Source organism: Lepeophtheirus salmonis, chromosome 7, assembly GCF_016086655.4.
Source record: "Lepeophtheirus salmonis chromosome 7, UVic_Lsal_1.4, whole genome shotgun sequence".
NCBI classification, from domain to species: Eukaryota; Metazoa; Arthropoda; class Copepoda; order Siphonostomatoida; family Caligidae; genus Lepeophtheirus; species Lepeophtheirus salmonis.
In genome coordinates this window covers 38549584-38693762 of record NC_052137.2, presented here as the reverse complement: position 1 = coordinate 38693762, position 144179 = coordinate 38549584, and the positions used below count along the sequence as shown (strand labels likewise).

Below are 144179 nucleotides of genomic sequence, written 5' to 3'. Positions count from 1 at the left end.
AGCTGCGTTTTTTTCCTGTAATTGCACCCTAAAATATTTATTTATTTACCAGACCTGGCATCATTATTCTTTATTCTTAAAAAGAGAACAATAAAAATAAAGTAATTACTAGTGCGTAAAAGAGAAAGAGTAACTCTTTGGATTTGTTTTGGAGTTACAAGAGTAACTCCTTGTTGGACTCGGAGTAGAATTGAGTATCGACATTGATATAATTCCTGCCTGTATCATTGTTAGATACGGACCCAGGTTTATGTATATATTCTTCATCACATAGCTGCTTTTGCCTAATTTTATGAAACCTCATAACGGCTAATCTGCTCTCCTTCGAAACATTCATCAAAATTGTCAGGTGACCCCGTTAAATTTGAAAAAACAAAAAAAAACACACCCGCGTTTCATATTATTTGAATCACTCCGAGAGAAAGCAATTGTTGGCAATCGGAGTGGGATTTTTTTATTTCCCAAAGCTGTTATTATTTTTACTCTATTCTTGAAGACAGAACATCGACGTATTAAGTAATAACTTGTACGTGAGTTCATGAAAGGCAGAGAGTAATAATAAGGGGTTTCTAGGGAGTTGTAAATGTAAGTCCTTGTTAGACTCGGAATAGAATTGAGGATCGATATCGGAGTAATTCCAGGTTACATGATCTTGCTATAGTCAAAGTGTGATTTGCATTTATTTCCTTCTACTCATGGCTGCTTGCAGCTGATATATTAAAACGTTATGACAATTAACCTCCTCTCACTTCAAACATTCTGTAAACCGTCATTTTACAAAGTTCATTTTCTTTTTATTTTTACATAGCGGCTGGACATATTGTATGCATCACTGGGACCTAATCAATTAAGAACCTTGTTAACATCAGCTGACTATTATATGATTTGAGGGGGGTAGAAAATTAATCATTGACATAAAGAGGAGAACCTTCTACATTTAAATTAGGATGAGTGACGCGAAAATATTGGAAGGGTCGTTTGAAAAGTCCGTGCAAAGTCCAAGAGATGGCACAATTTTAAATCCTCACTCATGCGACTTCATTTTTTTTTCTTCATTATCCCCCCTTGAAGTAATACAGTAACAAATGATTGGATTCTTTTTTCCCTTCTTTCAACCAAAAATTTCTTTTATATTACCCTCATGTGGGAATAAAACTGTTGCCCTGTTACTATGCTTATGGTCCTTACTTGTTGTGTATGACTATAAGTAGTAAAAAAATTGAATAAATTCAACACTTTTAGACAACAAGACATTATGAGCCAATGATGTTAACACGACATATTATTTTCAAGAATAAGTGAAGTGATGTACCTTCGTAAGTATTTTACAACAAACATAAGTATATACTATGAATAAATAATAAATCACAGACAAATCAATATTAAAGGAGTCCGAGTCATGATTTTTAATGGTCCAACTCATTTGTCAAACCTCCTTGTAATATTTAAATGTGTAAATACAAATCTTTGTAAGTGCCTTTTATTATTATGACCATTGTGTTTGTATGAAATGGCCCTTAAATATGTTGGTATATGTTCATACATATGTATGTACATTGTACTCATATCGTTGTTTGATAACGACAAGGCCAATACTTTTCTCATCAAGGGACCCACAAGCTCATGAATATACATCTATACCCAGGTAAATATACATCTAGGTACATAGAAATATTTTTTTAAATCCCTGGATCACATCTTTACTAAAGAGAATAAATGTCGAAGTTCTATCAATTTAATAAAATGAGCCTGATCACGTGATTCTTTGTTATAATCAGCCATCTTGGGATCCTAAACAACTACTTTTTATAAGAATAAAACTCCTTCTATGAAGCTTAAGGAAAATAGTGCATTACTACCATGTATTTGGATGTCAAAATTGTACCAACCAATTAAAAGGACTAGTCTTATGCTTTGGTTCAAAACTGAATTTATTTCTCAGTTCCGTCTTAAGTTATTTTTTCTATGTGGACGGTGATCTCAGGCTGTAGACCGAAATTTAATCTTTTCGAATCGTGGACCGATTTATTTGGTCTCAATCTATGGACCAATTGGCTCCCCTACCCTGATTTAAGATTTGTACAAATATGATTTATGTAAGACATTACAATTCATATGGCGTTATATATAGATTAAAACCTAGATGCCATCATAAACAATTGATAAAGAAAATCTGTCTACGTACGCTGAATTTTAAAAGAGACCAATCGGGTTTTTTCTGTAAAGGACCGAATGAGTTCGTTACACTAAAATTCATAGCGGTCTCAGACTAGCCAGGATTTTCAGACCAACCCAAAACTAAAAAGAACTTAAATGGAGTGACGTGGCTTAGTGCATAAAGTGCTTGGAAGATATTATTCTCTTGAACTCAATGTTCTGTTCGATTCACGGGACTCCTCGAGAAGGGTCTGTAGATTAATACATTATGTAAATGAAGTTCAAAGACAATTTTCAGGTCAAATGGACTAATTGTAATACAATAATGTTGGCTTATATTTAATCGGTCCAACATCATCTGCCCAATTAAATGAGACAGTAAAAAAGAAAAAGAAATTCAACCTTTACTAAATTTAACAAATATGCACAAGTATTACATGTGGTTACAGCCATCTCTTCTATAGCTGAAAAAGGGTTAATGGAAGAAGAAACATATTTGTAGCTGTTGTTTGATCATAGCTACATTAATGCCCTCAAAAGGCCTAAAAACAATCAGGAGGAGGACTGGTTCTTTTGTCTAATATTGTGTAAAAGTTTTTAAAAACATTACTGCTGAATCACATTTAGAATGGAGGATTGATATTACTGTGTCTCCTATTTATAAATTTGTATTATTCTATCAATCTATCAAATGATGTAGTTATGAATTTCTCTAGTGAATGGGCAGCTACTCATAAAATAATATGGAATAAAATACCTTAGTTTGATAGTACTGTAGATATTATTTACCAAACTCTATCACGAAAACTTTTTGTAAGAACTTGGGTGATCGAGTAGAGTTGGAAAATATTGCAATTCGGGATAATTTTTTAAGACTCCATGGTCTAAATAGTAACTCTGTCTTCAATACTACGTAAACTATCGAACTTACACCTTCCCTGGTGCCGTGGGGCCTAAAATTTGAATTACTGAATCGCTGGATGCTAAACAAAGCTTCAGTAGGTACAGTAAAGCTTTGGATAATCTTCTTTCGTGGAATAAAATAACTATGGGTTCTTTGAGAGGTACTAATAATGGGAAAAAGTTTACATCCCAGTTTCAGATATCTACTGGCATAATAAAATTATTACTATCGTGCAAAAACTATGGTCGAATATATAATAATGTTATACACGCCTTTTTTGACTGCCCTGCGTTGACTATAGTTCGGGATTTTGTTTTACTTAAAGCTCTTTTTCTGTTTGGTATTCTTACTCACCAGTCGCGTCTGTCGGAAGAAAAAAAAAGCATCAGTGTTGCTTTTAGAAACTGTAAATCTATCATAGCTCAACGTATTAAGAATGAAAAATTGATTGAGGGAATGGATCTGAGAGGCATTTTAATTTATGCTACTACTATATATACAACTTTTTCTTTGAAGATTCCCCAGCTGCATGTTACTTCCTGGGATTTGCTTTGGATCTTATAAAATATTATCCATCTTCTTCAATAAGACATGAACAGACTTTAAAAACCATCATCAATATGTACAACAGACACTGTAAGAGCATTGCAGGCTGACAAGTTGGGATTTCTGTTTTGCTATTTTGTTTCACCATGAGGCTTTTTAACTATCATTTTGTAATTGTTTATGTTAGATACCATGTTTTCTGATTTCTGTTGAGTTTTATTTTTTTGTATAATTATTTGTAAAATTTTAGAGTTCTAAAGAGAAAATTATTTTTAAACTATAATGTTTATATATGTTTTATTCTAAACACAAATTTGCTTTTATTCATTTTACAAATGTGTACATATTTTTATTTTTTTAGTGTGTGTGTGTATCTGTAAATAAATAAAGACTTAGTTGAGGAAAAAAACTTGTATTTTGTATCTCCGATTATTTCGTTCAAATTGGAATATTTTTTTTTTGAAAAAGTACTCCCATTGTGAGTGTAAGCAAATTGTATCGCGTCAATTAGATCTCCATAAAACCATTATTACTTGAAATCGATGTTGGGTAGATCAGCTTTCATACACTGATTTATTGAATACGATACGTCAAAAAACACCGACAATGGAGACAAAAAGGCAAGGGATTACATATCTTCGCCGTGATAATCACTATGTAATGGAGTTCATGGACATTGCAAATGACTCTGTTGAGCTTGACCAGAAGGTCAAAGATCTAACTAACAGGAGCCTGAGCCTCTCAAGGAGAATGGTAGTCGGTAACATAAAAACATGGTGAGTGAAGACATCTCCCGACGTGGCCTTTAAAATTGACGCCAAGGAATACCAGGGGTGATGAAAGAGGCTCTGAAGCCCTCGTTGGATGCATACTACCCCGAAGTAAAATTTAATTTTTTGGAAAATAAAATTAAATCATTTAATTTCAAATGTTAATTATTCTATATAAAAAATTCAAAAATTTATAGTTATTTATATATAAAAAAAAAAAATTTCGGAAAAAATTGCAAATATGAATTTTTTGGAAAAATTACTTTATTAAAAAACAAAAAATTCTTAATTTGGGGACTACAGCCTCTTCAGACCTCTTCCTGTGGACGTCTCTGCTATTGGTAATAGCAGACACCTGGACATAACAACTTAAGCTTGGTGTAAGGAAAACATCACCAATTTCTGGTCTCCAAACTTTGGCCCCTCTTGTAATTGGACTACTCGCCACTGTATTATGGAATATGGGACATTGTGAAGAGTAAACAAAAGTATCTTTCCTCAATTTTGGTTGCAGTAAGAAGGAATGGGCTGATATGTCCAAGGACTACATCATCAAGGTGCCCGCGGAAGGAGTATATCTTGAGAAATAATTGTCGATATTACAAGGTAAAATTCTAGTAAATAAACTCTTCAACTTTGTACAAGTTGTTCTTGATGAAGTTCATTTAAGCCTTACTATCAAAAACCGTACGATTTCCTTACGCACACTGTATTATACCTATTACAATGTACTTTCATACACTAGGTATACAATACATATATGAATGTACCTGTATATAACATCCTTGCCTTTTCCAAGAAATCGAATAATTGCATATATTCATTCGAGCTTAAATGATTCCTTCCATGGTCCCATGCTAAACAATAACAAAAACTCAACAATTAATGAAAATGTAATAGGTCCACAGATTTGTTTTGCTTAAAAATATAAGAGTGGATCTATTATCAAATACATTTAATAGCTCTTTTATCAACTTGCTTAAAATTTGGCAATTGAATGGGATTCATCTCCACCGATTAGAGTTTTTGACATAATAAATAAATCTTGTTGCTTGAAACCAGGACTTGGATACGGGGTTACATCATATCTAACCTACAAGGTACATCCTATTCACACCCTACATACATCACACACAGTCTAAATAAGTTATATGAATAGTTCCAAATAATAATACCCTTGTATGTAATTGCTACATACAACTATACCAGTATAAAAATAAATATATGAACGACGGGGGGGGGGGGGACGAGAGGTGTAAACGTGGGGGGGACTGGAAGTGATGTAGATCTCTTGAAATTTAGGAATTTTTGTTTTTTTCTAGAATTTTTTTGGGTGAGGATGAAAAAATTTACAAAAAATAATTAGAAGTAAAAATAATTTATCACAGGAATACATTATCAAAACCCTGTACAGAAAGGGGGTTGGAGACTATATAATTCGAATGGTCAGCGTAACCTTAGCTAGAAATGGAATAGCCATAAGGTATGCACACCAGTGCAGTTATTTTGAGAATAAAAGGGGCGTCTGCCAAGGGAATCCACTCTTGCAACAATTTTCATCCTATGCTTAGACAAACTTATTCGTGATGTTCACTCAGAAGACACGATAAAAGAATTTCAACTATCTGACATAACTTTAAAATGTCTGTGCTATGCAGACGACCTAACTATGCTGTGTTCAGGAAGTCCTATCAATACACTAAAATCAATTAAAACATTTATACGCATATTTATAAGTTTTTCCGACAAATCTGGTATTTTTGTGAATGAAGAGAAAACCGAACTTTTATGTCCGTATGGCCTCCTAATATCCAAAGAGTGGCCACAATTTAGTTTTGAAAAAAATCTCAAATTATTAGTATCATGATAAGGCCCCATAGTATGTTGCTAAATTATAAATAAATCTTCTCAAGCATAAAAATAGCTTTAAGCAACTACGCTTACCTAAATTGATGCACATGGGATAGAATAAGTGCATGGACTATGTACGTTGTGCCCAAAATCACCCACTTGTTGCGAGTATCTCCATTCTGTCCAAATATAGCTTCAGAGATTAATGTAATTGAAGATTCTTTCCTTAAAATCTTAAAGAATAAAAATATATTAACTCAAAGAATACACAATCCTATGAAATATGGTGGGTTAAGCGTCATATCATTTGCTAATTTTTGGAAAGGCCTCAGCTCTTATTGGATCAGGAAATTGTGGGACACAAAACCCTTTTGGAGCGTCTAATTGAATCACTTTCTAATTACAAAAGGATTAAAGTTCATCGTCCGCTCATACTCGGTCCTATCCAAAGTCTTTGAAAACCTGGGCGGATTCTCGGTTAGGCTCAAAGGATTTTATGATCGGTCTTGGGAAGTAATCAAAAACTTGAAGTCTCCGTGGGATGTGAAATGTCTCTGAAAAATTACATAAAAACAAGTTTACTGGTGATTTTATATTGGAAGTAGCCACAGATTTTTTTTGACATTTATTTTCTTAAAAAAAAGGTCATTCGGACAAATTATGTAGTAGAGCAACAAAATTAATTTTTTTGTAAATAGGTATGAATTTTTGAGATTTTTTTTCCGAATAAATTTAATTTTTAATTAATGCAGAATGCGATAACTCTTTTTAAAATTGGTGCAAAACTATTTTTAAAAGTATTATTATCTCAATAAAGGACAGAAAATAATATGAATACCTAACAACTTCGAAAACTCAACTCTATGTATTATGGGTCTAATATTTATAAACACATAATAAAAATAAGTAAAATTGGCTTCATGTACGATTTATCGAAGTTTATTTAGAAATAATGGAATTTATGAAAGCTTTACAATATCATATATGACTCTTGTATCAAACATGAAAAATGGACAGGATGGGTTGAAAAATCATATTAAAATAATTAACCAATCAATTTCGTTTATTATGAACACAAAATTGTACCTAAACTGTTTATACGTGTATTGTATTAAAGTTAAATACGCATTTCATCTGAATTACCTCAAAATACACATGACAGCTTACTATATTGAATATTTTATTTCAAGTTCAGCCCAACTGCTTTTATTAAAGTGCATTTGCATAGTAAGTAATTTTTAAGCCTTTTTGAAAAAATACTATAATTAGAACTATAATATAGCGTGAGTAAACCATTTCATGGTGAAAGATCTCCAAATATGGTCACTAAAGTTTTTTCTATTATTCTCTTTATATATTTATAGAAAGATTGCAAAGCTTGATTAAGATAACATTTTTTTTATGAAATGTATACTTAGTTCAACATGCTTGCTTATTTTATAAAAATACACTTCATTAGTTTTATAAAATCACTGTCTGTGTTATTTTAAATAAACGACAAACCCTAAACATATCAATAGGAATTGTTCATCTGACGTCAGAACTGTTGATGTCGGCCATTTTTATACCTAAATATCCAAGTTTTATAGCAATAAAAAACCTTTTTTCATTAATAAGGTTAAGAAAAGTAGTTACATTTTAGATGTCAAAATGGGGACCGATAAATAAAAGAACTTAAGCCTTACTGTCTATTAAAAATCAATCCCTTTAATGCCTGGTTGTATTTTACAGGGTAGAACAGCATAATGTGTACTCAAGTGATGGATTTAGAATTACATCAATAATTTTATATTTTCAATAATAGGCAAAAAAAAATTAATTTTAACAAAACATATATACAAGGTTCTTGCGAAACTTTTTTCACTCAATATAGCCACCTTCATTATCAATCCCACTCTTTATATGTAGCCTGAATGCCATGTAGGAGTTGATGAAAAACTCTTCTGACAAGTTGTCCCATGCAGTCACTATGGAGGACTTCAGTGAGTCCACATTTGGGTGAAAGGCCCTGTTAGTTTCTCTCTCCAAAGTGCCCCATATAGAAAAGTCCAGTAGGAAAATCTTCTTCTATGAGAAAATTTTCACAATTGACCCCTTTACCTTGATCCGTGTGAGGATTTTATTGAACCTCTGGAGCCTTCAGGTGGCGTGAGGTCCTTGTGAAAGAATCTAATCCCAAGTTGTGCTTTATAGCACTCCTGATGGTCCTAAACCACAGAGAAGTCGTTGGCGAAGCGATTCAACGACTTAGTGGGATCCCCCTTTTATATGCTTCTCCAAACTTAAAAAGAACTTTGTATCCCTCTTTAAATTATTACCACCACTTTGTAGATATGCTGGAGAGGTCTTCTCCATTTTTTTAATCATAGCCAAATTAAAAACCAAGCTCCTGGAACACTTAACAAACCCCGTAATGTTCATCACAATAACTCCAGCATCTAGGAGATCTGAGATGCGCTGCCTTTTTGATTGTTACTCGCTCATTATGATGACATGACTAAATGATTAGTATAGTTTGTGTATGTAAAAAGAATGCTGGAAACAAATATCAAAAATACTCACTAAACCTTACTTATATATTATTGACATTATATTAAGTAGTAAGATATGTATCTAATTATTCTACTTTTACCGTCCCTATTTGATCATTATTAAAAATTAATTGAATAAATCTAGCCATTTTATAGGAATTTTGAGTATATATTACTTTGATATAATAAAAGCCCCATTAGCATAAATTAGTATTCAATCCAGGTGTTAAGTAAATTTTATTACAAAAGTAATGGATGAAGTTTCATCAAGATTTATAGGAAATGTATCTATAAAAAATAAAGTGAAAATTTCAACTACAAACCTTCAAGATGACGTCTTCAACTATTGATGCAGTTTATGGCGTTAGTCAAAACACACTAATCATTACCTAATTGTGATATTTTAAAACCACCAATACTTTAAAGACACAACTATGTACATACTTTATAAAAATTCATTAAGTGAACACGTAATTTACATAGGTATATATAGAGCAAATGAAAAATTCTTACGTCATTACGTAGTCCGTGACCAAAAAGTAACTCTCTCAAAGCGCTCTTGTTTATTATCCTATATCCTTAATAATTTATATTTAAGAAGGTGTAAACTTAATATAATTAATGTAATGGAAATTTTTAACAATTGTATAAGAAAATATTAAATTCAAAATCATGAAAAAAATACTGAGTGTACTGGGCGAGGACTCAAAAATTAGAAAATTAAAAACCCGTTTTGACTTCTACATATTTTGTGCCATTTTATTGAAAACTTTTTGAGCAAAAGTTTGGTTAGTCAACAATTTTCTACACTTTTTATTCAATATGTACCCCTCTATTCTGAATGATGGCTTCAATACGGGGAGAACAGAAGCACAGTTGGCCTTAATGAAGTCTGAGGAAAAGTTGTTCCACTCCTCCGTGATCACGGTCCTCAGGGTATCGAGGTTAAGTTGAGAAGTCTTATTCGTGTTGCCCTCCAACGAAGTCCAGAAGTCTGCCGATCAGACATGTTCTCCTTGCAGAAATGCTGCACCTTCTTGGAAATGTGCCGGTGCCCGTCTTGGATAAGCACAAAGATGTCCCTGGGGAACGTGCTCTTCAACCATGGCAAGAAATGGTACTTGAAGACCTTGTAGTAGACGTCCATGTTAACTTTCTTGTTGGCTTTGAAGAAGTAGGGAGGCATCTTGCCGAGAACCATGCCCTGAGCTGGATATTGGGTCCTCAAGGTTCCCTTGACCTGAGCTCTTCATTCTGCTAAGAAACAAGCATTTCTTTTGTTCAGAACAATGTCCACTATGAAGATCTTCTTGTTGGAAATCGACATGTGCACGGATGAGATCGCACATCCTCTGCCGTTTTGCTGGTTACTCAGACAATATTGATAAAAAAAAAAAAAAAAAAACATCAAATTGTAGCTTTTAATCTGTTTTTCTGAAGGATTACAAGTACAAAGCGGTCAGACTTTTAGAACTGAGGCTAGACAGCCTCGAAGAAGATTCCAATTTTTGAGTCCTCGCCCTGTACAATATACATATAACGTGCTTTTAAGTAATATATTATATTGTATTCTTAGGAATGGGATTTTGTAGAGAAAAAACACACTTTAATGGCATAAAAAGGGTAAACAGAGGTTCCTTATGCTCTTTTTGTTTTCTTTTTTCATTCTTTCATAGATCGTTGAGGTGTTAACATCACCTCAGAAAAATAAATTATTGCATATTTTTTTGGTAAATTGTTTTAAAAACATATAATAAAATAAGTTTGTATGTATATAAATATGTATAATTATGATATTTGGCCTGTACTAAAGGTGTTTTGAATGATGAAAGCTCTCCTCTTTCTAGCCGTAGTTAATTTTATCCCCAAAAATATTATAACAGACAGCTGATATTAATTCAGTAATACTATAGGTCTCCCTTCCGTCTTCTCCTCGCGCTGTCTAAAAATATAATTCCTATGAACACTGGACTGTCCCATTTTTGTTTGAATACTTTTTTCTTGACCTAGATACATATTTTCTGTTGGAAACAGAAAAAAAAAAAAGATGTTAGAAAAGTTGAAGTCCTCTGAGGCATACTTTTGCCGTGATACATACATTTTTGGGTTGAAATTGAACATTTTTTACGCACTTGTACTGTATTGGGAGTCAAAAATTGTACTTTCCTTGTACAATTGAACCCTTGTTGAAATGAAAGGAAGAACATTATCTTTGATAAAAAAGGGAAGCTGCAAATCATTGAGCACATATTAAACCCCTAAAATTATTAAGTTTATGCTGTACATTGTTTTTAACTCATAAGTAGAACACATACTAAAAAAAGTATAATGGAAAACAATTTTTGACTCATATCTTTATATTTAGACCGGTATAAGAAGCCTCAAAACGGTCAATTTTGAAACAATATATTGTTTCAAAATGAAATTTTATTATGTGATTGTTTATAAATACATTTATAAACAGAATGAAATATTCTGAAAGATATATGTTCTATGTTCAATTCATGACCTCAAATGGCGTTTCCTGTATAACGCCTTACTACTTTTTTACTTGACAATTGTACACTCACACATCAAGAAACTATGTCATGTACATTGTACATACATAACTTAGAAGGACATAATAAAGAAGTGAATGACACAGCTTAGAACCTGCATAAAGCCTAACAAATGATTGAAAAAATATTTTCTCTAATAACCCAACTCTATGACAGGTTAACCTCCATTTATTGCATTAATCTACCAATATAAAGCAATGTACAATAGTAACTGCATTCTTCATGGAAATGCATTTTGTCGGAAACAAAAAATATTTCATGAGAATCAGTTAAACTTATCTTTTAACCATCCATAGAGTGCTATGATTTGAATGAAGGTACCTTTATAAAATAACTACTACTAATAATAATGATCGGTATGTTGTAAAATTTATGGGGGATTTGAATTTAAATGACTTTGCAAAGGAACAAGTTAGATTATAACCATTAAAGATGAGTCAATAATACATTCATATTTAGAAATAATAAAAATCAATCTTGTCTTCAGAGAAAAACCACATGGGTTATGAATATGAGTATCCTTATTTTATTCTACCTAATAGCTAGGGGTGTATCGGTTCTTCAAATTTTGCAGTGCCATCTAGAACACTTCATTTTCACTAGTGTATTTGTAAAGTACGTTAATTTATCCTGTCAAACTTTAATTATATTTCATGCAATATTCTAGTTTTACTTTATATTTAATTGAAGCCTCATTACAGTATTTATTATTCCTATACAGATTGGATGTGTATTCTTCCAATATGGTCGATATAGATTAATGAATACGTCACTGACTGATACGTATAATGATGTCACTTGTCAGATTGTTCCATGGGACGACATCAAACTTTGAGACCTTTTTCTGTCTCCGCAAATACTGAACGAAATTTCTCCGGCTCAACTTTAGAGAGATTTAAAAAAGTTCAAGTAGTAAGACAGTGAACAAACCTTGGCCTTGATATTAGGCCTGAAAGCCTTGATGTCTTCTTCGGGTGTTCCCCTTACTCCTCCTTCTCCGCAGCAGCATCCATATGAGAGGTGGCACAAGTCATTCCGTAGTCAATAGTGTTGCAGCGATGTGAAAACGGAGGGCACATTGATCAGGGCCAGAAATTTGCCAATTTGTCTTCACATCACTTTTGAGCTTTTTTGGCCGTCCTCTCAAGGATTTTGTGGCCGTTCTTTAGCTTTTTGATCTTGGTGATGCAACCCTTGGAGCGGAAGATTATGTGGAAGATATCGTTATAACTCATTCCCGCGTAAAGAATCGCTGATCCTCGGTTTATTTTGCCCTCCATCTCAGTTGCCCTTGATCTTTTAAAGTATTTTGTTTTTATACGATTTTTTGTTTTTATTGCTCTACCGGTTTATGTTACGGAACATAATGGGCAAAATATTTATAAAGTCGATCAAACCTTTCCAAAGTTTTATTTACGATTCACTGGGGACGCTGTATACACACTTGCACTAATTCATAAGTGCAGATGGAGGAGGACACCTTCTAAGATTTAAAAAAATTATGTAATGAAACCATTAATTAGGCCCCTCTGCCAAATTTTAAAATCCTAACTACGCTCCTCCCATTAGGTAGTTTGCTTTGTATTTTAAATAAAAAGTTCTTTGTATGTTCTAAAATTAACTAACGATATAGGTATGATATTATACTGAAATATAAATTATTTCGTAGAATGGAAGGTGCTTACTTCTACAATTTAGTAGCTATATTTCATAGTATACTCTTTACGAATTTTTGTGGAAGGTAAGAATTTATGATCAACTCCCCTACTATGAAACTTATTCTGCATGTGTTTGAATTAAGATACTTGGAACTACATATGGATATGTATCATCATCAGCAATGCAAAATCTATTTTATTCCAAGTATACAATAAAGGTATAGAATTGCTTAATCATTTTATTTTTGCACACTTTTTTTTTGCACCATTGAGTACTGTCCAAAATTGAATAAAGAGTTAAATCAAAATATCACAATAATTATTATTTCACTCTATAAACCCTTAGTATATTTCTAAGAAAATGGAACACACACCTTGTTGGACTCTTCATGAAGATATAAACATAAATCTTTTGGCAGCGTATTTCCTTTAAAATAAGAAAATAGCATTGATTAAGAATGAATTTCTTTTAGTTAAGTGATCCACGCTAATAGTTATATGTTCATAAAAGGTTAGTGTATGAATCTTGAGAAATGATCTTTTACAAGTGAGCGCAATTAATTTATACAGGGACATTAATTCCTTGTTGCATGATCAATTCTACTCAAGCTTGATATTAATTTCATTAATTAAAGCATTTTTATTCAATGCACATTAAATCAAAATGCAAATTAGAGATGATTTATCAAGTTTAATTCATAGATAAATAAATATACAGAGGCGAAAAGTTGTTTTGATGGCAGTTTGGCATTGTGAGGCAAACACCTTTTTGAATAGAAAGTTTGGGTAGAATAATTTAGCTGCTATGAAAAAAGATTGTGTAGGGATGTTTTTGGTTTGTAAGAAAAATTTGATTTATTCAACTTTAACCTTACTCACTGGATTTTTAGTTTACATCCGCCGGGATAACTAAATTGATTAAATGATTCGACAAAATCATAGAATTCTATAGACTTGAAATACTCACATATAATTTGTTTTCCCACATGAGGGGAATAAAAATGGAGTGATTAGTTGGAAAAAAAGAGTCAATGTCATTTTTCGTCCAATTTTTCAAGAGAAAACTAAGCTGTGTAGAATTCTATACTCAAAATAATATCCCAAAAGAAAGAAAAAAAAATCACTTTCTATTGAGATGATTAACTCGTTAATACCATGCCCGTTTTCTTTAGTCTAAATCTTTTTTCTTTCTCCGTATCTTTTCGATCTACTACATCTATATTTGTTAATAGCTGAAATTGACGGTGGCTAGCAGTTACGCCCTCAAACATATAATTTAAGGCCTTCCTTTACTTGAAGTCCTTTATAATTAATTATGAAATTAAGGCATTTTCATTCAATTTGGATGAATTAATTCATACGTTGGTTTACTGGGACTGGTGAGAAGACTTAATACTCCCTTTAGGAATTAATAGTTATAGCAAGGCTAGCAGTTACGTTACAGTTAGGAATGAGGTTAGTTCAGAGCATCGTTTTCATATTATTAAGGTCCTTATACGTTTTTGAGACTTAGGCTAATTGAGTAGTTTAAGAAAAACCTTAAATTGTAAATTTAAAAATATAATTTATCTTAATTATTTTGATATTGTTTTAATCTGACTTGGGGTTAAGACCTCCAAACACAAGGTTAATACTAAATATTATTATAGAAATGGAAATAATTAATAAGAGGTAAGTGAGCCAATGAAATACCGTTAATACAATTATAGCAACATTCATGTTAGATATTTTCAATTATAAAATATATTAAAATTGAATTAAACGCGCTCATTTTGCACTAATGAATGCATAATATATGAATTCAAGTGGGATAAGACTCATTTTAAACTTTAAATTATAAATGGAAGGTACATTTATGTTAGAATATATGTACGAGGAGGAAACTTCCGTAGGGCCAAACTTCCCAGGGCTAAACTGCCTGGGGCGTAAATCCTAGAACCGAGATTTAGATGAATATATTTCTTTGCTTTGCCTCGTTATATTTCCTTCTCTATGGATTACTACTTACTTCAGAACTCTTAACCCCAAGCATTTGCACCTCAACCTCGGTCTAAACAAATCAATTCTTCAATAAATTACATCAATTATACATCTTTGCAGCTTTTAACCCTCCAATAACCTTTGCAAATATTTTAGAATGGTCTGTCATTTAGATTTTTTTATTTGAACGATCAGAAAAGAAAACCATATAAAAATAAGAACAATTCAATATTACGTGACATCAAACAATCAATTTAAATAACTGATACTAACTTGCCTTGCTATTTTAGTCTTTCTTAAATTCGTACTGGTTTTTAAATAATATACCTATGTATACTAGTGTTGTGGCTTGGTCTGAAAAATACTAGTCCGATCACTGCTTGGACCGGTCTTAAGAAAATATTAGTTAAGATTGGTCCTAAAGAAAAATCTGCTCCCTCAAACATTTCAATCTAAATGAATTATTGATGATGTTATTTGATTTTTTAAATGTGAACCTCGACACAATAACGTCTTTTGAAGGTAAACATGTTGATTAAATTATAATTGTACAGCTCAAAAATCAGGGTAGTGGAGAAATTGGTCTAAGATCATGGTCTGGACCAAAATATCGGTCCAAATCAGTCTAGAAAAAATCACATAAGACCGAACTGAAAAAAAATCTATCTTGGATCAACTTACAACACTATATAGTGTATTATACTAACGTATTTATGAAACCTCTTTTTTGCAGATCTGTGTTTTGTTATTGAAATATTTTTATGTAGAGGTAAGTGTGTACAGGTTTCAATTTGCAATGTGAATCAAATTAGAATACGTCACTTTACATTTATATATAAATGATGAATGGAGAATAGTCAGGTTAACGATTTAGCTGATGATTACATCATCAGTATTTTTTCGAATGATTACACCTTTTTAACGGAAGGATTTGAGCCATAACTATACGGCAGTGATTTCCAACCTTTTCAACATTGCAAAGCCCTTAAGATGGGCTCACTGATGTATAAGGAAATTTCATTCTTCAGATTTCCAATTCAACAAAAAGACCAGCTAAAAATTTCCCTGGATTTACATGACTGCAGATAATAGTAACAAGGATCGTTATTAATGATGTAAATTCTGTGGCACATTTTTTTGGAAACTTTTCCTTTATCATTATGATTTAATTCCTGAGGGGTAAACATCCTATCCAAAATACTGGGTCAACGAAAAGTTCCGTTGAATCTTTACAAAAGTACTAATGATATAACTAATCATATAATTTGCATATAATTCTAGACATATTTAGACACCAGTTCTAAAAATATGTGACATAACTTTCCATCGAAATGGTCACCCTTAGTCTTGAAATCAGCCTTTCTGAAAAGGACTTGCAGGCTGCATGCACCATGTCCACCGGGATGGAGTCCTACGCAGCCACCAGTTTGGCCGACCTGGATGCCAAACTGGTGAATAAGTTTAGGTCATTCTGGAGGGGGGCAAGTCTGTATTGTATTTGAAGCCACTCAAATTGGCCTAGCACCACCGTGGCATCTCTTTGGATGTGTGGGAGGAGACAACATCCTGTAGGAAGGTGTATTGCTCATTCTGGAAGTGTTGTTGGACCCAAAGCCAGGGCCTTCCTCCAGGATGGTGCTCATATACTCTTTGGTGCTGATTTCCACCCCAGTAGGCACACACACCAAGGGGGACTTCAATCTTTCAGTCAAGGTCGCCCAAACAATCACAGACTGTGGCTCTACACTCTCTTGACTCCATGGTCTCCCAGCTCACCTTTTTTGGCCAGAATCCGATCGTTTTGGGGGAAAACACCTGTTCCACAGTAAAAATCTTATCATCACTGAACACGACGTAGAGAGTCGTCCCAGTCCGGGCCTTCTAAAGAATGACATTGCTTCTCTTAATTCTTTTTGCCTTAACCTTACTTGACAGGTGCTGTTGTCTATTCAATGTGTAGGGATACATCCCAAGGTCATCTTGGATAAGATATATCATTGTTGTTGCACCCTTGTTGAAATCCTTGGCCATCTTGGCGAGGTTCCTACTGGGATTTCCCGAAATCTTTGCCTCGACGACTCTGGGCCTACTTTTTGACCTTGGTCGGCCTGATCTTAGTCTGTCCTTGATATATCGAGTATCTTTGTACCTCTCAATGGTTCTCACGATGAACATGGAGTTGACTACATGAGGTTCCTCAGCTCAGGATGGCTGGTCGAGATTTTGCTTTTAAGTACTCCTTGAATATAGTCTCTCTCTTGGCTTCCATTGTGGTTAAAAATACTGTTATTTTATTCAAAACTGTTTGTTTTGATCTAGTTTTGACGCAACTAGTTTTTAAATACAATATCTCGCAAGCTTACATATGATTATATTATATAAAGTTAATCTAACAGGTCGCTGGAGATTTAATTATATTTAATTGGACATTCGTGTGTGCTCATAAAAGACGGAGTGTAACCGTGAGGATTTGGTGCTAAGTTATGATTTTAAGCTTTTTTGGAATTATAGTAGAATTGGGATCGACATCGGAGTAATTCTAAGAAATAAACTTCTTTATATCCTTTTCTCCTTCCTCCCTTATCACAGCTGATTGTAGCTGATCTAATGAAACTTTATGAGCATTATTCTTTTTTATCTCTAAAACATTCTTCAAATCGTCAGGGTTACCATGTAAATCATATGTATTAATTCAATAATACTATAAGTCTCGCTCCCGCCTTTTAATAGCGCTCATTTTTCCTTCAGAAAAAAGACATCCTTACTGCTACGCTTCCGCTTGCATTCCCAGACGCATAAATTCTTCCTTTTTATTATTATTATCCTGATGAACTAAATTTTAAAATTTTCTAGAACGTTCTATGAAATGAAGTGTAATAATAATAACAAAAAGGAGAACATATGGGTGCATAAGGAATTAAGTGAACCCACCTTTAGATCTATTTTCTTTATTTTTTTTGCCTGAAGGGCAGCTAATATGGCAGTATACTATGGCTTAACATTTTTTATGACCCTATATTACTTTGAAATTTTGGATGAGGTTTTTTATTTGGAAAATAATTCATCTTGACGGTTTTTTTTTAAAAGTAATAACATCTCATGATGACCTTGTAAGCTCGTGGAGCTCTAAACAATCCACTGCAGATCCCCTGTTCTCCTTGGACCCCTAGTTGGAAGCTACTGATATAGGGTTACATATTTAAGGAATATGTAAATGTTTAATCATTGTACTTATCATTAATTTTGTTTGGAGGTACGGCCTGTCATAGAGGGTTCAGAGGCATACCGCTCTTACAATTAATATTTTAAGTGCAGCACATTAATAAATTATGCACTCAACAGCAAAAATTCTGTTTTTATGAGGTAAAAGAATCATATTTTTCTCAATTAATAAATAAAAATGCTAAAAATTAGGGAACGATACAAAATACATAGTAAGCTTTTGCACTCGAGAAGAAAATAAATATATTTTCAATTTGACGAATTTACTAATTTAAGGGTTACATTGTTATTTATGTACTTGATTTATCAGAATGTTCCTTCGATAGTATACCTACAAGTCACTTATATATGTATGTGATATTTAGGTATGTACTTTAAAAGATTTTATTTCAACTCCTACACTGATTGTGACCATAGCCTTTTTTTTAGATTAAATCTTAGAATGAAGGGCTGGGCAATTTGATATAACCTTATCACCAAATAATAAAATTGCAGTAATAAATTTCACCCAATGAGGGAGGTCCAGTAAAATTTACCTACAGATTTTGTAGATATATCAGTGGCCACTTGAAAAAAAATCATTTATTCATCAATTTGTATATAATTTGCAACTCAAAAATGAATTGAATAACATTGATTGAATCTCACAACCTTTTCTCTGAAAAGAAACAGAAAAAAGCCTCAAAATTGACTATTTTGATCATAATGATGTATGCTAAAATTAAATATTCAATGGATGGTTTATATAGCAATCATTTTATTGGTGACTTTTTTAATTAAAATTCGTAAAATATGAGTATGGTGCATTTTATAGTATCAGCTGTGAAGAGTTGGTAATTGAAAAAACGGATATTCTAATTAAATATGACGTTTCAAGACTAACAAATTTGAAATTATAAGTTTCAACTTGTACATAATATATGTATACATATTATATCATATGTATAAAGTTAGTCATTGGGTAAATTTAATCTTATTTGATTGTACTTTAACTCTATCAAACAATAAAATATAATCATTCTGAACCTTTTAGTTGGACCAGAGTTATATTATCTTATCATGAACGTATTTATCATTTGTTGGAGAAAAGTTGACATTTGACATACTTCAACATTGATTCTTTTTATCTTTGGGAGTCTGATTTTTGTTTATGTTATTTATACAATAAAGGACTGTAAATGGTATGTAAATACAAATGTATCTCTCTCAGGATCCTATTTCTCAAGGGGTTTACCGGTTTTACACATATTCAAGAAACTTGCAATAAATCCTACATTTGATTCTTTCATAATATTAGTTTCATAGCATACGTAATTTATTAAGTCACTATTAATCAATTCAAAAATACTTAAACACTATTTATGTGTCATGTAAATGATTTGTGAACTGTTCCGTATTTGAACTATAGTTTTTTTGTTTTTTTTGTTTTATATAAAATATGTGATTTTAATGTAGTATAAGGTTTGGGGATTTCAGATATCTCAGATATATATATATAGTTACATGGATTCTAGTAACTGCACACCTTGAATTTTACTCTGAGGGTTGGGGAAAATCTAGATAATCCACAAAATGTTTATTAGTTTATCACATACTATTTAAAAATTGTTTCTGTTGCATGTCGTATAGGATAAGGGAATTCCAAACCGTGGGACTAACGAGCCCTTAAAAACATTTATTATTTAATAAAGGGATCCTGTTATTTCATGAACCCCAGCTAAAAAACAATTTCTCGTGAACTAATGATAAATTTAGGGTCTTGATTTGAGATCTTTTAGTTTCTACTCTTTAAAAAAAAAAATTTTAATTCGGCACAGTTTTTCGGTTTTCGGTGCTAGAATTGAAGATGAAAGATTTTCCTGTTACCAGTGTCAATAAATTTTAATCTGTATTCTTGATTATATTCTTTTAAATAGATTCGTGTCAAAGATCAACAAATTGACTAGGAATGTAATTGAGGCTGTTTTTTATGACTCGTGACTCACTTTGGAATCTTCACTTAGTTCTTATCATTTTTCGAGTCTGGATCCGAATATATCGGGTATTTAAGGTCAAACCCGGCGTTTCAAACATTTTACGGTTATCCTCCATTATAATAAAATTATAAAAATGAATCTATTATTTTTCCAATAGATGGCTTTAGCGATGTGTGTCCCGCGTTGTATTAGTGCGATCGGCTTACGCTAGAAGGTGTTAGAAAGATAAGATTTCATCCTACAAAATTATTTTAGATTTTTTTTTTTTTAATTAAAGAGAAAATCAGACATATTTTACAGTTTTTCTTCCAACAGAAATAAAATACAAGCCAAGTGGCTAAAAAGGTGAATACTATTTAAGGTCATGATACTGTAACATCCAATCACGTGCAATTTAAGTTTGGTCGATTCTGTTCCTTTAATTTTGATGTCAAAGATGCACCACACTCTGTAAGATCAATCCACGAAAAGGTGGACAAAGCAATTCCTTATGTAAGCACTGTTTTGATTGCCCAGGAGAGAAACATTAATGGAGGAAAACATTAGAAATATCCTTACTAAATAATTGATTTCTTTTCAGTATACCTTATATATATATATAATCGAGTTTTAGTTCTACTATATAGCCAAGATAGCTAGTATGCATAATTTATATTGTATACTTTGTTACCTAGACGGATACCTCTGTACAGCGTACATATGAGAATCCAGTGCTGTGCAAAATGTATATCCTGAGGTAAGTTCTAACTATGTATGTACAAGATATGAAATCTCAAAAGATGAAGATCCTTGAATAATATAAAATGACCAAGTGAGTTCATAAATTATGGTTTCTAAAAATAAAATTAAAAAATGGCTGAAAAAAAGATGAAGGGAAAAGTACCTATGTATTCCTTAGTCTGTCAGTAGGTGGTCAATTATCATACAATTCAAGTTCCACCCAATTTTTTTTCTTTCTCATTCTTCTCTCACTCACTCCCTAGTTTTTACTTTGTAAAGAAACCACTTCACATATTATGTAGGTACATAGTTGAGTAGCGTATGAATTCCTGCCAACAATATCACGTACTTAGTACATAAAAGTATACATCATTTACGAGAATATATGCTTAATTTTTCCATTCTTCATCATGAGCGTTTCCATGCAACGTAATACACAAAAAGAAACCGAATCACATTATGAACCATGACGACAACATTTTTTTTTTTTTTCACTTGAAAATAATGATTCTAATCAAGGGATGAAGACGAATAACAAGCTGAGTAAAGAGGGAGAAAATAAATCATGTTGTTAGTGATAGTTACTTATAGCCCATAACTAGCATTGTGACTTGGTAGTAAGGGATTTTTTAATAAACCAATCTCGACTGATATCACGGTCCAGACTGCAATATCAGACCGTAAACTGAAATTTAGTCGTTTGCAAATTATGTCAGTCTCAATTTATGGACCCATTTTTTCCCTTATTCAAATTTCAGAGTAGTACAAATACCCAGTGGCCTATTAACATCTGACCACTTTGAGTTTTAAACCCTGAACAAGATATATAGTTTATTAATGAATAATAGAATGTCAACAAAATTAATACTATAAATAGATATGTGTCTGAGCTCTCTTAATCATTTGTGTAAGCACTCTTAGTGACAATTATGGCTTCGACGTGGCGGTAGAAGGCCTTGCACCCGCTGCAAATATAGTCATCAATCATGATCTTCCAGTACTAGCTGATAGTAGCTTTGAGGGCCTCGGTGTTTGGATTACAGACACTGCAGGACTTCTTTCGACATGCACCCAATAAGGTATAGTCGAGGGGGTAAGCATCAAGGCTGAAGGTGGGCCAAAAGTACCAAAAAAGTGTTTAAAAGACTCATTCAAAAGAGTCTTACAATGGAAAATATGGGTTTCTTTCATTGTTAGTGTCAAAAGTGGTCTTTCTCCCCCTCATAGGGTTCTAATCACCCACTTTCTTGATAGTTTCCGGGACAGTGTAGTGTGAAACCAGACAAAAATGTTTTTTATACGTGTCTGTCTATTTTTATTGCAATAATAAAGTGAATATTAAAACTACTGTTTTACATAATACGTGTCCTATCATATCATTTTATCAACTGAATAGCCCACTAATGTCCTTGTGAGTGAGTTAATGAATCACTATTCAAATATTCGAATTACGTACATATTAAGATTTTTTATATCCCGAGCAATTGTCGTTGAATGGCATCACGAAAAATAACAGGATCCTGTTAGTCAATAATAAATCCAGTGTAATTAAATAATTAATTCTTATATTTCCCAACGAAATAAAACATTTCAAGGTAGTCTTTCCCATATATTTTCAATTCTCCTTCTTGACCTTTTATCATTATCATTAATAGAAGATGCCTGTTTTTAGAGCCCGGTGGAGTAACCCTTTTGGAACTGCTTAACCAGATCCAACTTGCAAAACAAAAACTCAAAAGTAATTGATAAACAATCAAAACTGTTGGAGGAGCTAGGGGTTTTATATTTGAGCAATACACAACCCTACCGGTAGACTAAAAGTCTTCTTGAGCACGCCCAGAGTATATTTAATGATTTATTTATCAATAAATTTATTATGAAAAAGCGGGATTTCTCCGAAAAAAATGTATTATTTCTAGTTATAAAAGACCGATAAATCCCAGAAAATGGGATTTTAGGAGAGAAACCCGAGTAAATATTGTGCAAACGAGTAATATCTTCTTTTTTATTCTGTTTTTAAGGAAAGGATACAATATCAATTTTCCATATATTTTAATTTAAAATTGTCAATAAATATAGCGATATTATTATTATTATTTTTTTTTTTGAAGAGTATCTATTTATAAAAAATTATATAACAAAACTGTTTTAGAAACAATGTTATTATTTGCCCTTTTGAGCTCTCGGTTACGACACCACATTCAAGTTTACAATAATGAATATATTTTCATTTTTTCATTATTCAAAATCAACAAAAAAATAAGTATTTATGTACTAGAATTGTTGGGTAGACCGGTTTTATAGGTGTACCGGAGTCATGGTGCATTTAAAGGGATACTATTCTAAATTTGTGTTATATTAATGCCATTATGGCACAAAACAATTGTCCGCCATTGAAGATACCCCCAAATTTCTGAGCTAGATTTGTCTACCTACAAAAAAAATTGTTTTTCACAAAAAACGAGCCATCCAATTTATGTGCAAGTCCCCCCCATTTCCTTCACAGATAAAATCCTTCGGAATTTCCTATAATTTAGACGTCCCTTGACGACCTTTTTGTTTTTTCTTGCAAGAGTATTCAATTATTGTTACCAATTTTTTACACCAAATACCGGTACAAAATATTATTATCGTTATAAGTCTCGTATATATAAATATTTTATATTAGCAGGTGTACCCGGGATCGCTTGCAGTTGTTTATTAAACTACCGAATAAAGACTTGACATTTATCACAGTTGACAACTTTTAAATAATAGTTCATACTTTTAATAATATTCAATAACAAATTACTCTAAAAAACGCCTGATATATACTTATTCAATTCTGCTATCATCAACTGTGATTATAGCAGTAATCACCTTTTGGAAACAGATTGAAATCTTGCTAGTACAGATTATTCTAATCTATGCCTGATTTAAAACTGCATTATGGCCACCACAGTCCTGTGTAGCTTCTTACATACCCACATTTAATATGTCTCCAGAATGAAAAGTAAAGAGGGCTCGCATCTGGGCTGTAGAGTTGCCACTTTTTTCCCCCCAGAAACTGATTTTTTTTGTAAATAATTTTGGCCGTATTTGTAGGAGCTCTATCCTGCTGGAATACTATATCAGGGGTTCCCAAATTGGGGATCGCGAGTTGCATACCAAAAAACAAATACAATTATTAATTTATTTTATATGTATAAAACATTCTTGTATAATATATATATATGAGTTGATATTATAATCAAACCATGCAATTTTAGCTGAGCATTTAGTTGTTGTATTGAATAAAGCCTTAGCATAAAGACATAGGAGACATGGCTCAGCAGTTTAGTACAGTACATCCTTCTGGTAAACCCCCTCTTCAAAATAAGAGTCACTAAATAAAATAGCTTACACATTTTCCATTATTTTTTTTAGTTGTTTCAACCATTTTTTCCTCTGCAAAAAATAACAAAAACAAAGCAATATTTACTCTTTTTATTTTACGACACAGGTTAGTGACAGTTCAATTTACAGCCGCACCAGTCACACAGTAGCAAACTCTTTTGAAAACATCTGAAAATTATTAACAGACACTATGAAACATTAGTTAATACGTACCAAATCGAGGAGGCCACAGGAAAAGAACATGCTAACAGAGAAGGAGATGCTGTCTCAGTTTGACAAGCTAACGGAGAAGGAGATGCCAGCGGAGGTTGAGAAAAGCTTTCACAGAAAGAAAAAAATACACGTGCAAGTATAAGCCTACTTTAAAATAAATTAAACATAGAACTTTGCGCCTTTTTGTGTCTTCCCCATATATGTGTGGATACATGTATGAAATGTATAAAATAAGAAGTACTCTATTTTGAAATAAATAATATTAAATAGCTGCAGCCTAATAGCTTAAAAAGTTATATTTTAGTTGAAAAAATATTAAAACTAAACATAAGAGCAGGTCGGACTCGAGGCAGACACAGAAACTTGGTACAAACCAACAGTAGTTACTGCTCTGTTCAAGAAGCTGTGGCGCTGATCCCACTACTTCACGTGAACCTGTTCTGATCTTACTGTGTGTGTCGGTGGAGTCTCTGTGTTTACGCGCGCTGTCTAGGAGAACAGCCACGCGCGAACACAGTTTGCATTTGCGTGGCTGTGTGCAACATTATACACTACCTCTTGTGTCGTTGGGTTCGCCGGTATCTGGCAACGTTTTTTTGGGGGTGGCAGGTTGAAAAGTTTGGGAACCCTTGAACTATATTATATTAATGAAAATTTTGTCACCTAAAGGAATGGTTTGTTTTGAAGGACTTCAATGTAGTCATTGGTATTCAGCTTGTAGTTCCGAGAGAACACATTTAGCGGTACCACAATCGCCTTTGACCTTCCTAAAACTTCATTAAAAAACGTTCATTACGAGTGGTTATAAACTTATTCCAAAAATCCTCTCTCTTCCACTTGATGCAGATTAATAGGCATTTAAAAATCTTTTGTCGCGTTGGAAATGAATCTGCTTCATGTTGTTCGTAATGATAGTTTCTTCAATTTCTCCAAGATCTTAGCATGATCCGCAAATAACTTGGTTGGAGTTCCCTTAATGAGGTTTTTTATGACTTTTTCCTTAAAAATAAATTTCTTACCAAGAACTATCCTTCTTTTCAAAGTTCTCATCACTTTCCACTTATTTTTCACATTGTATATAGTCTTTCTGGAGACTCCGATAGGCCTCAAAGTTTCAGTTAGAGTTTGACTCACACGAATTAATGTTGAGGGCTTAAGTCTTCTTTCTCACTCTAGTCTCATTTTTTTCATTTATGATAAAAAAAAACTTTTATTTACCATTACTGCCATCTTCACGTTGAGATGGGAAACTTTTCAGACCAGCCTTGTAAATATGTATCTGTGTATGTAAATTAGTTAATAGGTTCAAAAACAACTGCCATAATAACTTGTGCTAGTATAAAGAAACCACCTTTCTTGAATGCATTGTTTTTTTCTGAGAAACACAATGATGTGCTGTTGTAATAAAAACAATGAAAAAATGGTTTCTACAAAAATAAATCCTATATTTTACATAGATTATGTACTCGTATTTGCCAAAATAAATAATAAGTAATAAATAATTATTAATTATGCAATTATAAAATAATATAATTATAACAATAAAACCAATAAATTATAATTGTTCATAAAAAACATTCCTATGTTTTGTAATAAATAGAACACATTATTACATCCAACATAGGGTATCAAATTTTGGTGATATGCCAATAAGAACTCAATTTGTATGAATTTGCTGTAAAAAATACTTAAAAACTCATCTCTGGGGGCATAAAAGCCCTGTTTTACATGGAAATAGCCCATTATTGATTTGCGTAATATTTGAAACTAATAATTAATATTTTTAACATTAATTGAATTTGTAAGAACTTATTTGAATTCAACACAACAGATACATACACAAGTAGGGATTAAAATCATAGGAAATTTGATAAGTGGGCTCCTTTTTGTAATTACTTCATAACATATTTTTTTATTTATCTATGCTTTCTCTATTATTCTTTCAATCTTAATCGAGAATAATAGGTATAAAATAATCAAAAGGGCGTGAAAGACTAAGAGTCACTTTGAGGAGTGGAGGTGAAGTTAATAGCGTAAGTTCTTATTGAAATCGTAGCATCATTGTCTACATCATTGCTGGATACGGATTAAGGTTTTTATTTATTTCTTTCTTTCCACAGCTGTTTGCAGCTAATTTAATGTAACGTCATGACAGCTAAGCTAAACTCCTCCCAAGTATTCTTCAAAACGTTTAGGTGACAAAGTGAATTTTCGGTTTATTTCTTTTAAAATACCGGGTTCTCATAGAATTTGAATCTCTCTACATAAGTTTGCCTGAAAATGAAACTTAATCAAATATTTTTTTTCCTCACCTTTTTTTCCTCTTTTTCAAGAGACTTTTGAGACCTTCCAACGGCCTTGATTTTATTCCTTAGTGATAATCTACCAACTTTGCAGTACTTTTAAAATTGAAGCGTTGTCATCACAAGTATGAAAGAAAAAACAGTCTTCTACTAATAACAGATATTTTGTTGGGTACACTAACTCTGTCCTTAATTTTGGTAAATTAAATGACAATTACAATAAAAATACATTCCTCTGTTTTATCAAATTTTAACATCACGCTGAAAATTAGACAATACAAATATTACAGCGATATGTATTTCGTGTATTAAACTGGAGATTTAACAGGCTCAACTGCATAAACAAAATCCATAAAAATGGCTAAAACCCTCTAAAAATTGTATTTGAAATAAAATATCATCTTGAAGCCCTTTACTAAATGATTTAATATATTTTTAATTCTGGGGAAAAAAATGTTTAAACTAAGTTTATACATAGTTATTTTCTAGTGACGAATGTTAGGGAATGGTTAAATACTTGAATAATAATGTCTAATACTTCATTTCAAGTAATTCAAGACAAATTTATTATAATATATATTCAAAGTTAATTTGACTTTTGCAAATGAAAAACGAATATAGGGCTCCAAATAAAAGAAGATAGTAATAAGTTTTGAATTTCTCACGAGATATGAGTAACACTAAGGGAATAATACTCAAGAATATTCTAAGAAACCCAAAAATAACTGGAGTCAAAATAGATTGCTCTTACCACATCCCTACTGAAATTACATACTTCATTGTATAGCTCGAAGTAGATAGTTGTGAAGAAAATAATAAAATGGTTTGACAGGAATAAGAAGGGCACTAATTATAGGAGAAATAAGTACACAACCATACATGGAAGAAAATGATACTCATTCTGATATAATATTATGTACATTGTACATATCATACAGTAATTAGTCTCAAAACAACAAACTAACAATTTTTTGCGATCCAAGTGAAGGTCCTTTCCTAGTCAGGCAGATTCGCCAAGAGCTGATTTTTTTTTTTTTTTGGGAGGGGGTAAGTGTTTGAAATTTGTTTGGAAAAAAATCCAAAAGTGTAAATTGTAAATTTTTTACAAAAATTTCAAAAATCCAGACCTATTCACAAAAAATAAGTTTTTTTGAAAAAAATTAGAAAAATTAAATTTCAAATATTAAATTTTTTGGAAAAAAATTTGAAAGATCCAATGCTGTTCACAGAAATTTAATTTTTATTAAAAAATGAAAAAAATCCAAATCTTAAATATTGAATTTTTTTTTGGGAAACAATTTCAAAGATCCATAGCTATTCACAAAAAATTAGAAAAATAAAATTTCAAATAGTAAGCTTTTAGAAAAAAATTAAATTTTTTTGGAAATTTTTTTCAAAAATTTATAGCTATTCGTAAAAAATTAGAAAAATTAATTAAAAAAAAAGAAAACAAATAAAAAATTAAATTTTTTGTAAAAACATTTCAAAAGTCCTTAGTTATTAACAAAAAATTATTTTTTTGGTAAGAAAATTTCAAATATTAAATAGTTTTGAAAATATAAATCGAAAACCCATTCCTATTGACGAAAAATTAAATTATTTATTCTGTTGCAAAATTTACCCGAATAACGAAAAAAATTTCTATTAAATAGGAAAAGTTTCTTATTGTTTTTTTTTGGGGGGGGGGCATACAGCCTCAACATCCCACGTCCTGCAGACGCCCCTGGAGAAAGTCCTTATAAATTACCCCGAGCAAAATTCATTTTGCATAAGGAACTCTAATGGACGCTAATTTCCCTCTCCACGATATATAATATACATATGTATATATATCGAAGAGCCTTCCATCATATAGATATACATATTTATATATAATAATTAGCCAATTACTATGTAATTTAATTCAATTACATATATGTATTATAATAGATACAATATTCATAACTAAATAAGGGATTCAAAACAACGTGTATACAAAGCTTCATAGATGAATCTTTAATCCGATATCCATCAAGTTACACTTTCTAATTAAAATGTCGGCACTCTAATCTATCATTAAAATATTGTTTCGTATAATAGAGTTCAGCGTAATAGCGTCTAAGATAAAGGATGTACAATTGTATTTGATTTCAAAATGAAATAAAATTGCATCCCATCATTATAAAATCATTTAAATAAGGGAACTTTCTACATACTTGGAGTATGTACCTTGTGTACTTAGGCTTGACTCTATTTCATCATCACCTTTAGCGTAGGTAACACCTATGATATTCTATTTGCAAAATAAAAAAGTATAATGTGTTTGTATTTTTCATTTGAAAATATAGCATCATCATCGATCATACTTCTCAGAAACTAATTTATTATTCAATTCTATTCCATAATATGTACTTTAGAGTGATTTCTACTTATTCGTTGTTGTTTACAACTGATTCATAATCATCATCTTAAGCGTCTATGAGTCAAAACCTTACATGCTTTAGTCAAAATATAATATACATATAATGAATAAATTATTTTTTAAATATTTGGCTACGATATTTAAAACTATAAATTATCTCAGTTATTACTCAAAATATTAAATTTATTTCAGCAATAAGGGATTCCCAATTCCCATTTTAACCAATGGGTATACTGAATTAGTAATAATTTAGTTATTATGCATTTAGGATTTATATATTTGTATACTAATATAAATATGTAAGAATACTAGAAGTAAAAATTAAATTTATTTAATTAAAAAACGGAACATTATAAAAAATATATTTAAACCACGCAACCTTTATTTATCTTGCAATAATTTTTGAATTCAAATATTGACGACGTTTTAAGTGTTTTATACTAGATATAACTATAAATTTAGCAATGTGCATATTTAAAGGAAACAAATTAAAAGAAATCCGGAAACTATATTATTCAATCTTATAAAATTTCCTAAATTTGTATCTTTCCACCTCTTCAAACATTAGCATGTTATATATTTTTTGCCATAGAGATAAAATACATAAAGCGATGATGTGAAGAAGTGGTTGAAGTTGTCAAAAAAGAAGAAACTGTTGAGCAAAACATTTCAAATGTACGTTATGTTCAAACATAGAGGGCGCTTCAAAGGACTTTATTTTCTTAAATATTTAAATTACAATAATTATAATTTATCAGGCTTGGACCCGTTGACCCTGTTTCCGTTCTTTCGTTTATTTTACGAAAAGTTTCCGTTGCTCGTTCATTTTTGAAAAAAAAACAAAAAAACATGTAAGAATCAAGTTTAATAGAAATTCAAGGTCTACAGTTGATAATATTGTAGAGAAAAACGCGTGCGAGTAGAAAGGGGGGGGGGAGAAAGACATATGGTATCATTGTTTAAAATACTGATGTGATTCTCACTGATCAGTATATATGCCTGATTTATTATGATTTTTGAGGGTATAACGAAAGTATTTATTTGCAAAATGTTTAATAAAGATATACTACGTATAATTGACTTAGACAGGTATTATCCGTTACAGTAGATTTGAAAGCATCACACTCTATGAAATTTTAATTCATTATGGACCATATTCTGAGAAAAATAACTAATAAAACGACAAATTTCGAAATATATATGAAGTTCCAAGTTTAAAATAAAAGGCTTAAATTAAATATAATCTACATACTAAAAAATAAATCATCATACATTTAAGTTAAATGTACAAAATTAAACAATTGGAATCATATAACTAATAATAACAATAAATTATAAATACAGAATATTGAAATAATAGATTGATCCAATTAAAATTTTCTTGTTCTAACATCGGAATTCAGTTCAATATGTAATAACTTTAGGTTGCAAAACACAAGCCAGACGTAATGCTTAATCAAAAAGATCATCACCCTTTTTGCTTCATGTACATGTTGCATATACAATTGTGCACAGGATAGATATATCTCTACCGATGAGATCTTAATAATTATTAATAATAAAGTAAATGTCAAAATCATAATATAATAAAATTATTTTAGATTTAAATCCATATCTTCTTCCAATCTTAGTACGAACAGCTTTTAGAATCCCACTTTCATTTATTTCATGTTTATCTAAAAAAAGAAAAGTTAATCCATGCAGTCAAATTTTAAACCTTAATTACTTATCGTAGATATAAAAATAAGACTCCTTTATAACTGATAAGACAATTCAGGCAGCCATTCTTGACTTAATGTAGTTTTCTAACATGACATCATAAAGATTTAGAGCAAAAGCTAATTATGTGGTAATGTTCGGCGATATTATTCCTTATTAAGAGTATCAAAAAAAGAATCCTATTTTATGATTAGATTTAAAAAAATGAATATTTACTATTAGATGGTACAAAATTCAGAGTTCCATTTCGAAATCAGTAAATATTTTATACTTTTTACTGATAACTTTGATCGTAATTTGGTGTGGATGACTCTAAATATGCTGAAAATTCTCTTAACTTCACAATTTACAATGGGGGTATTTCTATAAATTGAATCTTCAACACAGGCTAGGTCTCGCAATTCATTGTAAGCTGGATTTTCTGATAGGAAATTGGTCAATTTAGATCGGAATGACTCTAGCTTAATATCATTTCGTAGCAGTTCAACGATGGTAATGCTGCCAAGTAAGGGTAATCGTCCTTCTAAAGCTCTGATGACCCCAGAAATTTGATTGAGATTATTATGAATAATGGTAAACTCTTCAAATATATATTCGTCAGTGATAATCTCCTTTGCTTTAATTATAGAAGGCATTTTTTCATGGAGGCTACTTAAATATTCCCTGATTACTATGAAGTGCTTGAAATGGTAAGTTGCTGCTTTTATCAAGTTCCCTAACGTGTAATGACTGGAACTGGGGGTAAGGGAATATGGTAAGAAGCAGCGAATCTACGTTTTCTTATTTCAGTGTTAAAAAATATTTTTTTGATTTCGGATATTCATTCATTTGTTCTAGGGAACTCATTAAACGAGCAAGTTCGTTTAATGCAACGTTATGGATATGGGCGACCCAAGAAATGAGCCATCAATAAAGCAGTGATGGAATATGTTCATCAATCCTTCTCTTCGACTTTTTCTTTGATTTTGGAGATGTTACCAACATCCTCCATTAATTTAATGATGGGGTCGGATGATTAGCTATGGATAAGGGTATATTACATGCAATAAACATCTTTGTGAGATCAAAGTTAAATCTTGATGTATTCATTTTAGTACATTTATATCTACAAATCTGACAAGCCATCGGTAAGTATTTTTCCAGACAAAAGGCGACAGTTCTCTATCGACTATCAGCAATAGTGACGTAACAGGCTACGATATATTAAATTAAACATTAAAGCAATAGTGACGTAACAGGCTATGCATGGTGCAGTGGTTTCGTGTTTCGTTAAAATCTGCCTGTCTTGCCCAGCAGTCATCAATACATCAGATAGAAAATTTTAGCAAGCCCAATTAGATGATGGTCTAACCTTGTATCTCTATTAACCTTGGGAAGAATAAAGTTTTTTCGGTGCGATAAAAACTAATGTTCCCACGACATGTACAAAATCCAGTCACAGCCTGTCAGTATAAATGTACTAAAGTGAGTACTCTGCACTGGTCGGAGCTATTCTGCGTCGATGAACTTTACTTTCAAAATGTAGTACTCCCTTATTTTTCTATTTGAATATGTTGTGCTGGACTTAGCTACACACGCTAGTTGCCGAACCTTTACTTCATATTAAGTCTCATTTGTTATTTTTTTAATATTTTCTTTACGTGGCACGTCAAGATGAAAGCAAACAGGAAATATGTTTCTCAAAATTAAAAGTGACTTACTTTAGGTCGATTTTGATTGATTAATCGTCAATTAAATTTTTAATATTTATTAAAAAATTTAAACATAATAAGCTGGGTAGGTTACTTTAATATAGATTACAATAATATTCCAACGAAAAAATTTAATTACTTATGAGTCTATATAATGACGTAATTTATATGTAAGTGAATTAAACAAGTTAATACGTCCTTTATATTCAAATTACTTGATTAGTATTTACTTACTGTGAATAATTATATATTAGTGAAGTCCCTTACATATAAATACAATTATATAGACTCTTATGTAATTATTTTTTTTGTCAGAGTATTATTATAATCTATGTTCACACAACCTACCCAGCCTATTATATTTAATTTTTTTGATAAATATTATAAACTTAATGGACCATAAATCAATCAAAATCGACCTTCTTTAAATTAGAATCTAAGGTATATTCTATAAGTTCAGCAACGATATAAAGCATATGTAGAAAAAATATAAAAGATATTATCATTTAAGTAAGGTCCTTTATTTTACTCTATTTTTGGGTGATTATATACATTTTTATTAAATATAATCAAGATAACGTAATACATAATTAACTTTGAAATACTGAAGTGTTTTTATCATTTTCTTTGATTCTCATATCTTTCGTTTTTTCATGTCAGGGCACTGAATCTTAGTTATACCTTATGAACTTGATTAAAAAAACGTTGACAAGGACATTTTGTAGCTTGAGGAAAATATAATTAGAATTTTTCTTTACAAAAATCACATTGCCACTCTCCTCATAGTCTTTTTATTCTTAACCACAACACTACACAACACTGGGTAATTTAAAAAAAGTATTTATAATTTGATTTTTTTAATAGATTAATCTTTCGAACACCTGGTACAAAATTCATTAAATTATTTAAAAAAACCGACGGTTTCACTTATATGAGTATCTTGTACGTAAAACATATCTACTTTTTTTAGTATTTTTGCATGTTTTTTTTTTCTTGTATAATGGTTGGTTTCACATTAAGTGTACCTTCGTATGTATTTGTTGTATATTTATTTACTCATAATACTTATTCAATAATGCAGGCATATGTTATCATTATTAGTGAAGGCACGACTCCAAAAAAAAAAAATCCAATCCCGATTCTTTAATATTATAAATAACAGTTAAAATGTACTATTGTGTCATCAGGAGCGTCCACAAGATTATGTTTTTTGTTATTCAAAAATAAACTTTTCAATCTTCCTCCTCCTCCCGGGTTTTTTTTCTGCCCAGCAACAGTTTTTATTCTTCATTCTACTATTGAAAATTAGAAGGTAAGGGGAGATTACATTAGCTAGTTAATTCGTCTTCAATGAACACTTATAAGAATTCAATCTGTTCAATAACTTTTCAAGTAGTTACATGAAGGAGAGACTGCATTAACCAATTAATTTGTCTTGGATTGCTGCAATTCAAATAAATACTTATTGATAGAATTCAAATGAACACTTATTGATAGAATTCAAATGAACACTTATGAGAACTTAATCTATTCAATAAAGCCAAATAGTTACAATGTAAAATTAATTTTACATATTACTTTGTTAATATTTTGAAGTACCTATGGCCCATAAGCATTCCATTGAAGGATTGGATATTACGTAGGATATTAAATTATTTGGAAGTAAAGTCATTTTAGAGTTGATTTGTAGTTGGTGTATGTTTTAAGCGTTCTTAACTTTCGGCAAGTTATGAGTAGGTTAGTTTATTTCCATTGGGTTGAACAGGGTTTAATTTGCAAAGGTTATTATAATAAACTTTTAATTTTTTTTATTCAACAAAGTCAAAAATTTATTAATCATAAATTTTGTTTAACTACATACTTAGATGATTATTACGAAGAAATCTATTGTTTCTAATTATTTGATTTACGAAACTTTAGCAATTGGTTGGGTTGTCTTCAAAGCTGGCGTAACTGTGAGAGCATCACCGTACACAATATGTTTTCCGAAGTAATTCAGACGAAATTAAACTTTTTTTTTATCAAACCCAGGAGGCAAGCAAACAAAAAATAAAATTAATTTTTCTTTTTTAAATCATTATTCTGGAATCAATTATGTACATTCACATTTGATTTAAAAAGACAAAAAAAAAGTTATAAATAAGATTATTTATATGAATTTTTCATTTATTTGACAGACAAAAACATGGACTATTAACCACCAGCATTCTGTGTCCAAATGTGCTCCCCACCATGTGTCCGTGGAACGGACAGGCTCATACTAGTATATAATACATATACAGAATATATTCTTGTCAGTGTTGGATCGCTCCTAGTTTTTTAATCAGCCCGATCTTTTTTACCCTTCAACAGTTCCAAGGACTGATTAGTTGGTCCTTCAGTCTAACGGTCCTAATTCCTAGCTATCTTTTTATTTGTTTCACTCCTAGCTACAAATGAAGAATATAAATTCGAAAAAAATAATCAATGATAGTCAATAGCGTCGCTTACCTCTTTTTGGGGAGCTCAAGCCCTCTCCTAAAGTTTCTGAAGCCTCACGAATGTTTTTATCATCTAGACAATAAAGCAAAGTTTGTCGGTATGAATGTATGAAAAATAGTCGAAGGGTGCACTGTATATAGTGATATTTATCTTTTAAATATTAAAATATTTTCCATCTTGTTATTAACTTTGACTTTCATCTTTATAGTTAATTCAAGTCGAAAAATGGTTTTGATTTGTAATATTACTCAAAAAATTCACTTTTAAAAAACAACAACAAAAAAACAAAAAACAAAAAGCAGTAAAGGATATGTCTGTTAAAGATTTTAATGGTCTTTTTCGTATTTTACTACTTAAATAACCATTACATATTTGAGTTTGAGCCTGCATCATTCCAAGACCTAAATATTGTAGTTTGTTCAATAAAATTACTCTAAATTCCTTACTAAGATTATTACAATCAAATTTCGAATTGATACAACGTCACTTTACTTTTTGACCTACAGGTTGGAAAAAAATCATATATTTATTCTAAGTTTAGTTAAAGTCCAAAGTATTTAATATCTAGTCTAGAGCAAGGTTAATAAAACCACTCATAGTCTATGACGTCACGTTTGCTAGAATTTTCAATTTAATGTTTATGTCAGTACAAGTGCTGGACAAGGAAAACAGATTTTGACAAAATACGAAACCACTCATTTACTATGATATTAAAAGCGTGGTGGATGTCAAATATCTGTAGTACACGCGTTACGGTATAACCTTGTATTTCTATTAACCTTGGTCTAGAGTAGATTATTTAGTATTGAGACTTGAGTTGTGTCTCAAGTCTTTGCTCAAAGTCCAATTTCTTAAAATATGTTTGATCTAATCTTCAAATTTCTTTCGAACTTATTTTAAGTCCATAATGAAATTCTTCTTGATTTGAATCTTGAGTTCTCCATAAATGGGCTACTAATTATAACAGATTAATAGTAATGGCTTTTATATTTTGTTACACATTCTGACTCGAATTGAGTTTTTTTTTTCACTAAAGCAAGGTATATGGACAGTGAACAAATTGAAATGATTGTGAGAAAAAAGGTTTGCCATTTTTCCAAGTCCTTAGTCTGAGATTTTGAGATATATTGAGTCTTGAGTCTTTGATTTATAATTTAAATCAAGTCTCAAAAATACGTCCAAGCCCTCACCTTAACATATAATAAATAAAAGTATTTTTCTTAACTAACGGAATATAATTGATTTGGTTCAATCTTGCTTAAAAAATTATCTATAATTTAAGTCCTTAAAAAAAATACTCAAGTAATATTAAATCAATTTATCATCTAAAAGGGAATTAATTTTGGTTTTATAAGTAGTGATTTCAAGCAAAGAAAGTTAAATCTAAGATTAAAAAACCGAAAAAAAAACAACTTACGAATGATGTTAGAATGGGATCTAGGAAAGCTCACCAACGAAAATTTGTATTGGGAAAGTTTGTCCTGGGATTACTCACCCTGGGAAAATTCGTCTCGGATAAAGTCAACCGGGTGGAAGATTCGCCTTCCTTTATTTAAAGTAAATAATAAACTCGCATATGTAATGACTAATGAGTTTGAAGGAGAGACAAAATAATATTTATTAATAAATACTAGCTCAAACATCCTATCTTAAAGAAAGGCAATGAAAAATTAAAAAGATTTTATTTATACTTAGTTTTTTTAATATTAAAATTCGAAACTTGAACGATCTACCCTAAATAAATAATGGTTAAATGTATATCGTAAAAACCTCCTAGTATACAACATTTTTTGTTGTTTTCTGTCCATTTGATGTAAATATAATCAAACTTGCAACCCCTTTTGACACTCTTGAAAATGCAACATATAATTACCATGTGGAATACTGATTTCAGTAAATATAAAGCATTTTTTTTAAATGTTTGACCTTGTGGGAAAGAAGAAATATATTATTCTTTTAATTTTCCTTTTTTGAATAACCCACCAAGTTTTCAATTACACATTTTAAATCGTAGTAATCATAAGTATAACCTTTATGACTTATTAAAATCGTTACTATAATAATAAATGTATAATTTAAGGTACCATATGATCGATTATAGTCAGAGGTGGGAAATTGTACTCGAGTTAGACATTGAATAAAAATCCTCTTGAACAACCAATATATTTTCAGATGCAAGAGATTTACAATTAAATATTACTTGCCATTAATTAAATAATCAATACACTTACTAATAATAAAATATATAATTATGTGCACAAAGCATAGAGTCTCTTTTAATCAGAAATCAAAACCCTTCAGGATTTATTCTCAATCAAATAACGTGCAAGGCTCACAGTTAAAGTTATATAATTTTTTATCCCCCTCTCTGATATTTTAAAACAATAAAATCCTATTTCTTTTTTTGGTTAATATTACATGCTTTCACCATGGCTTAGGTATATTCAAGTATCAGCTTATAAAACTTTTTTCTTCTTCTATTTCTCGACGACTTTCTAGGTATTTCCTGTGGCATCGTCGTTGTCACATTGTTTGTTCGATCACTTTATGATTCAAAATTGATTCTCTTATACTAATTCCCAGATCCCATTTATGGGTCGGCAAGTTCCTTCAGAAAACGCCTGTACCTTTTAGTCAAGTATCAGGAATCATCTACTATTATTGTATATAAATAGAAATATCAAAGGTTGCGAGACAATGAGTGATAAACGTTGCGTGAGACAACGTGTTGTATACTTAAATAATGTGTAGAGACATACTAAAAGAGATTTACAATTAAATATTACTTGCCATTAATTAAATAATCAATACACTTACTAATAATAAAGTATATAATTATGTGAAGAAAGCCTCCATTTGGAGTCTTTTTTAAGACAGAACTCAACTCCGTTCAGGAATATTTCCTTATTATCAAGACGATCTTACATTGAAAGACACGAGACTTGACTTGGACTCTATAGCTAAGTCTTACAACTCGATTTGGACTCTCAAAATAGTATATTGTGCTCTCAAGAAAGGCCTTAACATTATGGACTCCGTATTATAATTATAGACTTAAAATGAGCTTTAATAACATTTGAGGACTCGATGAAAATATTCAAGGACTTGGACATTACTTGAAATTCAAATGGACGTGCATTATAAGGACTTTTTCCCTATTATGATTAATGGTGTGGCGTAAGCTGCAGGAGTGGAACCGACACTCCTAAATCTTTGGAGGCTATGGTTTAAAGATATCTGTACAAAGAATAAAACACCTACTTGGATTCAAGTGTCAAGGTCGAAAATCCCGGTTCGCACATGTAGGTAGTAGTGAAGAGCATCAAAAATAGAATACTAATCTTACTTAACATTGGATATTCTTTTAAAGCACTGCTCCAAAACGATGACAAATGTAATGACTTGTGGCGTGTTTTCAGTGCACAATCACAGGTGAGTTAAAGCAACCGTTTTTTTGCTCAGGCATCAAGTTTAGCTTCATTATTGATTAATGATTTCGAAAGCAAAAGGAAGTTCCACCCAAAACTTTTACTTCAGATTTTCAAACCCCTCAGCAGGGAAGTAGCGACTAAAACCGTCAGACAGTGCAGCAAGAGTTAACTGTATTACACTTTTGATGTCATTCATTTTTTCTTCACTGATGCTGTTCTCCTCAGTCTGTTTGAACAGTGTTGGGAACATGCAGTAGCTAGGACAAATACTTTTTAGTCGTGCCTGCCACAGTACTAACGACTTTTGGAATGCTTGTATATTTTCGCAGTGTGGGAATAAATAATTGCCTCGTCCTCCTAACTTCAAATTTAGTTCGTTTAAAATTGAGAAAATGTCAGCGAGATATGACAACTTTATTAACCAATTGGCATCATTAAACAAATTGGCCAAGTTAGACTGTTTCTCTCCCACAAAAATGTTATCTCGTTCCTGAGTTCGTACACAGGAACGAGATAACGCCCCTCGACAGCCACCATACTTCAGTGTGAAATAGTAAATGAATGTGCTCAGCTCCCCCTTCTGAGCATAACGCTTCAAAAATCCTGCTGCTCAGTGAGCTTCCTTTAATGAAATTAACAATTTCACTACTTCCTTCACTACTCCCATAAGATCAAGAGAAATATCCTTGGATGCCAAAGCTTCACGGTGAATGAAACAATGATTCCAAACAACATCATTACCAGCTGCCTCAGATTTTCTTTTCACAACTCAGCTATTTCTACCTGTCATATTTGATGCACCATCACTTGTAATTCCTTTGCAATTACCCCGATTCAATCTGTATTTTCCAACAATGTTGTCCTCCAACGCTCCGTATATATCCGGTATAATATACATACATACATCTAAATATTATAGAACATAGGATGTACCACTTTTAAATAATTTATATGAAGAAAAGCTTGCTTATCCACGTGACAAACAAATGGACGGAGACGTACTATAATATCTTAATATAGGAGATTATTTTACAACTAACGAAAAACATTTTTATATTTAAAATTATAGACCTTTTCCTCTCTTTCTTTTTGGGGAAAAGGTTGCGTAATGCAATAAAGGTAACGTTGTGTATGACTTTTTATATATCATTCTCCCCCTTGATCACAGCTGTTTGTAGTTGTAGTTAAACTAATGTCATAGCTAAGCTGCTCTCTTGCCAAATATTCTTCCAATTGTGAGGATTATCATGTTGATTTTCAGTCTCTTTGTTTTAACAGGCTAACAATTTCCATCCCAACTCCCAGTCTATAAGTGGACCCTAATCTTTTTGCAGTATAGTTATATGTTTCTCTTTCAACTCTTGCCTAGTTATTAGAAAAAGTATTATTATTACATTCAAATTTGCTTTACTTCTTGTAACGACTTTGAAGACTCAGAGATGGATATCGAATATGTTCATGAGGCGGTAAAAAAATACCAATATAGCGACTGCTCTAGTTCTTTTACACTATCTAGAATCTTGAAGATGAATATTGAAACTGTACATGTGAAGATTAAAAAAATCAATTGTGGTTCATGTTTTAATTCTTTTACACGATTAAAAAGCTGGAAGATGCATCATAAGACTCATCATGATTTGACATACACACGTGAAGCTTTTCTAAGATAGCGAAATATATTTATAGATACAATTGAGTAAGAAAATTTACAATTTATATTTAGTTATGATATAGAACGCATTTAAATTTATTTTCTTGCTACTATGATAATGTGGGTTGTTCAAAGTTTAAAGTAAATGTTTTCATTGTATTTACAATTCCCAATATATCCATATATTTGGAATTACGTTTAAAATAAATAAATTCAAACCAAACATTAAATATTTATATACATAACTGAATTAGAACTAAATCTATTGTTTCACAATTGTTGTATATTATTCAACTTAGGGTCTTCGAGAGTTAAGAAGACTTATTTTTGATTAAAGTCATCTACGTTTTTACTCTTAAAAATCACACTAGATTCAACAACTATCTTTACAAAATACTAGGATCATAAATTAGTGATATTTTTATATATAATGTATATACATAGTGGAAAAATATTCTAATCAATTATATTAATGGATGATAATCAGAATAATGATTACAAATACCAATTGATAAATCCCAAATGGTTGGAAATTTACAATTTTTTTTTAAAAGAACGATATTTCCTTCTATTGTATAAGAGATCCAAGATTTCGAATAGACATAGTTTATTGGACTTGAGGGAGTTAGCCTAGGCTATTTTCTTTAATTCTTCTGGGTCAAGTTTGAAGGTTTTTTGACAGAAACCTTCTTTCTTTCCAACGTTTTTTAACATGTCGACATTATATACGGTGGTCTTGGAGACGCCCAGCTGCTTGGAGTGCGCGAATGGAAATTCAGCGATGACGTTCAACTGTCCTTTTCTCGACTTATACGTAAGCTAGAGAGCTCAAGTATGTTTGTTTTTTTTGCAACTAACTTTTTATGCTTTAATATATCGAAATATGAATTAATTTCAATTAATCAACCTTCAATAATGATTGAATTAGCAAGTGTTAAGATTTCAATGCATCTCCCAGTATGTATATTTACCCCGAATCTAAATTCAAACATATAGTGACATTCCCAATCGAACAATGGAATATATGGTCCAGAACAATTAAAACAAAGAATAAGAACTATCAACACTGTAGAAGGACCCCACAATGACCCTTTCAGTTATATTAGAAATAAACATCCAAATCTTTAGAAATTAATATACTATTTAAAAGTAGAAGAAAATTTGGCCTGAAAAAAAAGAAAGGATTTAGAATGTGGCAATATTATAGCAATAAAACAGGCTAATAAAAATGGTAAAAATTAAAGTTTCTGTAACCCATATATTGTAACTTACATTCTTTTTAATTATTTAATATTACCTTATATACCGGTAGTTGCATAAATACGCGGACTAATTTTTAAACGCTTAGATCTCGAGGTTCCGTGAACGGAAATAAAAAATTTCAATACAAATAACTTGGTAAATCTTTTGTCTTAGTTTTTGTTATTCTTACTCGGATCAAACAAAGCCGTTTACCATGAATGACGAGGCCAAATGTCATATAGTTGCCACTCTCCTCCGCGCCGGTAGGTCTGTCAAGGAGATAATCAAGGACACTGGACTATCCAGGACTACTGTGTTCAAGGTCCAGAAGCTTGTCAAGGAGGGGAAAGATCTGCCCATACCTCTGGAATGACTCAGGATTGGTTCGCTGCCAAAATGTCAACTGGGAAAAAAAAAAAAATCCCCATCAATCACCTGATTTGAATCCCCTTGACTAAAGTGTGTGGTGGCAAATTGAGAAGAAGGCCTGTGCTACCCACCATCCGAATTTGGACTCATTGAAGGCCAGCGTCAATAAGCAATGGACAGCCACGCAAGACCATTACATCATCAATGTGTGCAAATCCTTCCGCGGGCGCTTGGAGGGGGTCATAGCAGCTGATGGCGGTTATATTCAGTAATTATATTAAATTTTATACCAGAATAAATTCTCTATTATATAATTCTCTAAAAAAATACGTCATACGAATTTTATTACACATTCAATTATTTACCACAAATAGTCCGCGTATTTATGCAACTACCGATACATATATATATATGTACGTAAATAATTAATTATAAAAAAAAACAAAATGCTAGTACAAATAATTTGGATCAAATTTAATTTCAATGTATCTTCAAGTACTTTTATTAATGGAATATTTACAAAGGCATGTCGCAATATCATGTGACATTGTACACAGATATTTAGAAAATAATTTTTTCGAAAATTATCAAGATTTATGGGAATTATTTTCTAAAAAGTATCGTAGACATATAATTAGAACAATTTAATATATAATACCATTATGAGAAATATAAGGTGCCAGATATGTTGGAGGGGCTGGAATCGTTCCCCAACCACACGTACCACAATTAACCAAATTAAAGAATTAAATGAAGTGACGAATAAATTTTTTTAGAGCCGTTTCTATACTCATTAAAATTTATTATAATAAATAAATAAATCAATTAATGGAATCTAACATCCGGAAAGGAATGAACATTAATACTAGTTACACTAATTAATGAAGTGGGTCTCCAGATTCTAATTCTAAATTGGAATGAATGAATGCATAAAGCTGTATAATTAAATTTTTTTGATAAACATCACTGAAGATTATTATTAAAATGTATTGGAATGTAACTCGACAGCCTGCATCTCATCAATTCAGATTATGCCTTCTGGTTGGAAATTGAAAAGAAAATTTGTACACATCTAAATATTGATTAACACAATCTATGATGAATGATTTCAAGGGAGTCTATAAGAGCTTTTGTAAGAAATTGGAGGCCGTCCGTGCAGCCAATAGAGAAAACTGTATTTAGTGAAAGTATCCCCATTTGTCCCGTTATAAAATGCATTTTTATAAAAATTATCAATTTGAACTTATCCATTTTCTAAGGTTTGTTGTTCTTGATAAAGTCAGCATGTTAAAAAAATCCTTTTAAATCCGGTAGACAAAGGAATCTGCTTAGAAAAATATACTTATTTATTTGCTTGGTAGTTTTTTCAATGTCAAGATTAAAAATGTAGTATTCGACATAAAAGTTATAGGTATAACTTAACAATTTTGTTATTATCTATTTGTTAAGTTCAGTGGAGGGGCTTTATATTTAAGGGGGGAATTGTGATTTTTTAAAGATAATATTTTGGTAAAAATTAGAGGAATTGAATTTTTCTGAAAAAATTTCATAAAAATGAAATTATTATGAACTTTTTAATAATCAAAAAAATTACTTTTTTTGGACAAAAATTTAAAAAATCTGACTTCAAATGTCAATTTTTGGAAAAAAAAAAAAAAAAAATTTTGTTCAAAAAAAATATCTCCAGGTGTTGACAAAGTTTTTGATATTTCACAGCCATTCACAGAAAATTTTAAATAATCAATTTTTGGAAGTAAATTTCAAAAATTAAATTTCTAATATTAAATTTTTTTGCTGAAAAATTTCAAAAATCCATAGTTATTCAGAGAAAATTAAATTTTTGAAGAATTAAATTAAATTTCAAATATTATATTGTCTAGTACAAAACAAAAAATCCTTTATTTTTTTTTACTACAGCCCTGCAGCCCATCCAGCCCAACTGCAGAGATACCTGAAGATTTCTTTATTTTCTCAGATTGTACACATCGATACAAAAGTTGAGAGCCACGTTTCTAAAATCTTCATCAATTGTCATAGCTATTCTGGGTACATGACAGGAAAATTCGATGGGATGAAATGAGTAAAAAAAGCTTTACAAAAATAGTATTAAAACAGACTTGATCAAAAATCAAAGCTATACGAAGTTAGATGGCTCGTTAAAGTATTAATCATTATGTATCCCTTAAAAGAATTTGATTTTTTTTAATGAAAACCCTTAAAAAGCGTATAAACATAAGTTGACCTTAAAACTAAAAAGAATAAGTGACAAACAATGGAAAATTGTAACCTTCCTCACTAACAAGGAATAAAGTTTCTACAGTCACTCCCACTAGAGCTTTGTGTATGCTTGATTAAATAATTCCCTTGCTACAAATACAGGGTGTCCACGATAAATTGGAACTATCTTAAAATTCAACCTGCTTGATAAAAATGGAATTTGGAGTGTATTTGTTAATATGAAAAAGTTAGACATGATATTAAACAATAAATTTATTCAACATGTCCTCCCTCAGTAGCCACCATCTTCTCCATCCTGCCCCTAAAGGATTTGCATGCCCTGATGACTTCCGCGGAATCGACAGCATTCCACTTCCTCGTAATGGAGCCCTTCAGGGCCGCGATGCTCTTCTGGCTGACCTTGCACACCTCCCTCTCCAACTTCCCCTTCAAGTAGTAATCACACGGATTGAGGTCGGGTGAGTTGGAGGGCCACCCACCCAGGGTCATCACGGAGGCCGGGAACTTTGTGGTGAAGACCGCAGGGACCTCTTTTCTCTCCTTGGCAAGTCACCTGTCATTCTGGACGTTTTAGCTTCTGTCGACAGTCCAGTTCTTCTCGTCGGAGAAGAAGATGATTCTTCCTGCATGGCTCTTCAGGTCATTGAGGAGACGCTTACCGTTGGTTAGCCTGGTGGCCTTCATGGATGCCGTGAGGATGTGTTGTTTGGCCATTCGGTATGATCTGTACCCGAGGTCCTCATTCACAGCCTTGGAGACGAGCTGCTTGCTCACTCCACGGTTCTTGGCCAACCTGGACAAGGAAGTCCCCGGCGAAGCCTTGATGGACTTCCAGAGGCCTTCAAGGAAGCGGGGAGTGCGGATTCGGTCACTTCTCATATTGTGGGCCTTGCAGCAGACCTTCCCCTCAACCTCCCAGGTATTGAAGACCCGGTACGGTGGGGTAGTTAAGAAGCTTGTAGATAGCAGAGGGTTTGTGTCCTGCGCGAGCCAATTCGAGGATGGCGTCTCTCCTTGCTTGTTCCATGATGACTTTTGTTTGTTGTCAAAACAATTGTGGGGGAAGTTATAGTGTATTGTTCACGCAACCTATTATATTAGTATGATTTAACCCCGAATATTCACATTATGGATCTGGATGAAGTTTAAAGTAGTACCAATTTATCGTGGACACCCTGTATTGCATATCAACCCCTCCCCTCAAAACATAATTACACGTAGATGCACGTATTTTAGGACAACTATTTGAAATATTTACATATCTGACAAAAATATTCGTGTACTTTTAGGTATCTAATCAGATATTGTAACACTTCTCATAAAATATTGAAAGAAAGCGAATTTTCTTTTATATGTAGTAAATAACATCATCAAAACAAACAAAAAATCATAATTCTAATGACTATATTTTAAATGTTCGGTAGTATTTGTATGTTTACTACAAGGTAACTCTGACTTTCTCTAAGCTCTCTATTATTTTTTCTTCAAGGAAAACATACAAGATAATAATGAAGGTCATATGGAGTAGTATTTTAAATTTAGCAATCTGTAGGATTGGATAGTTTCCAAGAGTCTCAATTAAGGATATTTTCTTTTTAATAGGGTGAATGACCTTAAAAATTCCAATTTACATATTATTCATGATTATTTTTCCTGTTTCTTCTTACTTTCAAGTTTTTATAAATGTTGTCTATTAGATTTTTTTAAAAGAAAAGTAGTGACTATTGTATTTTAACTGTACTCATGCCAACATTTGAGTGCAATTGGTGAATTACTTCATTCTTAGTCATTGAATAACTATATAAATAGCAATGATCACATATATTTCGCAATTGAATTTCAATACTCGACGTGGAAAAAAAATAATTCTATCAAAGAAACATTTCCTATAGATTTTGATTGCTATACATACTTTTATAGCTAAGATTATTTTTTCCTCGGGACACAATATAAAAGTTCTACAGAGGGGAAAGTTTGTATATAACAATATTAAAGTTATAACTAATTAACTTTTTTAAGAATATTTATTCATTTAAAATATTTTATAGTTATACATACTTTTAATTAAATCAGATTGCCTCAATTCATGTGATGTAATTACATTAATTGTAGAAACAAAATAATCATAAATATTTATTAACCCGACTTACCTCATCATAAAATGTCTTACTTATTTAAGCTGTCACCTCTCCCAAGATATTTCTATGTCCAGTTCATTAATTTTTTATACATTCAGGAAAAAGGCAATCTTTATGGACAAACAATTTAATTATTAAAAAAAGAAAAAAAATCGCTTTCTTTCAATGTTCTATGAGAAGTTTACAATATCTGATTTAAGCCAAGTATGCTCTGATTAGTTCGATAACTTATTTTCAATGAAAATCTAACTTCATAATGTCTTCATGTAGAATCCGTTCTTCTTATTTTCACATGCATATATTGAGACCAAATTTGTATCCCCAAGCGAATTGACCAGAGACAAGAACAGTTGGTAGTCACTTGGTTGCAGGTACAGACTGTAGGGTGAATGCATAAGAACTTTCCATCCAGCTTCTGGATGGATATCAAACATAAAAAATGTATGCGGGTTGCTGTTGTCTTGATGCAACAGATTCCTCTCCTATGTAAGTTTTTTTTTGTATCCAATCTTCTGCAAATGTTTTAAAAGGGGTTTATAATCAATTTTCCGCTTCTGGGTGATGCTACAACTGCTGGCATGACGGTCTATCTTGATATTTCCATGATTTCAGAGATATTTTTGACGACTGGCCTGCCACCTCCCTACTGCTATACAACGAAATTGCTTGAACCACTTTTGTGCCACACTAACCGAAAGAGTATCGGCCCCGTATACATCGCAAATTTTCTCTTTCAGGTAGTAAAAATGTTAAATATGGCAATTTTTCCCCCTTTAAGACCTCCATACTTGAAGGGGGAAAAATTGCCATATTTAACATTTTTACTACCTGAAAGAGAAAATTTGCGATGTATACGGGGTATCCTGTATAAGTCGGCTCACACGTCATACTTTCTCTTACTAGCCCCAAATTGGAGACAGAAACTTAGGATAGTTGAAATTCAAGTCTCGTAACCTTTTGATAATAAAGAAATAAATTTGGTGTGTAAAGCGTAGGGATGCGAAGTGAAGGGAACAATATAATTGGTTGAGGAAGAGAAGACGCGAAGTAAAGCGAAGAATATATTGATCTCAATTTTTCCGAGTTATTTGGTTAATTAGCACTTCGGAGGGTCACAAAAGTAGATGGGAGTTATTATTGTGTGGAAGAAGTTGTGAATTTTGCTCACATGGAGTATTCGGAGGAGAAGGGGCGTGAGTTATTTCGGAGTCTAGCCATTGACTGAGAGAGGAAGCCGGAGGAGATCATATCTAATAATGTTTCGCATTAAGACTTTTTCTTATATCTACCATGATCATGACAGTACAATTAATTTCAGGAATACTTTGTACGGGAGTCGTAATGTGCAAATTCGTACTATATTTTTCACTTCGTGCCCCTACGCTTGACGTACCAAATTTTCTTCCTTACTATTAAAAGGTTACAAGAGTTGAATTTTAACTATCCACTGTCGCTGTCTCTAATTTGGGGATAGAAAGAGAACGTATGACGTGTGGGCCAACTTATACAGGATACCCCTTAAAAATATGTTACGATTAAGTTGATTAAATACAAAATGTGAACATCTTTCCGAAAACTAAAACTGATTAAAATATGCTCACTCTAGTTATATGATATAAGTAAATCTTTTTATTTTGTTTTTCGGTAAAATGTCCATAAAATCAGGGATTCTCATATTGCTGATGCTCTGTAGCTATTAAAAAGTGTGAGCGTTGTTCATAAAGCCCTTGCAATAGTAGATTATAATAGGTACTTGCTTAATTACCCCCATGTATGAAGAATACTATCAATTTCTTATAAAAAAATATGATGTACCGGGCCGTGCAAAATTATTTACCGATGATGTAAATATACTTTTTAAGAGATTTTGTGGCAGCCAATCTGATTGTTTCGTATTTTAACTGTTAAAATAAACAAAAATCATTCCTGTGAGAGCGTAACAACTTCCACACGTGAGACCATGTCCAATCAGGAAACAAAGAGGATCGAAATTGCAGCCCTCCTCCGAGCGGGAATGCCTCATAACAACATTAAGGAACAGGTTGGGGCCTCGTTAAAGACAATTTACAACATTTCCAAGCGCTTGGAGGCTGGGGGTGATCTCAAGCATTCCCCTGGAGCTGGCAGGAAGTCCACTGTCTCAACAAGGCAAGTAAAGGCAGTGTTCAAGAGGACTCCCAACTGGTCCATTGCCGAAATGGCCAGAAAGATGGGAACGTCGAGATTAACTGTTTCAAGGGCATTGAAAAGGGATGGAGGAAAGTCCCTGAGGTCGTACTGAACGGCCTCTGCTAACTGAACGTCAGCGAGAAGTCAGACTTGAGCGTGCCAAGAAAATATTGAATGATATCAAGAGCTCATCTGGACGCATCATCATTTTTCAGATGAGAAAACTTTTACGGTCGATCCTGTTTTCAACAGGCAAAATGACCGTGTTGTGAGCTTTGGGGATGTGCAAGATAAGCACCTCTATATAGCAACAACAAAGCACCCTGCTTCGGTGATGATGTTAGGTCTCATGGCCTCCGACGGGAAGGCCGTGAAGCCGATATGGTTCCCCACTGGCTACAGATTAACAGCGGAGGATTATGTGAAGATTCTGGCGTCCAAGGTCCTTCCGTGGATCAAATCCATAGTCGGCAACGCTCCTTGGGTTTTTCTACAAGATGGAGCACCCGCCCACGCTTCCAAGAAAGCTTAGGAGTGGCTGAAGGACAACATGAAATTTTGGCCCAAGGACTACTGGCCCGCTCGGAGCCCAGATCTGAACCCACTAGACTTATCTATCTAGACGCACGTGGATACCAAGGCCTGCAAAAAACGACACAAGAACATAAATGCCTTAAAGGCTGTTGTCAACAAGGCCTGGGCCTCCATGGACGCCGATTACATCCAGCAAGTCTGTGGCAGCTTCAGACGTCGCCTGACCAGTGTCATTGAGTCAAATGGTGGCTACATTGATTAAATTTGATCACAAACTATTTAATTATTCTAAAAATCTATGAATAAATTGTTTCTCAAGTCATTCGAAATGTCATTATTGTCCGCGATATGTTCTGAACAAAAATCGGAAAAAAATTCTGCACGGCCTGGTATAGTAAACTTTGTTATTTTGTCTTATGATGTATTAAACATAGCTCTTTACACATATATCGATGAAGCAATTCACTTTTTTTAAAGTTATCATAACATTATTTAAATGATTTTGACAAAATATTGAATGTATTATCTAAAATACATTTATCAGAAGATAATAATATTCAAATTTATTTTGATCTAACTGGGTTAATAGGTTTTGCTCGTCTAATGTTAAGTGACTAAATTAAATATTAAAAAATATATATAAATAAATATATATTTATATGTAAAATTGAAGGCATGGGAATATTAGACAAATTGCGGTGAGTATTAATTGTATTAAAAGAATTTCTAGGCAACATCATAAATTGAATGCTCTTATTAATTATTTCTCCGTACCTTAAAAATTCTAACGTATCAGTTAGCAAGGACTCTGTAGTTTATATAGTAATATTTGTTAACATATATGTCGTCTCTCAAGCTTACCATATTTCTTATGGAATTCTTTAAGGCATGGTTTGTAGGTTTACTGTAATGTAAACAATATGTAGATCCATAAGACAATCTATAATGTATTTTGAAAAATACTTATTTTCTCAACTGTAGCACTCAGAATAGAATAAAAAGTAGTCAAGATTTAGGTCACGTGTCAAAAATCAGCTCAATAAATCCATTAGTTTTGAATTCTATCATGTAGCATACAAATAATTCCATAAATATATATAAGAATAACGGATAGAAAACTCTCAGAGACCATGGGACTTTTGGGTTCTGTAAATTTAGTTTGTGTAACATTTTCCCAGTTTCTATAAAAATTTGTTTTGAACAAAAATCAAGTAGCTCTTGTAGTGGAAAAATAAGTTACCTATGTTGTATGAGACCATACACTGGATACTTAATTTTTTGATGGATTCCGTACTCATTCAAATCTAACAAACCCATTTTTCAAGTTAAGCACCTCAAAAGTGTTAAGTATAGCATAAATTGTGACAAAATCTTAATTTACAGATGCCTGGATACTTGTGACAGTCTTTGTTCATTAAATTATTTTAGTTACATGCCAAAAATCAGTTCAGTTCATTTTGTAGTATATATGTTTAAGACAGAAGGTATTCCACGAATACGAATGTAATAAATGGTATATGTTGAGTTGTAAATTGTAAGCATTTTCGTGCTGTAAAATAAAGTAAGTGATAATTAATATGGTAACCTTAACAATTAGAAGAATATTTGGGAGGAGAGTAGCTTAGCTCAGCTAATGATGTTTCATTAAGTTAGCTTTAATATCCCACTCTTTATCCAGAAAAAACATAGGAAGGAATCACTCTGATATCGATCCTGAATTCTACTCTGAGTCCAACAAGTATTTACACTAAAAAACCTTCACTGTGGCTCTTCATCATTTATGAGCAGAAATTACATTTTATACCTTGCCAACAGTTCTTATTTACGCATTTTAAGTGTTCTATCAATAAAGGCCGCAGAGACTTTCCTCCTGCCTTTTTTAGAGCTCTGGACACCGCTGATGGGGACTTTGTTCATGTTCCTGGCCATGTCAACAATTGAGGAATTTGATTTTTTATTGAAGACTGACTCTAAGGTTGAAGAGTCACAAAGGGGTTCTTGCCTGCTCCTGAAGAATGTTTGATGTCCTCCCCGACCATAAACCGCATTGAGAAATTGTAAATCTTTTTCCTCGATGACCCAGTCTGCTCCCAGATGGACTTCTGGGACAATCCCGCGCGGAGGATTGTTGGGATCTCAATCCTTTTCTAGTAGTGTGTGCTTATGGTGGAGACTAGGACAATGATTTTTTAGCAATCGACACTTAATGATTTGTTCCACAATATTACTCATCAGGAGTATGTAGAAAAAATACTCTAAACCTATTACAATTTGCATAATAGCGATATGTAAGTAATAATCGTTGACTCGATAAATGTTCTCTTCTCAAAAATAAAGATAACAACTTTAGAAAATAAAAATAAGACACTGTTTAAGGGGGCAACAACAACTAAAATCGTGCACTTAAAAATGCTAAGGACAAAAACCACAGGTAGGCAAAAATCTGAGTTTACACTGAAAGGTAAAAGTAAGGATCTTCCTTAGGCTCATTATTCAGTTATGTGTAGGTACTCTCATAAAAATTTAACAAATTCAAAATATTTTGCTTAAAGAGAAGGGTTATGTTAGTAAATTTATGACAAAGAAAACTATGTTGTTTAAATTTTTTCAATTTAAAAACTGTTATTATTATTTTTTTTGTCAAACTTTGTAATATATGATACAATAAATCCTCAAAATGTGAAATTATTTATAAAATAGTTTGACAAAAAAAAAATGAAAGTTTTCCATAAAAAATTACCCACCAATTTGAAAAAAAAATAAAAATATATGTTCCTAAGAAAATTTTACCTTCCATAAAATAAAAAAAAACTGTCAACCTTTTGGACTAACAAGTTTGAACCAACAAACTATTATTAAGGTTTTTGTCTTTAAAATACCTTTTTAATATGAAATTGAAATATTACTAGAAGAACATTTATAAATTAAACAACTTTAAATGCACCTTTTTGAATAAATTTTTTTACAAAAGAACAAGTTAGTTTAAGAAATACAATTGGAGAAACGATAATTTAGTTATAAAATAGCATAAAATCATGAAATAGTTACTGTTTAATTATATGGCTGGTCTAATAGAAAAAAAATTTCTAAAATCCATAGAAATTCACAAAAATTTTATAAATCCATTAATTTTCATAAAAAATTGATTTTTTTGAAATTGATTCTAAAATCAACAGTTTCTCTAAATAACTTTTTTTTGAATAATTAAAGTTTTTGGAAAAAAATTTAAAGATGAAATCTCAATTACTAAATTTTTTGGATTTAAAGAAAAAAAATCAAGTTATTCACAAATAGTTAAATTTTTTGGAAAAAAAATTTAAAATCCACAGTTGTACACAAAAAAAATAAGTTTTTTGAGGGATGAAAAAATTTTACTCGAAAATAGGATAATATTAAAAAAAAATGTAATTTTGGCAAATTATGTAGCAGAGCAAAAATTCTATATTTTAAATTTTTGTGAATGGCTGTGAACTTTTGAATTTTTTTTCGAAAAGATTTAATAACTAAAATTTTACTTTTAAAATTTTTTTGTGAATAGGTATAAGTTTTTGAAATTTTTTGTGAATAGCTATTAATTTTTGAATTTTTTTACAAAAAAAATAATATTTGAAATATGTTCCCAAAAAGTTTAGTATTTAAAAGTTTAAAATAAAAAAAAATCTAATATTAAAATAAATTTTTGATTTTTTTTCCAAAAACCAGCCCTGTCCCCACCCCCCAACCCCCTTAAATATAATCCTGCGTACGCCCTTGACAAAAGGTGTGAAAATTGTATAAATCCTTGTAAAACATAAGGAAATATATATTTTGACAACTTTGATAGACAACTTATCTACAAATCCCTGTAAAAACTATAATGCTCCTTCCTCACTATTACGTTTGAATTTTCATAATAGGTAGAAATAATTAATTTATGCAAGCATTAATATCTTGATAGTTACCATCTTATATTTATTTTATAAATTTATGCTCTCAATGATTTCGACAATTTTTACATTCTCAGTGACTGATGACCAAATAACGGAAAACTGACTTAATCCTCTTGTGAGTAAATATTGACTACTTTGATGGACGACATATCTACTTTAAAAGATCACTAACTAAGGTTTAATCCTCCTTACTCACTAATATGTTTAAATTTTCAAAATAGGAAGAAATAATAAAAATTGATCTAATAACTTGCAGATTACCAACAATTACTTTTTTATAAATGATGCTCACGAATATTTTGACAATTTTCAGATCCATTCTTATGGCATTGATTGATATTCAATGAGTATTACTCATTGATACGATGTTCTGAGCAAATATTTGTTTTTCAATCAGGTAGTCATAATATTTTCGGATATGTTTTTCTTCCTTAATGACAACTCGAGTATTGATTGACGGGTTTGACCCACGATACATACCTCAATGACAAATAAATTATTTTTATTTAAATGACGCAACAACATTCATTTGTTTTATTGCTAAACCTCATCACAAAAATAAATATTTGGTGTTTATATTTATATTGTTCCAATAGAGTATGTGCATTGCTTACTTATATTAGTTAGTAAATACGGCGACAGTGAGTAGTGGTACATTGCGGAAAAATAATACAACTCTCTGAATAATTATTATGATTATCTGGGCAAAGAATTCTAGCTACTAGCTGAAGATGGACTTTAGACAAAGTTCAGTCACCTGCTAACAAAAGTCCTTTAATTCTATTACTCATTATGTTTTGAGGCGTTATGAAAGTATTTTATCAAGTTTTATTAAGTCATATTTAAATTAAAAGTATTTCTTGACTTAAGGTGGTTCTTCCAAGGATGATAAACCTTTCCTGAAATACATTTCAATTTATTTATTTAGTATTTACCGTATATTAAGTATATTTTATTCAGTTAGGAGTATTCATTTAATAATTTATTTTATAATTTATTGTTTGTGGCTAATATCAAATAAGTTGATTTAAGTTTAATTAAACTCTCGATTGAATATTATTATATTATTGAAAATTTATAAAAATACTGATTACTATACTACGCATACAATTTAATAATTTATAATCTCTCTCATTAATAACTGTTGCCTCCGAAAGTTGATTAATCCCTCTCATATGAGTTGGAATTTTTACTTTAACATTTTGATTGGCAAATAAATCCTGCATAATAATCCCTTTAATTGCCAGGATTGTATCTCCTGAAGCCAATAGGTCAGATATTTCGATTAAATTGTTTATAAATTGATTATATTAATGTGCATACATTTGAATAACTTTGATATCAACGAGTGTCAGCTTTTAAATATTCATTTTGAGCAAATATTTATTTGGGTGATCTTCTTTTCTACGTAGTTCATTTCAATGACATTTTCATACAGTAAGCCAGGAATAGTTATAGACTGTAGGGACTATATATAGTTTATTTCGTTGTTTAAGAATGTTGAATATTTCTTCGTTCAATGAAGCTAACAGAGTGATAAAGGAGTACCCAAAAATATCCGTCCTAACTCTTTTGAAGCCTTTTCCTCAAAAGAAGAAAATACATATAGTTTCGAACAAAGTCAAAAAGGGGTCATGAATCAAAGGTTTACTATCATAACATTTAACAACAAAAATTAGCGCAAAATGCACATCCTTTTTTTAAAACTTACTCCAAAAGTACCAATCGATCAAAGTGTTTGAATGTCATCCCACTTAATAAGTTCTGTAAGCTCATCCCTCCACAGAACCTTGCAGAGTTTGGGCAGAATCTGATAAGAGCCTCAGTCGTTCCAGCTAGACCCTTTCATTTGATTTTAAAGACAGCTCCTGTAGGTGGTGACGTTTAATAATGTCGTCATTCATCTTGTATTATTAATTATATGAAAATGTCACTGAAATGAATAACGCTGAAAAGATGTTTTCCAAAATAAATAGTTACTCAAATGAGTGTACCTAAGAGGACACCCGTTGAAATTAACGTTGCTAAAACAAACAGACACACCTCACAATTCTATTAATTTTTCTTATCTTATCTTTTTATTTCTTAAGAACAAATATACGCTCAAACAGGGAGATCAAATATGGAGCATTGATATGTTTCATGTACTTTTTACTGAATGATATTCCGATTTGAATTATAACTTCTTCAATAATAAGTAAATACATACTATACAAGTAAAATCAATTTAAATACATCTAATATAACAAAATATTATTAATATTATATAATAACAACCTAGTTTAGAATAATAAATTCAAAGTATTAATATACTCACATTTAGTTTAATTCAGTTTTAAGATATATTATTTGGCCATCACTAAAATATATTTCAAATATTTTGCTTTCATGGCTCTCAGAATCAAAAAGGTTCCAATCTAAGCCCTTTGGTAGGGGTTAGTTAAAACTTTTTAGCGTCACCCCAAAAGAACTTGTAGTAAAATTAATGTAGCACAAACTAGTGACATGATCTTTATATCATTTAATACTACGAAGTAAAAGCCCCTTGGCATGGAAATCTTTGTAAATTACACATTTTTATATTTTTCTGGTATTAGACAAGGAGTATTAGAGAGATGGAAAATTTATTCATTTCTACATGTTTTTTGTTTCTACACTAGTAAACAAAATATATGTATTTACCGATTCAAGGTTCCACAATCCCCCTATATAAAATTATTTTCAAGTCTTATTCCTATTTTATATTTATCATCATTAATTAATCAATTTTTCATTATTATATCAACAAATCAAGATTTTAAAAATATTTTCTTCTAGTAATGTTTTCCTTCCATCCGTATTAGTAGTTTTATATATACCTAAAGATCGTTCATCAGCAATCTTCATCATCTCATCATCACCACCACTGACTGTATGTCCAAACTTCTGTGAATCAAAGAAGTTATTTTTATTTGAAGTAATTCTCCTTTTTTTCCAGAAATAGTTTTAATTTGAAATAGTTTCTGGTAAAAATGACAAATTAGCTTTATTGAAAGACAAATGGCGTCGAAAGACTGGATCTTCAAGAACCTTTGAGCAATTTTCAATGGCGAGAACATTTTTTGATTCAATTCACATACAACTTTTTTTTTTTTTTCAATATAGGCTGTGTAGTACATGGGAGCCTTGATCCCTAATCCCTAACCGATTTAAGTAAAATTGTACAACATCCCATCAAAATTTGGAAAAATTGAACGCAAAAAGTAATTATCTTTTGTTACAAGATTCAAGGGGATTGTTCAAAAGTAATTTGAGCACATCTTCCTAAATAAATGAGTAAAAAAACTTACATGTTGATACAACAAATATTAAACTGGGCTGATGATATGTTTTGTGTCACTGTCAATGGCTTTACAGACCAAAATACATACTCTGCTTACTATATTTCTAGTAAATCATGAGATCAAGTCGTGATGGATTGGATGGGAAGCTGTCATGCAGAGTAGTATTCAAAGTTTTTTTCAGGTTGTTCATTGCCTTTGATTTTGTGACAGTCACAATGAAAAATCATGACTCACATAAATAGCTGGTGGTCAAATTCAACATATATTTGATTGTCTATTTCATCAGAGAGGAATATTGACTTGGTTGTGCCTCATCCTACCACAATAGGCTTTGATTTTGCTGCATCTGGCACACATTCTTTAGATTTTTCATTTTGCTAAATAGTAATAAGAAAATAATCTAGTAGCACTTCCTCTTAGTCACAATAGATGGCTTTCTGAGGTACACAGGTGTACCGTGGCTTGAGAACCCCTGCCTTAGTATGCTGTAAAGGTTTGTTTTTACACTTTGAATGTCTAAAGTCTAAATAAATAGAGTTGTATAATTCAAGGGCTCTTCAGTCACACAAAATAGGCTAAAAGTCAAGCCAGTCCACCCTTTCTCAAGCTTCCATGAAGTAAATTGAATTTTTGCACATAAATATATTTACATAGAAAAAGCAACCTTGAATTTCATGGGAGAATCTTTTCTTTAAAACTATCATTGAATATAAGGGTTGAGGTTGGCATGTTTTGTAATTGTTTACGAATTGTTTTATTTATTACTAGCGGTAATACCCAGCATTGTCTGGCGTAATTAGGCGTTGGCGAAAAGACCAATTTTTCTTTAATACAATAGAAGATAACTCCCCAAGAAATCCTCAGTATTTCTCTTTCTCCTTCATGAGCAACATATGATATACATCAGAGATCACTATTAACAGTGCAGCATGTATAATTGTTCCATCCTACATATACGCACATTAATACAACTACGTTGTTATTTCTTAAATCAAATACATCAGAAGGCATTATAGGCAGTATACCCCGTGACTGTTTTTCATACTGAACGACTGATAAGCTTTGCTTTACACATATAGATGGGCAGATATAATCTTTTATCAAAAAAGTTACGTCACAATAAAAAAATTACTCAGAATAGATATTAAGTTCAAAGGTTTAATGGAAATTTCGTGAACATTATTCTAATTCTCTATTAAATCAATTCAAAGGAAATATATATGTTAAATAGTTAAGTAGGCAATAAATATTTAAATAGCTATAATGTGTTTTTTTGTCAAATTTTCTATAAATAAGTTCACAAATAATTAATTACCTATTAAGCCGGTGCATAAACGTTCTAGTTTAATATGTATTTAGATTTCCTGGAATTTAATAAATGTGCGTACTGATTCTACATGTATATACTAATTAATGTTATATTATAATTAATCGATATACTCATACGAAGGATCATTCATATTAGATTCGTAAATAAACATGAACTTGTTACCTGATACTGTTTACATACGCCCCTATCCCTGCATCGACCTCATTTTATCACCTTATATTACATGGTGGAATGTATTTGAGATACTTATGTACAACAAATCATATAATTTTCTACTTACTCACATTATTATTTGTGGTCCACCCCTATTATGTAAATAATCACCTCAAAGTTATTTGCAGATTAGAAAATAAAACTTGGTATGATTCCTCTCCGTGGTTATTGACTAGAGTTCTTTTTATTAATGCATTTGACTAAGTTATTTCTGCAATTTCTACCAAATACATGCAGATTAAATAACTTTACATATGTGGTGCATCGACATAAAAACATACTGAATATAAACCAAGAAAGTAGGAAGAGTAGTTTTTTACTTTATATACATACATCAGGGGCGTCCGCAGGATTAAATTTTAAGGGGGGCTTGGTTTTTATATACAAAAAAATTGTATTTTTAAAAAAATACAAATTTAACAAATATCAATTTTAATAACAATAATTGCAGCTTGCTTTTTCGTTGACAGGGCATACATACGTTATTAAGATGAATAGACAAATGAGAAAATCTGTTTGTACTTTGGTTGGAAAGGATACATTTCTAATCCATAAAGAATGGAATTAAACAATATGAAAGAAAATCAGAGAAGAAACAAAACGCTTAAGGTAGGTGTATAATGGTTTGATGCATTACATGAAAGAATAAACTTTGTTCCATTTGATGGAAGATTAAATTACTGTAATTTATATCCATATATGTAGCTAAAATTTAGTGAAGAAAGAGACTCAAAATAAAGAATTTTGCTCTGTCAAATGTATATTTTTCGTTTCTGCATGAAAGAGTTATTGCATTATTAGAAAAAGATCTGCACATGATGGTGTTGTGAGGAGTAATACCTAAAATGATAGGTTTATGTGTTTAATTTTACTAAGTGAGTAGAGAAGTGTACCCGCTCTGTGAACTCGAGTGCCAAGTCAGACTTGAAATTCAAGATCAAGTCCTGAGTCTAATAGAAATTTTATGTCTGATTCCTAAATTTGGCAATTCTTACACCTACATAGATATATATATTTTGTAGAACTCTACAGCAAAAGATGTAAAACTCTTTCAATACTCTGCAAATTGGTGTGTATACAAAAGTACAACATGCGGCTGTTGTTTAACAACGAAGTTTGAACTTTACCCATGCAACTAACCATTAGTTTATCAAAAATGCAGCTGCGTAAATATAAATGTACTATTCAGCACCCAGGGGAGTCCACACGATTATATTTATACATCTTTTTTTTTTTGCAAATAAATCAAAAAATTAATATTTTCTGAAAAAACATTCGAAAATCCATAGATATTGACAAAAAATTAAATTTTTTCGAAAAATAATTCAAAAATTAAATTTCAAACATTAAATTTTTGGAAAGAAATTTCATTAATACACAGTTTTTAACAAAAAATTATTTTTTTTTCGAAAATTTTCAAAAATCCACTGCTATTCACAAAAAAATTTTATAATATTAAATTTTTTGCTCTGCTGTATAATTTATACAAATGACAAAAAAGATTTCCAATAAAAAGCAAAAAATCCTTAATTTAAGGGCTACAGACTGACGCCTATAAATTTTAATTAGTAATAATATAAAATAGAAAAAAGGACTCGGGACTCGAACTAAAATCGAGATGAGTCCTAAGAAAACATAGGGAACCTACTAGTGCACGTCTACAGCCTGGGCCAGGAACAACATAAGTGATAGAAAGTTTTTAAGTCAGACTGAAAATTCAAGATCCGTAAATTTTTAGAAAGGTTTATGAATAATGTTATTTGTGTATTAGAATATTTGAGATAAAATCCGGAGTAATTAGGATCATCACTTTTCACCAATAAAGACAAACAATAAATTTACATTCAATTATATATACAGTAATTAACAAAGTATACCTGTACTCACAGTCTGCACTCTCCTTCGCTTCTTTTAAGAAGTGAATCTTTATCTTTTTAAATGCCAAGTTATACAAATGTCAGGAATTGTGATAGCTGTTATAAATAGCATGTATGCACTTTATCCATCATTTAGTTGTTACCGAATTTAAAAAAAAAAGAAGATAAGATTTGCAATTGTTATTCCTGACCTAATGAAAAGTAGATATTTTGTACTTGAAAACCCCTATTGGGGCCAATATGAGTCTTTTAAATCAAATAAAGGTCCAAAAATCTTAACTACAGCTAATATTCTTGAGTATCTACTAGGGTTGGTACCGTACGGGGCTGTGCCGCAGTTCGGTTCGGTACATTTATACCTTTAGTCGGGTACGATGACGGTAAGTATATATATAATCACATATTAAATATTTTGATGTCATAAAATTTTGCTTATTTTTTGCTCTTAATAAATAGATTTAGATAGTGAAAGAAGATTTTAATCCATAAACATCCTGTTATTTAAGAAAAGGATAATTTAAATACATTTTATAATGTTTCCCAGAAAGCTTGTTGATCCCTCACAACTATAGGTATATCAGTATCCAGGGAAACATTTTTTTCGACAGCTGCGAATAATACTCCGTCTTGTTTATTAATGGAAAATGTAGAGAAGCTTATCTTTTTACAATAATATGTATAAATTCATTCATAATACTATTATATAATCTATGTAATTTATATATCAAGCTTTGTAGTTTTAGGGAAGTTAAATTTAATTTTGCAGAAATTAAATTATTAAAGAATAAAAATAAAATAGAAATCGAAAAACTACATCAATTCTATTAAAAACATTTTTTTTTACAAAATACCGTACCGAACCATGTACCGTGAAGGATGTACCGCGGTCTGTACTAAACCGTGCGTAAGGGCGTCCGCAGGATTATATATATTTTTTAGGAGGGGCTTGATTTTTTGGAAAAAAAATTGAAAAATTAAATTTTTTTTAAGAAAATTTGAAAAGTAATTTCAAATATTAATTTTTTTGTATAAGAAATTGGAAATATGAATAATCAAAAAAAAAAACAATCAAAAAAAATAAATTTGTTTTGTAATAAAATTTCAAAAATCCACATCTATTTACAAAAATTAAACTGTTTCAAAACTAAAAAAAAATTAAATTTTTTTTCCAAAATCCGCATCTGTTCATATAAAAATTAAAATTTTAAGGACAAAAATTCATGATAAATTTCAAATACTAAATTTTTTATTCAAATAATAAATTTTCTTATTCAAAACAAAAATTCATGATAAATTTCAAATACTAAATTTTTTATTCAAATAATAAATTTTCTTATTCAAAACAAAAATTCCTGAATTTGGGAGGGCTACAGCCCTCCAGCCCACCCACTGTGGATGCCTTTTCTGGCTTTACCGTACTGGTCCAGCTTAGTATATACAGTTATCCCACAAATTTGAATTCTAAGCCACTAATTGACTTTTTATATGTCTATGAAATATTGGCTTGTACGTTGTATATATGAATGAAAAAAGTATAAATGTGGATTTTCTCCTTTTCACAATATATTTTTCAAGATTGTTTTCATGATGATGCACCACATATGTTAAGTCATTTTATTTCCATGTATAATTTTATTTCATTATAAATATATATCGTACTGTTGTTGTGTTTACGAGAACTATAGTGATACCCGCGTAATTAGGAACTTAATAAGGTAGTGAACTAAATCAACATCCTTCTCCCCCGATGACGTAATCTATCAAATTTTTGAGCAAGAAAATTGTCCTTAGGATAAAAATAGTAAAAAGGAAAATTGTTTGTACAACGTCATTAATTATTTTCATACCAAACCAAAAAATTTATATTTTCAGTCGAAGAAGTATCAAAATACAGATACCATTTTTGATACTGAAATTGGTTCAATAATACGTAGCAATGGGGTTCGTAGGGGATAGTCTGGAGGAGCTTGAACCCTCAAAACACGGAATTATTTCGTTATCATCTAAAAATGATCCTTTTTGTGAAAAAAAATATTCAAATTTTACTTTAAAGCCCATTATTTTGACAAGGAAGATGTCAAATTTATTCTTCATTTTTTAAAGTTAAAATATATTTGTAGTATTGATATTTGAGCGACAATGAATTAGGAATATTGCCTCCACTACTAAAACTACTCAAACAGCGAATAACAGTAACTCGTATACAAACTTCTATGAAGACATTATTGAGTATACATTTTTTTTATAACTGTATAGTGTACATATAATTTAGAACATAATCAAGTGTAATTTTATGACAGAAAGGAAAGATAGAGCTCATTAGTTATTAGTCCCTGGGGATATCCCATTATTATTCTTTTTAGGTTTACCTATTAAAATTAATGGGTTTGGTCTTGTTTATACTTGCAATTTATCCATGTAAATCATTTGTACATTGTACGTTCTCTTATATGTTTCACGCTTATGGACATTCGGCCAGGGAATGGAACTTATGTTCGAGTATATACTAATATCTACAAATAACTGAGAATCCATTCTTTTAAAATAAATTAAATTTAGCGTAAGCTTTTAAACAATGATGATGCTGCGTATTTAACCAAAAAAGATGTATTTTTGAGTGAAAAAGGTATTGTCGTTCATAAAAAAAAAGTGTCTTATTATAGTTGTAATCGTGCAGTTGAACAGAAACCCTTTGTTATGTAACATTAATTTAAACTAATAGCTATGTGAATAAATTTAATACTCAGGGATTCTCATGTTTAATTATTATATTCTCCATAAGAGATGTGGTATTTTTTCATGACTAATAAAACAGTAAACACTATAATAATTAAAAAAAACAAAAAACTAAATGTAATATCCATCACGACTTTGAGTTACGTCTGTAATGTAGTTACAAAAAGTTAATTATTTCTTTAAAATAAATAGAATAATAGTTTTAATTATTTGCACAAATACATATTACTAATTAGAACTATTTGAGAAGGAATCCTTAGTTTTAGATTCATACCTTGTTGAAGCGATGCAAAAATTACAAGGAGGCCCCTTTAGAAAAAAAAAAAATGTATTGTTAGTGAAGTACTATTATATAATTATTCCAAAAGGAATGACTTGATAATATTTATTTTGGCAAATCAATGGAGACACTTGAAAAATTAGTTGCAATAAGTACTGTTGTGTTAGTCCGTATTTTTTGCTCTAGTCCAGTCTTAAGCCTTAAGGACCGTCAGTCCTTCGTACTTTCAGTACTAGAACTAATTAAAAGAAATAAAATTGAATGACGTCATCAAAGATCAAACTTTAACTTTTTAGGAATAATATGTAGGACTGAGCTGTACTGGAACAAGACTGAACTGGACGGGACTGCGGTCTGTAGTGTTAAATAAGGACCAACACACAATTAGTTATAACTATCACTTAGGATTTTTAAACTAGAAGGGAGGCTATTCATAAGTTTCCTACTATAAATATTGTGAATTTTGGAAGGGGTTTGTCCCTCCTTAACTATGGATAATGTCCATCGCGGGGTGGTATTTTTGTTGAGAAAAAAAACACAACTTAGTCATTAGAAATTGACAAACGGTTGGTATGCTCTTTTTTTCTATTTCTTTTCATTTTTTAATAGAACATTTTCTTCTGAAAGAAGAATTTTCGCCTTTTTTTGTGGTAAATTGTTATTAAAATGCATTAATAAAATAAATAGATGTTATTTTAAATAGAAGGTTTCTACTCTTTAAAGCAGTAATTCAATTTCTTCCCCACCCCCAAATTATATAACGGTCTTAATGCAGTTATACCATAAGTTTTTATCTCCTTTTCTCTTCACAGTTTCCAAAAATCAACCCTGTGCTATAACCTAGAATAATTGGACGGTAGGACAAAATGTCCAATTAAAAAATATGGAAGAAAGTTATCAAACTAAAAAATTATTTTTTTAGTGATATCCGGGTTTATTTATTCCAAGTACTTTGAACATATTTCAAAAGAAGATATTTTGTCTTATAACATAGTATCTGTAAAGCAAAGACTCTGAAAATCAGACTACTTGCCATTTTATCAAGCAATCCGTGAAGAGTTTGATATACAGACATGATTGCATTTTTGTGATTTATGAAAAGTTCCTTACTCAAAAGTTTTAATAGCCCCTTCTTTTGAGGTTAGTCATGCTCAATGCCTGCATCTGGACCCATTATATTTTGACCCGTATCTACATGATTACGCCACTACATAGGATAAATACAACTTTGAAACAAAGAAAGTTTTGGAACCAAAGACAATTATTACAAAATTATTTAGAGAAGCAAAGATACCATTAAACCTTGGATTCTCTTTACTGCTTCATCTTATGTGAAAGAAGCAAGGCTAAATGTGTCCCGTCAACACAAATACAAGCTAGAATGATTACATTTTTATTGTTGAACAAATTATCGCCAATATCTAAAAAAAAGTTAGTCTAATAAACTCTTTGGAGGTACTGCCAATTGTACTTAAATTATCCGTTAAAAGAATGAGAAATTGATGTATTTCATTGAAACAGGGGACATATCTGCACCAAAATAAGTCTCTTAAATCAAATACAGGTTCTAAACTATAGCTACAGTGATTGGGTATCTTAATGTATCTCACATAGTTGAGTACAAAGCCTATAATTGGCTCAAATGTGTTAATGAAATATTAAGGTGTATGTGCACGAAAAAATTAAAAAGCTAAGGATTTTCTCCTTTACTTGATTTGATGCTGTCATTCTTATTTATAAATCGTTCTCTATATTTTTGGAATTATATTTATCTGTTTAAGAACTAACTTCAATATCTTTTCATTCTAATTTTTGTCTGTTCAACGTTTTAAGTTGACTTAAAGCAAAAATAGCTTCTGAACTTGAAAATTAAGTGAATACAACAGTGATGAGAATATTTTTTCTCCATACAATTCCTTCTACTTCTAAATAAAAGCTATTTATATCGAACATTGAAATATTTATAATGGAAAATGAGATCAATCTAAAAATAGTGGAGTGTTATTTATTTGTACTTAAGTGTACTTAAGTACAAATATAACAAATGTTATTTTTACAAACATTTCTATAATAATTATTCATCCTCACAAACATAAATGAATATGTGGGTTGGTAGATGAGTATCCAGGTACAAGGTACATTATGAATAACAACAAGAAGCAAACAAGTCTAATTGTTCAATTCTTATCTGGGAAAATAAATACATAAAAACATATACAAATATAACACCTAAGCTCGTTACTAATTTTTTTCTTCTTTATCTGTGATAAGATAAGTGTATAAAGGACTTTTATTGACATGATCTTATTTTTCCAAAGAAAACAAATAAGATAAATTTAATTGTTCCTAATATGTAATCACGTCCTTACTTTTAGTGTATCTCGCAACCTGCCCTCACAAAGATGGAGAAGAAAGGTACAAAATCAGTTGGAATTTACTTGTTAGCCAATTCTTCAATATCAATAATAGTGGTCAATTGTTCAGAGCTTAAAAGTGGCTAAATTTAATTCAATCAATCAACGTTCAGAACAACGATTATGAAACAAAAAAAAGACGAAACGTCGACAAGCAGACAACCAAATACAATGTATATTTTTGTGTTAACGAAGTTAGCTAGAGTTATTTATTTCTTTTTTAATTACCCTAGTAGGCAGTGACGTCATTGAGGGTGTTTTTCCTTTTTTAATTCTTCCGTCTTCCAATATAATAAATAATATAGTTAAGTAGAAATAAGAAGGAATATTTTTGGCAAATTTTTTCCACAAATTAAATTTTTTCTGGATAGCTGTGGATTTTCGAATTTTTTTCAAAAAAATTTACTGTTTGAAATTTTTTTTGTGAATGGATGTTGATTTTTGAAACTTTAAAATTTTTTTAAGTTTGAATGAAAATTTTTAAATTTATTTAGAAAAAAAAATAGTTTTTGAATTTGTTTTTCAAAAACCTTTATATCTGAAATATAATTTTCCAAAAAATTTAACGTTGTGTAAATAGATATGGATGTTTAAAATTTTTTACACTACATATGTAGTATTTGGATTTTTTTTTCAAAAAATTTAACGTTTGATTTTTTTTTGTGAATGGCTGAAGATTTTAGGAATTTTTTTTTTTAATTTTAATACTTCAAATTCAATTAAATTGTTCAATTTTTTTATATGATTTTTTTATTGATATCTGAGGATTTTGAAATTTTTAAAATTATCTGGAAAAAGTTTTATTTTTGAAATTAAAAAAAAAAAAAAGTTTTTTTTGTAGGTATTTGAAATATTTTTTTTACAAATTTTTTCCCAATTAATTTAATTTTGTGTAAATAGCTGTGATTTTTTATATTTTTTTTCCGAAAAATTTAATATTTGAAATTAAATTTTTGAAATTGTTTTCCCAAAATTCCCCCAAAAAAAAAAAAAATATATATATATAATCTTGGAGACGTATTTTTGTAGATATTCATAAATTTATTTATCCATACAACTACTGTTTGCAGTTGTTAACAAGAAATAAAAAATAATTATAGCTAAATAAACACATAACTATAAGATAAATATTTATATTGATAACTTATTAAATTATTAAAAATTTATGACCGAGTTCCACTTGATATTAACAATATGGAATATATAATTAATTACTTTATATATGGCGTAAAAAAACGTTGGGTGTACTATGGCTTATAGGGGACTAAAGACACAATTTCTTTAAAAATGATAAAAACTTCATAAAATTCGACGGTTTTGCTTTTGTACATACTTCTTAGTGGTGAGAGGCCCGTCCGATACGGAATTTTGTATCAGTTCGGTCTTAAGTCTTTTTTTTTTTCTAGACTGATTTTGACAGATATTTATGCCAAGAACGTACAAAAAAAATTTATAGTCTTCAAAGCATGGACCAATTTTTTCGGTCTTAAGCTAGGTCCAATTTTTTCTTGCATCATGCTCGATTTAGAAGTTGAACAAATATGATTTGTTCAACACAATACAATTCATATCAAGATTTGTGTCACGTGTTCTCAATTTTGAAAACACGTGACGTTATCAACCATATCAATCCATGTGAATTGGTCTCAACCGAATTATAAATGAGGCCAATCCAAACCAAACTTTTTATTGGGACCAATTTAGGCCGCATTCGTCTTTGAGACAGATCAACAAGGCTAAAAGGGGAAATAAAAGGCAATTACATTGAATTCGGTTTAATAAGTTTTGAGGATACAAGATAACATCTCCTTTTGTACCTAATAAGGGGTAGCAAACTGTGGATCCAACAGATGATTCCGAGCCAGAGAAGAGCTACATACGGCAATCCGCTGACTGTTTTTGATCCTATGTTTTAGGCTAAGAAAAGAGCTCATAGACTTTTTGAAAGAAGAACAATCTGTATATGCAAAACTCCTCGCAAATGAGCAATGGTGCGTAAAAATCTTGTATTTGGCTGACATCTATAATAATCTCAATGAGCTGAGAATTAAAATTCAAGTCAAAGAAGACAACCTCCTCCTCTTATCTGACAAAGTGTGTGGATTCTGTTGTTCTAATATGTAACAGGGCATACCAGATATGTTTCCCATGTACAATGTGCATCTAAACAGTAGATCACTTTCTGAACTCATAGCTTAGCATCTGAAATCTCTCAAAGAGATATGTAATCATTATTTTCCATAGGAGTCTTATGTACAGCTTGACTGAATCCGTAATCCTTGGAATACAAGTGCACTGTAGAGCGGAAACGACTAATACTTGAGCAACTGATAAGGATCAAGTAAAATTTACTCATTAAAATTGAGATTTGGTGACATAGAATTAGATATACTGAGGACTGTGGACCAGGAGCTCTGTGTCTGCCTTTCATTCATCACTGCCAGGATAGGTGATGATGGTGAGCTCTCCTCTCTCAATTGCAACTTTATTGTTTGGAGTGTCTACCCCCCCCCCTCTTTTTATTTTATTTTAACTGCATCCCCCACTTCATTTTAGCTAGTCATATTGTTAGGGGTTCTTGTGTTGCTGTATCGCTTGAGCAGTCAAGCAAGTTTGTAAATCACTTTTTGGGGTTAAAGTTATTAATATTATTTACAGTCATTCTCTGTTCATTATTGTATCGTCGAAATTGTGATTAAATTTGCATTTAGACGATGCAGTGTGATTTTTAATCCTATTTTACAGTAGGGTGCTTTGAGATTTTATGCAATTTTGAACGGTGTCCTGAAACAAAAAAGGTTTGAGAAATTTTGTACTGGTAGTACAACCCTAATCGCTGGATTAAACTTTTCATTTTTCAACTATAACATGTTAATATCCTTGTCAACTCTATATTTTTCAATTTTCTTTGTCAAATACTAATAATTTATTTATTAAATCAAATATTAATTACTAAACAATATAAATCCAAGCAAAAAGAAAGAAAAAAAAAATAGATAAAGTTAATCATAATTGATAAAGTTTCACTCTGATATTTATAGAAATGTTAGTTTTGAATTTGTATATTTTCATAAAATACATTAATTAAGTTGATGGTAAAATTCCCTTTTCTTTGCTTTATTTTAATGCCTTATAAGAAGTGTTACAATCATCCAATTTATAAATATATTAGATATATTAAATATTTAACTCCATACATAAGTTTGATAGTATGCCGAGGCCCTAATTTAAAAAACAAAACAAATAAGTGAGCGAGAAAAAGTTACCCTCCAAAATCTTTAACTTTTTAATAATAAAGTTTTCTATTTTAAAAATATATTTCATTTTATTTTTATTTTAAAAATATCAGCTCGAAACCAATCATCTTGATTACAAAGTTATTCATATCAATAGATTTTTGAAAAACTTTTGACATTTTTTTGTATGGATTGGATTATTTATAAAGGACAGTATAAGGGAGAATGGAGTTAATTTTGAAGTTCACTCTTTGGCATATTACTCAAATTGTAGAAGTGGTATAAATAGGTTTTTTTTTAACAAGTTTCGAAGTGATATGCAACTTTTGGTACCGATTTCACAACCTAGCTAATTGTATTCAATTTTAAGTTGTTTAAGTTATACTCAATATACAGTTGCAGAAAATAATTTTGTATTTGTTGGTCTTATTTAAAACAAAATTAAATTGAATCAAAAAAATCTTTTACAAATAAAGTAAGTTTTCTTTGTAAGCTTTGGAACTTTGTAACTTTCTTTTTTTACCCAAATTAGTGTTAGCCAACTTGTCCTTAGCTATTCTTTGATTTCACAAACTAGGTTTATTTTTCTTCCATCGATTGATACAACAGGGCAAGATAAAACTAAAAAAGGATATATATTATCCGCAAGATGGTGTGACAGCTTGGCGCTTAAGCCCACAACATAAATTAATTAAGAAGAGCATTCTTTCTTAATTTTAAATAAAAATTTACAGAGCTCTCTACGTGAGTAACATCTCCATATTTTATACTATCTGTAGTACCGGCATTGCTTGGAGTAATTAAGCGTGGATTAAATAACAAATTGTCCTTTAACAAAATATATTTTTACAAGAAAATTTCCAGTATTACTTTTTGTTTTTTATGAGAACACTCACACAAAACTACTCAATACTTATATGAATAGATATTTGTTCTCTCCTCAAGAATAAAATAATGATAGTTTGAAAAAAAAAGATTATATGTTGGGATGACTGATAAGTACTTTAAACTCAAAAGCGCTCACTAGTACAAAAAAACAAATTCCTTTTACCATAACCGCATTATTGTTTAATTCAAATCCGGATTTATACTGAAAAGGCACATAAAATATGAATTACTTAAGAGACCAATTACAAACTGAAATGCAGTGCTTTTGATATACATGTGCATGCCTGCAATGTTTCATTAATACGACTACGTTGTTATGTCTTTGATAAAAATATGTCTATTACTTACATCATGGAGCACTCTATGGACTGCACCCGGTGACTCATTTTCATATATTCATATCGACAGACAGATAGATAGACAAGCTTTGCTTTGTTCATATATATTAATTATGATCATCATTAAGGGAGTTGTATTATTTTGCCGTAAGATGGAGCTACTCCCTTTTCGCTTTTGCAAAAAAAAAAAAATACATAGCTAAACAACACTCATGCCATATTGTCAAAATATTATAATGGATTGATATACCAATGATTCCATTCATAATTTGAATGTTCTATTGCTAAGAATCAAAGACAAAATAATTGTTCTTATAAATAGAGTGTACACATTCAATTATTTAATTTAGGTTAATTAGCAGAATGATGAGGGCTATAAAGATTTTGTGCAAATATATATTTATATTTGTGTGATCCATTTAAAATTGATTATACTTGAATCCTTTTCATGTTAACATAGTATTACTCAGTACACTGCACTGATCATTTAAAAAAAAAACTTATTTCAGATAACTGCACTATGACTATGTTGACGTGAATATCCATGAAGATCACGTAAAATATCAGGAAGCCCTCTTAGATACTAAGGGTGTAAAGGTAGAGGGATGAATAGAGGGGATGAGGAGGACGTCAGATAGATCAGGTAGACAGAGTTCATCAATAAATTGGAAAAAATAATCAATACAGGTCCCAAAACATCCTTGGGGGATCCATAGGCCTAGCAACTGGACTCAGCATAAGTCCCTATGACCAAAAAGAGCGTTACATATCTCTAGGATAACATCTAAAACAATGTTTTATGAATGACTGTCTCTGTAGCTCCACTGATCTCAATCTAGTCAACTATTTTGTGAAGGGTAATTTGGAGTAACTTACCAACATACCCTCTAATATCTAATATAAAACTTGACACCTTTTTCATGAAAAAAAGTTGATAAACAAAGATTTTATAGCATTTCTATGTAAGTCGGTTGAATTTTGAAATAATTACTTTGTATATTTCTAAGTATTTTATATATATATAGAAAAAAACTATATGAAATGGGTTTTAAGTAAAAAAGACTTATTATATTGAAAACTTCTTCATTTCAAGGAAGAACAGTTATATTTGAATAGAGTCTAGTTAATAGGCACTACAAATCCCTATTAATAGTTAAGTTCTTACATGTAACTATGTCATGAATCGATTAAAAGCGAGAAAAATAAAGTAATTGGAGAAATCTATCAAATTCATGTAAATTGAATAGTTAATGAGGGAAATCAAGGGATATAATAAATATGTATCTTCATTAGGGTGATTGATCTCTTTCCCCCTTTTTTAAAAAAAAGTTACTCTATGTGATTGCCCTTTGCTCTGGTCTTGAGGCTACACCTTGAAAACAAATCTTCAAAAATTTGTCAAGGACTGAACAGAATCTTGCGTTTGTACATTTGGATTAAACATATTGAATGATTTTCATTTCAATCCATAACATAAATTGTTTAACAAATTTGAATAACTTATATTTTCTTTCAATATTGATTTAAATCACAAAGGCTTAGATACTATCTTGTATTAGCTGATTGATATGTTCCCTGTTTTGGCAAGTGACTCGACAATTATCCTGTGTGCTTCAATATTTTTTTGTCCCTCTTTTGATCTTCCTAAATAGTCATTGCAAAGCCTCAGTCCCTTGTCTGCTGTATCATTTAGAACAGATAGGGGATTTTATAATAATCAATATCTACTAATTGATTTCCATTTAGATACAAGTCTCCTTCAAAAATCAGAATATATATTTAAACATTTCTAACTGGATTTCTATTCTGATAATTTCTGCTCCTAATCCTTATTTTTACAATTTCATCAATAGACTCACTAAAAAATGCTAATGGAACCCATTCTTCTACAAATCATTACAAATGCAACCTCATTACTCTGATAGCAACTCTTGACAAAGAAGGTTGTACAATATTGTATTCTAGGACAGTATGAATCAGATTTAAGTCACTTATAAGAGCAGAAGTTGACCTAGATATGTAGAAAGAAATGTGCAAATTGTTTTAATTTTTCCAATTGTCCTGGGTAAAAAAAGACTGTTCCTTAAGTCAACAAATTTATTCGACCTGATTGTAGTATCATTTTTACTGAGTATAGTAATGGTATCCACCAAGGATTGTAAAGAGCTCCAGGTCTTTGTTTTTGTGTATACATTTATTTCAAAGGTGCTTCACCAACATGAGTGTAAGGGGATTTGTCCCCTCTTGAATAGTTAAACTCCAAAGATTGCTTGTATACAATTTGTGCTTGTTTCTATTTCTTTTCTTTTAGTAGTCATTATCATGGATGACATAACTTTTGTTCTAATGTTGTTGTTTTTTACCTTTGGTATTCTTGCTTTGTCATAAAAACGTTGAATCTGATATATAAATTATTGAGTTGCTTCATATTTTACTTCTTCGTTCAATAAAAGGAAAATATCAATTTTAAGCTGTTTAGCGTTTGCAAAACAACATGTCAAGACTTCTTTATAGCTTAGTAATTTTGATCCCTTAAGGTACTCGTATACATCCTCTTCACTAAGACACTTTAATAAAATTCCTTGTGTAATAATGTTTTGCATTTTCATTCGGTACTAATTGATTATTAGATCACAGATGCTAATAATTCTTTTTTATTAAAAAAAAAAGTATGAAAAAGAAGAAACAAAGAACAAATAATTGTTTTGCTGTTTAACACAAATCGAAAATAAGAATGTGACAATGTTAGATATTTGCTAAAATATTTAAAATTCTGGATGTAGCTTTAGTATATCAAACCTCTAGATCATAAAAATGGCGAGAAGAAGTTAGGGGAAGAGCAATAATCACTCTAATCTACATTTTATCATTCAAACATTTTTAAATATCTTTTTTTTTATATTGATTTTGCCTTGGAAAGTATTTCTGTAGTCAGATCAAATACCCCAATCACATGTAATACCTATCAATAAAGCTTGAAAACAAAGTTACGAAACCCACCCGTTAATTTGAGTAGATTTCTAGTCGTACCGATATCTTGATTATGCGGTCTTCGTTACAGTACTTGGTGTATAACTTTACCTATAAGTGAATTTGACTAATACCTATTTTTTTGTATAGTCCCCCTTCCCTTAACAACCTCAACCTTTCTTATTACATATAATTTGCATTTTTTGATGAATGCATTCTGCACATTCTATTCTAAGAGAAGTATTTTTCCATATATGTATATGAACACACTTATGCAATGAAATGGGGACATGAAAAAAAATACCTTTTTTATTAACCCACATATATGTAAAACATATTATGGATACACTTATTACCTACTTTAAATTCATCTCCTAATTATGTTAATTTTTGTGCATGAGTTCTACTTAATAATTCATCAGCACAGAGACAACAGTTGCTAAGTATGTCAAAATCCTCGTGAGTGTAAATCAAAAACCCCAATCTGTATCTAGCAATGATATACAGGGTCCACGGAAAGTCCTCTAAAATTAACTTTACATATATATTATATTTATATGTAAGGTTGTGAAATATTATGTTTAAACTCTGGTTGGATCAAAACTAAATCAAAACAAACAGTTTTGAATAAAGTAACAGGTTTTTTAACCACAATGGAAGCAAAAAGGGAGACTATGTATAATCAAGGAGTAGCGGAAGGGCAAATTTCGACCAGCCATCTTGAGGAAACTGAAGCGCCTGGAGGTCAAACCCATGATCATCAAGAGAACATTGAGAGGTATGAGAGACTCAATCTATCAAGGACAGACCTAGGTCAAAAATGACACCCTGAGTCGTCAAGGCAGTCAAATTAAGAATTGCAAGAAATTGTAGGATGAACCTCAGCAAGATGGCCATGGATTTATACATGGGTGCAATAACAATTATCTGATACCTTATCTGAGATGACTTTGGGATGTATCCCTACAAATTGAAGAGGCAACAGCACCTGTCAAGTAAGGTCAAGGCTAAAGACTTGAGAGAATCAATGCTATTCTCTAGAAGCTGAGGAATGGCACGGCTCCCGCCATTGTGTTGAGCGATGAGAAGATTTTCATTTTGGAACAGTGTTTTAACCCCAAAAATGATCGGATTCTTGGCAAAAAAAGTAAGCTGTGTGACCATGGAGTCAACAGAGTGCAGAAGCCGCAGTCTGGGATGGTTTGTGCAGCCGTGACTGAGAAAGGGATGCCCCCCTTGGTGTTTGTGCCAGCTGGGGTACCAAGGAGGGGATCAGCACCATCTGCGAGGAAGATCTCGTTCCCTGGGCCCAACAACTCTTCCAGAATGAACCATAGACCCCAGGATGGTGCTCTCTCCCACACATCCAAAGAGACGCAGCGGGGGTGTGAGGGCAATTAGAGTGGCTTCAAAGACAAGAGAGTCTGGCCCAGTCCATCAGACTCTCTCTAAACGTTATGGATTACTCCATGTGTTCCATTCTTGAGAACAGAGCCTTTGTGATCCCCAACAAGATTTGGATGACCTGAAGGCCAAACTACTGGCTTGTTATCGAAAGTTTGTGTCGACCTAGGTCTATAATTATATGCAAATTATGTAATTAGTTATATAATCAGTACTTTCATAAATATTTAACATAACTTTCGGCGGATCCCGTACATAGGTAGAAATTACTCTTGTGACAATTCTCCATTATACTCCCAGTCCAACAACGATTGTTAGTCTTCGTCTTTCATGCCCTAGCATTGGAAATGATAAAAAACATATTTTCAGATTGCAATTACAAAAATGTTTTTGTTCCATTTTTATACTTTTTTCACCTCTGTAGATAACTATACAAAATTTACGTTTCAATTTTCAAAATGAGGATAAATAATGAATAAGAACACTAATATCTTGTAGGTTGACATCATATGTTTTTTTTTATGCTTTTTAAAAATGTTTGCTCACGAGGAATTGAGAATTTTCACATTACTAGCAAGTACATGCACGTTTAATCTTAAAAGAATTATTAGCCTGAGAAAAAGATATATGCTATATATATTTAGAAAAAGTGAATGAGGGCTGTATGGAAGAGAGAAAGGAAAAAAATAGGACCATGCTTTGATTACTCTCAAAACTCACTTTAGACGTTCTGTACAATATATGTATACAACTTTCTCATTATGTTAGATGTATACATGGTATACACTAATTAGGGATGGAACAACGTAAATAAGCATGTACATTATTCCGCATAACAAATGAATCTTATATTAAATTGTAACTTGAAATTTTGATATGGTATTGAAAACTTTAAATTTAATGAGATCAATAATAAGGTCGATAATGATTAGTAATAAATGAACAAATAGTATTGACTGAAAAAAAACATAAATAAAAAAAAAAATCATGAAATAATATATTTATGACGTACCGTTCAATTTTGATACACATTGTCTGATCAGAAGTACAATCTTTATTATCAAAGATTTTCTACTTTTTACTTTGCCGAACATGATTCCTCTTTTTCTTGAATACAGAGATCATTTTAACAGAGTTGATGAGAGTTTTTTTACGTAAAAGTACGAAAAATCTGCATTTAAAAAAAATATTATCTTAGTCTTCCATTCCTATTTACTGAGAAGTAGTAGCTTTTTAAGTTTCTTAGTATTTGAAGGATAATTCTAACTTTTTTGAGAGGATTTATATATTTCTCACTTTTTGATGGTGTTGTGTTAGTACTTATATATTTGGCCCACTTCCATCTTAGCACTGGTCCTATGGGTATTGAGGGACGTCCGCAGGGGGTGGGCTCGAGGAATTAAGGAATTTTTGGTTTTAACAAGAAAATTTAATATTTGAAGTTTTTTTTTCCAAATATAACCCCTCGTCATTGGAACAGGTCCTTTAGACTGTCGGTCCTAAGGATTGTCACTATTAGAACTGATTAAACAAAGAGGAAGCATAGTTGAGTGACGTCATCAAGGACCAATTTATATATTTCTTTGGACAGATATGTAGGACTGAACTGGACTATATCTAGAATGAATTGGGAGGGACGAAGACTGAAGTCTCCCCCAATTGTAGTGATGTGTCACAACTCATGAGGATTCGACGGATTACTAATGTGAATATAATATATTTTCCTTTTATTTTATAATCCGGATTACCTATTTTAAATCCTGGGGCAATGCAACGACCTGGTATTCTAATACAAAATACAATCTAAATCTTAATATGGTATTTCGAGAGAAACGGTTCTTAAAAATAATAATATATTTACTTATTAGTTATATCCATTCAAGGTACGCTCAAGGGAGTATAGGGTGGTTCATTTAAAGGTTTCTTTTGCTTCTTCCAATTCCCCTACAAACCACACTAATCAAGAGCAAATCTGGTACGATTATACCACGTCTGTTCATCATTATTCTTCCCATGCGACAAGATACCCCTGACTTCTTTTAATCAGGAACAAAATCATTGTGCACTTTGTGTATTTTTTTCAAATTAAATGTTAAATCGGAGAATGCATTCTTGGCTAAAGCAGCCGGCTGCAATACTTGATTCGTTCAAAAATTCTGGAAACATGTCGAACAGTCTTGTAAGGAGTCACTGAAGAGGATTTCTTAGAAGCCTTGTGATCTTGAAATAGCCAAAATCATCTGAAGTCCCGCTATGCTGAGGAAAAAAAATGAGAATAATCCCGGCCAATCGACGAATCCAATCGCTTACAGCATCAACATTGCACCCTGTTCAACGGTTCATCGTGTCATGAATGAAGACTTACGGTACCAGAGCTATGACCGTTGTAAGATATAGTTTTTAACCCCGTCAAACAGTGAGAAAAGAATCAGACAACCCAAGACTTTGATGAAGGTATAACAAAAGCCTCTCGTAAAAAAGATTGTATTGTTCTTCTAGGACGCAAAAAAAAATCTTTCATCCTTGGAAGTATAGCTTGAGGAAAAATAGGTGGTTGGTAAAAAAGTCCTGATAATGTCCCTAGGATCATAAAGGCCAAGTACACATAGCAAGTTATAGTTCTTGATGTTGTTAACAGCAAAGGTCATGTTATGCTGCCCTTCATCTTCAAGCAGGGCCTGATGGTCAACACCAAGGTATAAATAAGTGTTTTGCACACCAAAGCCTTCCCCTAGATCTTCAGCAGCATGAAAACCGACCTTAAATATGGCACCAAGACACACTACTCACACCAAGAGAATACTCAATTTTCTTGTTTATGATGTAAGTCCTGCCGGATGCCTTTCACAATCATTTTGCAAAGGAACCGAGTTCTTGACCTCCTAACTCACTGGAATTGAACCCTCAGACTATTGTGTCTGGGCAATGTTGAACGGGTTTCCAATGAAAGTCCCCACACGACCACAAGATCCCTAACAGCTTGGATTAGGAGGGCATTCCGGGCTTTAACCCTAGGGACGGTCAAGAAGGCTAAAACGTTTTCAGGGACGTTGTAAACGTGGGCACAAGCTAACGGCGATTCTATTCATTGAATTTCAAATTTATAAAGCTGATTTTTGTGAAAATTTGATGAAGATCATTCATGAAATCAAGTCACAAAGGTTTAAATGCACTCCCCTTTATGTCTTAAAAAAGAAAAAGGAAGTATTCGGACGACTAACATATAGCACGTAGACGAAAAGTTATCTTACATTGTCCATGATAAGATATATGTATATAAACAGAAATAGAAAGCGTCACTCAACTTCCTTTCTATTTATGCAATTACAAAATATACACCTGAGGATATATATATATATATAATAATCGAGTAATCTTCATCTATCCCAAATGAGTTAACTCTATTTCAACCTCAATTAGAGAGTCTCTAAGGATTGATGATTAAAAGAGATTCATGATATGAGGTAGGCACGGAAAAGAACATGGTCCACAAACTATGTAATTTATTTAATGGATCTTTTTGTCATTTTCATACATGTAGCTCGTCAACACAAAAGCAAGCTAAAATGATTTTTCTCAAAATTAAGTGTGGATTAAAAAAGTATTCTTAAACAAATTATCGTCAATTTTGTCAGTAAATCATTCTTATTTACTCTTTGGAGGACCTGCAATTAACCCACAAAATTGTTCATCACAAGATAATAATAAGAGATCGATAGATTTATTTGAAAGGCCATATTGTGGCCAAAATGTGTGTATCTGTTTCAATCGTATCTTGTCTTGTGTAGACTCGACTTAAATGGTGAGTCTATTTTCAAGTATAATGGGGATGTTGCTACTTCTCCTCGAGCCAGGACAACAACTCCATTATATTAGGCTTTATCTCACTCTCTAATCTTTAGGATCAACCTCTAGAAGCCTCTCTGTAAATACCTAACCTCATCCTATTAATGAAAAGCTAAGACAATTAATAAGAATAAAACAGTCAATATGTAGTTGAAAAAAAATACAGATTAATAAAGTATCTAGTTTAAATCCTTAACAACTCGATCCGATGCAATCAAAAAAAGTCAACACAACACTATTTTCATCTGAAGTTACGCTTACATTTGTGAGTCTACTCAATATTTGGTGTATGCTTTCCATAGAGGAAAAATATTTATAATACTTTATATTCTTTAATTTTTATGCTAATAAAAGACTAAAATACCAAAAATAATCCTTTGGTCATAATTAAAATTACTTACAAAGAAAACATGGGAACTCACATCCCTCTACGAAACTTTTCAGGATAGTAGTTTAGCCTAAGGATAATCTGCCATGTGCACTACAGCGGGGGGGCTAGGCTACCCATAATTTTTTCAATAGCCATTATTTATTTAATTATTAATGTTAAGTCATTCATAGTCACTACAACCAATGACAAAATTGTTATTATTATAATGATATACAATATCTAGAATGATAATCATGGTACAAACTTTGAAAACAACGCGTATTTTGCACAATTTATGAAAGATTATTTCCTATGAAAACACTTTTATATTTCACAAATAGAGCATTCAATATATATAATATAAGATACGTTTTGAGATCAAGGTCTTTATGAGGATTATAAATCTTCTACACTATAAATTAGTGTGTCATTTAAAAAAATTTAATTTTTGGAATTCAAAAACTCTAAAAATGTTTTATTAACAAATGTAACTATAAACTTGATAGGAAAAAAATTTCTTTTTTTTCTTTTAAGGATTTGATCCAGCTTCTTTCTAGTAAGAAATTAAAAACATGTAGGGCATTTTTCGGAATCCCGAAAATGCATCAATATATGTTTTATGGTCCTTTGTTGGTCAAAGAACTACTTCAAAATTTCGGGGTTTTGTTTGATGACGTTACTTTAAAAAAAAAGTTTCTTCATCGCATAGGTAAATTTAGGGATATTATATTATAGATTTAGATTCACATTATACATAGAGTAAAATCTGCTCTAACAGTCACCTGTTTTAAACGTGTCAGTCCACTAAGCGGCGATATCCATTTCTCAAATTTAGAATTCTTACAATATAGAAAACTGAGTTTAAGAGGCACTAAGCGGTCGCTTTTTCAGTGTCTCTTGCCTGACTGCTTAATACAGGTTTCACTGTAATTGCTGATTATATATTTCAAATGAGATCCCACATAATTCATTGCAAAGTCCAAAACTTATAACTTTTTATAAGACATATATACGCAGTTTGAAAAAAAAAACAAAAAACATTCGCAGACTGATAATGTATATTAAATACCTACTCATTAATATTTGTTTAAATGATTTAGCATTTAACTTACGTTAAGTGTCATTACTCAATAATACTCAATCTATCAAAATATAATTGTAGGAAAGTTGGAAGGGACTTGATTTAAAATACAGCTATTGATTCCTGTAGTCAGCACAAGTATATAAAGAAAAGAGGGAGAAAAGTTTTTCTCTCTAGTTACTAGCTTTTCATTCCTCCTCCCTGAGAGTCTAATAGCTCTGTTGCTCTTACTATATGAGCAAGCAACCAGGCAGGAAGGCCCCTCCTTTCTCATTACATTGTGTATAATTTTATAACAGACATGTATCCTCCCCCACCTTCCTTCATCTCCTTTTCCTAAACCATATGGTAGCAAGCCATGGAAATTCATTCATTTTCTCCATTTTGACTCTTAAGTAATTTATGGAAGCAACAATGAATGTATTACTATTTTCATATAACCCTTTCCATTCCCATTATTTTTCCATTATTTAATTGTACTTGCGTAAAATAATTACATACATAAATGTACAGAAGGAGGATTTGTTTTGAGGGGGTTTGATCCACATTTCCGAATTTTTACATTATGGTATAGGGATAAATTGAGTGTCGTTAATTATTTATGTTAGACAACATTACCATTTGAATGGTTTTGCTCTTGATGCATTTACAGGGATCCAGATAACTGGTGAACATTTTTAAAGGCTTCAGAAAAATGAGCTAGAAGGACTAAAACAAATTTTTATTATGATTTGAAAGCTACATTTAAGGACATTTAATTATTCATAATAAGATCCGCCTTTCTTGATGACTTTGCCCACACGGCCCCCTAAGATTTGGAAGGGCCTGACGACGTCGCGCGGATCCAGCTTTGCAATTGTACGGGTAATTGACTTCTTCAGGGACTCTCAAGACGAATGATACATGGAAGAGGCCTTATGCTTGATCCTCCCTCAAAGAATAGAACTGCATGGGCGCAGGTTCGGGCTGTTTGCAGGCTGAAAATCCAGGCATTACATTTTGGGGCCAAGATATTTGGCACTTTTTTGCCTTGTGGGCGGGTTTACTGTTATGTTTTAAGGTGTCATTTCTTTCTAGAGCTATTCCATCTATCCAGGGAATATAGATTAAAACTGGAAAACCGGAACCAGCAATGTTAGATCCTCACAAGGTCGGCCGGGCCGCAAAATTGATAGTAATGTAAAAAAATATATATATAAATAAGTTTTAACTAAATAAAAGAACCTTCAAATTAGATTCAATCGTCCTGAAATTTAACATGGAATTGTTTGTTATAGTATTAAATATTTCCCAATACCTTCCATTATCGATTTCTAAAATGTTAATGTTCTACTTAGTCTAATGTACAGTGGGCAGATTTGTGTGAGCCAGCTACTCACATTCATTTTACATCTATTCAATTGGTAAGGAAATGATTATATAGTAAGATTAAATAGATAAATATTGCTGGCTTACTAAGCATTCTTCAAAATTTCATTGAGTCAGACATACTTAATATGTGTTGCGAAAATCACAGCCTTCATTTAAGAATCTGTCACTTTTTATTGTATCCAGTGGTGTTTCAATGATTTTAGACAGACCTGGGAGGGATACTCAGGGATATTAATATTACTTTTTATGAGGAGAGTAAGTAGATTGGATCAGATATTTCATTTTAGAAATACTTGATATGGAAGGTTTTTTTTTTGCAAAGGAATGTAGACATTTTTTTTATAGAAAATACACATTGTCCTTTTTATCCTCATGAAAAAAGGTTAATTTATCAACAAACTGACTAAAATCCTATTGGTCTTCATAATTGCTGCATAAATTATGACTAATTGAGGATTATATATGCCCCCCCCCGCATATCTACGTCTTTAGATACATCCTTTATCCTTAAGTAAATATTCTTCTCTTCAATAAAGGTAGCATACGATTTCAATCGACTATTCAATGTATATCTATCAAACTGTTACAATTAGTAATAAGGCTTTGACAAGTTTTTTATTTTCTTTAACAAATAAGGAGAGAGAAAAAAAGTAATTAAATAACTTTTTTAACACATTGTGCAAATACATCATCTATGGTACTGAACATAATCCTTGTATATACAATATACATGTATTTATCTTGAGCATAAATGTTTTAGGATAAAGTATAATCCCACTTATTGAAAATGTAATAGACTCTTATACTGAATAATTACATGTTATTAATATCTGTAAAGATATTAAAATCGTTCTTTCATCATATATAGACAACGTTTACCTACACCTATATTTAAAGAAAAACGTTAATCCTTTAATGTAGTTTTTCCTCTTACAAAACTAATTGTACAAGTTTAATAAATATTAAATAATGGAGGCAAAATATACTTCATATAGACCTTATAGTTTTGTACCATCCACAGAGGCTTGATCGCAGGAAAATTGCCCGGAATTGTGCCAGTTTTATAGTGATTAATCTACCGATATATTCCCTCTACAGATGAGTCTGACCCATCTATAAATAGTTTTCCAATCTGCTTGCCTGGCCAAAAATAAAATGACATTCTTAAATTCTCCAAAATTCTAGCGCAGACATACGGTATTTCTGTTGGTTAAATGCAGTATCTCAAGATAGCTGAAAAGCCACCTCTGTCACTTTAAAGAACTCCTTATATAATTGCCTATATCCAGATCAACAAGTTGTGCATTATAAGCTTGGGGATTCGATGCTGATTAAAAAAAAACCACGGCCGCTTCAATAACCATTAAGGGCCCCTTCTAATTTATCAACACTTTTTTGCAATAGCAAGTTACTATCTGTTTTCAACGATTTCTTAGATATTTTTCCATATTTCTCAAACAGGCATGAGTATTTTTAGGAGACAATCATATGAAAAGTAAAACTTTCGTCTCTTGCCTTTGTGAAAATGTAAGAGATTTATTTGCAGATGAGAAAAATATCTGCGGATCCTTAGTCTGGGGAATTTTCCCACTGATGCTAATTATCCTGTAGGCAGTTTTCTGGTGGTCAATGTTCCTGTGGGCAATCTTCCTAGCATGTACATTGTGCATACTATGCACTAAGCAGAGAATTAACAACTTATGTATAGTAATTGTATGTTTCTCTATTGTTAACATCTCATCATTAAATCTCCATTATTCATTTCAAATGACGTAAGAAAGATTATTCAATTTTTTTCTTTTTTCCTTTTTTTTTCCCGAACAACAATGGGAAATAATGTTCTGCAGAGAGTAGAATACAAAAAAAGAATGTTATTTTTTACAGAAACTTTTATCATTTGTTGTATTCCTTCATCTATATTCCTTGTACATATAGCCATAGGTACTTTATACCTAGGGCTATATTGATGTGCATATATATACATATACTCACTACTTTTTTTGTCTTAATCCAAAAGTTTGCTTTCTTCTCTATTCCTCTTCCCCCCCCCCCTTTCCTTCTATTACATCTTGAATGTAACAATGCCTGATGTTATATTGGCTGCTATTGTCATGGTCTCAAATTTCCTATATTAATTATAAAAGCAATATACATATATGCTTACATCAAATGAATATTATCAACAATAAATCATTACTATAAAAGTAGCACTGACTACATACATATATCATTGTTAAATGTAATATGTACTGTGTGCCTAAGCAAATCGTATCTTTTTTAATAGTAAGATTTAAACCAATTTGATCAAGAACAATATTTTGTAGGTATTTTGTACCTGGATTATTTTTTTAGTTATAGTTATCTATATATAGATACGAGAGTCGTTTGAAAAGTACGTGCAAAGTATGTATTTTTAAGATTTAGAGCGATCAATTATGTATTCTATTTCATTCGATGCAGTATGTGTTATTAAATTTTACATTTATATTGTGTCAAAAAAGTACCCGTAAATGTTAATTTAAATTGTCCACGCTGAAGGGATTTAAAAACATTACTTTTCTAGGTCGGCAGCACTGTTTTTTATTATGATGTCAAGCTTCAGCGCGATCTGTAGCCCAGTTTGCTTGCAACAGCTGGGTAAGTCAGTTTGCCTCACTAGTGCTCCACAATTTTTACAATGAACGAAATTATTGAACAGGAGTACTCAATTTGTACTAGAAAAAAGATATTTCAGATTTGACTAGGACTCAATATGAAAGACTCGCAAATCGACTAGAATTTTTCCGTCAGATCGACCAGGTTCAGATTTTAATAAGACTCAAGGCTTGAAACTCACTAACTCGCGACTTGACTTACGTTCCTGCTCCTTCCTTGACCCGAATGATGCTGGATGACCCTTTGTTAATACATACATATATATATATATTATACAGGTCCTATATTATAATGCTTGCTCGCACAGAAGGGTCTAAACATGAAGAAGAAAGAGCATTGTCAATATGATATCCCGCTTTCTCAATAGTCCAAGCTTCCCCGCGTAACCCCTTGCTAAGAACCTTATATATCAATTATGTATTATTTCTCAAAATGTCTTCCTTTTCCGGCCACCATGGTCTATAATCTGGGTTTTATGGCCTTGTATACCTTGATGATGTAGTCATGGGTCATATAAGCTTACCTCTTCTCAACAGGAGCCTTTAGGGAATCAAAATTGTGCTGGAGGACTATGTAAGCCTTGTTCTCCACTAAAACCCATATTTCATAGCACCTTGGTGAGCAGTCCGGTGATGAGGGACACCAGTTTGGAAATCCTAAGTTTGTGAGGTTTCCCTTGCACCAAGCTTGAGTTGTTAAGGCCTTATGGCCAAGGATGTGAGTGTTGTGCGAACAGTAATACCCTTCAGGGTAATAGATAATCTCTTTCATCACCTCCTGGTACTCCTTGTTGTCAATTTCAAAGATCTTGTCGGTCAAATAGTCTTCAGTGGCAAACTTTTTGTCTTCCTGGAGATGCTCTTGTTGCTATTTATGAGCCTCCTGACCTTACAGACAAGGAGAACAAAGCAATTTTGCAACATCTTTTACAGAGTGATAGTTGCAGGAAGATCTGCAATCAGCTATCTTTTTGTCTCCATTGTCGTTGTTTTTCGACGTATACCAACGAATGATATATAGCGTATGAAAGCTGATTACTTTCGAAACAATTTCGTTTTATAACCCAACATCCATTGAAAGTAATAAATATTTGGTACAATTTGTTTACGTACAGTAAATGTATTTATAGCTGTGGCTCTTGAAAAAATGCTATAAGTACAAACTAACTTATTTTGTGGGCTGATTTAGAAAGTCATTAGAGTATTTAAATACAAGTGACAATATATATGATATTTTCGTAACTACCTATAATTTCCTTACACTGTTTATATAGGGAAAAGATGTAGGATTTGACAATAAGTTAAAAATAGATATAAAAAACTCTTGAAGATGGATAGAATTACGTGCAAGATTACTCTACACTTCAATAGAAAGCATGCAATTGAATCAATATATTTTTTGTATACTTTTAATCATTAAACATATTTGGAGGAGTTTTTTTTACCTCTTGTAACAAAGTATGATGAAATATCCCTTTTCATCATGTTATATCAAATATAGTCAAGTTGAAATGAATAAGTACTCAAAGTATTGATTTATACACGGGAAATAATTTATTTCACATACATATATATCATACTCAAATAATAGAGGCATAGAAATGAATGTAAATTAGTGCAATATCAAAAAAATAAGTTGAATTATGTTCTCATTCGAACACCGTTTTGTATTTCCAAATACATAGGTAGAAGAAATGGTTCTGATTATTAATGTAATGGATCGGCGTTCTATGCGATTCTTTGCTCTAATTGTTTCGGTTCTTAACAAATCAATATCTAAATTTGAGTGGTACAGATCCTATTCCGACCCAGTTTTTCGATTACACTAGAGATCCGGTTCTTTCTTACTCCATTTTCTGAAAAAAAATAATGCCAATGTAACATCAGGGACAAGTAAAACGGGTTTGAGGGAGGCATATCCTTTTATTGATAATGTTCTTTGATATTTTTTCTAATTTTTAGAATGTAAATTTTTATATTTTGCATAAAACGACAAAAAGGCAAAAGTGGCTTGTGAGTGGAGGGTATTTGAGGTATTTCCCTCTTGTCTTGTGTGTAAAGCACATTCTTTCTGTAGATCCTATTTAAAAAATCCAAAGTTCAACGTTTTTCGATCGGAGATCGTTTTAACAGTATCTTATGGGATATCCGTGATTTTACATGAGTAATTATGGAAATTGTGAGTAGTTTAAGGGGAGGAAGACAACTCATTTTGTATAGACTTAAATAGCTTGTTGTGAGTTTCCTGTAGATTCTGTTGGGTATCAATGGTGCACTCTTTGGCGTTTTTTTCTTGTTTTTTTATACAGAAACTACTAACAATGGAAACTTTGGAAGGAGTTGACATTTCTTTGTGACCTCTTACCTTCAATAGGACTTTAAAAATATACTGTCTTAATTGCAAAAAGTTATAAAGCTATTGGCTCAAGTATACAAGGGCATAAATAATCACATCATACGTGATTTCTTTCTTGTTTAATTTAAGAATTAGGTTAACAAACACTCTTTAAGGTTCGAAAAAGTAATTTTTTGGGGTTTCCGTGGATTTCATTTTTTGGTTATAAAAATGTTTCCAAGATTTGTGAGCAAAAGAAAAGTTGGAGTAAAATTGAATTTGCTCATTTTCAAAATGAACAACCGTCCTAGTTATATTCAAAATATAGAACATATTTTTAATACCAATATGTTTTTATATATTGAAAACATTTTCGTGTACATATATCAAATATAGTTATTTTCAAATTGGTACATAAAATAAAATGTTACTCCCTCAAAATAATGAAATTATAATTTGAACTTATAAAGCTAAATGTTTTACAAGAAGGATATGATGTTATTTGTTTTTGAAATTGATATAAGTAGAACAATATTCTATCAAAATGTAAACCAAAAGTATTTTTTAATTGTAGGATTCCAACATAAATAAATGATCTACAATGTTTAATGGATTATATTAAACTTTATATATATTTTAGTTTTATATATTTAATTACTTTGGATAAAACCACGCCGAATTATTCCTTTAAACTGATTTAGACAAAATTTTACTTTTAGGACAGGCAGTACCGAACTAAGATCGGTCTTGGATTTCCATTCTTAAACCCATCATTAGTATACATCTCTATTTTATAATAATTATTTCTTAATAATTTTTGTTTTTTTGTATAATATATGAATAAATATTAGTTTCTTGGAAGAAGAAAAAAATATAATTAAATAATGTCACAACAATTATAAACAATGTTTTAAGTACATTTTTAAATATAGTTATTTGCATTAGAGCTACCTTTGACCAATTAATTATCCCTTATTTTACGTAATTTAAAATTGTAATTTTGTTGTTTGATTATTAACCCAATTAAATCGTCTCTATTTACTCAAGGTTGCTTGAAGATTAATCATGACATAATGAATTAATAATATATTTACAGGGACTGTTATTCGTGAATAATGTTCTAGTTATTATTTGGCGTATCATGTTGTTTCTTTATTTACCAACAGTTGCTCGTAGACAATTTTTTTGGACAATTTTGACAAAGAAAAAAAATATATATATTTATTAAAAAGTTAGGACAGGATTTTGAAAACAGACAATAGTTAATTACTAAATTCTAACAACAACTAAAAAAAAATTGATAAGAAACTTTTTTTCTTCCACATTTTTGACGAAAATCTTTTTAAATTATAATTTAACATTGTTATTATGCACTGTATTTTATATATTCATGTTTAATATAATAATATATTTATTAATTTATAATCATACCCTTTTGATTTAATGAAATGTTGTACCGTAATATAAATAGTAAAATAAATGTAAACAGATGGGGCTGAGTATACGATGTGGCATCCAGCTATATCAACATAAAATTCAAAAGAACAAGTGATGTCATGTTTTTGAGTAGACATGAGAATAAAATTCAATTTTCGGCATAGAAAAAGTGCAATAACTCAATTCTTATCCAACCAATAAAAGTCACTATGGTGTCAACAAAACTCAACACTCAATAAACATCGTAGGAACCTATTGAAAGACCTTAATTCAGTTGATTATATATTTTTTGTAACCTACCTAGAATAAAATATAGATTGTTTGATGTACAAGAATAGTCACTTGGGTGCCCTCCATCCGATTAATATATGAGAGGGTCTCAAATTTAAACACAAAGAGTAAGTCAAATTTCTGTTTAAAAAAATTAAATTATCCTTTTCTTATTACATACACTTTGCTTTAAGCTTGGATTTTTTCACATTTCATTATGATTTCAATCTAAATTATTCTAAAAAATCCTATTGATTTTGATACTAGTCCCATACATATACAGAAAAATAGTAACGGACGTTAAGCAGTTCCTTGTTTACTTATACAAGTTACAACTTGTTCAAACGAATTTTTACAAGCTGTTTTATGCGTAAACGGCGTTGTCAGATTATGTTACTACAGAAGCCGTTCCCAAAAATATCCTTTCTTCCAAAACATAACGCTGGCTTCGTGTGGATGCAACCCCATAAGGGATAAATATTTGAAATTTGCAAAATTCTATGAACGCCATTAACTCCACAGATAATATATTAGAGAGATAAAATTGATCTCTCTAAAGATTTGGTTAAAAATTATAGATTGGTGCAATTTGTCCGAAACAAGTCATTGGAACTGGATTTATTCAAGAAAAACCAACAAATTTAAGACTTTGGCAGAATCGCCAATAGTTAATAATTTCATCAAATAATAATCTACGATTATTCAATAAGATATGTTGCCAATTAAATTTTGCATCTTCTTGTATAAAGTAGCTATCCTTTTAAAAACCTCTTAATGAAAAGGTATTTAAAGAGAAATAAATAAATGAAAAAATCACAGGGGATTAAAATACCAAAGCTTGGTTTATTAAATCCATGGGGAATGTAGCCTACTTGATATGATTTTCAAAACTTTGAAAAACAAAAATCTAAATATGTGCTATTACTATGATATATGTATAAAATCTTTTTGGATTAATAAAGCTTGTTTTATTACCCTTTGGAAAGTTATGTTGCCTTCTACAACAGATGTGTAGGTATATATCAGGAGAGGCATACACCCCCTTAGGATTTCAATTGTGGCAAGGGGTATGAACAATGGTATATATACTATACAATCAAATTTCAGTTAAAAATAAATCATATATTATCATTTATTAATAACATTATCTTTACATACAAATTAAACCTTATAACGTGAAGTCGGTCATTTTCATTCGCTATTCGGAGCAAAATGTCATGGAAAATGATCCATCAATCATTTTTTTTTTTTTGTAATCCTTGTTGTATATAAAAAGTGTGACGAAATATATCTATGGGGAGTTGGCAATTTTTTAAGTACTTGGATATTTTTTTTATTTCTGGGAAGGGGGATGTCCATGAGAGATTTTTCTCGAGGGATTTCCTCTTTTTACAGGATAAGTTTTTGCCTAGAACATTGTATAAGATGCAATCAGTGGATGTTACATAATAAAAATTTAGCAAAGATAATAACCATAATTGCAACATGTTACATTTCCGTGAAATATGTTGAGCCGTCTTTGTAGATTTACAAACAATTAGTTTTGACAAGAAGAACAATTATACTATAAAAGATTTAACTGATTACGCCATATCAAAAATGTTTTTAAATAAGTAATTTATTATACTCATTCATGACGTTCGGCAAATTTAGTTTCCAGTGAAGCAACTATAATTTTTCAACAAAATTTGACAAATAATATTTTTAGACAACAATTTTTTAACTCGTCAAGAGTACTTTTAGATAGGTTTCAATCATTGTTTAGTTTTTTTATATTTGAAAAGGAAATTTTCCTGATCTAATACATTTACCATTGAATTTTTTTTTTAGATAATTATCGTCATTAATGGCAATCTATCAAATTCATTCAACATATAAAAAAATTTGCAATATTATTTCAACGAATTTTCAAGCACAAATAATAATTGAATATCCTATTATTCAATTTAAATCAAATTTCGAAAGAACTTTAAAAGCAATCTTTTTTGGTACAGTATATACCTACTTATGTAATATTAATTAAATTATAACGTTCATACTTTAAAATTTATTAACTGTTGCTTTTCAAGTTGAATCAGGCTTCAATGTCATCGCGCGCGGATCAAGTGTTTTTTTACATTATATTAAATATATGCAGCCACTAACTATTGGAAGTATTTGTCAAGAATATAAAAAAGGCCTATGATGAATACTTTGATTACATCTTCAATCATAATATTCCCTTCCTTCGAACGGAGTCTATGAAGAGGATCAGTAATGTTTCAGAGGTTGAAAGTTTTACCAATCAAGGCGGTGGAATCTAAATAAGCGATAAAGGTAGGTTACTTTTTGAGTTGCTAATTCTACACTTTGATTTACCATCATTGACATTGCCAAGGGCATTTGAGTTTTTTTATCTTAATATCATTTCACTCTAGTATATTTTATACTCATATTTTTAAACAAATCTAATAATGTTTCCTTTGATTATGAAAACTTGATCGCAGAACCCTTTTGAAAATAAATATATGTGCATAAAGATATGTAGTTTTATAAATCTAGTATTTCTGAGGAAGACTATTTCGGAATAAAGAACATCGGAGGGAGATATCTCCCCCCAGTTTTAGTGCGTCTGCAGGATTACATATATATATATATTATTATTTTTTTTTTGGGGGAGCAAATGGATTTTCGTATTTAAAAAAAAAAAAAACATTTGAAAAATTAAATTTTTTTTAAACAAATTTCAAATATTAAATTTTTCAGAGAAAAGTTTCAAAAATCCCTAACTATTCTCAAAAATTTAAATTTTGTGCTAAATTTTTTTGCAAAAATCAAAAGTTGTTAAAAAAACGGAAATTTTAAAATTTCGTTAATTTCATGTTGAATATTTAAATTTAAAAAAAAAATTTAATATTTAATCTTTTCGGTGGAAAATTACAAAAATCTCAGACAATTACATTTTTTGTAAAAAAAATTGATGAAATTTATTTAAATATCAAATATTATATAAAAAAATTGAAATACATAGTTTTTTGAAAAAAAGATTCAAATATTAAATTTACAAAAAAAAATTGAAATATCTAACTTTTTGAAAAAAAAAATTCAAATATTAAATTTTCTAATCAAAATCAAAAATTATTTAACTGGGGGGTAGCTACAGTGCATGTAGCCCTAACCTTGTGGAAAACCCTGAGCCCTGTTTGATTATTACTTTCATTAAAAGTAAAAAAAAAAAAAATCCTGAAAAATATATCCAATAAGTTCACAAATTGATGTTTTGGAAGATGTTGAATAACTAACTATAGATTTAACTGCAGATTCCAGATCCTTGAGTTTTTTAGGTGTCATATATTTGTTTACAATCTTGTTGTACGGGTCGCAATTTGTACACTGCATTACTCTACCCCCTCCCTCATTGCTGTATAAACATAGGGATGTTTTGTGCCTTCCAAATTGCAGCAATTCCATTGCTAAAAAGTATTAGAGACGAAATATATATATGCGTTATATTGGAGTGTTCTACTTTTTAGATAAAGATTTTTGGACTACATTGACGATATCAAGAAAAACGTTATTTGTAAAATTTTGAATATTTCTTTACTTATTAGACATGGTACTCGTATGTTTAGGTCAAAATTGGTCCTTGTAGGACATTTTGTAGGGAGACTGGAGACAGCTGCAACAAGGGCCGGTTACAACATTCCTTTTTTCCCGAATATCAAAAAAACCAAATTTATTTAATTTACACCAAAATGATGTAATATTATAAATTAAAAAAATTAACTATTTTTTTGAGGACAATTATTTTTGTATAATTATATTTTAATTTTTACAGCACTCTGAATCATTTTCTGTTCAGTTCTTCTCCTTTAATGCCCTTAAACATTATTTTTCTTTCGAAATAGGAAAATTAAAGCGCATGTCACACCTAGCACAAAGGGGGTAATTGTTTATTCTTGTTTATATACCGGGTGGCCCATTAAAACCTGAACACTTTCTAATTCAAAAATTAATTAAGATTGAGTGGTTCAAATTAATTCATATTTCGATATATTAACAAACAAGTTATAACTCTGTACTTTATATAGAAGTCTAGAAAATGACATTTGAATGTAATTAAGGAATTTCGATTCGCGTAGTCCAAGCAGTTGAGCGTCTCCAAGACCACCGTGATAAAGGTCGAAACGTTGGAGAGGAAGAAGGTATCTGTCAAAAAGACCAAACTGGACCCGGAGGAGTTAAAGAAAACATCCCAGGATCATCTCCTTTAGTCGATGAGGGACTAGGCAAGAGATCTCGGGATTTAACACCAGATTGTCCATGGAGGTATCAAAAAAGTGGATGAAAAGAGACATGTAAGGTGGAGAGGCCACTTTTGACACCAGTAATGACAGAAACCCATCTCATCCATTGCAAGACTCTTTTGTTTTCTATTGAACTCTTTTTGACACTTCTGGCACCCTAAAGCCTTTATACCAACCCCCCTCGACATGCACCTAAAGGTGGAAGACCTGCAGTTTCCGTCATCCAAACACCGAGGCCCTCAAAGCCACTGTCAGCCAGCACTGGGACGACATGACAGAGTACGTTATCTGCAGTGTTGCCAGGCCGCCTGGAGGCCATCATTGCTGCTAAGGGACGCTACATTAATTATTAAGAAACTTAGAAACACATCTATTTATGTGATTAATTTTGTTGAAATTCTATTATTAATTAATAAATTATATCTTGTGGAAGTTTAACATTCAAAGGATTCAGATTTGAATGGACCACTCGGTAAAACTATGGGTCATTTCAGGGGTAATTTTCACGAGGAAACAAATTTGAGCAAATTTTAGTATGTTGTATTGTTGCTAGTAGACCAGATCAGAAATTAAATTTCAAATCTGTAACTCAATCCAAACTCTGAGTTCTGAAACATTCAAATTGTTATTGATTAAATAAATAATTTACAAGCAGTAATTGCTCCATTCATACCTGATATAACCATTGATGTGGGGCATTCCAGAAGAAAAAAATATATATCTGCCTTATTTCTCTTTCCGTAAGAATTTTTGCTCTGTTTCATAAGTAGATTGCTGAATTTTACCATAAAAAAAAGGGAAATATTTTGTCAAAATAAGAGATTGTTGACCCTACACGAAAAAATACACGCTGGGAAAACATCAGAAACTACAATGGGCACTTGGTCGTACGCAAAACCTTCGTCAGATTTAAATATTTTAGTTCCAGCTTTTGTCCAGACAGCATATTTTCCCGCTGGGTCAACAAGATGGTGAAGGTAATTACATATTTGAACCAAAAGCATCTTTAGGGCTTGAACTATACTCAAATACTTTTAGAGGCAGTTCTTTGAATGTAGAAAAGTTAGTTATGATTTAGATATGTGCGTCTAAAAAATAGCATTTAAGGATATTTTCTAAAACTACTGCTAATTGGTCCCTCCACTTTCCAAAAAGTTACGTGGAGCCTGATCAAGAATTATTAATTTAAGACATTATGTCTCACATATCTTTTTATTTATCATGTTTTGACATGTATGTTGTACGTCAACATAAAAATAATCTTGAACGTGATAAAAACCTAATTAATATTTAATATATATACAGCCTAATATTTCATAGACATGTTTGAGTCAATTATAGCCATTTTTGTATTCAAATTAGTGGGATGAGTTAAGATACCTGAGTATTTTATCTATAGTTTGTAACCTTTATTTGATTTTAAAGACTTAAATTGGGCATATATGGGCCCCTTGAAAATAATAGGTCTCTTTTTATTATTCTTTTATAAAGACGATCAATTCGGATAATTTAAGCGGTATTTTCGATTCCTCTTACGCAGTGGTCCCCAATAATCGGTCTGCAGACTAATCAGGAGAAGAATTAATTAGTTATTTTTCTATTTTATTTATCATCTGAGTCCGGAACGATAATAAAGAGGAACTTACTACTTCATTTACAGTTGGTAGGAGAATAAAAAATATTAAGCGTAAATGCAAATGATAAAAATAATCACTTATACTAGTTAGTCTTATATTATTTTTGGATTAATACTTTTAAAATGACGGATCGGATGTTACGGGCAACCAGATGCTTGCAACATCTTCCCTGCAATCTTTTGCTATTTGCATTCATACTTAACGTGGTATTATTATCCTTCCAACTGTGGACAGAGTATTAAGTCTCCCTCCCAAGTCTAAGTCGAGCGGCCTTCGATTTCAAAACGTTTTTATTTTGAAATGCCCGTATTTTTCTCACTTGTATGCCAATATTTAACTCAGCTATCAACATGAGTAAGAAAAAGGATCCCAGATGGTATCATCTAGTTGCAAAGTAACAAGCTCAGGACTCCCATTGATTCAGCGTTACGGGCAGTTTTAGATGTTATAATAGCGTCGTTATATTGTTGGAGCAATGTGTGAATAGACCAATTATTTCCTAATGTAATTATAGCATTGTAATGTTGAAGCAATGTTATAATAACGTTCCATATGAGAACACAATGAATTCACGTTTATTGTTATTTCAACCCCCCTCCCCCGATCTGCAGTTAGAGAAAGGTATGAAACCACTGCTTTAATTGGTTAATAAATTGAATAATTTGTTTATATAAAAGGAGAATAATTCGGGGGGAGAATACAAATATAAATCAACACTCCATTTTGAGAAAAATAATTCTAGCTTGCTTTTGTGCAGGGGCCCCTATATGTATGGAAGGAAACACTATTGTTTACTCAATTCATAAAGGATACGTGTACAATATATATCTACATGAATAGTTAGCACATTTATATAAGTCTGTATATGTTTTTATCTGTTGCAAACTTCACAGTTGAGATGTTTCATATAAATAAAAAAATATGCCAAGTAATACATTTCCGGAGGGCCTTTTGTTACTCAAGGTATCACCTATTTTTATACAATGTCCTTCTTGTAATAGGTATCTAAATAAATTAAATCTATTTGTAAATACTACTGTTGCTATCTAATAACTAAAACTACGGATACTTCAATATATAATAATAGAAACATGAAAGCAAAGGCTGAAGCGTACCCACTACAAACTGGTAGAAGAACTGAGAAATTTCTACAATGACAAAACATAAATTTCTAAGGTCATTTATCAACCATTTGTTTTATTTTTATGAAAAAAAAGAACAACATTCATTAGATTTAAATGTTCCAATGTAAGGCCTAAAAAAAATACCTGTTATACGTTTGATATTATTATTAAATCATTTCATAAAAACTTTGATTTATGAATTTACACTGGCCTGATTTTTAACAAAAAAGTACTAATTTTTGTTTTCAATAAAAATATGAAAAATGACCTTTTGAACTTATGTCATGTCTTTCTAGTTGCCAAGTTTTTCGAAATATATTAAGCCTATATCTCTAATTGTAGTAACCTTTATATTAATTCACATTGATTTAGGGTAACAGCAGAACCCAATAGAGTACATATATTATACAGCTAAAAAATCAGAACGACTTTGAGGTCAGGGTCATATTCATATTACATATTTTTATTATATATTTAGTGTTTTCAAGGTTTACTTTTTATAAGGTTACGTTAAAGGTTAATTCAAAAAAAGAGTATCAAAGTTGCTCTGATTTAACTCATTAAATCTAACTGCTTCTTCCTTTCCCACATTGCCTTAATTCAAAGTAGTAGCAAATATACGACTTACTTCTGAGTTTTTCTCATGATATCTCTGTAGATAGAATGAAAGAGAAGAGGAATACTATTTGCTTTTTCTTAATTTAAACATCCAAATGTTGTTAAAAGCCATAACTAATGGCGTTTTTAGATTTGCAGGTCTTTAAAAAAAGAATCATTTTCATTTTTAGTAATGTCAAAAATAACACCTGCATTTGAGGTATTTCTGAAGCTAATACGTAGGGATGGGAAAAACGGTGAGAAAAATAGCATTCTTGAGATTAGAAAAGGAAAAACAGTTTGTGATATCGGTCTATCTTTCTGCTTTCTTCATTCTTTAATAGCTCGTCGTCGTTGGTTTAATGTATTGCTCTGAATGATGACGTTTCACTTATTTTTGATGTCATTTTTTTTTAAATTGCATAATAATATGTTTATATATAATTTTACAATATTTGCCTTGACTAATGCTATAATAAATGTTGGATATTCTACTCTCTATAGCAGTACTATAATTTTCCCCACCGAAATTATATAAGAAGCAGCTGATACCCCTACTAATATGATATCCCCGCTACCAAAATCCCTGACAAATACAAATTATTTTGATATTTGTATACACACTAACTGTTGGGCGTTGGTCGCCCTGTCGCCACGTACCTGTCTGGGTGGTAGGGTGGATGCATAAAAACTTTCCATCCGAGGTCCAGGAGCTTCAGACGCGGCATCAAAGATGTGTACGGCTTGGGGTTGTCTTGATGATATCTTGTAAACGTTGCAAACACGCGTTTTTCCCTTCATGTAGTAAAAATGTAAGATATGGCGAATTTCTATACTCAACTTACGATAATTCACGACTGAACCAGCCAAGTGCAATACTGTCCAAAAACGTTTGTACTATACACTTACATCACACCAATACAACACCTTATCGTGGGATCCGATGTGACCAATAATGAGCCAGATATTCTTAGTTTAAAAAAAAGGTGGGAAATAAGAAATTAATTTTTCTCCCAAACTTTGATTATTATTTTATCTGATCCTAACTAATTTTGAGGTAAATATTCATACTTATAGGTATACCATGTTTCATTACAGTTTTAGTTGTGTTGCTGCAAGAAACAAAGATCTATAAATCATTTTTTTTTAAATCAAAACTTGTTTATACCTGAAGGTTTTCCTTTATTTGAATGTTTCATTATTACTAGGATTTTCAAAGGAATATGTAGACATTTCAACCCATGTGTGTAACAATGTGTTTCATTCATGCTATGTTCTTCTATAGTTATTGTTTTAATTTCCTGTCTTTTCATTGTGTGCTTATTATTATACACTTATAAACATTACATGTTTTTACCTACAAAATGGATTGATAATGACAGCTCTAGCTCTGATATCTATGATTAGTATCTGGCGTCCTTCAATATATACGACAGTGTCATTAAAAAAAAGGAAAAGTGATAAGTTATGTATATAAAATGGCACAATTCTATTAAAATTACGTAGGTTATAAAAAAACACCCTACTCAGTTATGTAATTTTTTTTTTTTTTTTTTGGGCTGACCCGTTTATTTGGAATTGGTAATCTGAAGAATGAATTTTATTTTGCACAGCTGTTGTCATTATTATTTACCACCTGAGTAGTGATTTTTCTTGTTCGTCTAGATTCAATTATGTTCGAAAGCTGATTGAACATTCGTGCGTACGCGTAAAAGACGGAGAGTACCCTTGAAAATAGACCTTCTTTATGAAAGGATTTTCCGAAAAATGTAATATTAGAAATTTTTTGGGAACAACTGTGGATTTTTTAAATCTTTTTCAAAAAAATTTAATATTTTAAATTATTTTGGAAAAAAGTTTATTCTTTGTAAATGGCTGTGGATTTTGGATTTTTTTTTCCACAAAATTAAATATTTGAATATGTTGGATTTTTTTTTTTTTTTTTTCAAAATTATTGTATACATATTTCTTTTTTTCCTTCTTTTAATATCTCATATACCCAGCAGAAAAATCCATGTTCTTTTATATTAAAAATTACACTTACTGCCCCATTTTTAAAAAAGCTTGAAGACATCTTTGATTAAAGCTGGTCCTATGGACTATGATACATCTGTGGTATCCAAATCAGAGGTGTCCTCAAAATAAAGACTAGGCCTGGAAGAAACGTCTAAACATTTGGACCCCTACATTCTTTAGTTTACTTTTTTTTTTGACTATATTTTAAATGTACAACATGTTATTTATTGTTTCTTCATTATATACAGAATGTGTAAATGCATGACGGAAATTAATTTGTTCTGTAAAAAGGCAATTCATCTTTTATAATGGGTAACAGAAGTACAGTACAACTGTTTTATGGGAAATTCATTGGTATATATTTACATTATTTAATTAAAAATGTTAAATTGGTTTATTTTGAAAACGTGTTCATTTAAATTTATGAAATTGAATTTTTATTTGATTAGGCAATGAGTTGATTAATAATTATTTACTCTAGCTATTGTTACCTCTACCAACGAGACGGAGATTATGCTTTCATTCCGCTCTGTGGGTTTGTTTATAAGCAGGGTTACCCACAAAGTTACGGTCTGATTTTGGCGAATCTTAGTAGAAAGGTTACATAAATGGCGCAACCTCTATTTAACAGCCAACATAATTTTTTTTAATTGATTTTCTCCTAAAGTAATAATCCAATTTTAATAAAACGCATTGCCAAATGAAAGCTGGAAAAAAAAAACCAGTTATTATTATTCAATATAATGGTATATTGAATATATAATTAATATATTGCCTTTGGCGTCAATAACAGCTTCCACTAGACCTCTGAAATAGAATCAGGTGTTGATCACAGTCTCCTTTTGGTATTCCTCCCAAATCCTAAACAGGAATATACGAGTCTGAACCTGTCACAGTGAACGTGTATGAATATTTTGTTTATAGAAATTCGTCTTATAATACAAATGTATTCTTCACTGAATTTTGATAAAAATCTTTATAGGCTGATTTTGCTTGCATATATTTTTGTAACATCTCTTGCATGCTACAAATATTATGATATAGGGAATATCATAACGTCAATTGCATCAAGATCGGTATATTTGATTCGGAAATTAAACCATCGATATAATTTCCCATAACTTTATCTAATAGAAATTCATATTCTTTAAATATCAAATAGAGGCTTACAATGAGTAATTTAACTGTCATCGAACTTACAAGGGAATTCAATCTATACTATTAATTCTGAGAGTTCAAATTATAGATATCTCCTTATACCCTACAGTGTTAACTATACAAATTTATTACGTTCGTACAATGTATTTTATGAGTACATATTTAATAATTATATCGTATACGAGTTTATTTAAAACATACTCAAGTAACCAGAGTATTTCAATGAAAAAATAAGAAAGATTCATTAAAATTAATCCGTTTTCATTTATTAATTTTAAATTTTCTCATTTTCAATTGAATCTCATATTTTTAGGGTCGAAAGTGAACATGATGAAGGGCTGTAATGATGGCAAACCGACTTCGTTTACGGTTACAACGCTTTTAATCCTTCTCTGCTCAGTTCTTCTCCTTCAAAGCTCTCAAGCATTCTTTTTCTTTGGATCAAGACATAGTTGCAACGACTGTGAAACCTTTTTGGCATGCATTTTTTGTGGAAGAAGTGTGTAAGTGAATTTTCTTTTTTTTGGATTTACTTACATTTATTGGCTTAATTTATAAACTCAAAATATTCGTAATTTCCCTATTCATAATTAACGACTAACTTGTCAAAAAAAGAGTCTCATTAATAAAAAAAAATATTTTTTTTTATGCTATTATATTCATTGATTGTACTTTTGTAGATTGATTCAATGAACGATTTTTTTAACTTTTTATTTTAAGTTATCATTTTTATTTTCAGAGGCCCAGTTGGTGGATTTGGTGGCAAATGAGCCCACAGACATTTACAAAACAATTTCTCCAAAGATTGCCTTAAAAATACATTTATTATGATTGTCAAATAGATATTAATTTTCGAGTAAAATCCATTTAAAAAAATTCCCTTCATTGCATGTCTTGGCGTTTAAATTATTTCTAAATCATGCAGTTTTATGATAAAAATGAATCGTTGTGTATAAATTGTAGGGACAAGGATACAAAATTAGAATACTGTACCCTTTACTTTAGATAATACACACAGCTTCATCAAAAACGGATGTGTACTAATTTGATTCCCAAAATTTGCAAGAAATTAATGAAATTTTTACTAGAATGATAAAAAATAATACTTTTATTCAAACTCCAAGCTCATGTTACTAAGACTAAATTAAAAAAGGAATTATTTTTTCTCAATCAAATATTTTTATCATTTTAATTGATATTTAAGAGCACAAAAATTGATAGAATATTTAAGAAAATGGTATAATTGGTATAACCGTTACCCAGTTCATTAACTGAGTTATAAAAATGGTGATCACCAGCAGATAATCATTTATAAATATGCTTTTCAATAAAATAATATCACAAAATCATTAAATTATGAGGAATGACTTTACACTTTCACATTATTATAACAAGCACTCGGGATGGACTTCAGATTTATTTTTAACCGGGTATATTGTATCTTAATTTACAATGTCATCTATATAAATATGTATTACTTTGTTTCCTCAATCATAACATATACATTAGTACTCATATTAAAAGGGGAATTCTTAAAATAACTCGTCAATTGTGATGTATATATGACAAATACCAGATAGTAACATTTTTTTTTTTTTGCATTTTAAACGCCCATAATTTATTACTCAAAAGGTATAATATGTGGGTATTTTAATTTTAATGTGGAAACTGCTTTAAATATTGCTCAAATTAAAGCAATTATACTGCATTTAAATATTCGGTGCATTAATAAAATGAGTTAGTTTTGGGAGAATCTTTCATAGTTAAATGTATCATTTTGATACATTTAATAGTTTTTGAGATATCCACAATTAACTTCATTTTCTATCATTCATGTGACCAATCAATAAAACATACAGTTAATGTGGGTTTAAGTTGGATCAGGGTAGTTAAGGCAGGAAAGAAGAACGGACCTAAATAGCCAGTATACAAACTCATCCCTATATTTAAAAAAAAGAGAGAGAAAATAAATAAAAAAGCTTTGTAATTTACAAAAGATAAACTATATAAATATATCAATTTTTATCGCATACTTTTAATTAAAAGCACCTTCATGAAGTGCATATACTGGCTAGCTGGCCCGCGTACATAATTTCATATGAAAGTATACCAGGAAAATAAATTTCAATTGAATAAATATTTGTTTTACAACTTGGAGACAACGAGAAATTCAGGCCCTGTAATTATTAAATTTATGTAACCACATATTCAAAATAGATTATTTAATCAAGTGTCTTCCATAAAAGTTGACTAACTTATCTGCTGTAACTTATACATAAGTTACTACTGGAATTAACATGACATGCTTCTCCACGAAGAAATGTCTGACGTCAGGCTGAGGAAAGGGCAAGGAATTAAAATTAATATGTGCAATCCTTCTTTCGTCTGACGGCTCTGAACTAGGTTCTCATGGGCCTCATGGTGGAAGAATAAAATGGGTTGACTCATGAAGGAATACTTCCGAGTCTTTTCACGTATAATAACCGATATTGATCCTTTCAAATCGGTGCAGTATAATGGATCCCAATTCTTTCCTCATTTTTAAGAGTTGATTTATTTCCTGATTTTCCAACACATAATATTTGATAATCATAATTATCAACGCACTCAATCAAAGATTAAAGTAACCGTCAATACAATAAATGAAAGTAATTAGAAACGCATGGAAAATATAATGAAATTGATGGAATTTGTCGCTGAACAGAGAAATAATTTTGATTAGGAAAGGTTTTTTTCTTGTTTTTTTTTTTTTTTAGTAGGGTTAAGAATAAAAATCTAGTTGAGATAGGAACAAGACAACACTTTTTTAATCAAATCCAAAGAAGAAGAAAATGGTTTTGGGTTCGTTGCTTTGAATCAAAATATAGCTAAGGGCCTGGGAGTAACCTTTGCTCGATCATTCACTATTTTGGATAAAATATAAATAGTTATTAACAGCTAGTCTCTGAGTAGTGTGTGTGGCAAGGCCAACGAAGAACGAATTAGATTATTTGCTAAGGCATTTTTTATTTAAATGTGAACATTTACAAATGTTTGGATTATTGTAGATATGTTTTTTATTTGAATTTTAAAGTTTTATTAAAGACTACAGATTTTATATATTTTTATTTTGTTCCTAATAAAAAATTATATAACCACAAAAGTGTAGAGCATCTTATACCCATTTAGATCCACTAGAACGCCATTGTCTGATAATTATGTCCAAATTATTGGTAGATGTATAAGAAGATTTGTATAAAGTTGTGATTTTCTTTGCATTGTGCGTGTATTTGTTTTTTTGTTATATTTTAGGTTTTAAATGCGAATTTACCCCTACATGATATCTTATTAGTGATATAATAAGGAGTTGAAATATATTTCTACTTGAATAAAACACAGTTAAAGACAATAATTTACTCCAGACCTGAGTTCGTAGATATGAAAAGAAAAAGGAACGAACTGCAATGTTGTCTTTTATAATGTTTTTGGGGTAGATTATGTGGAACCATTCTCAAACGTGGAACTTTTATGTATAGTTTAAGAATACGGATAGTATTTTTGAATTAAAAAAAATAAACTTCTTCCATGAAGCAAAGGTTTGTATAAATCTGTAATTTTCAAACATATTCCTATTCACGAGTATTTAAATTTATGTTTCTAATTATTATTATTTTTTAAATAATAAGAAGCATTAAATTATAAAAATTATATTATTCAACTTGATTTTTTCCTATGAAATTCATTTAGAGCATTTTCTGTCTTTTGACTTAATCTAGGAATATTCAGAATTAAAGGTTAATCAACCATTGGAATATTACAATTTCATGACTTGAAAAAAGGAGGAAGGTTTTTCTTCCAAATTGACAAATAGTAATAGTTTTACTATAAGAATTTTTAGAATTTTTTTATCTTTTGCACAAAAAATTATTAGATTTTCATTTACACACTTCACTAACTTTTTAATGGTTATTTAGTCTAGATTAAATGTTTAAATAAAGTAACTTAGTTTATACAAACGCTGTTATGGCACCAAGTACATACGTTGTAAAAAAAATGGATTTTAAAATATTCAGAGAATGGAGACGTTTTTCCATATATTAAAAAAATGACATCATTTAAGGGATCTGAAAATAATTGTTCCTCGAAATTGAGTGGTTTCATTTGCTTAATCTAAAAAAAAGCTAATGGTAATCACCCTAATGTAGTGGAAGAGGGGAAAGCATCTGCCTTAATGAATCAATATGATGACAAACAAACTATACATACGTTCTCCTTTTTTCTCTTATATGTACAATTGGATTTGACACGCATCTGAATCATAAATTATGGAGTAAAGCCCAAATGAAGATTAATCTAATTAAGTTGGCATATTTTTGATTTTATTTTTTCATAGATGAAGCTTTTGTAACTTTTCCTTTCAAAAAGTTATCAATAATTTATTTTTTCAATTTGATTAGTTTTTTAGAAAATGTCGTCGAATCTCTCTGGATCTATTTTTTTTATAATTTTGTAGGAGCTTTTAAGCTACGTACGCAGGTAGAAAGGTAAGGACTTTAAAATTGCCAACATAATCAAACACTTATTAGAGGAAAACTCATGTAAAAGGATGACATTTTTGTAGTGGAAAAACTAGGTTTAAAAATTAAAATTAAAAAAACGGTTGTTGCATGTGGGGTTTCTTCTTTTTCGTTCATTATTTAATCAGTTCTCGTGGTGTTCAATTCTCTGTCTGTTACATGCATTATTGCCTATCATTGCTGTAAATTGTTTAAAAATGCCAAATAAAATAAATATATATGAACTTAAATATAATTGCAATCTTATAACAGGGCCTTTTGATATTAACAAGAGCCTTAATTCAGTAATATCATATGTGTATCTCCTGCTTTTCCCTTGCAGTCATTTTTTTATTAATAAAAATGATATCTTTTTCTCATGTAGGTTATTTGAATCTACTAACGAGATTTGATGCATTAGAAACATGTTAAAAAGCTGGTGGGGTTTCGCCACTATTTGACATGGGCTAAGAAATACATTTTATGTTTAATTGATAAAATCAATGTCACAGGTCCTTTTGGAGATATTTAAAAAAAGTGGGATTTTGACAGCAATCGTCAACTGACTTGAAATAACATTGTGTGTATTTTAAAAAGAAAATTTTATTTTATTCATGATTATTCGTGTTTTATAAATAAGAAACTTTGGAAGGGATATTCGTTTTGTATTAGCGTTGAATTGAGGCTTTTATTTTACTTACGTACTAATGGGAATCAGTTGACAAATAAATGAAATGAAATAAAACTAAATTTCTGTCAAAAACTTGCGTACATACTTTATGACATAGCTACATAATTGGATCCTTAACATACATAAATGGCAAATGTCTTCGTTATCAAAGCTTTAAATGTTTAAAAATACCATTTTAAAAGACGAAAGAAACTCCAATATATATGTATATGTTTATTATCTTCATTTATTCAAAACTTCTACACAATGACCTTTGTATAAGTAAATCCTTCATTGAGTACCATAAATTCTACTTTTAAATTGGTTTATTTCATAAGAAAACACAATGAATAACAAACATCAATTCGAATACTAGTATCCAAATTAAAGATTTTGAATTTGAAAAAAATATTTACGTGTAACAAAAAAACAACAAAAGAAAGGTTCTACCAACTGAGTTGGTCTCATTTTTTTGTTTACTATTTAATAGGAGAAAGCTCTTAAGAGAGAGTTCCCTGGGCCTCTTCCTTCTTTTCCTTGCACAATATGAGTATATTTGAACCATATGTCAGATTTATTCTCTATAAAAATGTTATTAGGATAGCAAAATGAAATATTGAATTTAATTGAAATAAATCTACAGGACTCTACTATCCTTCTTAGGAAATGCATTTCTTCAAGGGACAGACCCCTCACGTTTTATCTCGTATAACCATAAAACATATTTATGTAAAAATACTATATAGTCATACTATAATTTATATTATAATCATGTATAATCACATACCCAATGAAAAATGCTTTCAACTTGACGAAGAAGGAGAAAGCGCTGACGTAAGCATTGACGTCATTGAAAAGGTAGGATTGAAGGCGACTGATGGTTTGCCTCTCTCTCCCAGAGAGCCCTTTTCCTTATTTCGCTACCTTCTCTCTCCCTCTTTTCTCTCAAAAAGTACATTACATAGACACATCACATCTTTTAATTTTGGTTCAGAGGCTACTCCTACACGGAGTAGCAAGGACCAAATGAATTTATCTGAAGAGGGTCCCCCCCTATAGTTTCAAATACAACATTATTCCTTCAACATAAGATCCACCAACCAGACGGTTAAAAGCAACAGTAGAAAAAAGGACAAACAACTTAGAAAAGAATTCAAAGTTTCTTTTTTTTTAGTTTGTTTTCTTTTAGTCCCTTTTAGTTACTTGACTTACTTCTTTTCCTTGGTTTTTTCCTCTGGATCTTCTTCTTCTTGTTCTTATTTGTCAGTTATTTCTACCTTTTTATTACTTTTCCAATCAATCAATCAATTACTCAACGTGAAATGAAAACAAGTTTTTCATTATGCTCCAGTCCTGGATCAAAGTCGTCCTCTCCTAAGTCGAATTTTTATCTTCAATTACGAACTCTTTTTGGTATTATCTCCATACTTGGAAATTTGAGCTATGCAGCCAAAGAGGTATCAACAAATTCATTTTACGTGCGCATAAAACCTCAATCCCATGAGCATCCTGCAGTTACAGCACATAACATAGCCAGGAGAAATGGATTCGTTAATGTTGGAACCGTAAGTCCTTTGAATTACACATAATAACTCAATTGCAATTTATTAGTTTCCAATGTATACAAAATATCAATTTTGTTAATAGATTCTTGGATCTCCAAATGAATATCATTTCGTAAATCATGCTCTTCCTCAAGCACGAACTAAAAGAAGTGTTCCTCACATCCGAAAGTTAAAGGCAGACCCATTGGTAAGAAATCAATATGGAAATTGTTTGTTATCTGTACTATATTTCCTTTGCTTTTTATGAATAGGTTGAGCATGCATTTCAACAATCTGGATTTAAAAGGGACAAGCGATATGGGCTATCTCGCTCCATGCGAATTCAAAATCAAAAACAGAAACCACGAAATGTGAACGATCCATGGCCTTATTTAAGACAAGCTCTTGATAAACCTCAAAAAAGAGCACTCTCTAAGGATCAAGATTCAAATGTCATTCATGATGAAAACTTTTATAATAGACTCCAGCACTCCAAGTAATTTATTTATTCTCATTTTTTATTTTATTATTTCAAAACATTAATACAAATATATATTGTATTAGATCAACAGGATCCAAACGAGGATATAATCCTCTGAGAGTCGAAAATTTAGTAGATCTTCCTCCAATAAGTGATCCTACTGATCCCCTTTTTGAACATCAGTGGTATTTGGTGAGTAAACTTATGTAATGATCAGGGGCGTCCGCAGGATTTTAGTAGTAGAGGGTTAAATAATTTGCTACAAAATATTTTCTTTTGGCTAAAGCCCCGACGTTAGCACCTTCTCTTTGTAGTCACTCCTGATTATTTATAGAAAATGTACTTTTGAACATGTATATAATTCTTATAACTATATAGAAAAACGACGGACAAAATGGAGGAAAACCAAAATTAGATCTTAATGTTCAAGCTGCCTGGGCACAAGGAGTTACTGGAAAGAACGTTACGACAGCAATTATGGATGACGGTACTACATTGTTTTTAGTAAATGTAAAATAATAAAAGATAGGTACTAACATATATTTAATTTTTACATAGGAGTTGACTATATACATCCAGATATAGCTCATAATTATGTAAGTAGTCAAGTTAAAGGCATAGCTAGGAAGAATAAAAAGTATTTTTTTTTCTTCATTTTATCCATTCTTAGAACGCCAGAGCAAGCTACGATTTCAGTAGCAATGATCCTTATCCTTATCCAAGATACACCGATGATTGGTTTAATAGGTACGTTCGTTACATAGTCATTATCAACAATACTAAGCCTATATTATTGTATATATTGTAGTCATGGAACACGATGTGCAGGAGAAGTTTCCGGAGCCAGAGACAATGGTATTTGTGGTGTTGGAGTAGCATATGATTCTATGGTTGCAGGTAATTGAGTTCCATTGAAGACTCCATGGTTTTGAATACATTTTTCTTAGGTATTCGTATGTTGGATCAACCCTACATGACGGATCTCATTGAAGCCAATTCAATGGGACATGAGCCCAATTTGATCGATATATATTCAGCTAGTTGGGGACCAACGGACGATGGAAGAACCGTTGATGGGCCTAGGAATGCCACAATGAGGGCAATAGTAAGAGGAGTAAACGAAGGACGCAATGGAAAAGGTAACATCTATGTTTGGGCTAGTGGAGATGGTGGAGAGGAAGATGATTGTAATTGTGATGGATATGCTGCTTCAATGTGGACTATATCCATTAATTCAGCAATAAATACTGGAGAAAATGCTCATTATGATGAGTCTTGTTCCTCAACCCTCGCCTCTACGTTTTCCAATGGAGCAAAAGATCCTAACACTGGGGTTGCAACTACAGATTTATATGGTAAATGCACACGGACTCACTCTGGAACTTCGGCAGCTGCTCCAGAAGCTGCCGGAGTTTTTGCACTAGCTCTTGAAGCCAAGTATGTTAATTATATTTAATGGCCTGCACAAATAACATAATTTCATTTCTCAACCAATCAACGTTTAGTCGGCAATTGACATGGAGAGACATGCAACATTTAACTGTTCTAACTTCAAAAAGAAATAGCTTATTTGACTCAAAGGGTCGATTTCATTGGACAATGAACGGGGTGGGCTTGGAATTTAATCATCTCTTTGGTTTTGGTGTTTTGGATGCAGGTGCAATGGTAGCACTTGCAAAACAGTGGAAAACAGTTCCAGCAAGATATCATTGCCAAGCTGGATCAGATAAAACAGTTCGAGAAATTCCAGGTTCCAAATCTCTTTTTTTGACAATTGAAACAGATGCCTGTGCTGGTAAAGATACGGAAGTCAATTATTTAGAGCATGTCCAGGCTGTTATTACAGTAAATTCAACTAGAAGAGGTGACGTTGAATTGTTCCTACGATCTCCCATGGGTACAAGGTGATTATCAATTAGGGTTCTACAATACATGAATTGCCAATTATATACATTTCTTTGTTTCAATTTTTAGATCCATGATTCTTTCAAATAGACCAAATGACGATGATGGTCAAGACGGTTTTACAAAATGGCCTTTTATGACATCTCATACATGGGCAGAATATCCTCGAGGTAAATGGACACTAGAAGCAAGATTTCATGGAGAACGATTGAATAGAGGGTTTTTAAAAGAATGGACACTAATGCTTCATGGAACAAGGGACGCCCCTTACTCAGATCTTCCTGTGACAGACCCTCACTCCAAATTGGCCATCGTTAAAAAAGCCCATGAGGATAAGAAAAAAAATGTAAAACAACACAAGTTGACCACAAAAAAAAAAAAAGAAATAGAAAATCCACGCTAAGCTATTTACTGACGGGAAGATACCAACTGCATACCTAATTTAATTCCCTGAATCTAAAGAAAAAAAAATAATAGAATCTCAAATTGGTTCAATGGTCCAGACAACTTGATTCAAAAATATCATAGGGTACAAAACGTTAAAAGAGGGAGAACAATATTTTATACTATTCAATTACACTTTGAACGGGATGAGTGAAGATAAAAATACTTTGACAATAACAAACAACATTTCTTGGGACCTGAAATAGCTTTGAGATAACATAAACCAAAACACAAAATAAAAAATATTCTTCCCCTCCTGATCCCAAGATCTCAACCCGTAGTCAATGAACTAATACAACTTTTAATCAATGTGAAACGCCAGACCGTTACATATTTACTTTCGTTCTTTTTCAAATCTTTCAAAAAAAGTAACCGTTTCAATATTTTTTTTTTTTTTTTTTTTTTTTTTTTTAACTTGTAATCTAAGAAATAATTTATGACCTGAAATGAAAAAATAGACTATAACATCAGTTGATTTAAATATAAAAAAATATTTCTTGACTGCAGGTACATATTACAGAATATACTTATATTTTGTACTCAAATTTATTTTCATATTTATTTTTTTCCTTTTTTTTGAAAATGAGTATCCCTCTAAAACTTTTTCTTATAAGACCATGAATGAATAGATGATCTTTTTTAAAAATAATTTCACATATTTCTGTACCTCCCCCAGAGATATGCGAAATTTTTTTCACATAAGAAAATATTAAAATCAAAATTATATGAAACTTAAAACTGTATCATGCATTTATCATTTGAATTAATGGAAAAAAAAGAAGATAATAATAAGAATGAAACAACTTATTATTAAGCTTGAATTAAAAGTTTTATGAAGGATTTTCAAGAAATAGGAAAAATATCTTGTGTATTAGCCATCCGCCTCTATAGATAGATCCCGATGTCATATTATATGTTTAAAAAAGAAATGAATACTCACAGTCTCATGTCTGTTGAGAATTGTAGGTATTTAACTATAATTATTATGATTGTGAAATTGAGGAACAAACAGACGGGATTTAATTTTTCATTAAAAATTATGATTTTTGTGTTTTTTGATAAAAAAAAATATTTTTGTATTCTGGAAAAAAAAGTCATAATTTTGTACGGGAAAATAATCCTTCCTCAATTTTCTACTAATTATTATTATTTATCACTTTATTTATTACGTATCATTATTACTTATTTTTTTCAAAAATTGATTCTATATTTAAACAAAAAAAAAGTATTTGGAGAGCTTCAACCAGTTTGACGTAGGGTCCCTGGGAGCTCGGCTAATAGAAATCAAAGATTTGGATTAAAAGAGACGCAACTCTTGTATTCCTTTTTGGTAGGGAAAAAAAGGACTCCAAACAGTGGATGTGATAAAAGTATTTTTCTTATTTCTAAGAAGGAAGAAGAAGAGGAGACCTGTTTCCTTTCAATCCATTTGATTTCCTCCCTTTGACACTTTCAAAACATATCCTTCATGTTCTCAAAAGCTGTATACAAATTGAAAACTGTCATCCCACGTATTTTATTTACGTGGGATGAGACTGTTTTTCATTTTGTGAAAGGGATTTTGACTCTTTTTAGTTTCCTTATTCATTTTTTATATAAAAAAATATCATAAGCGTTACTTGGGCATTTGCACAAAAGTACACATTTTTTTTTCTTTATAAAAAAACTGAGAGGGAAAATTGGATATCTAATTTAATTTAAATCCTCTCAATTTAAAAAGAAAAAAAAACAAATAACAACACAAATCAATTAACATAAAAAGCTCAGAACTCCTCTCACAAATCAATTCCTTCTTCATTTTTATGGACTTGGAAACAAAGGGACTCTTCTAGCTGAGGTTTCATGGACCAACTCTATATCATATAAGTTTTTATTATTATTATTTTCGTTATGTCTTCATTTTGATTTTGTTTTTTACTCATTTTTACTAATAATTTAAATCTAATAAATTTACAGTGCTAGCAAAGAACTTTTAGGGCTTAAAAATATATATTTAATCAATTGGTCGATATGTCTCATCGAATAATTTTTTTTTAGAGTATAAATTTCTTTTTCTTTTTGGAGTCTTTAAAAAAAATTATCATTTCTTAATAAAATCAACAACAACTTGTTATCGATCCGACCCATGAACAAAACACTACCACCCAGCAGGGCAGGGGGATATCATATATATATATATATATATAAATATACTAACATCATATCTTGAAATAAAATTTAAAACTTATACCATAAATATATATATATATATGTATATACAATAGTTAATATTTTTTTTTAATAAAAAAATTGCCGGTGTCACTAAATTTGTAAAATTAAAAATAAATAAAAACAAATCGTTATAAAAATGTATAATAATTTATATATTTTAACTTATGAATAATAAATATTTACACAAAATATAATTTAAAAAAACAAAAACATTAAAGATGTTTTCGATCTCATAAAACCACAAACTGTAACTACTCTGGAGCTGTTCTTTTGAAATAAAATTTTTACAAAATCTACGATAATTTATTTTTTGTTATACCCATTTCTTTCTTGTTATACAAAGTATTGCTTCTCTTCATAATTAACTTGGTATTCTTCAGGAGGTGCACAAATTTAAATTATAAGATAGCTCCCGAACCTCAGCAATCAAGGATGGAAGCATAATACCTTTCAAGAACTTCTTACTACTCTTTCTTGGATATCTTCTTTGAAAATATCTTTTGAGCATTTGAACATAAATCAATTGAGCTCTGTCAATCAGCTCTGGGTCTCTAAACTTAACTCCACTTAGCGTTACTGAATCTGTCCTATCAAAGAATAATATAAAAAACATAATGATATAACTAAATTTGTCTTTCTTTGTATGGTTTTCATCATTCATAACCCAAGAGTTGATCTGAGATACCAAATAAAGAAATCTGGAATGATTATCATTTTCATTTGGGTATAAATGATGATTTAAAATATAGTGTTGTATTGTAAATTCGATCCTGGAAGGGAAATTTGGAAGAGTCTCATTATTTTTTAAATGAAGCAAATGAACAGAGTTTATGAGTTCATCAATATCCGGACAATTTGTGGTTGTAATAGAGGAAACTTCCCTAAAAGTATTTATTTTAGGAAAATTGATGTCATAAAGGATATATAAATCCTCTTGAGAGAAATCAAGACTTGATCTGCTGGTACCCATGGATATGAAAGACAAGAATTGGATCTTTTCAAGGGACATTGCCATTCTTAAGTAAGGGTATTCAGACCTTGCAGGAAAGGCTAGATAGTCAACAAAATCAATCAAAAAATCCGAATTCCTAATCACCATTGAATTCACATTATCAAAAAAGCTTTTACGCAACTTGTTATTTATGGTAAATACAAAGGACACCTCCAAGGATGTTAGACCTCCAGGGTCATCGAAGCTAGGCAAAAGAGGTGTATTGTTGTTTAGTATCATTCCTGATTTTTTAGATCTTCTTTCTCCGTCAGGAAGAACCCATGATGCTCTCATTCCTGCAGAAATGCACTTTTGAAAACGACACAATTGACAGGCTTTCCGGGTTTGAAGATTAATGATGCAGTCTTTTGTTTTTGAGCAGCAACTAAATTGTTTGTATGAGTTATTTTGAACGGAGCGACGAAAAAAAGCCCTACAGGATGTGCAACATTGTCCACCATAATATACGTGTTTCCCTGCTACTTCTCCACAAATTTGACAAAGTCTAGGTAGAGCTTCTCTTCTAATTATAATTTGGCTTGAAGGCTCAGATAATGTGGCACTATTCAATTCATTAAAATTTACTTGATCAGTATTGGATAAAAAGGAGTCGGAAGACTCAGACAAAGATAAAATTTCATTGATTAGGAGTTCATGACTCTCTCTCGGTTGTTCCCTGTCTCTGGAATATAAAAATACATATTTATTGAATATCTTTTTATTTCTCTTTCTATTTTTACTCATGTTCCAAGGGTGAATAAATTAAACACTTACTTAATTTTTGAGGACTCAACGATTGATGGATTCCAATCATGACACTCATCAAAGATATCCAGTAAGGAGTCTAAAAACACATTTTCATTGGACTTAAAGAAAGAAGAATGTGCATCTGGCTGAAAATACTCCATTGAAAAAAGGCTCTTGAAAAAACTTAAGTATTTTTTTGATATAATATTTGACAATCTTGTATTAGGTACTACTGTGATGTAGTATAAAGAAATGACTAATGACTCTTAAGGAGAGTGTCATGAATCTTGTTTACTTTGTTCTTCTAAGGCGTGTGAATTATGTGCTGACAAGATATTACTTCTGACTAGAGGTTTAGATCATTAGCTTAGTTGTCAAAAATGTGGTTTATTTTGTACCTCGACCATGGATTTTCGAAGGTTTTTTACTCATTTCAAAAACAATGTCCAATAATATTCATGAATTTATGATACAGCATAAATCATAGTAATTCAACTAAATAAACATTTAGAATTGTCAATATGATAATATTGAATTTTACTTGAGTATGCCACATACACCAGGTAAATGTGTACTCCACGGCGTTACCTCGCTCACACAAAAATACCCTATGTTTGATGTCAGCTCACGATTCTCTCCTCTTACTTGATACATCATGGCTATTTCATAAATTATTCTTTTCGATATATAAACAAAGCAGGATTAGTAAAAATAACATTCCGTTTTCAAAAGGACAGGAATACAATTCTTGTTCATCCTTCCTAGGCGTTGTATATTTATATATATATATATATTGGCCATTTTAGCATTTATTTAGAAAATTTGAGCTATGATATATAAATACAAAATTTATACCTACACTTTAAAATAAAAATTACAAAGCAATATTATAATATGCTTGGGTGGATAACTGCCCTGCAGAAAATTACTAGTGGAAGATTGCCCTGGAGAAAATTGCCATGTATGGAAATAGCCCGTATTTTTTTCTAACTTCATTATAAATAATGATAACACTTGGTTTTTAAGGATACAGGGGTCCCCTATTAACCTGCGCAATCAGAAGTCTTTGAACTATTTCATGAAGTTTGACCAAAATACAAGCAATTTTCCTCCATGCCAATTTTATACAGGTTCTTAATCTTCCACGGAAAAATTTTCCCATGGCAGTTTTCCTTGTACCTATAATAAGGTATCGGATTGTGGTGAAATAATACAACAATGATAGTCTTGGAGTACTTAAAATATAAAAAGCAGTTGGTATGATTGACTTATTTTGCTAACTACCAGATGATTTTAAGGCTTTTCCCAAGGTTTATTTTTTGATGAAAGGTTGCGTGATACAAGGAGGATAAGGACGTAGTGAAAATTGTTAACATCAATAAACTCTCTAAGTTCAACAATAAAAAATGCTTGTAAGGTTTAGAGGCTGTAAATATTAAAAAGATCCGTTTTTTTTTTTTTTTTTTTAAATTATTAGTTTTGGAAATCCAAACTAGTAAGCTACTTTTTGACAGAATATTATGTGCTTACATTCTTGTGTATATTTATATATCTTGAATCTGCATCTCTCAAACATTGTTCAAAATTGCTTAAAATCTAGAAGGAGCCCATTGTAATTGTGAGCGGAAAACTGCCTTTGAAAGATTGCTATGAGGTAAAATTGCCAGCTAGGAAAATTGCCCGTATTTTGTTCAAACTTCATAATAATAATAACATTTTTAAAATTAATTATTAACTTAAAAATAAATTTACGCTCTAGAATCTGTCCTAGTGACCTTTAGTGCTGACTCAGAGCTGATGGACGACGAAATATCGTATGAAGTAGGCCTAGTAAAGATTTAAACCAAGTAGTGAAATGAGGAACCGCCTGATCAATCGCTTAGAAATCCCTTGGCGCACAGAAACATTTTTTGTCGAGTAAAAGTACTGTTTAGTTATTATTTGGAGACATAATTAGAATTTATAATGTTATCTAATATATTTTACAGACAGAATTAGCTTAGCTAGAGAAGATTTTAATAATTTGGAGTTTTGTGAACCCACTAGTTTGTTTTTAAAGTTCAAAGAGGATGATTTTTATTCTATGCTATTTTTTAGTTGACCATTAATGAAAATATATATTTGTAATTAAACTACGGAGTCCAAGTTAATTAACTATTGTATCTTAAATTACACATTTAATATTCAAGTATTAATTATTAAGAAAACAATTAATAAATCATGAATGTATAATTAAAAACTCCTCTGCTCTTTGGTGGGATATTCAAAAAAAGGAAAAATCAAACAATGAAATAATTTTTTCTTTCCCAAAAGCAATTTTATAGTGTAAAATTTACTTCATCTATCATTCCTCTTTTTATATCCCAGTCTACGTCAGAAAGATACAATACTAAGGGTCGTTTTTCGTCACTTTATTTTAATGCTTTAGGCTCATGAACTATTTCACAGCCAATCATGTCCTGTTCTTTTCAGAAAGCGAGCTTGTTCTTTGTTTAGGTTTAAGCTAAGGAATTAAACAATATCCTTTGCACTACAATCACGCTGACCTCAGTGGGTTATTGACCGATTTTTACAGTTAATTATTCCTATATACATATTTACTTATCTAAAAAGTATTTTAATTACATCAAGTTATATGTAACCAGAATGTATTTATGTATTCAAATATATTTAAATATAAAATGTCTGATTTTTTTACCCTCTGTAATAAAAAACTAATTTATGAGTGTGCTTTTTTTCTCGAACCCACCATAAATCAAAATGAAGAACAAATTTGTGTACAAATACCATTGATCAATAAGAGTTGTTACTATATTTATCAATAATATGGACAAACTAAAATAACAAAAATGAAATTTAATATAAACTTCTTTTAATTAATTGAGTTTGCTTATGTGCAAGCCCTCATCTTATAAGAAAGTTTGAATCCATTGGGTTGTTTCCCTTTTTCAACCCCAGATGTTTCAAAGGTGTCACTTAGGAATCGAATGTTGAATGGCAAAATCATTGCTATAGGATACAAATTATTAAGTAATAATACTTGAAATTTTTTGTTCTTTATGTGGGTTACTTACAACAAATTGTTTTATGTGCATTTTGATTGTCTTTCGATCCAAATTTACCCCCACAAAGGCCAAGAGCTGCAACCTTTACTAGATCTTTCATATCAACTTCTTTAGATGCACCTGGAATTATCACACAATCGGTTCCACTCACGCCTCCATTGGCTGGACCATCGCCGCAGCATTTACCATCAGCAATTGACTTAGTCAAATCTCCAGTTAGTTCAAAGTCAGTGTCTGCTGTTGCTGTCCAACAAATCCGGCAGTTCCCCCTTTCTCTTCGAACACAAATTCGTTGATTTTGATTATCTAAATGCTGACCTCCGTCAAAGTTGTAGGTTTTAACAATTCCAGTGTTACTTCCAAAAAAATATTGAGTGCATCCCTCTGGAGCCAAATTATCGAAGTCACAACTAAATTGTGTGATCTTAATATTCCACATTTGACGTGCATTCGCACCTTGTAAGTTAAAAGCTAGTTCATTACATTGCTCTGAACTATCCACATACACTGTGAGGGAAGATGAAATATAAAGAAAATTAGGAAGCAAAGAAGCAAATAAAACTAACTGTGTTCGCCACTATTCATTCCGCAAATGACAGGTGGAGAAGCTCCACCTGGGTTTGTTACAGCAAACGTATCAGTCAGACATCTTTGCTCATTTGTTACTTCCTTGAGAGCTGCATTCTTTCCAACTGATATTGTATTTGTTGATGGGCCAGTAATATCAAATGTAGTAAAATCTAAACGTAGTTGACAAATGTTATCACTACATGGACATATCTCCAGCCTACATTGCCCATCTGGCACGTTTTGTCCAATGAAATATGTGCAATTTTCGGCCGATGTCTGCCCACAACTAAAGGTAACTGTAGAGATAAATAAAAAGCACGTAGATATCCGAATGTACTTTGAGATATTTTATATGATTGACTTACAAACACAACAAACTCCATACCCAGAGGCACAATCTCCAGAAGGAGTACCGCCTCGAGCTGTACATTCATCGGTAGTATAGCAAGTACCATTTGTATTATCACCAGTAGAGCAGGGATCGTTTCTGAATCTATAAATGATCCAAATAAGAGTGAGATGTAATGGGAGGATAATTGTTTCTTACCTAACCACAGAAAAGACATTCACTAGGTAGTTGTAAGAAGAAAAATATTACATATATTAAGAAATTTAAAACAAACAGTAATTATTAATACAAAACACTTGATATACTTACAAACTTTTTTATCTTTCATCATTGCATCATCTCCATCTTCTGCAAGCTCCTTTGAAAAGGAGGTAGAAACCATTAGGAGGAGAGCTCCCAGAACTGTCCATTTCTCTCTAAAAAATAGTTCCATTGCCTTGCTTGATCCTATGTATACTGAATTTGTACCCCCAGAAACGATTTTCCATTGTGGTTTCTTCAAATAAAAGTACTTTTATAAATATGCTGTGTAATCCATAAAGTCTCAATCCAACCATTTATTTTTTTCAGTCAATTTGCAATATTCAGTGTATTAACTCAGTCATTGTTATGCCTTACAAACGGGTTTATTGACGGAGCATATAGAAAATGAATAAGTCAACATCTAATGCCCTTGAATTCTATACTCAGCATTTTTGAAATATTTACAATATTATATTTTTGCGATTTAACCTTCTTTTTTTTTTTGCAGTGGAAGGGAAAGAGGAAGAAAAAGTTACTCAGTATTTTTACGATTTCTTAAATGGGTCAAAGGGAGCTAAAATCTAAAATATTAAACGTCTTCGTTTCAAAAGCGCACAATACTTCATGAAGATCACTTCCATAAGAATTAATCTAGGAATGAGGACCTATTTAATATCAACTATTTTATGTTTGACACACTTTGAAGTTGTCTTAGGAGCTGACGAATCTCACGAGATTCAAACTGACTCCAACGAAAGGAATGAAAAGGGTAAAGCATATTATTTGTATGTTGATTCATAACATTATTTGTAAAATCCATACTCAGTTTTCAGTTTATTCTCTATTGTTCAGTTTAATAATGAACCATGTCGAAGCAGCATGGTCCTTGCAGGGTAAGTACATAAATCTGAATATGCTGTGTAGGAAAACGGAATTATTTTGATTATTTTTTTTTTTTCAGATCAACAAATACTGGTTTCCGAAATGGAACTTGTTTTACTGCAGCAGAATGTGGAGAAAGAGGAGGATCTGCATCGGGATCTTGTGCTGGAGGGTAAAATAGGATTTATTTAATTGTTTACCTTCAAATAATATTTAATTTAAAATGTTTTAGATTTGGGGTTTGCTGCGTTTTTATGGTGGCAACATGTGGAGCCTCCATTTCACAAAATTGTTCTTACATAAAGAATCCAAATAGTCCAGCAGCCCTTACTGATACCTCTCCGTGCTCCTTTACAATTAACAAATGTGCCCCAGATGTATGTGATTTTCGGTTGGATTTTGAAATGTTTTCAATCAGTGGTCCATCCAGTACTGACGAAACTAATGGAGGGGAATGTAGGGATACAATGATGGTTACCACAGTGAGTATAAGTTCAATTATCCTTTAACATTAGCTTTATCTCATGACTATCCAGCCAACTGGACAACGCACTCCAACAATTTGTGGCAGTAATAGTGGACAACATAGTGAGTATAAAATATAAAACATTATATTGCTAACCTACATTCAACTTATTTAAGTCTACATCGACGTGGGCCGAATGCCCACGGACAGTGCTTCAATTGCATTTCAATTTATGGGGGCCTTCAATAGAATGTTTGATATCAAAGTTACTCAAATTCCTTGTAACTCGGAGAGTGCGTAAGTATTTATAAATATTTTTAGATGAGTTTTTGCACAAATATATCTTAAATTTGCAATTTGAATCAGACCTCCAAATGGCTGTCTCCAGTTTCACACTGGAACCGCAGGTATGTTTGAAACCTTCAACTTTGATGGCCCACTACAGCAGCATTTAGCTAGTCAGAATCAACAAGTTTGCATACGACAAGAAGATGGTAAGTATGAGCTAATGATGTTAAAATAAAATGATTTACGTATTTTCTTTTAAATATATAGGATTTTGCTGCATCGATTATCAAGTTTGTTCGGATGAGAATTCTATGACACTTGGTAATGGAGGAATTGCCGATTTTACTAAGGCTGGAGTGGGTACTGATTGTTCAGAAGACTTTATTATCATTGAAGGTTCATCTGCTACAGGGCAACGAGATCTTCAACAGCGATATTGTGGAGGCAAGTTGTCTGATGTAGCAAAAGCAGAAGATAGTACAGCAATCAGAGGTACGAAATTGTCATTGGATGTGTACATTCTATTACTATTTTTTCTTCTATTTTAGACTGTACATTACCATTTGAAGTAACATTTGTAACAGACAATATAGCTGAAGCTGTAGCGAATGCCAAAGTTAGCAGAGGAACTTGTCTCAAGTACAATCAAGTACCCTGCAATGCTATATAATACGTTATATATTATATTCATAAAGCTGGAAAAATTAGTATTTGTTTTATAAACAAATAATCCCCTTCAAACTATTAATTATAATATAATTTTTGTTTGAGTTTTTAAATAAAAGATACTCTTATGTTAAGTTAATAGTTAAATAGGATTTGTTGTTTTATTATTATGAGCTGTATATGAATTGTATACTCATTTCCAAATCCGATATCTAAAATCTATGGGCCCAGTCCTCATGGTAACAAAATATATCTGTGTAATTATATCTAATTTTTCTGATACTTGAATAGACTGTCAATATTCAACTTTAAATATCTTACCTTATTTGAACTAATCACAATGAGACGGAACATTATTTATTATATGTAGATAAGAATTGACACTCTAATATTGTCTTTAATTCAATCTATAGATTACTCAGTTAAAAGAGATTTCCTGAAATAAAAAATAATGGCAAAAATCGAAGGAAATATATTTTGAATATAAAAAAAGAACATTTTTATTTTTTATATTAATTTAGAAATTTATAAAATGGATTAATGAAAATAATAGGATTTAAAATTGTCTAACAATAATCAAATACATGGAACGTTCTTTGATTTTTGATATTTTTGCATAACAAGCTTGACTGGCCCTCTCAAGTTAGAATTATCCGATTTCATATGCACTAGCTAAAAAAAATTATGTTTCAATTCAAGAAGAAAAAAATAATTTTTATTGAAGTAGATGCAAATATTAAAGTACATTGCTCTCAAATAAATTAGATTATAATTTAAAGGAAATTATTCCATGAGGACAAAGGATTTGTGTAATTTAAATGAGGAAATGGTAGGCTAGTATATAAGGATAATATCATAGACTGATGAAAATATTATGTATGTACTTTCAATTCTAGGAATTCTTATGACCTTATACATGCACGAGAACTAGAAAGCATTAGTAGAGCGATGACCGTTTCTAACCAAAAATGAAAGCTGGCCCAACGACTGAGGACAAATACATTTTTGAGTCAATTAAATAGATTGGACCTGTCAAAAGGGGTTAGGCTCAAGTTCAATACAAAATATGTCTTTCCCTTCTAGAAATAAATAGTAATAATAATAATGGCCTTCAAATTGCAAATTATATATGTCTTTTTTGAGATTTATACTCTCGGCCCGCTTTAAAAGAAGAAGAAAATTGCTTTCGTCCTTTGACATATGCCATTACGAAGTTTGGGACAAGGAGTAAGGTTGTTTTTTATAGTAAAACACACAAAAATCAGTAGTGTAATAATATCTTTCTCCGTCAGACATAAAACAGAGTGTGTTGAATTACTAAGCAAAATAGTTCTTTAATTTTTTCAAAAACATTCAAAAACATGCCAAAGGAAATTGTGAACTTGGCACTCAAGAGATCGGGAAAGAATGAGCCCTGGGGATTCGTAATCATTGGTGGTAAGGACCAAAATTTAACAGTGAAAGTGGGAAAGATAAAGCCTTACAGTCCAGCGGAAGAGGCTGGGCTCAAAACAATGGATTATGTCTGGCAAATCAATGGAAAAGAAGTATTTGAAATGAGTCACAATGATTGTGTAAAAGAGATCAAGGAATCAGGAACATCCTTGTCACTTTCCACTGAAAGGTAGGCTGAAATGATCAATAGTAAGTAGCAGGCTTTCTCATGGATGATACAGATAATTAAAAAGATACAAAACCTTGTAATCCCATTCAGTTTGCTTTCCCCATTTATCTTCTTTAAATATATTCATAGAATAATTTTCGCCTGAAATTTCAAAAAAGAACCGTCAAATTCTTTACTCATTGCAATATAATTTATTTTTTTTAATCTATTAAAAATATTTTTTTTAGAGGAGATCACATTGTCCCAAACTTTGAGGAAATCTGGCCCAGCAAGAAAGGCCCAAAAGCAGAAAGAAGAAAAAGAGGATTGGAGTACTACTATGATGCTATGACGAATGGGCCTCAATTATCAGGTAAGGAATCTGTCCCTCAGTTATTTAGCTTATATATAAACTCACTTAATGCCTATAAATGATTAAAAATTACATCTATAAAACGCGTGTAAAAATATAAAAAACGATGACGACTTAACTAGGCAATGTCCAAAAAATATATTTTACTCCTCTGCGTAGAGTCTTTTTTATTATTAGAAATATTCACAAAAAAAAAAATATGTATATATATATATATATATTGGCCAATTGCAATTGAAATTTTGCCAATTACTTTTCTTTAACTGTTGAGATATTTCTTACATCAAATAAGATTATGAAATATAATATCCTCGAATGTATGTATGTAAATCTGATCCCATTATTATTTTCATTTTTAAGGCTTTCTACCCTTGGCTCCCAATTTCACAACCGTTGGTAAACCACAGATTTATGTGAATCAATATGACTGTCCTATTCAAGTATACTCTGAAGATACTCTTGAAGAAATGAAAGAAGAAAGGATTACAATGATGAATCCGGATTTGGTTGACCGTATTCAGGATAAAGTTCCACAATCTGATAATCCAATGGCCCTCATGCAGGGACGAAAATTTGATCCCACAAAGTCTAATGCTCTCAATGCCATCAATTAATCTTCAAAAGCTTGATCATAATTTAATTTATACTTTCTTGTTACAAATCAAATCAATGGATATATCGTGATAAAAGTCAAGGACTTTACTTTCGACCAAGCATGACTACCACAAACACAAGATGTACCATTCTTAAGACTTCATTTTGATTCATTGTTAACATTTATATGCACAATCGTTGAATGACTTGAGAAAAAAAAAATGTTGTTGGGCTGTTTATAAACCATGGAAGTAACTAGATAAAAATATATATGTATATTGTATAGTCATGAAGTTAACGAAACCTCTTGGTTGAAACCTATCAACCTTTTTACATATCATATTAATTGTACTATGATCATTAACTTCTTTATATTTGTAATAAACTACATTGAGTGTTCTAACAAAATCATTTGGTTTCAAAGTTTTAACGTAAACGGAGCTCATAGGATTTCTATACGTATAGGATTTTCAAAAGGTGCCATATTGGGATGTCGAAAGATGATAATGGAGTTTCTCGAAAGGCACTTTCCCCTTACATTCTCCTTTATGGTATGTTATTTCATAGTTTAGGAATTCAAGAAGACGAAATCACCCGTATTAGTGACTGTCAAAATGAAGAAAACTTTGATAATACTTGTTATGAAAACCCCAATAAAAGTCCCTTGAAGTTTAACAACTTAACATAATTGAATAGTATAAATTAAGGAATATCATTCAATGTTAGGGGACTAAAAAGATGGAGGATGTTACAGGAACATATCGAAGTAAATCTTAAAAATGGATTTGAGGTTAATCTTATGAAGCTGAAGGAAATTATTAGTGGGAGAATAGAATACATACATAATTTCCTTCAGTATAGGGATGGAACTGTAAATAAGATGAGCTCAGTATGTTTGAAATTTAAAATTAGATTATCTAAGACAATTTCTGTAATTTTCCAAGTTTTAGAGGGGGGTTGAACTGATGCGGATAGAAAGTAATATGACAAGAAGGACTTCGGATGGGGATGACTATGTGTCTGATGAATATGAACCCGAGTTCCTCGATGAAAAAGGTTAATGTGCTCTCAGTAAATCTGGAAGGCCTTAGAATAACTGTAGGGGGTTAAGTACTATACAAACACATTCAAATCTACAGTACCTATAACAGTATATTTATAACAGTGACGAGATTGTTATGAATTTTAATGAACGTATTAAGCAGTTACAAAAAGAAGTGAATAGTTTCACAGCTAGACTTGAATACGCTCTTGGCTTTGGATAGGACCTGAGAAAACGGAAATATGTGCTCCTACGCCAACTCCGAAACCCATGCATAAGAATATTCAAAAGAGGATATCAAGTCCAGTGAAAGAGTCGGAGAAGAAGAGATCAATGGAAAATAGATCTTTTCTTAACAAGTTATAATTAATCATTCTTAGAGTGAAGAATGAAAGAGTAGCAAGATGATGACCTTTTATTAATTTATAAATATTGTATCCCTTATTGTCCTTTATGTTTCCAGTTGTGCAAGGTAAAGATAACTATTGAAGTAAAGTCATCTTCAGTTGGCTCAGACATAGTTGCTCTAGTTGACACGAGAATGAAGGAAAACACTAACTTATTTCGCATGTGTGGTAATTACAACAGTGTTTAGTTTTATACTACACATAGAGCAAATCTTTTATCAGGAGGTGCAATATTACTGGGAAGGGGTGTTCATTTATGAATATAAACAATTTTTTTTAATGTTCCTTTAATTGGTTAGATAGAGTTGCACTGATATAAATTAAGTAAACATTATAAAATTGCATTTTACTCCATCTAACCTAGGAATCTTTTTTTGTGAATTCCATATACATTAAGTATATTTCTTTCTATAAGAATCACCTGGGGGTGGATTTATACACAGTAAGCGCGTAGTCTATGAGCTACGGCAAGTCCATGGGTAAATTCAATTTTAGCCTAATTTTGCTTAAATTTTGGCTACATATTTAGCTTAAATTTTGGTGGAGAAAAATCTAGTATCGGGAGCCAAAACCCCCTCCCTTAGCCCGAAAATTACTTTTTATACTTAAAGTAATAATTTTCTAATATTTTAAATTAGAAAAGTATAGTTTTAAGGTCATAAAAAGGTCAAACTTCAAATTCTTCAAATTTTCTATATAAGTGTTTGTACAAAGGTTTTCTATTTTTAGGACGATCTTTTAATTTGATCTTTTTTTCTATTTTAAGGAAAAGTTATTTTTGAAAAAAAAGTCGTATTTCGGACCTCAATAGCCACCACTACTTTCTTTTTATTTGTAAAGGGATTCAGAGATTTCAATGTTAAAGTTATATTGCTGAATTTCAAAATTTTCATTAAAGTTCATTTGTACAAGTGATTCAGAAGAATATAATCCTTGTTTATCATTTTTAAGAGAAACAAATTGTACCCCAACGAACAACTTCAGATATTCAGTTCTAAATTTTATTGAAGTGGCTGAAGTAGTAGATATTAATATTTTCTGGAGTTTCAAAAACAAATATACATATAGTTGGATTCCAGGACTTTATGGAGACAGCAGACTCTATGGAGAAATTTTTGTATCAATATTTTTTTTTGTCTCCATATAGTCAGTTTCACGGAATCCTTGGCCTTGACCCCTTCGAAAATATACATTGCATGGTTTGGCTCCAGGTAAAAGACGATTCCTTCCTTGATTATTCTCGTAGGTAATGTTATTTTCGCTGAAGTGCTCAAAACATAGCATTTTTTCTCAAGACACATATCTAAGTCTTTCTTTCTTTAGACTCCATTGGAAAAGGAAATGTCGGGGCCTGGGGACTGTCTAGTGATTCAAGTGATTTTAAAACCGAACGAAGTGCAAGCAGGCATTCTTACAAGCTAATGACTAACTCAGCACAATTATTCTAGTTACTATTGACTCTTCGATAAGCTTCATTTTCACCTGTTGTTGCATCCAGACTCTCCTTCTCGTTGGTGCTGGGACTTGTAAAAGAGAATGAACAAACTAACAATTGAACTTTACTACTTGATGAACAATTTACTCACAAGTTGGGCATCTCATCCGTTGGCATAGCATGCTGTTTACATAGGTAGGAAGTAGACTTGCTCATTCATCCAACCAGGATCAAGGAACTTTTGACGAGATCTAGGGATACGGTGAATGAGTACATCAAGTCATGAGACATTGGTATTGGGTCTCTCTTCTATCCTTTGTCCAACTACTACACAAAGTCTGTTCCAATATAATGAAGGAATCCGTCAAAGCTTTAATCTTTGATTGAAATTGTATAATGATAATTAATATTTCATATATGAAATTTTTATTATTTTTCTTTGCTATTCTCATCTTTTTTTTTTTCTTTTTCTTTTTTCGTTTTAGGAAAAAACAATTCGAACTTCTGATTTTATACAAAATGTCTCCAAATAGGCCGCAGTTTCCATATAGTCAATTCAAGGACTTTATTGATAAATTACTTTGATTGGCTGTTTCTACTAAGTCCGGCCACCATACAGATAGTCGACGGATCATCAGATGTTTATGAAGTGCGAATATAAATAAATAAATAAATTTGTAGAAAAATAATGCAATATTGTTTAAGAATATCAAACTTCCACTCAAATATCATAAGGAGTATTTCAGTATTTGTAATGGATTGATGCAGCTATGTATAAATTTATTTACTAGATAAAAAAAAAGCTCTAATAGTCTCTCTTCCTTAAAGAGAATGAAAAGTTTTGTCATAACAAATCTTAATTTTGAGCAAGACCTTTCACAGTGGCAGAAGAAACAGGAAGTGTGTCATAAACTTTGTCAAGTTCTGGAAGATCCGATGTGCATTATTTTCTTTAGCAATAGAAAAAATGAATTCAACAATCAAACAAATGAATTGAATAAGACCTCTGGAAGACCTTAGTTTATGTAAGGAAGTTCTCTTTTTCTTCAATTTTATAAGAAAAAGGCAAAGACGGCTTGCAGTTTTTTGGTTGGAACTTTAGCTTTTTTTAGTTCTCCGGAACTGGTCAGAGAGTGGAAAAATTGACAATTTTCCATTCAGAGTTTACTTCTTCTTTAAATCGAATATAATATCTTCACATGCGTTAGTATTTTTTTTTTTTTTTAAATAGAAAAAGTATGACCAACAATGGTTTTTGTGTCAAGGTACTCATTCCTTACTAGAAAAGGCAGAAGAAGAATCAAAGTTAAAATCAATTAACGGTTATATGATTTTTGGGTGAGAAAATGTATAACTGATATATAGACCTTTCTGTAGCTGTGTGAATATTATAACTATATTGAAATAAATTTATAAAAATTTCATTATACGTTTGAAAAAAAAAATATGGGGCAAATGATTCTATCAATGAGAGATCAATGATATCACAACTCCTACTCTCACCTTCTCATGACACCCTGCAAAAGTTACAATTCTTCAGAGTAGAAGGGGCCCAAAGGTTGCGTCGATTAAAGAAAAAGTGGTTATTCCCCAGGACTGGTTAATGTTCTAGTTGTAGTAAATACAGGTATTACCACAAGGAATATTTCTTTCAGAGAACCTATCGCCCTACTATATACAAAAGATGCTCCCATTGAGTTAGGATAGGTCATTTTGCTGTATGACCTTCTGCACATTCTAGCACATTTATCTTCTCCCAGTTGTTTAATGGGGTAGCCTTCTTCTGAGTAAATGATAGGAAGGTTCAATATCTATTCCAACTCGGCTCAAATGTGAACGTTTTGCTAAGATACTTATGACTCATTGATACTTTCGGTTTACTTTAAGCGTTCTTATCCAGTAAATGGTAATTTTAGAGGGTTGTCAATCCTAGATTTTCGAAATTGTTTGGACTCTGGTATCGTTCTCTTATAAATACATAGAATAACGTTGATTCTATGGACTCCTGGAAGAAAAATATCATAATATGGATGACCCTAAAAGGAGTTCTATGACAAACACTTTAATATTTATCCTTATATATAACAATGTTCATCCATTGGAGCCCATTCGGTGCACTAGCACTCTGGGAGTAGCTTTCCTCAGGTATGCGAAGAATGGAGAAGCATAGTACAACTACAAAAATTATATTTTCAGAAAGGACTTAGCCAATTGATTTTCCCTCAAACCAGATGGAAAGGTTTATTTATGTGTCGAATTAACTGAAACTATTTTCCCTGGAGTAATTAAGATGTTCAACTGTCTCCTTCATCCAAGAAAATTATTTGCAGAGCCATTTTTTCTCCAAGTTGGCTCTTCCAAGATACTATGATCTGATTGAGCTGAAAGAAAAGTCAAAGAGATATTTTCTTATTAATTCCCATCATTATTATGGAGAAGTACAGTTTGTAAATGATAGAGGGCCAAAGTAATAATTGAATGTTGTAGTTGTTTTGAGCGGTTGTTGAACAATGAAACTTTCAAGTTCGAATCGAAAAGTAATTATGAGTTCTATAAATCATCAAAATTTAAATACTAAAAAATAAACATTTTCAATTAAAAGAGATACTTAGCCTGATTGTTTCGCCATAGGCATGATATATTTATAAGATACAAACAATATTTCGAACATTCCTAATCTAATATCCATAACCCGAAGAAAAATAATTGGCAAGACATTGAATTTTAGTAGGTTATTTATACGATAAATTTAGGAATCAATTATATTGAACGAATATGTACATGGTGTTATAATAAATGCCTGATAATTGTTTTGCTGATAACTCCTTCAATACGGTGAAATAGAGTCATGCATATCCAAAATAAATAGGTTAATTAAATTTAATTTTTAATAGATCTGTTTTTACATTACAAAAGTCAAATAGAATCATCCAAAATATTCTCAAGTAATATCAACGTCATAATTGTAATGGAAAGTTTCAAAATACTCAAATGAATTTTTAACAATTATAATATTTGTCGTAGTTATAATTTTTTCTCAACATCCAGTGGTATTTTAAGCAGCTATTTGACTTTTTACATCTAATACATATGAAGTTATTATTAGGACTGATGAGTTATTTACTCACAGATTCGGTTTGCAACGAAGAGAATAGGCATATTTATTTATGATTTGAAGTTGAAAATTTTAAAATACCTGCAAATTTGGAGCCGGGATCTCTAAATATTATAAATACAACCTCAAGAAACTATTTGAATCATACTCTAGAAACTAAATTTGAATTTTCAGTCCTTAAAATAATAAATCAACATAGACAATTTTATTAAAATTACAGACATTTAATAATCAATTATTTTAAATTTATAGTTAGTAATAATATTTTGTGATCTTGGCTCTGAATCCAAGGATTTGAATGATGCGCCTCTAAATCTATTTAAGTACAAATATACTGATTTAATGAAATAATCACATTATTATTGAAAGATCAATCGAAGAATAATATTTCATATTAATTAGTTATTTGAATGAAACCTTCTACATTAATATCTTGTACAAACGAAAACTGAAGTTGATAAGTTTTATTTTTGAAGGACAAATTCATTATTTAAAATAAGCAATTCAATAATTTAGTTCAGTAAAAATAATATTTCACCCTGAATACAGAAATGAAATGCACATTTACATGCTACAATATAATAGATACAATTGTAATATTTAATACCACTCCTCTAATTATTGAGTTTAGAGACATAAAATTAATTTATGATACATTTGACAGATTATTCACTATTCCATTTGCCCCAGGATAACTATGTTTTTTGCGTTTTCATCTAAGTATGTCTTATACCATACCTTATCAGCCTTATATTTTTTTCTAAAATGCAAATTTTGATGATTTTGGGTAGTTCTTGGACAAAATAGTAAAGATAAAAGTTATGATTGAATTCCGAAAGACCTTAAAATAAAAAATGATTATTATCCTTTAAATACTTTAATGAAGGCAAACTCTGTACTATCAAACTTCATTAGTTTAATTAGGTCTATTTATTTGATTGTATGTTTTTTGGGAGAAATATACCCTTAAAAAATGTAAAGTTTATATGACAAATTAGACAAAAAACTTTGAATAAGTCCATTCAAAACAATTAATCATAAGGTTTCCAGAGCTATAAGACTTTTTTTCCTATCAAAATTAGGCTACCCAAAAAAAAATCCCTTCTTCTAAAGTGGGGTCCATGGGACTAATATAAGTATAATAAAATAAATATCTGAACAATATTATAAACGGTATGCCTGGTCGATACACCCATTTGACCCCATCCATTGTGTCAAATGTACTGTGACTTTTTTTCTTTATTTGAAATTTTTTAGATTATTTTCTAAGTACAAACTAATGCCGCCTAGCTACAACTATATCGAACTAGAATCTTGTTGTCAAATGAATTTGATAGCTAAGACGCGTAATGCTTATATGGTATATCATGAATCATTTAAAAAGTTCACCTAATTTCTTAGAATAAACCTCCAAATGCAAAAATAAACCTATTAGATCCCATCCTAAAGTTATTAATAAGTATGAATGATGAGATGTTGCACAATGATGTACTTGGATTCTCATCGATCTTTCAATACTTGCAATAAGACCCAATAAACAAAAAGATAATTAAATATTTATAATGTATTCTTATGAGTAACACAAAATATTGAAAATTATGATCATTATTGTGAATCATTAGTCTTTGTTAGTGTCTTATTACGTGTCACCAAATAGATTTTGCTTTTGTTGAGCAAAGATCCAAATGTTTAATTGGAGCAGGAAGACGTAATTTAAACATATCTCCTTAATAAACCCTTTATATATTGGTGTAAAACTTGGTTTCTGAGAAGTCAAATATTTTCTGATACTGGAACATTGGGAAAAACATATATTTTCTATATTTATATTATATAATAATCCATATACTTGATGTATGTCCCCTGATAAAAACTCACAAGGTAGGGTATTTATTTCAAAATCTTTCTCTTTCTATCTCTAAATTGGAGACAGCGACAATGGAAAGTTCAAATTCAATTGTCAAAACTTTTTCCTAACAAAGAAATAAAACTATATTATTGTAGTAGGACTAAGGATGATGCTGAGGAGATCAGATTTCATTAAGTAAGGTACTATGAGTATTTCTACGATGTGATATCCTCCAGCTGTTTGCTCAGTCTATGAGCAAACACTCCGAGTTCCTCTTTTCCCTCCCTTCCCCCTGTATACTCCATAAGAGAAGAACTCAAACACTCCTCTACATAATGAGCCCTTTCATTTAGTTTCATGATCCTCCAAAGTGGTAGTTGTCCGAATATATCGCAAAAGACGAGGTTATTTCCTTAGTATTTGAAGGTTGCGATAATTGAATTTCAACTTTCTGCAGTCGCTGTATCCAATTTCGAGATATAAAGAGAAAGTATGACGTGTGGACAAACATAAGATTCCTGGCCTCTGGAAGGCAAGTTGGTTTATTTGCTAATAAGTTGATTTTTTCCATAAAAAACAAAAACAATTCCACGTGTCTCAAAACTTTATTTAAGGGATGAGTTTTCGATTCAAAAATGTACCAAAAAAATAATTATGGTACAAAATATAACATATTTATATTAAATATATACCTATTATAAAAATAAGGTGTTTACCTTGCAATAATCCGTAATACGGCTTTATTGAAAATGTTTTTAGTCCTATAGGTAATCATGTACGTTTCATATTTGATACATGTGTATTGGAATCTCTTATTTGAGTAATTTCATAATCTTTTGATCAAAAACTTTATGAATTTAATATTAATTAGAATGGGCACTCCCCAGCCTCGACACTGGTCGTTTTTCCTAAATTGTTTTTTGGCTATATGAAGCACATTTATGAAACTACATAAACACACCAATTTGCATTTTTAATTAGCGTTTTGTTTTCCTTGAGCCTCTTACTGTGACCAAATGTGATTTACGTAAAAAGTTTGATCAAAATCGATTCCTAATTTTTATTGTAATCCTCTTGAATAACAAACATAAACAAAAACATGTATGACCTGTGTTCAACTTCGTTGAAGGGGTAAATATATAATTAATCAACAGATCATTAAATAAGGGGAAAATGCGAATGACCTCTCTGTGTTGTAAACGTTTCTCTCATCGAAAAAGTACAAAAGTTACAAGTTTTTGTAAAACCTATAAACCTAATAATAGATTTTTTAAACAGAGAAAATAATTTATTTAAAAAAAAAATCTTTGTAAATCAGCAAAAATTTTTATCCCGTTAATTATAATTTTAAAAATAATTCTCAATGTAGAGCCAAAGACTCAAAAATCTCTATTTAAACAAAGTAAAAAATTCCAATTTCAACCTACAAAAAAACTGTTCTCATTAAAGATGGAGAAAGACTATCATTTCAAATTATCAGAAAGATTATACCATGCCACGCATTATCCTAGTGAGCGTTGATGGATTAATTAGTATAGCAATCTTCGAAGAGTCTATTTCTTACTACAACGAATCTTTGATATTTCATCTCTGGAGTGAAATGAATTATCTTCAAAGTAGATATACAAGACCTGATACAATTGAGATAAAAATAATGTATTCAATTTCATTCTATATAATATAGTAATTATTTAAAAAATGGATTTAAAATATAAAGTATGCATGAGTATATTTTGAATATGTGTGTAAAATTAAATTATTGAAGAGTACGAAATGGTCATTTGATTATCATAATTTGTGGCATATTAAAAAAACAAATATGTTATATAAGCTCTTGTGTGAGATACACTTTTTTTTTCTTTAATCAACAAAGCTTGAGTATAAGGCATTAAAAATATAATTGGCTATGTAAATTATGTAATTAAACTGCATATTATTCTATAAAAATATCATATATTGTTTATTCAATTAATGGGACGATTTTCTGTTTGATTGTATAGGATTCATCTCATTTAAATGCGTTTGGGTGTAGAGGAAATACTTTTTTAAAAGTCTTTCTCTGGGAGATTGTAGAATTATAATGTTTTATAAATAATAAAATTTAAAGGATCCACAATTACAAATCAAAAATGTGGTGTAATATATGATTCAGCGTTAAGTTTCATAAAATAAGACAAATATTATTTTTTTTACTTCTTTGCTTTGCAAAAATTGAGGATATTAATTTAAATCATAGCAGATTCGTTCAGGAAAAGAGGAAAGAGCTTCACTGAAAAGAAGAAAAAGAAAAGAGGGGGGGGGGAATTATAGACATATTCCACGGGCGCTTGCAAAAGGAGGCATGGAGGGGCACTAGAACCCCCCAATTCAGAAATTTTAGATTCTTACTAGAAAATGTAATATTTGAAAATATTTAATATTTGAATTTTGTTTTAATTTTTCCAAAAAATTTAATTGTCTATGAATAGCTATGATTTTTTTAATTTATCAGCGAAAAATTTAATATTTCAATTTTTTTTTAATTTTTTTAATTTAAAAAAAAAAAAAAAACTCAAAAAATTTTATTTTTAAAATTTGTTTCATTTTTCAAAAAAATGAATTATCTGTAAATAGCAACAAATTTTTGAATTTTATCTTGAAGTATTTAATGTTTCAAATTCTTTTCCAAAAAATTTTTAATTTTTTTTTTGAAATTTTTTCTAAAAAAATTTAATTTGTTGTCTACAGTCTTGATTTTTGAAAAAAAAAAATCCAAACAATTTAATTTTTGTATGAAAAGCTGTAACTTTTTGAAATTTTTTTCAGAAACACTTTAATTTTCAATTTTTTTACAAAAAAATGTAACTTTTTAATTTTTTATTCACGAGAATATCAAAAACTAAGCCTCTAAAATATATCTTTCTCATCTTGCAGATGCCCCTGTACACGGACTACAAGCCATAATATTTATTTTTGTGGGAGTTCTTATTTATTCGCCTAGTCGGGTCTTAGGACCAGTTCTATAAGTCCTTGGGACCGTTCCTTAACATTGCCAGTCCTTCTGACTCTGAGGACCAGAACTTATATAAAAAAGAAACAAATACGGTTGAATAACGTTATGAAGGCCCGAACTTTATAAGTTTTTAAGACTTATTTGAAGGACTGAAATAGACCGGATCGAGAGAGACAGGACCGTAGTCTTCAGTCCTAAATAAGTACTGACACATAACAACAACATGAATAGAAAGTGTGTAAGTAGCAAATGAGTATGAGGAAAGGCAGTAATAATGGTTTTTCTCAATAAGCTTTTTATAAATATATACCACAGCATATTATGTAAAGGAAATTGTAGTTTGAAATGTGAACTTGTAAAGGGCTGGTTATGCTTCTTCCGCTAAGAGGGATTGACTTTCGACCTTGGAATAATCTTGAGATGGGGAATCCTTGTAGCGTGCTTTGACCTTAGTAAATGATGCAAGTCCTAAAATACTGGCTCCCAAAACAATTCCTGCAACATGCCAAGTGAAAAGCATGCTGACGATGAGAGTTTCTTGATGTCCTTCTTGCTTCCAAAGCGTGCCAAAGGGAGAATAGAGTATGAATCCAATTTGCCAAAACCATGTTCCTTGGAGAATAATCATTGAGCAGCGAAGAACGAGGAACACAAATTCCTTTTCAAAAATCATTTCAAAAACAGTCGATAAAATAGAGGCACCCACTGCGTAGATTAAAAGACTATGTACTTGAATATCCAACTGAGTTCGGCCCATTAAATGCCAACTAAATAAAACACCCTCCATAATAAAGGCTATGATGCCCAAAACATAGCTCGACTTGGATGGTAAGCAGGATGTTTTGTAGAATAAAAGTACCTCACAGAGTCCATGTAGTCCAAAAAAGGCAAACATTGTCATGTGTTGTGCATTGTGGAGAGCAAATTGTTCATCGGGTCCAAACCCTGTTATGAATTCCCCGAGAATACCAACAACTACTGCAAATACCTTTAAAAATGCGTCCCAGGGACAACCCGAATGAATTATTATACTTTGGAGCGTAGAACGATTCTTATAAGAAATTCTTCTATATTTAGAAGAATAAAAGGTAACGAATCCATCCAGGAGTCCCCAAACCCCAAAAAAGAAGAAAAAAAGATCCGGGAATGATATGGCCAATAAAACTTCCCATGTCTACGTCATGTGTTTGATAATTATAGTAATAGAAAAATATTGAAGGATAAAAAGGCTTATAAAAACGGAGAGAAACAGAAGAGGAAATGGGTTTTATATATATATATTTTTTTTGGACGGACGGATGAAAGCAGTTCACATCCTCAGTGTCAAAAACAAACTGAAGAAGAAGAAGCTCTCCAGATTATTTCTCTTTCCTTTTTTTTTTTTTTTTTGTTCTATTTCAGAACATTGAATTGCAATTCTCTCAGTCCCTTCCCTTTTTTGCTCCTCACTTTCTCGACCAAATTTTGGCGAAAAAGAAAATCATAAATGTGTAAGCCTCATAGTTATAAGTTATACTATTAAGCATGCTCTCATAAATGAAGGTGGCGTAAGAGTGTAATATTGTTAGTTATAATTTATAAACTAAGACAAATCCATTTATATTTCCACCCACTCCTCCCTGACTCTCTCTCTCTCTTAGAAAAGTATCGGGCCAGCTTTGATCTATTTATACAACTCTTAGTTTAATTGAAGCGATATCTTTAATGTATAATATTATTCTGGAAGTACTTACCTACCTACATTTTTGTAAAAAGGATACTTCATGTTTTTTGTAGTTTTTTTTTTTTTTGACAAAGACGACGGATATCCGAGTATTAAATGTCAAAGAAGTATTTAATAAAGGGAATCGTTGTGCAGTATTTTATTTTAGCGGCAAAACGTATCTAATCTACCTTCATATTTGTAGTGAGCGTCCACGCATATCACTGCTATGTTTATTTTATATTATATTTATGTGTGTTGCGGTTCCGTCTGGAAATCCTAGACCGACCTGAGACCGTTATATTTTTCCGCCATCTGACCCAAGACCGGTGCTATAATATCTAACCTTTTTTTTTTAAGTTTCTTTCCTAAACACTGCCGTCGATGTTTAGTTTATTTATTATTTTAGAAAAGTGATGTGTGTTGGGTTTCGGTCTGGAAATCCACGACTGGTCTGATACATTTATACATTTTCTTGGATCGAATTAGTTTGGTTCAACAAAATGCTAACACTGGACCGGTCTCATATAAAAATTCGGTCAAGATCGGTCCAAAAAAAAAGTTCGGACTAGATCGGTCAAAATGAAAAGTTTGGTTTAGTTCGTTCCCAAAAAAATCGGTCTACACCGATTTTGTAGATCAATTGTTTATAACATTACGTCATTTGTTTTTTTCAAGTGCAATGACGTTATACGAAGTTTAAACAGAGATACCTAGGATCAATTTTAATCCTGCCGTCTCTTATATGTATAAAGAATTTGCTATAGAACTGAACGAGTACTTTTGAGATTTTTTGGAAAAAATGAATGACAGTTGATCTAGAAAAAAAAAAGGTATCTCCTTATATAGGAGACCGAAAAAAAACCGTCCATAAATTGAGACTGATAAAAATTGGTCCAAATCAGCTTAGAAAAAATCACTTAAGACGAATTGAAAAAAAAATCGGTGCTGGACCGAGTCTCAACACTAGTATTTATGACTATCGGTAGTACTTAACATTGCTTGAAGTCCTTAGATGTCGATTAAAAGACAAACTTTAATATAGAAAATAACTCCCCAAGACATCCTTGTGGTGTTAATCTCTGTTTTTCATAGGCAAACTCACACGTAACTACTTAATACGTATATCAATTCATATGACAACTGTACTCTCCTCAAGAATAAAATATAATAATAAGAGTCTAAAAAAAAATTAATATGATGGGTTGACTGATGATTACTTTAGTCTCTAGAGCCTTCACTAACAAAAAACACGAACCAGAGTTCCCCTGTATACCACATACAAAAAGGCCTGCGAGATACTTATTGTATACATAATGTAAATGTATATGTATTAGGATGGGAGAAGTAACTTTGTATACCTGGCCCCATTTTTAACTAAGAATTTCTTCTTCATTAATGATCACATCGGATCATATCATAAGGAATTGTAAAGGCCTTAAGGTATACTTAAAAGAAGTAATGTTACACTTGGACAGTTAAGTCGGGAATTATCCTGTGTCGAGTATGGAGGACTCAAAGGCAGAAATTCGCATTATTTTACGTTTTTACTACCTGAAGGGGAAAAACGCGTCGAAAGCGAAGAAGAAAATTTTCTATGTATACGGGGACGATATTCTCTATTTTATTAAAGTAAAACTGGTCTTTTTGTTGTTAGAGGAGAAGGCGGGAACGATACATATGGTACACCTGATTTAAGATATTTGTTAATATAAGCTCCTTGTTTAATTACTTTGGAGGGTAGAGAATGAATTACTGCTATTAAGAATAGGATTAATGGAGGTAAAATATTTAAATTATATTGGAATTCACATCTATTTATTTTTTTATGCAGTTTTAAAACAATTTACACCAAATATGGAGGAGAATTCTTCTTTTAGAGGTATATGTTAGCACGCCCAACACCTTTTAAATAATGAACAAAAAAGAAGAAAGAGCACACGCCTCAACCAGTTTTCCTTTTCTAATCGATGTACTTAGTTTTTTCTTTACATGCATCTCTTCTCTAGTTATGAGGTTATTTTGATGAGCTATTTCACTTAGGGGTGATGCAGTAAAGATACAACACTTTTCACACACACAACCTCTCAAATTCATCATATTTAGGAGGACTTAATCCTCGAAATCATTTTTTAAAATAACTAAGACTCTTCTTTGCCCAGTTTCATATTCAACAACAGGAGTGATGTTAGGTTTCACCTTTGGGTGGGGCATAACTCTAAAAATCCTCAATACCCCAATATAATTATTTATATAATTGGATTTATTTTTATAATATATAAATATAAATAAATAATAAAAAAATTGGGCGTGGCTTCAGAAACTTTTAAGGGTAGCGACGCCAATCTCTATCAGTAAGAACCTCTAGAACAAGCTATCCTCTGCGAAGTATTAACTTTTCATAATCTCCCCCAGGACTCGTGCTATAATATTTAATCTTGTTTGAGTCCTATACGAATAGCAACATTTTCTAAATTTATTCAAATCAAAAAAGTTATATAAAAAAGAAATCGGTGAAAATTGCAATTACGTTTATTTCAGGTGCAAAAAAAAAAAAAAATGATTTTCCAATGAAATATGGGATTAGTATATGGAATAGAGTTTGTAGAATTTTTTTTTCTGATGATTCGTTTGCATATAACTTTACCAAATAAAAATTGATGTTTAACTGAAATATCTGTCATTTTCTTAGTTTTTTTCTTTCCATTTTTTCCTCAAACGTCCATTTTCAGTTTCTTAAGAAAAAATGCCACAAGACTATGCTTTTTGCACATAAAAATACTGACATGACCTTAAATGTAAAGTATTTTCTATTTCTGGAACATTTTATATCATAACTTTGGCAATATTTGCAAAAATGAACCAGTTATCGAGTGTTATTTTTTCGACAGCATTATTCTTCATAACTTTTTTGTTTTGGTAGGTTGTGTTTCTTTTAGCATTTCCATGAATGCTATTAACTTCTTTTTTGCAAATTAGTGCAAAAAAGTTTTTTGCTATTTTCTGAGCTAATTTCGATTTGGGAATTTTTTGAAGTAAATAAAAAATGAACTTACTTCTCATCTTGACAACTAGTTCAATTTTTTTTTTTAAATACTGATGTTTTTATCTATTTCTAAAAAGTCTTTGTATACAAATAGGTTTTTTGTTTTGCTTTTTAAAGTCCTGCATTTCAATATTTAAAGCCACTCTAATTTATTCCTTAATATTCTAAAGACTATTTGCTTAATTTGTAAATCAAATTTGATTTTTTATCTGCTTGAAACCGCTCCTAGCAATAGATAGAGTTGCAATATTTGGCACGTCCTAATTGAATTCAATTTGCGAGAAAGGTACAACTGTTATTAAGAAATAATCTTGGCAATTTATTTTACGAAATTTAAGGTTCTATAATACGTACGTATAAAATAATAGATTAATTATTTACACTCTGGAATTTTAAAGTGAATTTATTATTTTTCCTTAATTTGTTACGCAATGCAACTTCTCACTAAAGTGAAAATAAATATACTAAACGGTATTTAAAATTTAACATAAGAATAACAATATATATGTATTTGCAGTATACAATTTATCACAGTATATTTGTTGAATGAAATAATTTGGCCTATTTAAACACTTTATTATTAAATTCATAGGTAGTAATAACTTTTAAATATCTTAGATCTTATCAAAAGTGTAATTGCTACAAAAATTATGTTAGATATAATATATTAGTATTAAAATGATTTTTATATTTGTTGAGGCAGAGTTTATTAGTTCGCAACAAGTAACTCCTTTCTGAAGCACTCAACCTCTTAACTTCAATGATGATTACAAAACGATAGTTATATATTAAGGTTAATAGAAATACATGGGTAGAACCAAAGGGACCACATATAAAGGTGAGGCAGCGATGAAATTCTACGCTTGTGTTTTTTTCACTATCAAGAGAAGAAGGAACATTTAATGACGTCACTGTTGAGGCACATAGGACCTTATATAATTGTAGTCTAATAATTTTAAAATCCAGACTTAATTCATTGTAAGGCAACACAAATTAAGTAAATTAATATTATTAAAATTTATTTTTATGACAATATGGTAAACTTAGGACCATGCCAAAAAGTATAAAAAGCAAAAATATTTCAATCTTATTGATATTAATATCTATAAAAGTAAATCCTTTCCAATACTTATTTCCATTGTTATGAAACTTGATGATATCCTTGCTTGAAACTTTATAGAATAATAAAATCAATTTCAGAACTAATTATTTAACAATTAACTTATTTGCTAATTTATTAAATACTATAAGAGTGGTGAATAAAATAAAAGAAATAAGTCAAAATTATAGAATACATGCATACATTAATAATAAATATTAATTTGTTAATTGACCAATCTGTTTTCTCAGATTAGCACTTGCGTTCTTCAGTTTTAGCTTCTTATTAAGGTTACTTACTCAAAGGATAGGATCTTTCTTTACACCAGTTAGGATATAATTCAAAGAGATGATTATGCAGTCTTTCAAAGACTTTTTGTCAATTGCATCTTCATGGTTACAATGAAAAGCATTTAAATGTTTTTCCAGACAATGACAAAATTTTAAAAACTCACAGAAGGGGATCGTAAGGCCTCCCTTAGAGAGCAATTCAATTCAAGGGCTAGACGTTTCTTCATAAATTCCGAAGTCACATGTCTTTTTCCCTAGATTTGGATGAAGGCCTTTAAATTTTTTTGCCAAAAATCCTGGAATATAAGCCAGACCCTGATCTGAACAATCATTGGAAACTTGAGATGATTCTTGTGTTTGCCTTCAAGATCTTCAAGAAGTTCAGAATCTTCTCCTACGATTCAATTGCAGCTTTATCATGCTAATTTTCTTGTATATTTGACGAAATGAAGTGACACATTATTGATTTAGTAACTATTTCGCCATGATCCTTATCATTTAACTCTTCTTCAAGTGCTTCATTTCTTAGGACAAGTTCATTACTTTTTCCAATTAAAATTACTTTTAGTCTTCTGAGAGCTTCCACTGGGGGTGGATGAGTATTTTCTCCAGTGATGGGACGAATCCGTGAGAATACAGTCTCCAGACAATCTTGATTTAGATGAGTGGTTACAATGAATTTCATTCCATTATCGATGATATTTTGAAATAATTATTTTGTTGAACGAATGAAGATTAAAATTTCCTTTTGAAATATAAGCTGAAAATTTTACACATCACTTTCATGGACAAAACGAACCGCTCCATTTCGTTCAAAGCATGCATCTGTTCCTCCAAGTATACCAAACCCCACAGAAAGTTTTTTGTTTTTTTTCTGTATCATCTACTAGCATTCATACAGTCAAACTAATCATTAACTACTTGAATTATTCTAGACTGAGATTATTTCTTGTGCCCATAGATGAATAAAAAAAACTTTGGACATTGTTTTAGATAAAAACTGTGCCGCAATTCTAACTTGTCGTCTTACATTTCCATTACGATCAAGAAGGGATTCTTTATTCACTTTGAAGGTTATCTTCAACTCACCACAATCTTGTTCAAAAATGCCTTTGACGTCATCTTTACTCAAACTTGCAAAATTACCATCCAAATCATTGAAAATGTATCCATGATCTAATAAATGATTTCAAAATGATTTGAGCAAATGAAGACAGTCAAGGAAGGCATAAATTTAGCTGAAACTGGGAGATTAATGATTTGTTACCTAAATCAAAAGCAATGGCTTTGATTAAAATTCTAGCTTGTTCAAGCCTTTCAATGATGGAGAACGACAATTTCTTTTTCATATGTGTGTCGAATTTAACATATATTGATTGCTTCCACACATGAAAAAGCCTTCTCACCATTGCAAACTTAAGCTGACTTATCTGACGAAATTACGTCACTGTTGTAGCAGTTCAGATAATTTCATTATATTGATTTACTCTAATTTGGATCTTTTAGGCAAATATGGCATCATTTTGAGGTTCAAAGCGTGTTTCTGCTGTCTCAATCCACGGGATGCCCAGTATTTTGCATTTTCTCAGAAAAATGTGATGCTTCAGTGTATTTGGATCTCAGTCTGCAGGAGAAAAGATCCACTTAATATTAAGCATTTGTGATAGGCATTTTAAATCCAATGATTTTGAACGGAATCTCCTGACTGAGCTTCTTGACTTTAAGGCCAGGAAGAAGTTAAAAAGTGATGCAGTTCCCTCACTCCATATTCCGATTTCTTCTCCCAGTTTAGATGCACCCAAATACTCCAAAGCAATGTCTGAGAAGTTCATCATCAACTCTTGCAAGGCTTTCCGCCGTCGTATGGAGGCAGTGATTGTTGCTGTGGGCGGCCATATTGAGTGAGCATGTTCACAAAGTTTAGTTAAAAAAATTTCAAAATTATTTATCAAAAAATAAAATTATTGACATTTTTCCGAAATCAGTTAATCAGTACACTTTTTGCTTCCAAACCCTGGAGATATTCGAGATGAATGAATAAAAGATGTTCATCGTAACAACTTCTTGCCATCTCTTTATTATGCGTTATGTTCTAATCAATTTGCCGGAGGGTCATATAACGACCAAAGAATACGCTGATAATCTTAAGAAAATCAATACAACGCCGTTTCTATCAAATTTAATGTAATCACTAATCTTTCATAAGATTTAGCAATATGGAAGTAAAATAAATCAAATTGATGCACGACTGAAGCAAATAACAGATATGAAATCACGAAGAAAGAAACGTCAATCCTAATGTCATGACTTTTTTTTTTTTTGGATGATGATGATTTCTTAAATTTTCGGATTTAGAAGAAATTAAGAAATATTTTTTTTGGAAGTTCCGGGAAAACTTGCAAGCTCAATTGCTAAAAAAAATAATTGCAAAATAAGTGTATTGAGCTCCATGACAAATTACGGATCAAGCAAATGATCTAGCAAAAAACGAATAAAGAAACGTTCCAAATAAACTCTGGAATAAATAGTTGATATCTAATATCTTTAAATATTTAATTTTTTTCAAATGTCGTTTTTTTGTGTGTAACACAATTATTTATTTGTGTAAATTTCAAAGAATTATAGTTTTTCAGTTTTTTTTTTTTTTTTTTAAACAGTCAATTGCTTAAATTTCATCTTATCCAAAAAAATTTAGGGTGTAAAACTTTATTTGAGAAAAGTTGTAATTTATCAATTCGCTAAATTTACATTTATAAAATAAAAAAACATTCTAAAAATTTCCCGCTATTCTTAGACAAATCCTTGACACAGCCCTAAAAAAAATTATCTTCTCTTAAAAATTTCTCCTCAGTCATTTTTTTTTTTCTTAAATTATGTATATTCATCATGGGAGACCCAGTCAAGATCAGGGACAGAGTCAAGTGTCTCCTATGCTTCTTTAAACTGACCTGGATTACTCTTGCTTGAAAAAGATTGTTCTAAAACTAATAGCACAAAATAAACTCGAAAAATTATATGAGCTATAAAAAAACAAGTTAATAAAATAAAATTTCCAAAAATTACGACGCAACACTTAAATCCAAGTTTTTCTGTCTCCTATATTAGTATTAAATAGTACGTGCAACATTTATAGCGTTCCCTTGTGAATTTCTCTTATCATTTAAAAAATCATTATTCTTTAGAGCTTTGCTTAATTCATGTTGAAATAAACTACAAGTTATATTTATTTTTCTTAGTTAGGGTTTTCAAATACCCTAACTAACAATGTTTGCATGACAAAACAAGTTTTCAAAAATAATAAAAAAAAGTTTTTTATTATTTCACTCCATAAATAATAAATATATTATGAATACGGTATAGAGGAGTGGTTTTTAAACTGCAGGAGAATTCCCCAGGGATGGAGAATGGTAAAGTTGACAAGTGGGGAATGACCGGTTGGACAGAAGAACCACCGCTTCAAAATTTCACCAATTTACAGTCATTTTAACAACAAAAAAAGCCATAAGTCATGTTGGGTATAAGTACCAACACTATTGGGTTAGAAATGCCACTTATTGGTGTAACTGGTGGATGACAGAGCTCTCATTATTAAGTAATTACTCATACGATTATGTATATATTCTTATGGTTATTTTATCTAGTGTGCCTTTGGAATGATGATATTTTATGCTACGGGTTAAGATTTGTGAACGAATGAGAAAAAGCGAGGCAAGTTGTATATTGGCCACAGCGCCACGGCTTTTCTAACGCTGGCGCGTATCAGCAAGGCTGGCGGTGGCGTCTGTGACGTTCTCAAGAACAAAGACACCATCAAACTCAAAAGGGTACTGGAGGAGTTTTAGCACTATTTTCCGTACTTCAAAATCATACACCCAATGAAGAAGTTCATAAGGGATCCCCAGCAGCAGAAAATGCTGCTTTTGTATGAATAAGCTTCTAGGCATTCAGCGCCACTGTACATGGTTTTTATCCTCACGTTGCCCTGGCAGGTCTCACATTACTGATTGTATTTCCCTCTACGTAACTGTGCGAGTTGGCGTTTTTGAGCATGGTTGAGATCAAAGTCAAATCACGTAACCCCCAGATAGACCTTGAAATGATTTGGACTGCAGCATTTCATACACATTTTTTGTATGTTTTTTATTGCCCAAATATATTGAGAAAAAAACAAAATAAATCTTATTCGTATATATATTTTATTTCCATGTGACAACTGTAAATTAAAAATATATACTATATGCAAACAAAAGTTAAGGGTCGTAAAATGGCACATAAAAGCAAAGCATGGGTTAAAATCTAATTTGTCCAAGATGCTATGGTGGGAAATGGAGAGTTGGCTGACTAAAAAGTGGGAATAGGAGAAAAAAAGGTTAAGAAGGTGAAGAAGGTTGATTGAGCCTACTAATATTTTCTGAATACATTGATTTAAGGATATTGGATGTCACATCATATTAAATAAATATATAATTCTTTTAGAAAAATCAATTATTATCTAAGTCAATGAGGTGAACTAGCAAATGTTCTAAAAAAATTCCTTTCAATTATGGATTATGATGTAGAAGAAATAATAATCGAAGAATATTTGAGGATTTTTTTGTGGGAAAGGATTTAGGGGATCAAAAGAAATAGAGTTCTTAATAATTATAGATGTAAAAAATATGACATGTCGGTATGTTAAAAAAAAGAAATCGAAAATTAGCCTAATCACCCTGAACATATTTGAAAATACTTTGGAGGAGAGCAGCTTAGCTGTCATGACGCTTCATTAGTTTAGTTGGGAGGAGGTATGAGATGAAGAAAATAAGGATACATCTCACCCATGGACTGACGTAGCTCAAAGGACAACGTCCTCTTGTGATAGATATTTTGCCTTAATATATAAATAAATGAAAGTTATTCGTCGTTATTTTTATATTTTTTGGCTCAAATCAAAATATCTAATATTATTATTATAAAATGCGTTAAATTGTTGTTTTCTGTTAGGATCATGTTGCAAAATTTAAGTGCATACACCAACAAAATCTAACCATGTAACGAATAAGTATTCTCAGGAGCTTCCAGCTCCCTCGAGAGCCTCCTAGTTGACTTTGAAGGATTGCCTTCTATCAGAGCTAGGGACGCCTTGATATTGGCAGTGTTTTTGGCCTCCCTCATCTCTTCTTATCTCTAAAACTTGTGTCTCCCTTCCTCAACATGTCCTTAAACTTATGTATTGTCTTGACGTTCGCGCTAAATCTCTCGGTAAAGGACTTGAGCTTATCATCTGCCTCGATCTACTCTACAATTTTTGTAGGAAGAGCCTTATACATTTTCAATCGTTGCATCAAGACTAAATTTCCACGCGGAAAGATTTTAAATACAAATTCACGCAACTTTTCTACAAATTTTTTAGTCAGTATCTTTATGCTTTTTATTTATTTATATATATTTTGTCGATTATAATAAAATATTTAAATAATAAGAATGAATAAATGATCAATCTTTTCTACAATAGAATACAAAAGTAAGAAAGGGCATTAAATATTTCATGCTGCTGTACAAGAGCAATAAGCAATGATTAGATATGACATGTCAACTCGGTTTTAATCATTAGACTTGCGGTAGTACCGGCATTGCCGGAGTAATTAGGTGTCAACTAGCAGACAAACTGTTCTTTCCTTTACAGCTCTAGAGTTTTTTTCATATAATGTGATGAGCCATGGAGTACTATAGTCTCTATAGCACCGCTTGGCTGTGCTTTACTTACAAATGTACTTTCCTGAGACTAATCTAAAGTCACATTCATTATCTTTTTCTTTTCTATTTATTCTGTAACGAACTTGTTCTTGAAAAGGAGTCCTCATCCGACGCACAAATATACAAGCAGATAAACTTTACTTTATCAATATAAATTATATGAACTCGTGGATAGTGTGTTACTCCAATCAATTTTGTTTACTCATCATAAATACAATACGCCGCTCATACCGGGTACAGCGAACGAATCTTTACACTTCGTTTATACTACATAAATCAAGTTTTTTGTGAATGCGGTAAAAATACTAGATGTTAGTAAGTGTTTATGGACATGAACATGGTGTTCCAGCAGGATGATGCATCTAGACACACGTCTAAAAAGGCGTAGAAGTGGTTGGAGGATAACTTGCCTTTCTACCCACAGAAAATGTGGCTCCCTACTCACCTGATATCAACCCATTGCACCATTTTTGGGTGCATGTTGAGTCCAAAGCCTGCACCGCCTGTCCTCCAAATATCAAAAACTTCAAGAACACACTCAACCAATACTGGGATGCCATGTTTAAGGAATATATCAGCAACGGGGTCAAGGCCTTCCATGCCGCCCTGGAAGCCATCATTGCTGCCAAGGGTACATTAGGGTAGCTAATACATCATATTAATTATTTTTATCTTATTGACATACCTTATTACTACAACTAATTGCTGAAATACATCTTGATGAAGTTCTAGATTGGAAGTGTAAGAATTTTTTCGCCCGGTAATAAGAATTAGATCAATGCTTTTACATTTTCGCCCTAAGGAAATGTGTAACAAATATTAAATTACTGAAAAGGATAATATCACTAAATTATAATGTGTAAATAGTGCTCTAAAAGGCTATTATTGTGT

The 144179-nt window shown here is 31.1% G+C and overlaps 6 protein-coding genes and 2 long non-coding RNA genes across 9 annotated transcripts; 5 read left to right on the top strand and 3 right to left on the bottom strand.

Moving 5' to 3' along the window:
- The first annotated feature begins 57541 nt into the window (after positions 1-57541).
- Positions 57542-66058, top strand: LOC121121744 (uncharacterized). The gene is made up of 2 exons (XR_005865556.2): positions 57542-58232; positions 64892-66058. It is a non-coding gene; the product is annotated as an uncharacterized lncRNA (long non-coding RNA).
- Positions 66059-89285: 23227 nt separating this feature from the next.
- On the top strand, positions 89286-98833 carry LOC121122164 (uncharacterized). Its single transcript, XR_005865720.2, has 3 exons — positions 89286-89446; positions 98262-98451; positions 98688-98833. It is a non-coding gene; the product is annotated as an uncharacterized lncRNA (long non-coding RNA).
- Positions 98834-104045: 5212 nt separating this feature from the next.
- amon (prohormone processing protease amontillado) lies at positions 104046-110034 on the top strand. The gene is made up of 11 exons (XM_040717288.2): positions 104046-104718; positions 104801-104905; positions 104970-105193; positions 105262-105370; positions 105557-105665; positions 105737-105774; positions 105849-105925; positions 105987-106075; positions 106126-106615; positions 106684-107082; positions 107153-110034. Exons 1-11 carry the CDS (start codon positions 104476-104478, stop codon positions 107484-107486), a joined length of 2217 nt encoding a protein of 738 aa, XP_040573222.1. The 5' UTR covers positions 104046-104475; the 3' UTR covers positions 107487-110034.
- Positions 109867-112014, bottom strand: LOC121122295 (uncharacterized). The gene is made up of 2 exons (XM_040717289.2): positions 111504-112014; positions 109867-111411 (listed from the first exon to the last, which is right to left on the bottom strand). The coding sequence occupies exons 1-2, from the start codon at positions 111635-111637 to the stop codon at positions 110115-110117; spliced, it is 1431 nt and encodes a 476-aa protein (XP_040573223.1). The 5' UTR covers positions 111638-112014; the 3' UTR covers positions 109867-110114.
- A 2251-nt stretch (positions 112015-114265) lies between these two features.
- LOC121121640 (uncharacterized) lies at positions 114266-116069 on the bottom strand. 2 transcript variants are annotated; one of them, XM_071889944.1, is made up of 7 exons: positions 116015-116069; positions 115770-115956; positions 115659-115680; positions 115477-115604; positions 115108-115407; positions 114551-115048; positions 114266-114485 (listed from the first exon to the last, which is right to left on the bottom strand). In XM_071889944.1, the coding sequence occupies exons 1-7, from the start codon at positions 116015-116017 to the stop codon at positions 114367-114369; spliced, it is 1257 nt and encodes a 418-aa protein (XP_071746045.1). In that variant the 5' UTR covers positions 116018-116069; the 3' UTR covers positions 114266-114366. The 2 variants fall into 2 exon arrangements, with proteins under 2 accessions (XP_071746045.1, XP_040572541.1); XM_040716607.2 differs by lacking the exon at positions 116015-116069 and having other exon boundaries at positions 115770-115904.
- On the top strand, positions 115927-118152 carry LOC121121639 (uncharacterized). Its single transcript, XM_040716606.2, has 9 exons — positions 115927-116472; positions 116530-116596; positions 116665-116757; positions 116818-117067; positions 117122-117173; positions 117228-117348; positions 117418-117545; positions 117607-117831; positions 117888-118152. The coding sequence occupies exons 1-9, from the start codon at positions 116328-116330 to the stop codon at positions 118007-118009; spliced, it is 1203 nt and encodes a 400-aa protein (XP_040572540.1). The 5' UTR covers positions 115927-116327; the 3' UTR covers positions 118010-118152.
- Positions 118153-119199: 1047 nt separating this feature from the next.
- On the top strand, positions 119200-120983 carry LOC121121508 (PDZ and LIM domain protein 1). The gene is made up of 3 exons (XM_040716457.2): positions 119200-119629; positions 119857-119981; positions 120342-120983. Exons 1-3 carry the CDS (start codon positions 119367-119369, stop codon positions 120593-120595), a joined length of 642 nt encoding a protein of 213 aa, XP_040572391.1. The 5' UTR covers positions 119200-119366; the 3' UTR covers positions 120596-120983.
- A 9080-nt stretch (positions 120984-130063) lies between these two features.
- LOC121122002 (transmembrane protein 45B) lies at positions 130064-132773 on the bottom strand (the record flags this gene model as incomplete). The annotated part of the gene is given in 2 exon segments (XM_040717014.2): positions 130064-132553; positions 132555-132773. Coding segments are annotated over 2 exon segments (990 nt in total), but the record flags the coding sequence as incomplete, so codon positions are not given.
- Positions 132774-144179: the final 11406 nt, after the last annotated feature.

Coding starts and splice junctions, on each gene's coding strand:
- amon (XM_040717288.2), top strand. CDS start 104,476: ATGAAAACAAGTTTTTCATTATGCTCCAGTCCTGGATCAAAGTCGTCC. Junction 105,194..105,261: donor AATAGACTCCAGCACTCCAA/GTAATTTATTTA, acceptor ATATTGTATTAG/ATCAACAGGATCCAAACGAG. Junction 105,666..105,736: donor GACAGCAATTATGGATGACG/GTACTACATTGT, acceptor ATTTTTACATAG/GAGTTGACTATATACATCCA.
- LOC121122295 (XM_040717289.2), bottom strand. CDS start 111,637: ATGGAGTATTTTCAGCCAGATGCACATTCTTCTTTCTTTAAGTCCAAT. Junction 111,412..111,503: donor GTTGAGTCCTCAAAAATTAA/GTAAGTGTTTAA, acceptor TTTATATTCCAG/AGACAGGGAACAACCGAGAG.
- LOC121121640 (XM_071889944.1), bottom strand. Junction 115,681..115,769: donor GATGAAAGATAAAAAAGTTT/GTAAGTATATCA, acceptor ACAACTACCTAG/TGAATGTCTTTTCTGTGGTT. Junction 115,049..115,107: donor AATGAATAGTGGCGAACACA/GTTAGTTTTATT, acceptor CTTCCCTCACAG/TGTATGTGGATAGTTCAGAG.
- LOC121121639 (XM_040716606.2), top strand. CDS start 116,328: ATGAAGATCACTTCCATAAGAATTAATCTAGGAATGAGGACCTATTTA. Junction 116,758..116,817: donor TCGGGATCTTGTGCTGGAGG/GTAAAATAGGAT, acceptor AAAATGTTTTAG/ATTTGGGGTTTGCTGCGTTT. Junction 117,174..117,227: donor CAGTAATAGTGGACAACATA/GTGAGTATAAAA, acceptor AACTTATTTAAG/TCTACATCGACGTGGGCCGA.
- LOC121121508 (XM_040716457.2), top strand. CDS start 119,367: ATGCCAAAGGAAATTGTGAACTTGGCACTCAAGAGATCGGGAAAGAAT. Junction 119,630..119,856: donor TTGTCACTTTCCACTGAAAG/GTAGGCTGAAAT, acceptor TATTTTTTTTAG/AGGAGATCACATTGTCCCAA. Junction 119,982..120,341: donor GAATGGGCCTCAATTATCAG/GTAAGGAATCTG, acceptor TTCATTTTTAAG/GCTTTCTACCCTTGGCTCCC.